At 42.6% G+C, this 107,806-nt stretch overlaps 4 protein-coding genes across 9 annotated transcripts; 2 read left to right on the top strand and 2 right to left on the bottom strand.

The window, feature by feature from the left end:
- The first annotated feature begins 24,165 nt into the window (after positions 1–24,165).
- SYNC (syncoilin, intermediate filament protein) lies at positions 24,166–36,686 on the top strand. The gene is given in 6 exon segments (XM_087820557.1): positions 24,166–24,218; positions 28,526–28,687; positions 28,865–29,897; positions 34,932–35,056; positions 36,406–36,451; positions 36,454–36,686. Coding segments are annotated over 6 exon segments (1,446 nt in total). The 3' UTR covers positions 36,481–36,686.
- An 889-nt stretch (positions 36,687–37,575) lies between these two features.
- RBBP4 (RB binding protein 4, chromatin remodeling factor) lies at positions 37,576–58,760 on the bottom strand. The gene is made up of 12 exons (XM_016217753.2): positions 58,671–58,760; positions 57,965–58,112; positions 53,513–53,658; positions 45,040–45,213; positions 44,590–44,705; positions 44,312–44,472; positions 44,080–44,206; positions 43,865–43,942; positions 41,920–41,996; positions 41,750–41,807; positions 41,551–41,661; positions 37,576–38,546 (listed from the first exon to the last, which is right to left on the bottom strand). Exons 1-12 carry the CDS (start codon positions 58,684–58,686, stop codon positions 38,481–38,483), a joined length of 1,278 nt encoding a protein of 425 aa, XP_016073239.1. The 5' UTR covers positions 58,687–58,760; the 3' UTR covers positions 37,576–38,480.
- Positions 58,761–59,090: 330 nt separating this feature from the next.
- TSLIG1 (tRNA splicing ligase complex subunit 1) lies at positions 59,091–74,499 on the top strand. 5 transcript variants are annotated; one of them, XM_016217799.2, is made up of 7 exons: positions 59,091–59,239; positions 65,674–65,698; positions 65,963–66,084; positions 66,301–66,383; positions 67,581–67,633; positions 69,295–69,331; positions 72,467–74,498. In XM_016217799.2, exons 3-7 carry the CDS (start codon positions 66,012–66,014, stop codon positions 72,551–72,553), a joined length of 333 nt encoding a protein of 110 aa, XP_016073285.1. In that variant the 5' UTR covers positions 59,091–59,239; positions 65,674–65,698; positions 65,963–66,011; the 3' UTR covers positions 72,554–74,498. The 5 variants fall into 5 exon arrangements, with proteins under 5 accessions (XP_016073285.1, XP_016073248.1, XP_016073258.1 ...); XM_016217762.2 differs by lacking the exon at positions 59,091–59,239 and adding an exon at positions 59,434–59,597 and having other exon boundaries at positions 72,467–74,499; XM_016217782.2 differs by lacking the exon at positions 59,091–59,239 and adding an exon at positions 59,610–64,054.
- Positions 74,500–75,527: 1,028 nt separating this feature from the next.
- ZBTB8A (zinc finger and BTB domain containing 8A) lies at positions 75,528–105,902 on the bottom strand. 2 transcript variants are annotated; one of them, XM_016217744.2, is made up of 5 exons: positions 105,652–105,902; positions 96,021–96,123; positions 82,326–83,149; positions 81,394–81,563; positions 75,528–79,880 (listed from the first exon to the last, which is right to left on the bottom strand). In XM_016217744.2, exons 3-5 carry the CDS (start codon positions 83,146–83,148, stop codon positions 79,548–79,550), a joined length of 1,326 nt encoding a protein of 441 aa, XP_016073230.1. In that variant the 5' UTR covers position 83,149; positions 96,021–96,123; positions 105,652–105,902; the 3' UTR covers positions 75,528–79,547. The 2 variants fall into 2 exon arrangements, with proteins under 2 accessions (XP_016073230.1, XP_087676396.1); XM_087820270.1 differs by lacking the exon at positions 105,652–105,902 and adding an exon at positions 97,851–98,739.
- Positions 105,903–107,806: the final 1,904 nt, after the last annotated feature.

Here is a 107,806-nt window from a genome sequence, read left to right as displayed (position 1 = left end):
CCCGGAGTCGCGCCGACTGCCCGGGACCGAAAGGGCGGGGTCGCGGGTCCGGTCGGGAGCGGTCGGTACTCAGGTTCCTCCCGGCGGGGCCACTAACGCGCGTTGGGTTCGCTAGAGGGAGGCGCTGGCAGTGGTTGGAGGATGGGGGGGTGCTCAGGGAAGCGGGAGAGAAACGCTGGGACTGGACCCCAAGAGAGCTTGGTGTCCTGAGTTTGGTCTGGAAATAGATGGGGGATTCTGGAATTTTTTACCTGGAATAAGGGAATCAGAACTCTTTCCAGGACCCGGACAGTATTGGAAGTTTTGCTCCAGAGACTAGGAATTCAGAAGCCCATGAGGCCTGTAATGGACAGTGGACATTCCCATGTGGCGATTAGGACTCGCCCCTTTGCTCCTTTCCCCTCCCTCACCGCATCTCCCCCCAGCTTCCTACAACCCACGGTGTGAAGCTGGGATCCAAGTCTCCTGGGTGAGGGGGATGAGAACAGTGCCTCAGTTTACCCTTGGGCTAGGCTGTGAGACCCTCAAGACACCTTTGCCTGGTTCTGGGTTTCCCACTGAGCTGCTCAACTGATCTGGGGCTTCATAAACTCACAAGGTATAAAGTGCTTTGAGATCCTTTGTAGGTGAGAAGTGACTGAGGAAACTGATAGGGAAGAAAGCCTTTTAAAATAATGAAAAGGCTGTGCCCCTGGCTCTCTATTATAGCTGACCAAACTCTTTTATATCATTTAATCCCACAAGAAGCGAGGAGGGAAGCAGGGCAGGGAGTGTTACCCCCATAGTACAGAAGGAAACTGAGGCCAGGAGGAGACAGTGATTCCCTAAGAGCACCGAAGTGGTGGACAGCAGAGGAGCCAAGACCAGCAATCTCTGTCTTGTCTGTGCCTGTTCCCCAGGGGCTAGAAATTGCTCTAGCGTCCAGCTGTGGGTTCAGAGGTCCTAGACTCCCTCCCTGGGTCCCCACAAGGGTGTTCTCATCACTCCACCACCTAAAGAGTTTGTCTTAGTCACCCAACCTGACCCTGGTCAGGTAGCTTTCTCCTGGTCCTGGTCTCCTCCAGGAGGGCAAAGACCCATTTGTGTGGGGCACCCAGCCCAGTCAGTCCTGGCATAAGGTAGACAGCACTCACTGTAATATTGTAGCATGATTAGAGTGTGACCTCCTTAACCTGCCTTAGCCCCCTGAGTGTCCCCAGGGGCTCAGCTATGGCAAACCTGGGCCATCACTGTCACTCTCCCTACCTGGGGGGCCTGGGGCAGATGACTGTCTTCGCTGGGCCTCAGTTTCCCATCTAATAGCCATTCATTGTGGTTCGGCCCACAATCCCAGAGTACCCATTCTGGCTCAAGCACTGTCATGCACAGGAATCACACTAGGCCCTGTCCTCATGCTCTCTGCCCAACCCAACACTAGCCCTAAGCACCCCACTTCTCCCTCAGTTGGTGAGTATCAAAGGCAAAGTGCTATAGGCGGGGCTGAGACTTGGAAAGGGAGTAGTGTACAGGCCTTGGCCTGTTGGACAGTCTGGATGCATTGACTAGGGAGGAGAGAAGAAGGCTTTTGGGAGGGGTGATCAGGAGAATATCGGTTAGTCTTGTCCCCCACCAACCCTTTCAGCACCCTCTTCTTCCCAGTGGTCAGGACACCTACATAGTTTGCAGAGCCCAGTACAAAATGAAAATGCAGGGCCTTTCATTCAAAAAATTTCAAGAGGGCAACAGCCAAGCATTCAACCAAACATGAGCCATTCCATAAAAAGGACAATGTGTGACTACACCCATGAAGTTGGCCTTGCCAGTGGCTCATGTACTTTTTTTTTTTTTTAGATATGTTTTTATTAATTTGAGAGAGAGGAAGGGAGAGAGAGAGAAACAGAAACATCAATGATGAGAGAGTCACTGATCGGCTGCCTCCTGCACGCCCCCGACTGGGGATCTAACCCACAACCTGGGCATGTGCCCTGACCGGGAGTCGAACCCTGATCACCTGGATCCTAGGTTGACGCTTAACCGCTGAGCCAAGCCCAGCCGGGCCTCATGTACTTTTTCACTGAAGACTTCCCTCAAACCAGAATGCCGAGGAATTAACCCATAGATTGGGTCCCCTGATTTGGAGGTTAGGAGAGGAAGGTGGGGAGTGGAAAGAGGTCTGGGTTATATTCCCACCCAGACATTCTCACCTCCCATCTCCAAAATGGACCAACTTCCTGCCACATCTCCCAGCTTTCCCTCTTGTCCCCTGACCTAATGGACAGACATGCTTCTAAGACCCCCAGAGAGGGCTAGCCTGGGGAGGGCTAGCCTGCAACCCTGCTCTCTGGATTCATGATTGCTCAGCTCAGCTACATTTCTTTGCTGGCCCTACAGGCAGCTGAAGAAACTGACTTCCCAGCATCCCCATGGGCAGGGCCCAAAGTCCATCCTGGAGCCAGGCTGTCAGCTGACCAGGAAGGAAGTACCAGCCTGTCCCCAGGGTGGAACCAGCAACAACAGGTGGAGGAAGCAACCCCCACCCCACCTTCTAGCTTTGCCCCCTCTGTTTTTGGAAAACCCAGGACCACCCAGATATTGCCCTCACAATCATCCAACCCTTGATCACCCTCCACCTTGGGAGACCTGCCTCCCCACAAAGGGACTAAGGCTCTAGTTTTGTCCCTTGCTGGGCCCTGACCTCCTCCCCACAGACTCCAGCCTGGGCAGCCAGACCAAGGTGTGGCTGAGCCACCCTCATTTTATAGGGACATCAAGAAGGGAAAGAGCCTGCATATTATGACACAGCCAGGGATGGGAGCACCTGTGGCGTCCCTCAGTGCTAAGACCAATTGGAGGGGCCAGAATTGTAGTGGAGGGCAGGACAGTTCTGCAAAGTTGAAGACGTTGAGAGATGAATAGTATTCCTAGTCCATGGACAAGAAAACCTAAGGAGAGGTGGAATGATTTGCCAGCAGTCACACAGCTGGAGTCACACAGCCGTTCAGAGGTGGAATTTAAAACTGATTTGTGTTCATGTGTGTTTGTGTGTATGTGTGGTTGAGCACCTGCTTTGTGCCAGGCACCCTCTCTCACCCCATGCAAACTGCTTTCAGGAGTTGGCAGTTAAGACCCTGGAAAAGGGGAGTATTTTATCCTGGGGCCACAGCTGGGCTTCCAGAAACCTCCAGAAATGTTCTGATTCACTTTGAATTGCACCTTCATGTGTTTATCTGGGGAAAGGATCCGCAGCTTTAACCAGCTTCTCAAAGGGGTCCTGTTTCAGAATGAAATTTAAGAATCTACCACTTGATCCTTTTAAAAATATTTTTTAAGATATGTTTTTATTGCCCTAGCCAATTTGTCTCAGTGGATAGAGTGTCAGCCTGCAGACTGAAGGGTCCCTGGTTCGATTCCAGCCAAGGGCATGTACCTCGGTTGCAGGCTCATCCCTGGCCCCAGTCTGGACACGTACGGGAGGCAACCAATCAATGTGTCTCTCTCACATCAATGTTTCTCCCTCTCTCTCTCTCTCTCTCTCTCTCCCTCCCTCTCTCTCTCTCTCTCTCTCCCTTCCACTCTATCTGAAAAGCAATGGAAAAATATCCTCAGGTGAGGATTAAAATATATATATGTGTGTGTGTATGTGTTTCTATTGATTTTAGAGAGGGAGAAGGCTGAGGGAGAGAGAAACACTGACCAACTGCCCCATACAGGTGCCCGACTGGGGTCGGGGACCTGGGTGTGTGCCCTGACCTGGAATCAACCCTTCGGTGCACAGGATGACACTCAACCAACTGAGCCACACCAGCCAGGGCTCTCAGCTCATTCTGTCTAGTGGGAGAAGATAGAAGAGGGCCCCTTGCATCAGGTGCAACTTCTCCCTCCCCTCCTTAGCCCAAGGGTGAGTGAGAACCCTGCAGGTCCCATCTCGACAGTGGGCATTCCTGTGTCCTGGCGTCTGTGGCAGCATGTTAAAATTTCGAACAGCCTCCCTGCTGAGGTCGTCTTTGATCCTCCCAGCATCTCTTAGAATCAGGCCCAAGCCTAATTCCACCCATTTTCCTTGCTGGGTTGAGAGGTGAAATATGCCCAAGGCATTGGTTGTGTGTGGCTGGACTCAATGGAGTGAGTGCTGTGGGCTCCCAGCCCTGAGTTGATGCCAGCTCCTAGGAGAGAGGAGCGGAAAGAGGTGAGAGCAGGGGAGACTAGAGAGAAAGGAAAAGTAGCTGTCGCCACTGCCCAGACTCCTGAGACCAGCTCTGTCCTGCAGGCTTCGGGACTGACCAGCTTCTGGGATCACATTTTCACTCTCCTAGCTCTACACAGTATAAAAAAGTGGTTTTCAAAGTTTTCCTTTTAGCATAGGAACTTTTATGTTTCCCCTCAAACAAAAGCTACCCGAATTTTATCTGAGATAAAATGGATTTTAAAATGCTTTAATAGGTACAAATTTACTTTATAACTCAAAACTTATCACCTTTACTTACCACAGAGTAAATGAGCAGGAACAATGATGACATTTTGATGGACTAAAAATTTGAAACCCTGAGTTATAGGTGAAGGTTATGGTTTTAACTGAGAGCCAGCATTCAGTGTATTTCTGTGGCAGTTTGTTTTAGTTGGTAATTAGAAAACACTGAGCCTCATCAACAAGCAGGGGCAAATAGTAGAAGTTTTATTTAACAACTTGGTAGAAATGTCAGGAGAAGCTTTATTCTGAAGTCTGCACCAAAGTGAGTTATCCAGCCAGCCCAGCTTCATGGCTCATCATAAGTTAGCCTGAGCTGGTTCTCACCTCAGTCCTGCCACTAACTTGCTGGGTGTCCTTGGCCAAGACACTTGCCCTCCCTGGACACCAATTTCCCCGTCTGAACCTCCGATGATTTCACCTAGGAAAAGCATGCGTGCAATGCGGTGGTGGGGGTAGGGCGCCAGAAGCTTCATTACTCATCCTCACCATCCACCCCCATCCCAGCCCTGTGCCTGAAGGGGCCACAAAACCACTGAACTGTCCAAGTTCTAAGGCAGAGGTGGGTTGCCATGGAGACCTGCTTTGTTTCCCAACTGTCTGGCTGCATCTGACAAGCACAAAAAAGCCAAGCCAGATGGACAGTGACCTTGGCAGAGTGAGCAGGGATTTCCTGACCCCAAGATCCACAGGGCTCACTGCTCTCTAAGGAGAGGGGTTCGGTGCTCAGTTCTCACCCCTGGAATAGGCAGATGACCAGTCTGGCCTGCAAGTTGATAAGGCTTTATGTAGGGGGTTGCTGGGTGGGGCCCTCTAGGTGTTCACAGGCACCTACTCCAGCAGCAGTCCGGGGCAGCAAGCCTGGCCCTGTGCTCAAGGGCAGGGCTAGGAGGGAAACACCTTCTGGAAGCTGGAGGAGGGAAGATGTGTGGGCAGACCTCCCTGCCCATGGTCAAAGAAACAGCTGGATGTGGACTCTCAGAGACAAACCCCCGATCCACGCAGGGTCCCACACAAACCCACTGAGGCACAAACATGTTGGCACACCCATGTGCACGCTGGTTCACACTGGCACACCCAGATGCAGATACAGCAAAACAAACCCAGATGCACACTGACACATCTAGATAACTGCAAACACTCAGGTACACTAAGACAGACTGACATCTAAACACATAAACACATAGATACAGAAACATACTGAAACAAACTCATGCACAGATGCAACCCCCCCCCCGACACACAGTTATACACAGGCTGATCCATAGACACACACAGATACACAAATGCACACATTCCCAGGTGCACACACCCTCACACACAGACATCCACTGATTGATACAGAAACGCACAGATACTCACTGGCCCATGAACCAGAGAGAGATACAGACGGCCTTGTTACACAGATATAAAGACCAAGAGTTACAAGCAGATACGCAGATACACAAATACCCAACACAGATCCAGGAAAGGGGAAGAGACGAGAAGGGAACGAATACTTGGTGAGGGTCAGTCCTGCACAAGCAGCATGAAAGGACTGTTATTTGTAGGATCTTTTAAAAATCCTTCCAACAGTCTGTGAAGGCGGTAGGATTAGCCCTGCTTTTCCCCACTGTGATAATGTAGAACACGCGTGCCTATAAAAGGCCCAAACAATGCAGAAGTAAATTGGGTAAAATGTGAAAGTGCCTCTTTACACACATTCCCCATCTCACCCCAACCACTATTATTAACGGGCAGTGTGTACTTTCTCTGTGCATTTGCACTCAAACATTTAAAGATACTACAATTTATACATTTTCCACAAAACCAACTCAGAGAAGTTAAGAGATTTCACCAAGGTCATCAGGCAGCTAGTTAGCAGCAGAATCAGGGTTTGGATTTAGCCTTGGCTCCCTCCAAACTGCCCTTTCTGCTGCCTCGGCCCACAGACAACCACAGACACAAATTCACAAATGGAGGCCCAGGGGCAGGGGGAGGGGCCGCACCTCTGGCTGGAGAGGAAGGGAGGCCCAACAGGCTCTCTGCCTGATCGCTCTGGGTCCCTTGGGTGGCTCCTCTGGCTAAAGGCGGTGTCCCTGTAAATTCCTGTTAAGGGGCAGGTGTATTCCTGGGAGTGGAACCTTTGAATCACTGACCTAAGGTAAGCACCTGGCAAGTGACTAAGTGACACACACACACTCATAGCTCCAACCCCTGGGACTGTATCATATCAGCTTTCCCCAGTTTCCTCATCTTCTTCCCCAGTCAATCCCTTCTCTACACACCCCAGAGGGACCCTTTCAAGGCTAAATGGGGACCTTGTCCTTGCAGGGCTTAAATCCCTTCCTGGACACATAGGGCCCTTCACTCTCTGACCTGACCTGTCTCTCCCCATTTTTCCATTTGGCAAAGCATGTGTCCCGTATAACCAGCTCACGTGCTCCTCTTGTTCGGCATTCCCTGACTTCCCCCACAGAATCCCTGCCCGCTCCCACTCCCCACCACCCGCCCCCCACAGTGTGTCCAGGAGACACCCACCATACACCTTCTAACCTTTATCACCCTCTTGGCATGTTCACTGAATAGACTGACCATCTTCCAGGTCCTGCCCCAGGGACATTACAAATCACCTCCCTTAATCCTTACAATAGCCTGAGTATTGTCCCTATTTCACAGGCGGTTAAATGGAGGCCCAGAGAAGTTAAGTCCCTTCCTCAAGGTTTGGTTTTCTCACAGATCAGTTCTTAGCCACAGGTTTCCATTCCTGAGAGCAGGAACTGGCCTCCTTCGGCTCTGACTCTCTGGTGCTGACTCTCTGACTCTCTGGCACAGGCTTGGCACAGTGGGGAGAGGTTCAGTGAATGGTTGTTGAACGGGATACCCATCCATTTGCTATACCCATGAGTGACAGAGCAAGAGAGGATAGGAGAGACATGTTGGGAGGCTGCGGTACCCTGGGAGAGCCCCTGCCAGCTGGGTTTCCCCAGGAAGTCACTAAAGGGAAAAGTTCCCTCAGGATCTGGCTGTGGCACCCCTGGAGCAGACCCTGTAGGCGGAACAGGTGTCCTCTGGCTCCTTCACATGTCCCTTCAGTCAGGAGCTCTCAGCCAATCTGTTATTAAATATTTACTGTTTCCCACTCTGCTCAGCTTAGCGGCAGGCCCTGGAGGAGGAGACCAGAGAGCAGGACAGGAAACTGTTTATAGTTAATGATCACCTACTAGGTGTCACATAATCCTCCTGGTAGTCCTATAGGTTGGATTCTCAGCCCTATTTTTACAGCTGGAGAAGTGAGGCTAAGAGTGGGGAACACACTGGTCCCAGAACACACAGCCAGTGAGCCAGGATCCAGAGTCAGGCATCCTTCCCCTGCATCCTGCACCCCACCCCCCAGCGGGGGAGGATGTGGGCTGGGCTCAGAGGAGAAGCAAGGAGGCCATTTTTGAGGTGGGGCTGTGGCTAGAGTACAGCAGCCCTGGCCAATTGTCTACAATAACAACAGCTTGCACTTGTCTAGCACTTTCCCTTCCATTAGCTCATTCAGCCCCCCCCCCCATCCCCTCGGTGCCTATTATTATCTCCATTTGACAGATGAGAGATGGAAGCCCAGGGAGGTCAAGTGACTTTCCTAAGGTTGCACAGCCCGTGCACAGCAAAACAGGCATGAACTCTTGGACCCTAATCATCCCCTTGGGTCTCCCCCACTGCCTCACTTTCTCCCCCTCCCAGCAGTCCTCCATGTTGCCCCGAGGGAGCTCTCTAAAACACAAATGTGAGCTTCTAGTTCTAAAGCCCAGGCCAGTCTCTGCCTTCCCATACCTCACACTGCTGCACCTTTGTCCATGGCTGATTCCTCAGCTTCCCTGATTCATTCCCCTTTTAAGATTCTACTTGGCCTGCAAATGCCAATTAAAATGCTACCTCCTCTAGGAAGGCTTCCTGGGTTGGCTTCCCCCATACAAACCTCTAATAAAGCAATTATCTTATTATAGTTATGTGCTTGTTTCCCTCACAAGACTGTGAGCTCCTCTTAAGGGCAAAGACAATGATTTTCAACTCTTTCTTCCCTGTACATAGCTTTGCATTCTCAGTAAGTACTTGAACAGAAATAGGGGCATCAAGAAGAGAAACTAGCCCGGCCAGTGTGGCTCAGCGGTTGAGCTTCGACCTATCCAGGAGACTGAGGTTCGATTCCCGGTCAGGGCAGGTGCCCGGATTGCAGGCTCAATTCCCAGTAGGGGGTGTGCAGGAGGCAGCCGATCAATGACTCCCTCTCATCATTGATGTTTCCATCTCTCTCTCCCTCTCCCTTCCTCTCTCTGAAATCAATAAAGACATATTAAAAAAGAAAAAAGAAAAAAAACGTAGTGTTTGAGAGGAAAGAGAAGGGATGGGATTTTGCTTTTGGCTATTTGGAGTCTGAGGTACCACTAGGACATCCAGCTGGGCATGCCCAGTAGGTAGGAGCAGGGGGAGGAGTGGGGAGGAAAACTGACCAGGAAGAAAGGATATTAATAGCAACTTACCATGTGTCAGTGCTAAATGCTTTATGTACATTTTCCCATCTGATCACAAGGAGGTACATAATATCAACCCATTTGGTGGAAGAGGAAGTTGAGGCTTGGAGAAGTAAATTAAGTTATCCAAAGTTACATAGCTATGAAACAGCAGAGTCAGAATTTAAACCCAGGTCCATATGATGCCAAAGTCCATTTTTGTAATCCCTCCCCCATACAGTAGACTAGGACTGAGTTTATAGAACACATACCTTTAAGGGGGAGAGAGAAAGCTGAGCTTAGAGGGGGAACTAATTACCCAAGACATAAAAGGGGAACCAGCAGGGTGGTGTTTGAAGCCAAAGAGCTCTAGGATGAGCCTGGGCGGCAGCAGTGCCCATTGTCCCTGAGAGATCAAGCTGGGTTGGGTGAGGGATTTGGCAGCTAAGAGACAACCTTTCCGGGCGTCAGGAACAGGGCTTGCAGAGTGGGAGGGGAGGACTTGGGGGTGGTTGGCTGGGAGGAGGAGAAACAGGGAAGGAAGGGAGCAGCCGTGGGTATGGGTAAGGGGGCCTAGGAAGGCGGGGCAAATGGGTTTGGGCGAACCTGGAAATACTGGGGAAGGGATGCAAGCAGGTGAGAGGAGGAGGGGTGAGGAGTTGAGCATTTTAGGTTGAGTCAGTGACTACAACTTGTCAAGGACACCCTCAGTCTCTTCTGTCCCATCCCCATCTTGCAAGCCAACCCAGCTACCCTCATTCCTCTTTTCCCTTCCCTTCCCCACCCAGCCCCTACCATTCCCCAGAGGTCGTTCCGGACCAGCCACCCCCACCCCCAATCTGCTGTCTCACCCTCCCTGGCCCAGCCTGGTGAAAGCCGGCAGGGAGGAGTTTCCAGGCAGGAAAGGGCTGAGTCACTCGGCCACACATCTGGTCTCAGATCTTGATACCCAGCTGGAAGGGGCAGGAAGGAAGAGGGCTCCTCCCCCACAGGCTCTCCTGACCAGTCCTCACGTTATCAGCTGTGTGAGACGAGCTGGGAGAGGAGAGTCCCCGTCATGGGAACAACCAGATTTTGCTGGGCTGCTTCACCCACTCCAGCTGGGATCCTTTGTTTCTGTGCTTGCCTTTAATGCTCAGAACAGCCCTGAAAAGTACGGTTTGTCACCTTCATTTCACAGGTGTGGAAACTTAGAGAGACGAAGCGGCTTAGGCAAGGTCACACAGATTTGGGAGCTGGTCCATTCCTGTCCCCATTCCATGCTTTGGGCACACAGGAAGGGGTGATGTCTGGAGACAGTGGACAAAGGAACTGAGGGGCTTAGGCATACCAGTGGGTGATGACTGAAAAACCAGGCAGGGGTCGTGGGGAGCACTTGGCCCATCCTGCTGCCGTAATAGTCCCTTCCCAAAGTACCAGGGGAGCAGGGACTCTCCTTCCCCACTCCCTGCTCGGCCCCTGCTGTTGTTGGCTCAGCTATGAGCTGCCCCTAGTGCCTGCCTCAGCATCTTTCATCCTTGCCTCTCCCCTCCATGCAGGGGCCTTGGCAGGAGGTGGCCTGCCATCATGCATGCTGCTAGGGCACAGTGTTCCCATTGTCCTGAGCAGAGGGAGGTGTCCAGGTCCTGGGGAGAGGCTGTGGGGGGCAGGGATCATGCCAGGCCTCTCCTCCCTCCCCAGGCTGCTCAGCAGCCTTCTCTGATACCCAAGTTGTTTTCTCACACAACAACCAATGTGACAGTGGGCAAGCCACCCCTCCCCCAAATGGAGCTCCCCATATGTATTATACAGAAGAGCATCCAAATCAGCATTCTTCTACAGGCCCAGACCATCCCTGATATTAACTTTTGATTCACTTAATTATATTTAAGTGAATAAATGGCTAGAGTCACAACTGTACCACTTGCTGTGTGACCTTGGGGCAAATTTTTAGGCTCCCCTAAGTCTTGTTTTTTTTCTCCTTAAAAGTAGGAATGACAATAATAACACCCCCTCCCCGAGTGTTTGTCAGGGTTGATTTAGATAATACCTAAAGCAGGTACCACACAGTGTTTGGGGGGTGAGCTAGTATTATTATTGAGGGGTTTCTGATTACAAAATAAATTCATGCTCAAAGAGAGTACAGGAAATACAGTAAAGCACAGAGTCATAAATAAAATAACCTGTAATTCCACGCAGAAGGAACTTTTAGTAATGATGTCCTTATACAGAGCAGAACTGCCCACCCTCACCTTCCAGGGGAATGACCCATGTGCTTCCAGGCAGGGCAGGTAGGGTTGGGGGTGGATACATCTGCATGTTCTGCATCCTCTCGGAACCTCACTTTCCTGCCTGGAAAGGAAAGGGTTGAACTAATCAAGGAAGACAAATAGATTTAATTTTACATGCCAAGTGCTGCCTCAGATGAAGTAGCTCCAGGCTTGCTCAGAGTGCCATGATCAATTAATCATGTCTGCCATGGATACAGACAGGGGTAGGATTTGTATCCAGTGTAGCCACTGTGTAGAGCCTAAGAAATCCCTAAGAACCACTCCAGTTTTTAGCACGCAAAGAAACATCCCCCCTTCTCATTCCGCTCCCTGTTCCGGATCCTGGCTTCCTCCGGGAGCCGGGGAGAATCCCTGCCTCTTCTCCCACCTCAGGCCTGTCCTCAGCATGCTTCTGGGGTCTAGTACCCAAAGTAGCTCCTATTTAACATTCTGCATTGTTGTTCTTTCTCTGCAGATCCCAACTCAGACTCTCCTCTATTCAGGCTCCAAACAGGGGAGCTGGGGAGAGGAGAGGGTTTGAGTGATTTCCTCACTAAAAATCATGCATACTAGCAGCCATTTCTTACCAGCCCAAGCTAGGATATTTGAATATTAAATGCTCCCATGCAAATGAATGCAAATCAACACCTCCTCTCTCAGTAGCAGCTCCTGCAGTTCTTGGGCTATAGGGGCTTGTCCTAGCCTGTGTGGATGGGTCAAGACAGCCCTCCCTGCAAATAAGAAAGTGGCAGGAGGGCTCTGTGAGAGGCACCTGGATTGAGTAAGGGGACAGAGACTCAGAGTGCACTGGGGACTCTCTAGGGATGGGGATGGGCTCAATCAAGGGGGAGGTCCTCTGTAAAAGAGATGGGGACACAGTGATGAGGAGGGTTCTGGTGAGGAGGCAGGAGGGAGCATGTTCACTGAGAGGGAGAAGCCTCAAGACTCTGGCTTGTGGTCCCACTGCCCATTCCTTTCTCTCCCTCCCAGTCCTGGAGGCTTGCGAAGGAACAAACAGGGCATCCCCAGGATCCCTGGATAGGGCCATCCTAGGATTCCAAATGCCTTTCTAGAAGCTACCTCCAGCCTACAGGACCGCAGAGGTGGGAGGAAGCTCCTAGGAAGTAAGAAAACCTGGGAAAGGCTCCCTAGCCCTGCATGGCCCCAGTCCAGACCTCCTTCTTACTGGCTCCCACCCCCTCACGAAGCCCCCCATCCCTTTACAGAGTCTCCATTCTCCTTACTGAGCTCCATCCCCTCACTGAGCCCCTGAGACCAGTGTTGTGCCCACCCAGTTTCTGGCCATAGCCATACCAGCCACAGCCTTGTCTTCAGCAAGGCCCAGGGCACAGGTTGTGAGATGGAGGAGACAGTGGCAAAGGGGTCAATAATAGCCTGGAAGGAGAGCCCAGCTAAGGGCCTTCTTGGTCAGCTTCCATGGTGGCGCTGGGCCTGCTCTGCCCGCGGGACGGATGTTGAGATGATGCCGCGGGCAGAGAGGCAGCTCCCCCTCTGTCCTGCCAAGATTCAAGCCAGGGGCTGAAACACAAGAGCAGGCATTGGTCCCACCCTGATCCCCTGAACAAGAGCTGCACTGTGCACACCCCTCCCATCCCCCACCCCACCCCTCAGGCCAGGACAGGGTCAGGCAGGGCCACCCATGGAGGCCGGAAACAGGACACCCAGGCAGCAAGGGAGCAAGGGAGAGAGGCTGTGAATTCCAGGGTCAGGGATATACAGTCAGACCTGCAGGCAGAGAGAAGCTGTGTGCTCATACCTCTGAATCTGGAGTGACAGGGGTGGCCACCAGGTGTCCCAGGCATCTCCATAGAGAAGCAGACCCATGTGAGGGAGACCCAAGCCCACAGTCATAGAAGTAGGGAGGTTCCAGGTAATGATGACCTGGAGTGCCTTGGACAAGGACATAGGAACCACAGGCCTATTGCACAGCCATAGCCTTCATCAGAGCCCCAAGGCTCTTTGGCTGACTTCACTCACTCGTCCCTCAACACAGTCATTGCAGTTCAATTCTGCCAGCCCTGTGTTGGGCACAGGAGCAAAGAGATGAAAAGACTGTCCCCAGCTTCAAGGAAGCAGCTGAAATTAGGGTCTGGGTTCCAGGGAGCTATTTATATTTAAGTGCCTGTCTTGCCTATAGTCCTTACTACTGGTTTCTTAAGTCACCCTACTCTGAACCAAGTAACCCAAGTGACCAAATTGCTCTGCCACTAACTGGACCAGAGGTGGGGGCCTGGCCCTTACTCAGTTGGCCAGAGGCCATAAAGCGGTCCGGCTGGAAGCTGCCCTCCAGGAATCAGATTCACTAAACCAACTAGATCCTCTCTTGGGGAGTAAGGGAGCAACCCAGAGAAAACTGTGAGTAGGAGCAAGAAGCCCCAGGAGCCAAGTGCAAGGACGCTAGGCAGGCAGGTCATGCAGGAAGAACAGAGTGAAGCCCAGAATGGCCGGGCCTCTGTGACCACTAAACATCAGATTTGGAAGCACCGGGCACCCGCAGCTGTGGCAAAGATGGGACATCCACATCAGGGGAGCTGTTCTTCCTGAACATCCTTGGAGATGCCATGGATTCTGGAGGTAAGGGGCACCCTCCCTGTCTTCCTTACCTCCCCACGGAGCCTCATGACAAGTCCTGTCTCCTGAAGCACTCGGGTGAGCATTTCTTTGGTCCTTGTCACCCAAAATAACCAAACAAACCCTGCCTCTCACATCCCTGCCTGTCTGGCCTCCTCCCTGCAGAAGCCCACTGTGGGATCTAGAGGGAGCCAAAGATGAGATTTAAACCCTGCTTTAAGATGAGATTTAAATCCAAAAATGAGATTTAAATCCTGTTTTTGCCATGTATCTGCCTCTCAGAGCCTCAGTTTCTTTATCAGAAATTGGGGAGGAAAGCCTGTTGCCCCAGAAGCTGTTGGGAGAATGGAATGAACAGCCTCACCCAGGGGCCCAACCTTCACACTCCCTCTGGCTTCTGGTCCCATTTTCATTGCTTCCATACCTATTCCCAAAGAGCACCCAGAACTTCCATTATTCTGGGGCACTTGCTCTAACCAGACTCCCTCAGGCTGAGTTGGGAGCTTTAGACACCTCCCCGGGAGCCTGGGTTCTGTTCTAAAAGAAGAGCCTCGAGGGGACAGTGGATAGTGGAATTTCAAATACTTGTGACCAGTCAGTGAAGAGTTTGCTCAAGCCTGGGCCCACTTAGTCACATTGGCCCTCATCCTAGCCTCGGCACAAGGGAGGGGGCCCCAGGGCAGGGAGCCAGGCTCCCATTAGAACAGGAAGTCCTGTCAGGATGTTGGGCCTCACATGAGACTGTGTCACCTCGTCTCTGGATGTGATATTGCACGAGAACTGTCACAAGTCACCTTTTCTCATTTCTACACATGTCTCATCATCTTTCCACTTCTCTCTTGAGGACTAGTGGCCACTCAGCTCTGGGCTGACCCCACCCCTACCCCTGCCCCTAGTAGCATGAGATCTGGGTTCAAATCCTGACTTGCCTACTTTCTGACTGTGCAACACTGGACAAGCTGCCTCACCTCTCTGAGCAAGACTGGAGTGAATGAAATGACAAGAGAAGGGCCAAACAAGTGGCTGGGGGTTCCTTCAATGTCAGCTTCCTTTCTCTTTTCCAGGTCCAGAGCCCTGGCCTAGGGCCATTAAAGGGGCTGGAGGAGGCCAGAGGTCCTGTCCTGAGCTTTAGGAGTCATGGGATCAAACACGCATGTCCACCGTGTGACCTGTTTTCATTTATCAAGTGAGGGTACAAGGAGGGGCTTAGCTAATGTTAGGTCCTCCTTCTCTGGTCATAGAAGGCTGCCTGGAGTAAGGGACTGAGACTCCCTTTGGGTGGGAAGAGGGCAAACTGGGCAAGAGAGGGCTGCCCGTTAAGGTAGGAGGCTGGAGGAGGGGGGATGGAAGGAGATGAGTCACTAGGAGAGGGGACACAGTGCTGGGCTTTTCTGAAGGATGGGGCAGACTTTATACCTCCATCAGTCAGGGGACAGGTGGAGGAGCTGCTCAATGGACGAAGGCTTGCAAAGGCTCAGACCTATTCTGAGAGGACTCTGCCAGAGACACACAGAGTCTTGCACACACACTTGTCCATGTGGTCACACAAAGTCACTCTGGACACACACATTCTCATACTCCTTACACTCAGGAACATTCACACAGTCACACACACACAAAGACACACTCAGAGGCATTCACAAACTCATCCACAAGCAGTTTTGCACCCAAGTATGGTCACACAAAGGTACACATTCACTCACACTCTTGTACACAACATCCTCACAGGCAAAAGGGCACACACAAAGACACACACTTGTACACTCAAGTATATTCACACAGACACCAACAGGAACACAACCATACTCACTCCTGCACACCCAGGACATCCGCAAAGGCAGAGGCATACAAAGCCGGGCTCAGACACATTCACACATTCTTGCACACAAGCTTGCACACTTGAGTACATCCTCACTGTCAAAGGCATGCACTTATTTTGCACACACCCCTGTATACTCTGAACATTCACCGTGTTCGGTGAGATACACTCACAGCCTCCCTCATCCAGCCCTGCAGGCATCCCCACCTCTCCAGTCAAGTAGGCTCAACTCTTTCTCCCCACCCACTTCCCACCATCCTCTGGGGCCTCTGGGACCTCCCTCCGGAGCTGGGGGAGGGGATGGGGCGGGATCGCCCTGCTGATGTGGCAACTCACTCACCTGCCGCCTGGCCTCACCCTCTACTGGGAAAGGCTTAAAGGAGCAGGAATCCCAAGCGCTGACCTCACCTGGTCTCTGCTCTTGTTTCTCCGACAGGGAAAGTGAGGCTCAAAGAGGGGTTAGATGGTGAGTGGAACTTGAACCCAGGACTCTAGTTCCAGGAGCGGGGGGAGGAGGGTGCTTGTGCTGTGAATGGGGAAGACTGGGTTTCAGGCTCACCTTCTGCCTGCCCTGGCTGGCTGCCTGTTGAACCTGCTCGTTTTCACTGTTCCCGATCTTCCTAACAAGCACTCCCACCCTCTGGCAGTCCTTGTCTCCATAGCCAGCACCGTAGGGCCCGAGCCAGAAACCTGGGCATGTGAGACACACACACACACCTATACCCATACCCATGACCAGTCACTGCAACCTGTCAAATCTGTCTCCCAGTGTTTCTCAAACCTGGGTGGGAGGCAGCCTGTGCAGTGGGCAGCCCAGCTCTGCTACTTCCCAGCTACATGACTTAGGGCAAGTCACTGCTTTCCTCCAAACCTCAGTTGCCTCATCTATAAATGGGGCGATGATCACACGGCCCAAGATTGGATTGGTGAGAGAATGAAACAACATATAGAGGTAGAGTGCTGCAGGGCCATGCCTAGGGACTCCAGACAGCTTTGGTGAAGGGATTGAAGACATACGGATGAGTCGCCTGGACATACTGAGTTGGACCAGGTCATACCCTCCTAGGGGATCCTTCAGGACCAGCCTCTCGTAGTGTGGTTTGCTGTTAGGCTTGTTGCTGCTTCCAAAGCCCTGGCAGCCCAGTCCAACCCTAATCTCTGTACCTTGGTGGGAGGAGGGCCTACCTGGTGGGCAAGTGGCAGTGGTGGAGAGGGGTCAGGAAGACACAGCCATGCCTGTGAGAATGACTAGTCTAAGGGGAGAGATCCAGCTCCACTCCACTCCTGGAGTATCCAGCTTAATCAGACCCATTCTAATTATTGGGGGCCCCAAGACTAGTTAGTGAGGGAGTTGTGGCTCTGCCCCAAGGCCTCCAAGTCTGATGGGAACCAGACCAATCTAAGAGCTCCCAGGCTGGTGGGGAAGACACTTCCTGGCCCAGCCTCCTAAACAAGTTGGGGAGACATAACACTGCCCCTGGGATTCCCAATCTGATGGGGCAGTTCATCCTCTCCTATGTCCTACCAGGCTGGTAAAGGAGGCACAACACTTGTTCTCTGTGACACCAAGTCACAAAAGAAGAGAGTGAATACATACCTCAGACACGCAGGCACCCAGACACAGAGAAGCAGAAACAAGCACAGATGAATTTGGCTCTGCGTGTGTGCCTCTTGCATATAACTGTTTATGACTCTGAGCAAGTATATGACCGTGTGTGACTGTGCTCTGACTGTGCCTCTGTTTCTGTGACTGTGCATGGGCCTCTGAGCTGAGGGCTATTGCAAAAGCTCAGTGAATGAACCCAGCTGGGTTGAATCACTCATTCATCGAACACGTGTTCTCTTTGCGCCAGTCGCTGAGCTCTACAAGCCCATCAATAGGTGTGGTTCCTGCTCTCAGGGGCATCACTATGTAATGGAGGTAGATGAAGCACTAAACAAGGGCTGAGGAACACAGGGGAGGGAGATGTCCTGGAAGAGGTGATACTTAAACTGCACCCTAAGTAACAGGCTTTTAGAGCTGGGGGAAAGGTAGAGGGAACAGCATATGCAAAGGTTGTGACCTGGGGAGAGAGAGCCCAGGAAAGATTTTCTGGAGGAGCTGACTAGATGGGGCTTTGGAAGAGGTAAATTGTCAAGAAGAGGGGGCAGAGCTTCAGGTTTTTTATTTGTTTTGTGGGGGAGGGGTGTAGTGGAAATAGCCAGAGTTTGCTCACCTGAACCTGTACCTGGGGACTTGGAAGGACAGTGTCCAGAAGAGCCAGAGGCTCTGAAGGTGAAAGAGCAACTCCAGAGAAGTGACGCTGCTGGCTGGTGGCATTTAGAGGCTGAGCTCCTGGACTGGCCTCTGGCTGTGCTAGGAGACAGAGACCAAGGGAAGTCAGGGAGCCTAGATGGCTCCTCAGCTGTAAAGGGAATTGAATACTAGCTCCCTCACAGGGTAGAGGTGAGAATTACATTACATGCACTTTCCCAAGTTGCTTTCCAATGAGCCCTCTAGTTCATTTTTTCCTCTCAAGAGCTGTATTATTATGTTTCCCATTTCTAAGCTGAGGAAGCAGGTTCCGAAAGGCCCGAGGTTGCCCTAGCGGGTTTGGCTCAGCGGTTAGAGCTTCGGCCTGCAGACTGAGGATCCTGGATCGGCTTCTGGGCACGGACCTCGGCTGCCCTGGCTCTGGTCGGGGTGCGTGCAGGAGACAACCAATTGATGTGTCTCACATTCATGTTTCTTCCACTCTCTCTGAAAAGCAATGGGGCGGGGAGGGGGAGGGCCCCAGGTTGCAGAGTAGGCGTGAGAGTGAGAGGTCCGGATTGGAAGCCGGTCTGAGATTCAACTTGGCTCCTTCCCTTGAGTCTCCCACCCTCCCAGCACGCGAATGCCCCTTTTAAATTGGTTACCGACGGACCTGGTGCTGTTACTGTTGTTGTTTATTGTTAATTACCACGGTGGTCTGAAGAAATCCTTGATTCAGCTCGGGCTCGGACCTCCCTGCCTCCGGCGTAGAGCTCCGGGCCCAGGCGGCCCCGCGCGGCCGCGGCGGGAACAGCAGCCCCGGGCGGGGGCGGTGTGGTGGCGCCCCTGGAGGCCGCTCTCGGCACTGCCGGGAGAGCCCAGGGCGGAGGGCGGCGCCTTCGCGCGCGTGGTCAGCACCTGCATAGGTCCCTGGACAAGGGACGCAGCTGGCGGGGAGGAGGGGGAAAAATAAAGGGAGTAACACTTATCAAACGGCTCTTGTATACTGGTCAGGTGCTGGAAATTTCCCACACATTTTCTCATTTAAGGCCCACCCAGCCTCGTTTCCTAGAAGTGGAAGCTGAGGTTCACAGAGGTTAAATAACTTACCCAGAGATGCACACCTGGATTTGAACCCAGCTCTGCTAAAGTATGCAACCATGCCCAGGACCCCTCCCAGCTAAATCCAAAGAGGAGACGGCCGCGGGACCCTTGCTAGACTATAAGCCTCTGGAGGTCAGGCATAATAACAGTCATGATGATTAAAAAACAATTCAGTCACTAGTGGAGGCAGTGTACTGAATTTGGGTGTCACCATTTCCTGCATGTGAGTCTTTGGTCAACTAAGATGCTTAACCTCTCTGAGTCTCAATTTTACTGTCAGTAGGTGAGATTTCTTTTTTCTTTTTCTTTTTTTAATTTTTTAAAAAATTGATTTCAGAGAGAGGAAGGGAGGAAGAAAGAGGGAGAGAGAGGGAAAGAAGCATCAATGTGAAAATCAATTGGTTGCTTCCTGCATGCACCCCTACTGGGGATGGAACCCGAAACTTGGGTATGTGCCCTGACCGGCAATTGAACCCACCACATTTTGGTGCATGGGATATAACCCAACTGCACTGGCCAGGTCAGTAAGTGAGCTTTCTTAAGGTCTTATGTTATAAGATATAGCTTTCCTGAGGATTCATTGCAGTAATGCAGATAAAATGCTTAGCTTTGCCCAGCCAGGCATGGCTCAGCGGTTGAGTGTCAACGTAGGATCCAGGAGATCAGGGTTCGATTCCCGGTCAGGACACATGCCTGGGTTGCAGGCTCGATCCCCAGTCGGGGGTGTGCAGGAAGCAGCCGATCAATGACTCTCTCATCATTGATGTTTCTATCTCTCTCTCTCCCTCTCCTTTCCTCTCTCTGAAATCAATAAAGATACATTAAAAAAAAAATTTTTTTTAATCCTTAGCTTAGCACCTAGCATGTAGTAAGTGCTCAAGAAAACAGCCAATATAATTTACTCACTCAGCCACTATTTATTGAAAACCTAGGAGCTAGGGATATAGCAACAAAGAAATACAGATATTGTTCTTGCTTTAATGATTTGCTAGTCTCTGTGTTCCTAGGATCTAGCACATTGTTGGTTTAATAAATGTTGAAATGAATAAATGGACAGATGTACTGCAGTAAGTGACTCCCTGGCTACAGTTTCGAGGAGAGTAAGAGGGAGAAGAGGGAGATTTAAGAAATAATAGCTAATATTTTGGGGGCACTCACAATGCATCAGTACTGAACTAAATGCTTTTTGTATTCTCAGTTCATGCTCACAGCAAACCCATAAGGTAAAGTGTTACCCAATTTTAGAGAAAAAAACAATCTCTTTGAGACAGAGTGACTTTCCTAAGGTCACACAGTGACTAAATGCAGAGGCAGGTTTTAGGCTTAGGCCTGCAGCCTCCAAAGCTTGGATTTGCTTGAAGCAGTGGGCTGGAGGGCCCTGCTGGGGCCTCTTTCACTACCCTCTTCCCACCTCTGGATGGTTGGCTGGAGCTCCTGGCACACAGGAATTCAGCAGAGTGGCCTCCACCTGCACCAGTAATAATGGGGAATGTGCTCCTCTCAGCTTTTGGAGCAACTTCCACTTGCTGATGTGCAGAGCCTCGCATTTGACTGTTTCACAACAGTTCTGTGAAGAGAGTATTAATTGCCCATTTCACAGACCATGAATTGAGGTTCAGGAAGGTTGACTTCGAAAGGTCATGTAGGCCCTGGGGTATGGTGGAAACTACTGCCCTCTGCAGCCTCTCTCCTTCCAAGCGCACCCTCTGCCAGTCATCCCCCCACCCCTCCCCACTCTCATAGCCCTCTCCCTGCCCAGTTTGCCTGGCCAGGGTAACTATAGGCCTAAGCCTGAGTAAGGTGAACTAAGAGGGACCTCTCGGGGCCCTGCCTGGAGTGGTAGCCAGGAGGCCACAGGTCACCTAGGATGGGATTTTGATCTGTTTACAACATTTCTGATTCTAGTTTTTGGTGGTGATTTAGAAAGAGGGTCTCTCCGGAATTCTCTGCCAATGGCTCATTTTCCCTGGGTGGAGTTCTTACCTTAGGGGTCTCAGCAGGAAACAGAACGCTCAAAGTATTTGCCAGAAGAGGGTTTAATGAAGGCACTATTCACAGAGGTGTGGGCAAGGATGGTGAAGCACCCTGTGGCTCACAACAGTGGATGGAGTCACTCCCCATAGGCCTGAAGTGGCAAAGGGAGGCAGCCTTGTTAATGAACCCGGAGAGAGATGTATCTGTGGGTGCAGGCCATCCACAAGGAACTGTGGGGGGAGGTGCCAAAATCACAGGGGAAGAGGGTATTAGAAATATCCTGATCTCACTCTCCTCCTTCCCTCTGATTTCCTGCCAGTGTCTTCTCTGGCCAAACTCCACCTGAAACCATGAGGCAAGGGGGCACAGGTGAGACTGTGAGCAGGAGTCAGCCCCAGGACAAACAGCAGGGCAGAAAAGCTTGGAGAATGGAGGTCAGGCAGAGTAGCTAGCCCAGAGCTTCTCTGCTCTTCCTGGACTCCGCCTTATGGAGGGTCTGAGAGACAGTGGCTCTGCTTATCTTTCGAAGCAGCCTGTGCCTGCCACAGAACGCACATCCTCATCTTTCCAGGCCCAGTTTACTTTGTCCACGAGGCTGTCCCCAGTCCTGGAGTTCTCCCATCCCTGGCTTCCCTAGTTCTCAGTGCCTCACATCACTCAGCCCAGTGATTTGGCATTATTCTCTGCATGGGGGGGCGGCAGGGAGGGGTTGCTTCCCCAGGAGACAGTTCTAGCATCCTCTACTCTGTGAGCTCTTTGCAGGCAGGGGTCTGGGCCAAATAAAGCCATTTGCTCTGGCACAGACTGAGTGCCAGTGTTTGCCAAGTGAACTGAATCCTACAGCCTCACCACCTCATCCTGCCTTGATATACACAATCTGGGCACATGCATATGTCTGTTTCCCTGAGCACACTGGGACTCCTTGGTGGTGAGTGGCCCAGGCCTGGCACATAGCAAGCAGCAAATGTTGCCTGAACTGGCCTAGGTAGGACCATCCTTTCCTTCATTCATTCAACTTTTTTTTTTTTTTTTGAGTTCCTACTATATGCGAAGCCCTGTGCTGGACTGTGGGGACATAGCATTAGACAAGACACACAAAGTCATGGGGCTTTCATTCTAGTGGGGGAAGCAGAAAAGGAACTGAAAAGAAACATAATTGCAGATTGTAGTGCTGTACAGAAAATAAACAAGGCGATGGGATAAATAGTAGGTGGGTGGACTTTTGAGCAGGGGGAGGGGACATATTAGGGAAGGCATTTCTGAGGAGATGACATGTAAGCTGAGACCTGAAGAAGAGTAGAAACTGGGATGTGAAGAGCTAGAAAGGGTATTCTAAGTAGAGAGAAGAGGGAGAACAAAGGCCTGGAGGTGGAGGAGTTTCTGGGACACTGGGGATTCAGCGTTTCAGCCTGAAGAAGGGCTTGGGAGGGGAGACTAGGAGAGGTTAAGGAATTCAGTCTTGGGGACTGCTCAGGGGTAGCTCTGGGCTAGGGGTTTGGAAGGGAAGGGATGACCTTTTTAATGCCACCCTTGGTGCCTGTTGCCTGGCACTGACAGCAAACAGTGCTGCTGGCAGGCCTTACCCTCGCTCCCTGGGCTCCCTTCTGACTGGCAGCAGCTGTCAAATGACCAGCAGCTGAGGCTTTGCCAACCTCCTCCCCTGGAATATTTCAGGGGTAAGTCAGAAAATGACCAGCAGCCTCCAAAACCCAACTTTTCCTTGTGCATACCTTACAAGGGTGTATTTGGCTGCCCTGGGTGTTAATCTCCCACCCCCTTGCATTAGACAGAGATATAAATATACAGCCACAGGCAGCACACTCAGATATGTGAATTAATGAACACAGACGCAGGCCTTGCTCACACCCAGAGGACACTCCTCACATCTGCTTGTGAGCACCCATCCACACTCACAAGCATCAGCCCCCAGTCACTCAGGCACACAGTCACACACAGGACTATATATACACACACCCACAAACACAGTTACAACAGTGGACTATACACATAGACACTCCACAACCAGCATGATCACCACACACATAATCACTTCCCCCAGGATTATACAATCACGCACCAGCACACCCAACACAGACATGTACCCCACAGCCATCACAGTCACACATGGTTATACAATCCCACAATCTCCTGCTCTGCACACCACATACACGACCAGGTGGTGTTCATACAGTGAGCAGTGGGCACATTGAGACAACACACAATCCACATACATTCAACACATTCACACCGTTATCCCACCTCCACACCCCACGCAAGGCCTCTTGATGAAACACCCACCCAGAGCCTCGGCTTGTTACAGTGCACAGCATTCTTCTGCGATTGAGTCAAAGGCCTCCGCACACAGAGGGGCTAAGTGGAAAAAAGGCGTCAGAAGGAAGAATGCCTGAGGCCCAGGTCTGGGAAGGGACAGGGCAGCTTCTCTCCTGATGAGAAAGGCTTCCTGTTGGAAGTTTGACCCTGCCACTGGTGGGCTAAGGACCTGTGGGGGGGGCCTGCCTTGGAGTGGACAGAAGCAGGGGTTGGTGGGGGTGACGGGTGGCACAAGCCCAGAGACCTCAGGAAACCTGGCAGCGTGGGGCCGAAAGCTGTGTTAAATATGGACTCAACCTTATAGGTTTAAATCCCTCCTACACAGTCCTTCCCTAACCCCGGCCACAGGCACCCTGGCTCCCCACTGTCCCCAAACCCAAGCGTTGTGGCTTGTTAGCCTTCTTCGTCTGGCCCTTCAGGACAGCTGCGGGGCCGCGCTCCTCCCCCCTTCGCGGGTGGGGACCACGAAGCGGCCAAGGGCGGCGGACATTCCCAAATGGACAGGGGTGCTGGGTCCCTCTTAGTCCCGCACCCCAAACCCTAACCCCGTCTTCCCCACAGGCCAGGCAGGAAAAGAGCTCTCCTGGGGCTGCAGAGCCACCCTCCCCTCCTGATTCCCCGTAACTGGGATCCTTGGAGGGGAAGGGTGGAGAGAAAGAAGGTTCGGGAAGGTCTTGAGGCTGGCTGGTTCCGGACACGCCGATAACCACCCCCAACCGCGCCCCGACTCCCACCCTAGGCTGGCCTCGGGAGGGGCGGCCTCTCCCCGCCGCGCCCGCGCAGCCCCGCTCCCTCCTCCCCCGGCAGGAGCGCGGGCCAAGTGGGCGCGCCCCCGGCGGCATCTGGTGTCGGCTGCAGCTGTCAGTGCGGCGCGCGCGGGGCTGGCGGCCGCCGGGGCCGCCTATTAATAACGCGGCCGCCCGGCCCGGGGTCGCGCAGCCATGGCCAGCTCGGAGCCCGGGCGCGGCGGGGACGGCGCCGCCCAGGCCGCGAGGTAGGACGGTCCAGGGCCCGCGCGGCCGCCCCTGTGGGGAGGGGAGGCTGGACGGGTTCCCTTCCCCCACCCCCCAGCACCTTGCGCCCAGCGAGGGGTGGTGGGCCAGCGGGGTGCGGCCCCGGGCGGAGCCACCCAGGGAAGGGAGATAGGGGAGCCCTGCCCGGGGTCCTGGCCCCTCCGTTTGTCTGTGGCTTTTTATAATACCCCCTACCTTCCCACGGGCCGCTTGCGAATTAACCCTTTCAGTCGTCAGATGCCATTTGGCCCGTAGTGGCCAAAGAACTTTGTTTCTCTCAATTCTCACCCCAAATACAACTGGAGATGGAGGCCTCCGGTTGCTGAATTCGCTGTGGAAGACACTTGGTGCAAGGTTGGGCCTCTGCCAGCTTGGAGTTAAGTCTGTTCAGGCAGCTTTTTCTCTGCTGTCTGGAGCCTGGAAAGAGGGGGGGCAGGGTCTACTATCCCAGACCAGCAGGAGGGCCCTGCAGTGGGGGCCCTTCTGCATCCATCCACACTGTCAGCTTACCTCAGGTTAGGGGGAAGGGACCTGTGGCTGAGGGATGGGGGGCAAGCAGGGAGTATTTCTGCCCCAGGTCGGACCATAGCCTTGGACTTCCCAATGTAGCAAGAGGTGGAGGTGCAAATACACACACCCAACACTCCTTCACTGTCACACATGGCACAAAGCTGAACATAGTCTTACACATACACTCACCTGTACTGCCGTACACACATACAGGTACACAGAGTCAGACACATGCCAACTCATGCCTGCACAGTGTCACAAACACTTCCAGCCACAGCCCTGATGGACAGAGTTGGATGGGAGCTGCTGGAGTCCTCCAGGGACAGGGAAGGAGTGGCAGAGGCAGGCTGTTTGGGGCTCAAGGAAGCCTGAGGTCAGGGGCTCCAGATGAGCTGGATCCCTTACCCCTGGGCCTCCCATAATCTACTTTCCCCCCTTAGAGAGAGGCAGCTGTGTGAGGGCAGCCTCTAGCAGAGGCCTGGCACTGTGGATGGGGTAACTGAGGCAATGTGGTGTTTGGTAACGGCACCACCTGGACGTCAGGAGGCCCGAGTTCTACTTCCAGCTTTGCCACTCGACCTTGGGCAAGTTTCCTCCTTGGATCTCAGTCGGTTTCTGCCTGCCGTCCTTCTACAGAGCCCCACCCTGGGATAGAGAGAGAAATAGAACTATACTTGTCCTTAGGAAATTGACTATCTCGGGAGACAGACACATGCACTTCTATAGTACAAAGCACTAAGTGCAAAGATGAGCTGCATCCAAAATGCCTTGAGAATGCCAGAATGGGGGTGGTCTGGGAAATACTTCACAGAGGAGATGGACTTTAGCAGGGCGTAAATGAGGAGTTGAAATTTGTTAGACAAATAGATACAAAGACATTTAAAAATTTTTTTTATTGATTTCAGAGAGAGGAAGGAAGAGGGAGAGAGAGACAGAAACATCAATGATGAGAGAGAGTCATTGATCGGCTGCCTCCTGCACTTCCCCTGCTGGGGATCAGGCCCGCAACCCAGGTGTGCTCGGACTGGGGCTCAAACTGTGATCTCCTGGATCATAGGTCGATGCTCAACCGCTGAGCCACACTGCTGGGAGTACAAATACATTTTGAATGCTATGTGCCAAGCTCTAGAGTACCTGCCCTCATTGCTTTACCTCTTTTAGACCTCATGCCTATTTTAAGAGGAAAGTGGTCAAAAGGAGCTCTGGCTCTGGAGTGGAACCTCGAGTGAGTTCTTTACTCTGTTTATGCCTTGGTTTCCTCATCTATAAAATGGGGATAATAGATGAGCATCATATAAAGGAATATTCATGTAAAACTCCTAAAATACTGCTTTGAACACAGTTATGTCATTCCAGGGTAGAGGATGCAGCAGGAGGGTGATGTGAGGGCTGTCGGCTGTCTGTTGAGGGTCAAGGTGGGTTCTGGCTGGCTGAGCAGGTGCGTCCTTCCTGGCACTAGGAGCTCTACCTTTCCAGGACTGTTCTCTAGTCGGGTGGTGTACAGAGAGCTGTATTTTCTCAGCTGGATCCTTTAGACACTGTGGGCTAGGAGTAGGAGGTATAAAAAGTTAATCCATTTTCCAGATTGTCAAGCATTGGGTGGGCTGCGGGGGAGTAATGTGAGATGAGGCTGAAAAGGTATGTTGGAGCCACATCTCTAAGGGCCTTGAATCTCTGCTAGGCAGTTGGCTATCTATGGGTGAAGTGGGGTGACATGATTTGCTTTGTTATAGGAAGCTGTGGCATTGTAGAGCACAGACTAATATGAGAAGGCAGGCCTGTTGGAAGGCTGGTGCAAATGTGCGGGTGGGAGATGACTTGGACTAAGGCCCTGGCAGTGGATGGAGGGGGGGATGGGACTGGAAACTTTTGGAGACAGAAGGGTCAGTTCTCTGTTAGTTGGCTGTATAGGCGAGGGAAAGAGCTGTTTAAAAGTTTCTTGCCGCATTGACCTGGTGTATGGTGATGTTTCTCTGAGCTGGAGAATGCAGGTGCAGCACACTCAGGGAGAATGATAATTTAGGGCAGCTGAGTTCGAGGTGCAAAGTAACATCTGGTAAAGATAGCTAAGAAACTCTTTCTCTCTGGTAAAGTGGTCTGAGTGGACTAAGTGACTGTTGAGGTTGTCCTGCGAACTTTAGGTTTTGGTGTGGGAGCTGGGTTGAAGAAGGCCAGTGATGTCTGGGGCCTGATGAAGCCATACTTTTGTAGTTTTCAGAGGGCCAACATGAGAAAACAAAGGGAAGCCAGGGATTCCTGGGGTGCTAGAGAGGACAGAGGACAGTATGATTTAGAGTAAAAATAATCTTTATTGGTAACTTGGAGTTAAGATATAGAGCTTAAAACCTAGACATAAGTAGGCCTTTTCAAGATAGATCAATCAAATTCTTTGATATGTGGGACTTTTTAAACTTTTATCTTATTGATTTCAGAGAGAGGAAGGGAGAGGGGGAGAGATAGAAACATCAATGAGAGAGTCATTGATCAACTGCTTCCTGTGCACCCCCCACTGGGGATTGAGCCCACAACCCGGGCATCAAACCTCCATCTCCTGGATCATAGGCTGATGCTCAACTGCCGAGCCATGCCGGCTGGGCTGTGGGACTTTTTATTTATACTTTATGTCTAAAAAATGTTTCTTGAAAGCTACAGTCAAATTTAATCTGCTTTATAACTGGTGTATATTAAATATCTGAGTTTCCTTGAGAAAATTACTTAATCTGCTTTAACTTGTTTCCTGAGCTATAAAATGGGGATAAATTTAACTACCTCATAGAATTGTTGTGAGGATTAAATGAGTTGACATACATAATGCATTTAGAACAGGGCCTGACACATGTAAGACATAAGACCTCTATAGGTATAATAATTGTTTCCATGGTATTTTATATTTTCAAATAATTGCTTAGAGATCCAAGGTAGGTAAGATGCATTTGAAACAGAAAAGACCAAGGCCACTTGAAGGGCAAAGAAGCAGGGGAGCGAGCATTCCTTGACAGGACCTGATCCAGCTAGCAGGCAATGTGCAGCTGGGTTACGGGGCTCATTTGTTAGAATCACAGAATCTGTATTTAAGAGCCTGTAGAAGGATGGGCCAATTCAAACAAGATGATTGACATTTTAAGGAACAAGAGATGTGGTTTAAAAGCACTGGCTGTGAAAAAGCCTTAAGGATTTTAGTTAAACTCAGCATTTGTCAAGAATATGGAGCTGCCCTATATGCTAAGGGAATCTTGGCTATATCAGTAGTTTAGTGCTCAGAGCACACCTGGGTATGGCTCTGATATCCATCCCCAAGGGACAGTGACAGTTTGGAGCCTGATCAGAAAGAATGACCCAAATGAGGACACAGGAAACCTTGGCATGCATGGAATAATTGAAAGATAAGTTGGTTCTCTTTAAGTGTTTGGAGAACTTATATGGAAAAGAAGTTAGATTTCTCTGATTCTAGAAAGAAGAATCAAGTCCAGGTAAAAACTGCAGGGAAGGCTTTACCTCAACATTAGAATTTTATGATAGTGAAACAAATAGTGGTGGCTCAGGTGTGAGTTTCCTGTCATTGAAGGTATGTAAGCAGAGATTAGACATTGACATTGTGGGTATATTTTCAGGGGATCTAAGCCAGGGCTGAATGGGGATAGATCAGTGGAGGGAAGGGAGCAGACAAGTGCCAATATGTGAGAACCTGATGTGATCTAGGTCTGTGGCCTAATGGCTCCAGTCACGAACCATCCAGGGACTGTGGCTGCCCTCTCACTTTAAGTCATTTCTCTTGCAGGGAAAAAAGAGCAGAGGCCAAATTTTCTTTTCAAGAGCAGCAGCACTCTGAATCCCTGGATGATACTCTACCTTTGGAGGGGACCTTGAATTTAGAGGACATTCTCTACCTGGGGGACACAGGTGACTTTGATGACATACTGTATGTGGAAGAGATTGAGAAGTCTGGGGAGACACTGTCTATTGAAGATAACAGGCAGCCAAATGAGGCCCTTTGTGTGGAGCCTGTGAAGCCAGAGGAGACACTGTGTGTGGAGGAGCCTGTGAGGCTGGAGGAGACACTGTGTGTGGAGGAGCCTGTGAGGCCGGAGGAGACAGTGTGTGTGGAGGAGCCTGAGAGGCCGGAGGAGACAGTGTGTGTGGAGGAGCCTGTGAGGCCGGAGGAGACACTCTGTGTGGAGGAGCCTGAGAGGCCGGAGGAGACAGTGTGTGTGGAGGAGCCTGTGAGGCCGGAGGAGACACTGTGTGTGGAGGAACCTGTGGGGCTGGAGGAGATTCTAGGTGTGGAGGAGCCTGTGAAGCCAGAAAAGACAAGCCCAGAACAGATGGCTTATGGGGGAGAGATGGTCACAAATGAGGAAAAACCTAACCCCGAGGAGAGCCCCAGAGCCGGGCCTAGTCCCAGCACAGAGGAGAGCTTGAGCATAGAGGACCTCGAATTGCTTGAGGGGCGTTTCCAGGAATGTGTCCAAGCTGTGGCCCAGCTGGAAGAGGAGAGGGATCAGCTCATCCATGAGCTTGTGTTGCTCCGGGAACCAGCTCTCCAGGAGGTGCAGCAAGTCCATCAGGACATCCTGGCTGCCTACAAACTGCAAGCTCAAGCAGAGCTGGAGAGGGATGGGCTAAGGGAGGAGATCCAGCTGGTCAAGCAGAAGCTGTTCAAGGTGACGAAGGAATGCGTGGCCTACCAATACCAGCTGGAGTGCCGCCAGCAGGATGTGGCCCAGTTTGCCGATTTCCGGGAAGTGCTGACTGCACGGGCAGCCCAGCTCTCGGAGGAACTGGCCCAGCTCCGGGATGCCTATCAGAAGCAGAAGGAGCAGTTACGGCAACAACTAGAAGCGCCTCCAAGCCAGGGGGACGGGCACTTCCTGCAGGAGAGCCGACGGCTCTCTGCCGAGTTTGAGAACCTCATGGCAGAGAGCCGCCAGGGCCTGGAGGAGGAGTATGAGCCTCAGCTGCTACGGCTCCTCGAGAGGAAAGAAGCTGCTGCCAAAGCCCTGCAGAAAACCCAGGCAGAGATCCAGGAGATGAAGGAGGCTCTGAGACCCCTGCAAGCAGAGGCCCAGCAGCTCCACCTGCTGAACAGGAACCTGGAGGATCAGATCATACTTGTGAGGCAAAAACGCGACGAGGAGGTGCAACAGTACAGGGTAGGCCCATTGGGCACGGAAGGAATTGCAGTCTTTTAGCCTGGGGAAGGACAAGGTGATGGGAGGCAAAGGTCTCTTGGGCTGAAGGACACTGCCGTATGTAGGAAGAACTTATTCTTTGCAGCCATTCATTCATGTCTTTACTGCATTCATTTCATTCATTCAGGCCTGTGCTAGGGGCTGAAAATGACCTGCATTCTTAGTTTACACTTTTACACCAATTATCTCACTTGATCCTCTCATTAATCCCCCAAGTCCATTTTTATTATGCTTTTACAGAGGAAACTGAGGCTCAGTGAGCCAGAGCAATTTGAACCCTGGTCTGACCAACCCCAAATATGTCAGCTTTCTTTCCACGGCACAATTTCCCAGTTCTAAATGAATCACACCTAGGCTTACAAAGAGCAAGAGGCAAGTTGGAATTCTTTCTCCTTCCCCCATATGCAACCTCAAGTCCCACTTATCTGATCTCTGCCTTGAAGTTTTCCAGTCTTAAAACTGGTACGAAATCTATAAATATCTATTTCTCTTTTTCCTTTTTTGTCCATTTGTCACCATTTCACTTGTATTCAAGTTATTTCTGGTTAAGTCTGAGCCAGTTCTAATCCCTTTATGGAACAGCGGGATATAGATATTAGTGAATAAACAATGTCTCTCCCACAGGCTGTGAGCTTTTGTAAGGTAGGGAGTGTTTTACTTACCTCTGCCACTAGGGCTCAGAGTACACGTCAGTTAAATGCTGACTTAAGTGCTGCTGGGCACTATGAGAAGACTATACAGTGTGGTGCCTTTCAGAGCAGTATTTTTGTCTTGAAACACGTTCCTTTGAATAAACTTATGCCCTCCCAGAGATTCTGATACATGTTTAAGGAAACATGTCCTCCATTAAAATTGGTTGCATTCACTTCACTCAAGATTTTGTCAAGCTTTCTGTAGCTTGTATCATGAAAAGAATAGGAGTTTTTGGTGGTAGTATTGAATGTTTTCAAACTATGCATATGTGTAGTATCCTCCCCCCTCCCCCATTTTTTTTTTTTATTGGTTCACAATCTAGTGAAAGGGAACTTATTTTAATAGCTTATACTCAGAAAGATATTACATTCACTGTAACCCAGGGTAGAAAGTAACATGGGAAAATGAGGTTATTTTTAGCCATGGGTTAAATCAGAGAACCCTTCATGGAAGAGGTGTTATTTGAGCTAGGTATTGAAGCGTAGGCAAGATCTAGACCAGTGCTGCCCAAAAGAAATATAATGCAAGCCACATATATAATTTAAAATTTTCTAAACACCACATTACAAAAGTAAGGAGAAATAGGTGAAGGTAATTTTAATATATTTTATTTAGCCCAATATATCGAAAATATAATTAGTAACTTGACTGCATGTGAAAGGTAAAAACTGAAAGGTAAAGTAAACTGTAAAGGTAGGTTGGGGCAGATCACATTGGACTTTGAAATCCAAACCAGGGAGTTTGGACTTTATTCAGTAGTCAGTTGCATCATTAAAAGTATTTAAATTAACCAGTGTTATCTCAATAAATTTAATTTAAAAAATGAAAGCCAAAAACCATAAAAGTATTTGAGAAAAAGTACTGGTTGCAGTGTGTAAAATGGGTTAGAGACCCAGAGGCAAGGGAGATTAATTAGGAAGCTACTGTAGGTAAGAGGAAATGATAGTGGAAATAAGAGAGGATGGATGCAAGAACAAATGTGGAATAAACTTGGCCACTGAATGAATGGGGCAGAGAGGTGAGGAATCAAAGAGGATGCTGAGATTTCAGGCAAGGCTAACTAGGATGGTGGTGGCCATAAACGGAATTCTCTGGACTTGTTTTCTAACACAGTACTAGAGTTGTAGAACTTTTCTCCCCAGTGATTTTCATCACTGTACTGGATTTATTTAGATTTGTTGATTGTGCAACTTTCCAAAGATCATTCTATGAAAAACACTCTTGATGAGCATATCCTATCGCTTTACCATAATTTAAAGTAGGAATCGAAGTCTGAAGGAGCTAATTCTTTCTGAAATGGCTTCCTAAACTGTTTGCCAAAGGTCACTTATAGCACCTGATTACTTTTCAAAGGTATACTTCACTCTTACAATTGTAAACACTGCCTCTTTCATCTTTTCATTCAACAGATATTGTCTAAGTGCCTTCTTACTATGTGCCAGGCAGTGAGCTATGTGCTGACAAAAGAAATGAGAAATGGGGAAGGGAAGGAGTTCTTGCCCTTGAACAGTTTACAGTACAGGAAGGATATCAGATAAAATGATTTTAAGATGCATTCTGACCTGTTAAAATGTCAAAGCATTAGAATCAATGAAATAATAGACCTCAATGTGAAACACTGTATAGGAATTAGGCATTGTACCGATGAAGCAAGTATAATTATCCCTAGTTGGAAATTTTATGAGGATTAATAGATGGCATATACTTGAAATTCTTTACATGTAGTAGTAATTCACTTAATCCTTACCTCTCTGAGATAGGTATGAACTACTGTCATCATTTGAAAAATGAGAAAATGGGTGAGACAGAGAAGTTACTTGTCCAGAATTATACAGCTAGGACATGATGGAAGGACATAACCCTGTGCAACCTAGCTGAAGCCCATAGTCAACCACTACAAGGTGTTTGTATAGATGAATTCATGGGGTAGACAAGAGAAAGGCATTCCAAGCAGAGGGAACAACTTATACAAAAGCATGAGAACTCAAAAAGACATGTTATAGGAAGTGTGAGGGTGGCTGGATCATATGTGAGTAGAGCAATGAGGCCAGCAAGGTAGATGGGGATTGGAATGTAAAGGGCTTTATGTAGTCTTTGGCAAGTAGTTTTCAAAGAGGTTTTCTCCAAAGCCACAGGCCTTTTCCACGAAATAGAATTTTATATGGAATGCCAATATATTAAAACAGGCAAAAGTGGAGCTACTTTCTAATTAGAGTGGCAAGGGCACTCCATTTTGGCTACCTCTTGGGGTCTCACAGGAAATAGTTTGAAGACCACTAAAGAACCTATATAGCTCGGCCGGTGTGGCTCAGCGATTGAGCATCAATCCAGGAACCAAGAGGTCATAGGTTCGATTCCCGCTCAGGCTGAGGGCTTAATCCCCAGTAGAGGGTGTACAGGAGGCAGCCAATTGATGATGTTTCTCTTTCATCACTGTTTCTCTCTCTATCCCTCCCTTCCTATCTCTCTAAAAAGCAAACTTTTTTTAAAAAAGCATTAAAAATATCAGCTCTAAGCCAATGGCAAGTCCTGGTTCCACCACTTCCGAACTGGGAAACTTTGGACAAATTACTTAATCCATGTGGCTCTGTTCCCTAACATGTAACACACATCATAGGGCTTTTGCAAGGAATGAACTAGTTAATACTTGTAAAGTGCTTGCAGTGGTGCCTGGCACATAGGTATGTACTCATGGAATATGCTTACTATCTGCAAGTTTCTCATCAACAAACACTGTGTGTAGGGTGCAAGAACAAGGAACTTACAACCTGATTGGGAGTTAGACACAAATTTAAAAGATAAATAGCAATATAACAGCAGATGCTGTCTAGGTGAAAGAAGTGGCAGAAGCAAAGGCACAGAGATCTGAGTTGGTCAGGCTACATACAGCAGCACTGTCTAATACAAGTCTCATGCAAGACAGATGTATGTAACTCATCATATAAAAATATTATAATTTTAACATGTAATCCATATCAAAATTTGAGTTATTTTATTTTTGTGCCAAGTCTTGGAAATCTGCTACCTTATACTTATAGAAACATCTCAATTTAGAGGAGCCATACTTCAAGTACTCAATAGCCACACATGGCTAGTGACTTCCATACTGGATAGTGCAAGTGAGGGGAAAATGTTCACATGAAAGAGTAATGGAGATTCTAATTAGAAGTAGGGGTCAAACTGGAGAGCATCTGAAGACCAGACCAAAGAACATGGGAAGCCTTTGAAAGACTGATATAAAGCAGTTTTTAGAAAGTTAATCTGGTGGTGCTACGTAGGATTAAGACTGGAGATTGTCCTTAATGCCAGTCACTGTAGCAATACATCCTTCACTCTGACATCGTTCCTTGAGAATGGACGGTGCAGACTGCCTTCTCAAGCATGTACTTTTGTGCCTCGCCAAAACAGCAGGTTTGCTAGTGGGGTTTGGGAAATTGGGGCTCAGAAGTACGCAGATGCTTCCCTCCAGATGACACTTAGACGGTATGGCTGCATCTCTGTGCGGTGCAAAGCATGGCCATGCACTACAAAAGGTCTTTTGATAATGTTTAAGTTGAGATTCAGCTAGAGTATCAACCATTGCAGACTGATGTGCCACAGATATACCAAGGATGACTCAGAGAACAAATTATTTAGATCCTTCTAATAATAGCATGTACCCAAACTGGATTCCTATCTTACTTTTCTTCCAAATTTGAGAAGTCATTGCCCCTTTAAGATATGCCTTCCAACTTCAACTCTTTCCCAACTCCCTCACGCTTCCTAAGAATTCATGCCAGCTAGCAACCAACACCAGACTGATTTGCTGACATCTTCCTTACCTCATTCCTCAGGCATTAACCCGCAGCAGAGACAATTTTCAGAATTGTTTCTGTGTTGGCAAAATGAGAAATAGTTATCTGAAAGCTCCCGAAGGCCCTCGGGGCATAGCATCTTTTACCAGCTTATCGATATTAATGGAAACAAACTTGCACAATACAGCAAGAGGTCTAAAAACTACTCAGCTCACCAAGGAGAGGATCAAAATCCTCCCCACTTCCTAAAACTGAGAAACTAAAGTCCCTCTGAGCACCTGTGTATCCCTTGCAGGATTCTATTAAGAAGCAAGCTGTGGTTAACAGATAAGACTCCTTTCAGGTCACCATCTTCAAATGGAGATGCACTTTCTCAAAACACAACCTCTTGAATTTGTTTCAACCTCAATACTTCTATGAAGATTAAATGATATACAAGAAAGTACTCTGTAAATGTAAGATTTTTATTGTTTGGCTAATCAGATATGTTCTTGGCCCTCTCATGCAGGAAGAGCTGGAGAAAATGGAAGAACGACAAAGAGAGTTAAGAAGTGGGGTTCAACTCCAGCAACAGAAGAACAAGGAGATGGAGCAACTAAGGATCAGCCTTGCTGAAGAGCTCTCAACTTACAAGTCAGTGTTTGCTGCTACTCAAATCTCAACTAACACTGGCTGAAGGGATGGTTGGGAGGGCAGATGATGCTTGAGGGAAATTTCATTCAGCAGTGGGGAAAAAATTATTTGGGAAATGATTTCATCCATGAACAGATGGAAAATGGCTCTTTTTTTTTTAAAGGGCTATGCTACCCAAGGGCCCGGAACAAGCTAATGCCCCTACTTCTCAGGCAGGTGGAACCGAGACACAGTCTCAAGGTGATCCTTGAGGGTACAAGAGTGGTGTTTGCATTGTTGCCTTCTTAACAATACTAATGCCTTAAAACAACTTAAGTGTGTGTCTAATGACAAATCATTTAGGGATAACATATATCTCCAAATTGCCTGGTTCAAACCTTCAGGATTCATTTGGAATGTTTGTTTCTGGTATGACTCAAAATATGCTCTAATTATCACCAGGAATTCTGTAACAGGATAAAACATCTAATCTCTGTGCATTCTTACTTTCCTCCCACTTTACCCCATCTGCTATTCATAAATAGTTTCCTTAGAATAGCAGAGAAGGCAGTTATGCTACCTAAATTCAGACTATGGCAAAAGAGGCCAAGGCAGCTAAATTAATCTGTATAAAAAAGCTGAAGAGGATGTTGTTTACAGGCTGAGGGACAGGATTATTGCTTAGTACGTGAAATAATACACCTATCCATTAATTTCTCTATATACCAGTATGTTCTCATTCTTCAAGTTTTAGATTCTCTTGGGTAAAGAAACTAAGGATAAAAAAGGTCTCTGTCAAGTGTATACTGATTAGATGCCCATAAAGTTTATTCTCTATTTCCTAGTTAATCTTACAGCTTGGATACAAACTCACTAATGACTATTGTAACTGACGCTTTCCCTAACTTACTAGGATCTTCTTTTACTGTGTTTTATCCAGGCATAACTGATTACGCGTATTGTTTGGGAGATTACTGGAACCTTGTAATTGAGGAAAATGATCTGCTAAACACCTTTGTGTGGATCAGATTAAAAGTACAATAGGGAAAAGGTGATGATTAATTCAAAGAAACAAAACTACAGAATTTCAGGCACTGTAATACCTGTGTAAACTTAACCTGGACAGAGAAAATTTTTAGCTAGCCCCTCCCATCACCATCACATAGATTACCATTCACTGTTTTGCAAATAAGAGGCACTCAAATATTTCCTAGGGGGAAGTCATCCCTGATCATCTGTGAGTCATAGTCTAGCAATCTCTCCCCAACACAGCCTGCAATAAATTTCAGAAGTTCAGTTATAAACTTTATACTGTATTATTTCAAGTTGCAGAAAATATAAACTTATTCTTTTTTTTCCCAACCTTACAGGGGCTGTTTAGAAATGTATGGCCGAATCTGTAACCCAGAGACAACCAAAAAAACTTCTTAGCAAAGGATTGCTAAGTACCCTTTGGACATACTTTTTTCCAAACAGAAGAGAGTGCCAGGGACTTGGCAAGCAATTCACCCTGGGAAAGTTACAAATACTGGCTGACCTGTTTAAAGATTCTAGGGCTGGCTGGAGGCAAAACACATCAGTCAGTTCTTAGTTGGATTTTATTTCATAGGCTGCTGGTACTGATTTCAATGCACGGAGGAACTGGGGAGGAGAGAGGAAAAAAAAAAAAAAAAAAAAAGCCTCTTGTCCTCCAGCAACATGCACACTGAGTAAAGGATGAATGTATGCATCCCTGCAGTTCTGTGCAGAATGTATTTTGCCTTGTGTTCACTTAAACCAAAAACATTTTTTTGGAGCAATTTTCATTACATGGGTTTATAATTTGTATTCTTTTGTGCCATGAATGTTGGACTTTAAATGAATCCTTTTACAAAGTTTACTTTTAAGTCTATGCTGACTCCTGCTTACTCTTAATGGTACCAAGATAACTTTCACTATACTCTAAAAAAACTACTGACTTGGAAAAAATCAGGTTCTAATCCAGATTTGAACCTAAAGGTTAAGGATATTCAGATTTCCTTAAAGATCATACCTTGTGAAAATGATTTTTGGTCAGAGTGATCTACTACTCAGTTAAACTGAGTGATTGCAAAGAATCAGCCATTTTATCTGGTTATGGCACTTGGCTATAAAGGCTTTCCAGAACCTCTAAGTACAGGCCCCAGTGAAGAACATACTGGGGAGATTCAACCTGTGAGAAAAGGTTCATATGCCTTTTCCAAATTTAAATTTTGCCTTAAAATCTTTCTGCCACACTGCCTTTGACATTCTTCCAAGTCCATGTAGTTCTCTGCAGATAGACTTAAAAAAGATATTATTTAATCAAAGACTAATCTGTGCAGCTAGAATTCAGTGTTTTATGTCTTTCACTTTCCCTGAGGAGTAAAGCTCTTTTCTATAGCACTGGGTCTATTATAATGTATTCTGCTCTTGATAGTCAAAGACCATAGAAAATAACTGTCATCTGAAGAATTCTTCTAGAAGCCAGAGACTGGTGTTTGACAGATATTATATACTAAATAAAGCCCATCAGCATGGGGTTATGTAGAAAAGCAATTTATTCCATTATAAGCACTTACACAGTTAGTCATGGAGAGTAACAGGCCTGCTGGTGAAACAGGTCACTCAAAACAGAGATGGTACCAAACTAGTGGTCAAGGACTAACTCCTAAAAAAAAAAAAAGCAACTCTTATCCAGGATTAATTTAATTTTAAAAACAAATACAAGCTATTGATTCACTCTTCTCAACTGGACAGTCTACCTGTGGTATAACTGTCAGGTAAAAACATACATCTTTACAACTTGGTGGTCCCAAGTCTTTTTTAAAAAACCATTTCACAGAAAGGAAAGAAATAATATGAAAACAGCTCAAGAAATACACTAACAAGCAAAAATATATGGAAAAGAGGAACACATAGTTTTGACTTAACTCAAGAAACTGAGAGGAGATTGGTCTACATAGGAAATGTGCATCCTGGAAAGTCAGGTGTGAAGATTTTAGAGTAGGAATTTATATGACTTGAATCTCCCCTAATTCCTGAAAACATCTTGCAGTACATACACTTCATGGCTCACACACCTACCTCATTTGGCTCTATTCCTTACTTCTAGCTTTTGCTTAAATGAGCCTGAAAAACTCGGGGATATAGCATACGAAGAAAAATAAAATAACCACACACAATATTCCCCTTTAGGTGGCTACTTTAGGTCTTTGTTACTAGAAAATTCCTGAAGAAAATTTAAATATAAGTCTGTGGCTTTGCTGAATCAAGCCCCTCAGTTAATATTTAGAAAATACCCTTGGTTTGGGCTAATAGCACTGTTGATGGTACCTATTATAGAGGGATAGCTGAACAAAGTCTGTGTCTCAAAACCAGTGTTAATCAATATCGGGGTTGAGAGGAAAAAAAGGGCAGTCTAAAATTACAGCAAGTGCAGACATATCTAAGAGCCCTGTCCTTCTGGATCCACACTTCCTTCAGGGTCTTCATCATTATAAATGTTCTCTGCCTGCCAAAACAAGAAAAAGAGAAAAGGGTATTTAGTAAACATGAAGACAAGTTCTTGAAATTAAGGTTTCAAAAACAGAATAGACCAAGTCAAAGATTATGGGCCATATAGTCTCTATTGCAACTATTCAACTCTGCAGTTCTTGGACCAAAGAAGCCTAGACAATCTGTAAATGAATGGGTATGTCTACATTCCAACAAAAACAGACAAATGGCACAAGGGCAACACCCTGGATTAGTATATTCCCACAAAGCTGAAGTATGGTTACCGAATATCTTGATAACCTTTTTGAGCCCCTCAGCCAGACATTATTCATAATAGTCAAAAGTTAAAAATAGCCCTGGCGAGTGTGGCTCAACTGGTTAAGTGTCTTCCCGTACATTGAGAGGTTGCAGGTTTGATTCCCTGCTCGATCCCCGTAAGGAGCAGGCAGGAAGGAGCTGATCAATGTTTCTCTTTCCCTCCCCCTTCCTTTCTAAAATCAATTTAAAAAAAAGTAAAAAAGAACACAAATGTCCATAGACTGATGGATAAAATGACATAACCATACAATGAAATATTTGGCAAGAAAAAAAGCCAGTCACATATTGTATGATTTTATTTATATTAAATGCCCACAACAGGCAAATCCAGAGAGAAAACAAATTGGTGGTTGCTTAGTGCTGGGTGGACTGGAGGAAAATGGGGAGCAATGGCTAATGGCTTTTCCAAGAATTTTTATAGAGCTCAATCCCCCATCTACGGGTTAGTGGAACTAAAGCAACTCTCTAATCAAGTTCCAACTCTCTAATCAAGTGTTTGGTCTTTCTGGAGACCATCCCCATCTGAGGCTGTATCTAGGGGCTCCTTAAGTCACCTCCTTAGCATAAATTCAGGTGTGCCCCAAAGGGACTCCTTATAAACAGCAAGAGACTCCTTTGTAATAACTATGTATGGTGTCAGATAGGTACTAGACTTACCAGGGGATCATTTCTTAAGTCAGCAATTTTCAACCTTTTTCATCTCATGATACACATAAACTAATTGCTAAAATTCTGTGGCACACCAAGAAACACATTATATTTTTTGCCAATCTGACAAAAAGTTTTTGACTCATTCACACTGGACAGCTATTGTGTTGGCTGTTGCAATTTTCTTTCTTTCTTTTTGACAATCTAAGGGGAAAAGAGGTCAATACCCCTGACTAAACAGTCAGGTATTGCATATTTTAAAAATTCTTGTGGCACACTGGTTGAAAATCACTGTCTTAAGTTATATAAATGTCTAATTAGTATGTTGTACACCCAAAACTAATACAGTATTACATATCAATTGTAGTTGAAAAAAATTTTAAATTATTTTCTAAAAATAGCAAGAGACTCCTAGCACTCAGGAAATCCTAAGGGTTTCAGGCACTCTGACACAAACCAGAACAGAGACCAAATATTTATTTCTTATACCACAATTATTAAAAAAACAAAACACAACTAAGTAACAACTTGGCCTGGAATTGATGGCCTTGAAGGTGATGGAGTTCCCATGGCAGTTACTAAAATACATTTAACTGAGAGATTATCGAAGGCAGCCCTTTTCATCACCTTCCTATTAGAACTCTCAACTTTTTATATTAATTTTCTATGGATGAGGTGGATTTTGTTTACACATGTAACACATCCTTGAAGAATACAAAGAAATCAGGAACTCCCAAAATGTACCAGCTATATTTTGGCAAACAGACTTCTAAACAAATACCTACAAGTATTTAAACATAAGACCAGATACACATAATTTATATACGAGGGATTCCACCATGCTGTTCTGCAACCTGCTTTTTCTCTACTTAATGTCATGAATATTTTACAAAACTAAGCATACTTCTTTAATACATACTATTCCAAAGTACAGATGTAGTATATCACTTATTAATCTCATAGGCCACAAATACTCTCATTAATAGTGCTCTTCTGTAGAAAAGTTTTAAAACATTTTTCCTCCTATTGAGCCAAAAACTTTCTCCTGAAGTTTATTCCTGGCTCCAGATCTATCCTGAGACACCAGAAGTTTTTTTTGGAATTCTTTTCATTTATCAGGGTACCATCACTGAAAAATCATGGAATTGTTTTGTTTTGTTTTTTAAGTTGTGGTAAAACACAAACATAAAATTTACTGTATTAACTATTTTTAAGTATATAAAACAGTGGCATTAAGTCCATTCACCTTGTATATGACTACCACCACTATCCATCTCCAGAATACAACTGTTTTCTTATACTGCTTTATATTAGAGATTATAGTTATCTCTGTTAAATTTCAATCACTCTAAAAATTCAAAGAAAGGCAGTAATATCCAATTGGAGAATAAAGGCAAAGAATGTTTCTGAAATCTAGTAGTTTCATGGAGAAATGGTAGTATGTGATGCTGAGACATTGTGGTAGGAATTATGCTAGGCATGTCCACAGACCATTTCAAGGGAATGACTATTCTTAGATAATTAACTGCTAGCAAAGACAGAGAAACAGGAGGCAAGCCAATAAGTAGGAGGATACAACAGTCCAGCAAGTGGTACTGAGAACCTGAGCAAAACACTAGAGTGTGGAAAAGACAAGAAAGTTAGGCATGTATGTTTGTATTTGTAAGATAAATACAGATTGGAGAAACATCACAGAGACAGACAACATAAAGTCTGACAAGTGAACTAGACCTAGAGGTGAATAGATAGTGGAGGAGAACTCTTGAATTTTCAAGTGTGGCAAGACAGGGAAACACCAGAGCCATATAAAAAAACAGCAATGTCAGGAGAAAAGGGGGAAAGGAGCAAAGTTCGGTTGAGTCTGAGATACCAGTGGGATAACTAGATAAAGGTAAAGAGCAGGTAGTTGAAAATATGATAATGTACGGACAAGCACTAAAGTCACACTAAGGAGCACACTGAAGAGAGATGGCAGTTGTATTCATGAAGTATATAAATATGAGGTGATACTACACCTCCTTTATTTAACATCTACAAAATAACTAAATACTTACCATTTGCCACACTTGCATGATATTGTCTTCTGACACAGAACAGATCACCCAAGGTTCATTGGGATTCCAGGAGAAATCAGATATCTTGGCAGTATGACCACCATGAATAAACTGAAGAAGGGAGGAAAACAAGATATAAAGAGCAGATAGAGGATACTAAATTACAGATGATTTCAACTGCTCAATGTTTGTAACATACCAACAACTCCGGTGGCCCATCTTCTGCATCTTCTGGGGATTGTTCCTCTCCAATTTTACTAGCACAAAAAGATTTTTAAAGGTTAAAACAGATTTATCCTGAGTGAGTAATTTTGGAAAGTCCAAGTAAAGAAAATAATTCCACAAAAAAGTAACTAATACAAGACTTACCTTAAGTCCCAGACATTCAGTCTGCGATCAGTACCACTGGAAGCCAAAATAGTCTCATTGTGAGGTGACCACTGAACCTACACAGAAGAATGAGGGAAAGAGAAAAGTTTTCAATTACAAAACTGAATGAAAAGTACCTAACATTATATTTAACAATTCAAATTTTTGTAAATAAAAAGGAAGAATTCAAAGTATTTCTTAAAACTGATTTTTACAGAAAGGGGGAGAGGGGAAGAGAGAATTGATTTGTTGTTCTGCTTAATTATGCATTCACTGGTTGCTTCTCGTACATTCCTTGACTGGAGATCGAACCTGTAACCTTGGCATACTGGGATGATGTTCTAACCAACTGAGCTACCTGGCCAGGGCCTCAAAGTATTTTAGACACTAAAGTTAAAACTGACAGATGAGATCACTTTTGGTATGAAAATAACCCATTATTAGACCTAGGATATCAGCTTTTATTCTGCTTGATTTAATATTTTTGAAGACCTCATTTTATTTTTTTTAATCCTCACCCGAGGATATTTTTTCCATTGGTTTTTAGAGAGAGTGGGAGGGAGAGAGGGGACGAGGAGAGAGGGGAAAAACATCGATGTGAGAGAGACACATCAATTGGATGTCTCCCACACGCGCCCCAACTGAGCCAGGAATTGAGCCTGCAACCAACATACATGCCCTTGGCTGGAATCGTACCTAGCACCTTTCAGTCCCCAGGATGATGTTCTAACCACTGAGCCAAATGGGCCAGGGCTGAAGACCTCATTTTATTTATTCTTGTCTAATTGTGACCTCTAGTCAAATATAATCAAATTCTGACCTAAGAACTATAGTACAGATCATACACACAATTTCCCAAGTACTTGTTATGAATTCAGCATTTTACAAAAGATTGATTAAAAATGACTTATTATAACAATTTTATTAAAGTTAGCTACTACACAGGCAATAATCACATAATTGTTAAAACTGGTAAGAAAAGCCCTGCTTCATGGTAAAGATAAGAGGGCATTAGCAACCAGTATTTAGGGAAAAATTTGGATACCCTCCAGGCAACACCACCATTATAAGCAAGGACAACGACATAGGTTGAAACTAAGTGCATAAGAATATGGCTCACATAGAGCCAAATTTAGATGTCACACTGACAGACCAAAATTAATTCTGACGACCCTTAGGGTCTTAACATTCAACAAAACAATGTTTTTTTATATTGATTTTAGAGAGGCAGGGAGAGGGAGAGATAGAGAAACAGCCATTTAAGAAACATCAATCCGCTGCCTCCTGCATGCCCCATACTAGGGATCAAGCCTGAAACCTGGGCATGTGCCCTGACTGGGAATCTAAACCGACACCTTCTGGTTCATGGGACTTTACTCAACTGAGTCACATTGGCCAGAGCCAAAATAATGTTTTATCATAGTGATATACTAAATGGGCCTTCCCTCACTATAACACTTTAAGTTCTTTAACAGCAAAGACTGTAACATATTTCTCACAGTACCCTTGCAATAAGCTTTGAATACAAAATTACTTCCTGAATTCAGCTAGAGAGCTTTGCATGTTAAGAAAGGACCTTAGCCCTGGCCAGTGTGGCTCAGTTGGTTGAGTGACATCCCGTGTACCAAAAGGTCACCTGTTTGATTCCCGGTCATGGGAGGCAACCTATTGATGTTTCTTTCTCCCTCTCTTTATAAAATCAATAAAAATATATTTTAAAAAAGGGAGGGAAGGAAGGAAGGAAGAAGGAAGGAGGGAAGGAAGAATGGAGCTTAAGGTGATGAGGCAGAAAATATGGAGCCAGTATAGAAAAAAACCCCAATTCCTACAGAGATTTAGCACAGGCGCATAGAACACCTCTATTAATACAGCAATGGAATAAAGCATGCCCAGTCACACATCAAGGTCTTCCTTTTAAAACAATTATAGCCTTAGTTTCTCTTACCTGGAATATTTCATCCTTATGTGATTCAAAGGAATGTAACTTAAGTTTCAGATTTCTCAGATCCCACAAAGCAACAGTCTAAGTACAGAAAGGAAAGAAAGAGTAATCAATATTTTTCATGAGAAGAAAAAGAAAACCCGTAAGTAAAAGATCTCTGCGCATTCAAAAGCCGCCAGAGAAAGTCACCGTTTTCTTTTAAAATAAATCAAACTAACCTTATCAGCTGATCCTGTGGCAAGAATGAATTCACTATAAGGATTGAAAGAAAGGCAGTTCACTTCAGCAGTGTGAGCATCAACTGAGTGGCTTGGTTTCGAAGTATTGTTTGAACGAGTATCCCAGCTTTAGTACAAAAAGGTAAAACAGGAAAAAAAGCTTGAAATGGGTAACTAAATATAAAACTTACATAATTTATGAAAAATTTTTTTTAAAATGGATTCTACTCACATCATAAGTTTCTGATCATCAGCAACGGACCCAAACAGAGACTCATGGAGCAGATGCCAGGAAACATCTTCTACGACTGCTGTATGCCCTGTAAAGATGGTCTTCGCATCCACAACTTTTCCTTCCTTTGGAACAGCACTGATGTCCCATAGGCAGATGGTCTTAAATGCAAAATTAACTATTATAGAAAAGGAAGATTCTCACTTCCCCACATACCCCAGAGAAGAAACAAACTGATAACAAGCCCAGATTTGCTTGAAAACAGGAAGGATACACACATGGTCATCTGAAGCACTAAGTAAATGCCCACTGAGATTTGGGTTCCAAGAAAGCCCATAGCCTTCCTTCTGATGTCCACGAAGACGCAAGTCTGGGTTGCACTCTCCAGAAGGATCTGCAAAATAACAGATACATCAAGACTATCCATTTCACTGCCTCTTTGGGTCTACTGAGCATAATGAAATTTTTATCAACAGGTCTAAAGCTCTTAATATTTATAAACAATACAGACCCATTATGACCAAATATATAATGCTTAAGCTGCACCATTGTTCTGTTCTATGTAAAGCAGCATTTTTTTTTCACCTAAAGATGAAGATGATCGACACATATCAATATAAATCACAAGATATTGCATTATACAAGGAATAACAAGCAACTAAAAGACTGAGTGGAGCAATGTATTCCCACAATGACTCTATTTGCATCTGAATTGAAGTGGGCAGTACCTGGTTTAGAAGGATGTTTTGTATAGTCAAAAACAAGAACATCACTGGATGGAGTCTTTGTTGCAATGATGCAAGGGTTCTGTGGCATATACCGTGCCCTGTTTACTTCTCCTTCGTGGTTGATCTTGATTTCTATTTCAATTTTTCCACTAACAGAGCCAAAACCTCCAAATTCTGTAAATAAAAATCAATTGCAAATGAAGACAAAGCAAGAGCTACTTTCTCTATAAATCATTCAAAGTATTACACAGGCAAGGCTTTTTATCAGCGAACTGGCTAATACTAGAAGCAATCTAGACATTTGTTAGCACCATAAAGGGCTTTCACACTCATTTTATTTGATTACCACAACCCTACATCACTGGGAAGAGTTATCTCCAAAAATTTTATACAGTAAAATGGAAGTAGAGTACCTACAATTGTTCACAGTGACATGACTATGGCAGAACCTAAAGTGAATTCCTATTTTTCTGATTCTTAGCCTAGTACTCTTTCAGCTATCCCTACAATAACTCTAGCTAGTTATATACCTAATAAGAGTATTATGTTACTATCTAAAATTAAGGAACACTATGGACTCCACTTCAAAAGTAGGTTCTTAACAAGAAGTTTTCAAATCTCATTTAAAGTGCCAAAAAATGTGCTGAATAAATAAAACCTAAGTTACTATTTTAACTAAATACACAAAATGTGCTAGGTACTAAAGAGTCTCTCTTATCCTACCTATTTGAAGCTCCAGTTTGGGATAACCTTTCTGAAATATCATCATCCCACTGTACCTTCTCCCTACATTGTTTCTCTTAGTCTCTTGAGGAAAAACAGAGCCACAAGAGCTAGTTCCATTTTCCTAACCCCCACTTATACTTGCCAACCATAGTCCTTGGTTGAAATAAGCCAGGTAGTCAAGGACTAGACAAAAACATTTTTTAAATTCATATTTGACTATTGCATGCCCTTAGAGTTCTCCCAAGTACCATTATAAAATGTATAACACAGTATAATTTGTGGTTATGTAAATCTTGGCAAACAATATATAAACAAAGGTAGTTAATGATTAGTCAAGGAATTATACAAGGCAGCATGATAAGGTACCTAGTAAGAATCAAACCTTAGACTAAATGACTCTGCCCCTTACTAGAGCTTGGTGTTCTGGGGAAGACCTTCAATTTTTCTGAGCTCCAAATACCTTATCCATAAAGCAAGTTCTGGGAGTAAATGAAAATGCTATCAATAGTATTGTTATACAAGTATACTTTGGAGGACAAAAATCTTTTCAAAAAGCAAGGACACAGGTGGGTAATATGGCTAGCAGGTTAGATAACTTTCAACTTCAAAATAACTTTTACAAGGTGAAAACCAAATGTTTCAAAGAGGTTAAAAACCTAAAAACAAAAGTTCAAAATAGACTCTAAAAAAGCCACATTAAACAATTTTTTCCCAAGACCTCTAGACCATGGAGCACCTACAATGTAAAATATGAAGGCATTGCCTGGCTGACGTGGCTCAGTGGATGAGCATCGACCTATGATCCAGGAGATTGAGGTTCGATTCGAGGTCAGGGCACATGCTCAGGTTGTGGGCTCGATCCCTGGTAGGGGGTGTGCAGGAGGCAGCCAATCAATGACTCATCATTGATGCCTGCCTGTCTGTCTCTCTCTCTCCCTTCCTCTCTCTGAAATCAACAAAGATGTATTTTAAAAAAAAGGCATATAATACACGATTTCAAGGAACTTTTAGTCCAAACATGGGGAGATAAGCACACAACTACAGATGACTATGACAAAAAAGCGTAACTGCCAGAAAAGAGATACCAATAACAAATGAAGTGCAATAGCTGGCATGGAGCCCAGAGAGCAAGTAATCATTACAAAATATGGGTTATTTCAGTACTGGTATATACTAAACAGAGGGCGCCTCCCTAACTGTAAAGTCCATCAATAAGAAATCAGCATAGAGGATTTATAATTGAGGTTTTATAAAGAAGAAGACTTATCTATTAAAAAATAATTAGAAGTTCCCCAAGTTGAAGCTGATACGTCAAAGGCCAAATTTGAAGCAGGAAAGACAGACTGTGGCATTAATGTAGTCATGGGTGGCTTAACGACTGGGAAATGTTCTAATAAATGTGTTAGGTAACTTCATCATTGTGTGAATATCATAGAGTGCACTTACACAAACCTAGATGATCTATCCTACTATACACCTAGGCTAGCTATATGGTATAGACTACTGTTCCTAGGTTACAAACCTGTATGTAGAGCATGTCACTGTATTGAACACTGCAGGCAAATATAACACAATGGTAAGTACTTGTGTACTTAAACATAGAAAAGGCACAGTAAAAATATAGTATAAAGGATAAAAAATTGTACACCTGTATGAGGCATTTATCATAAATGGAACTTGCAGAACTGGAAGTTGCTCTGTGTGAGTAAGTGAGAGATGAGTGAATGGCCTAGGACATTACTATACACTATTGAAGACTTTATAAACAAGGTCCCAGAGATCTCCCCCTGCTTTCTTCTGACAGGGTCAGAAATAGAACATCGAAGCTGCTTCATGAACAGGGATGTGGGCTGAATTGGAAATACAGAGGAGAAACTGGCCAGGTAAAGTGTAGATCACCATTAAGTGACTGCCAGGAGAGAGTGAAAGGTGGCCTGAGGATCAGTAGGAGTAACAAATCAAGATGGAGAGATAAAGGAACACAGGGAATTGTCAGGGCAATGTGGTTTTGGCTATTGCATGTTGAAACAGTGGTCAGGTTAAGGAACTTTGTGACATTCATTAAAAAGTGTGTTTAGCTTAGCTGGTTTTGCTCAGTGCTTGTAGCGTCGGCCCTTGGACTCACGTGTCCCAGGTTTGATTCTCAACAAGGGCATGTACCTCAGTTGCAGGCTCGATCCCCAACTCTGAGGCATGCAGGAGGCAACCAATTGATCTCTCTCTCCTCACTCCCTCTCACTCTCTTTGAAAAGCAATGGAAAAAGATATCATTGGGTGAGAATTAAAAAATAATAATAAAAAAATGTTTAATTAATATGGAAAGTGTGTAGAACTAAGGGCTTTTTTTTTTTTTTTTTTTAATCCTCTTCTAAGGACCGGCTGGCATGGCTCGGAGGCTGAGCATCAACCTGTGATCCAGGAGATTGGTGGTTCGATTCCCGGTACGGGTGCATGCCCGGGTTGTGGGCTCAATCCCCAGCCGGGGGCGTGCAGGAGGGGGCTGATCAATGGCTCTCTCATCATTGATGTTTCTATCTCCCTCTCTTTGAAAGCAATAAAAAAAAAATAAAAAATAAAAAATCCTGTCCTGAGGATATTTTTTCCATTGCTTTTCAGAGAGTGAGATAGAGAAACATCGATTGGTTGCCTCCCGCACGTACCTGGACCAGGGCTGGGGGTTGAGCCTGCAACCGAGGTACGTGCCCTTGGCAGGAATTGAACCCAAGACTCTTCACTCTGCAGGCTGATGCTCTAACCACTGAACCAAACCGGCTAGGGCAGAACTCAATTTTTATTAATCTTCACCCGAGGATATGTTTTTATTGATTTTTAGAAAGAGGGAGAGGGAAAGGAAGTGGGGGACGACACATTGATATGAGAGAGAAACATTGATCAGTTGACGCCCATTCGCGCCCTGACTGGGAAGAGGGATCAAACTGCAACCATTTTTGGTGTTCAGGACAATATTCCAAGCAACTGACCCACCTGGCCAGGGCTCAATATTTTGACTTTGGAAATTTGTTTTTGGTTTCATTAAACTTAAATGGCAAAAAGGGCTCTCTCTGGCACTGAACTGATGGAAGAAATAAAACTTATCTATGCTTTACATCATTACAGCCTGAAAATATTTCCAAAGTACAGGGACAGGATGGCTCCATGCTACCACAGAAAGCCTTTACTGATGTGGCAGTGACACTTAATACTTGTTAAAGTAGATCCTGTGAACCTGCGTCCTTGTACAGGATCTCAGGTCCTCAATAAACAATGTACAGTAATGTACTCTGAAGGTCATTCAAGTTAGAACTGGAAGGGATGTAAAAGCCCTCTGAATATATAGCACTGGAGGGACTGGCTCTTCTGTGCTGAAAAGGTCAGTGGCTGACTGATTGGGATGTAATCTGTACAATCAAAATTGAGGTGCTATGAGAGGGTATCAACTGCCAAGCCCCACAGATACTGTTCCTGTTAAAGAGAAAAAAATTCCTCCTAAACCATATATTCTTCCATTTCTTCCAGGAAATTCAGCTCCATTATAATCTTACGGGACCACTGTCATATGTGTGGTTTGTCATGGACCGAAATGCCATTATGTGGTACATAACTGTGCAGTAAACTGAATGACTATCAAGGTTTGACTGTAGTCCTATTTTGTTTGCTTCTCTCTCTATAAAACATTATTTTAAAATTTTGAGGTATAATAATCCAGTAAAAATGTTTTGCTTGACAAATTTTTACATAAAATATACCACACTGTGGGAACTACCACCCATCAAATATAGAGCATATAGCCCCTCAGAAGGCACTATTGTGTCCTTCCCACCCAATACTCCTACCTCCACAAACTTAGGTAACCAGAATTCTGATTTCTACTATACCCAGTCACTTATTTTTAATTCCTCATCTGAGGATATTTTTTCCATTTCTTTTCAGAGAGTGGAAGGGAGAGAGACACACACATGGATTGGTTGCCTTCCCACTCGCCCAACCTTGGGGCTGGGGATCGAGCCTGCAACCGAGTTATATGCCCTTGGCTGAAACCAAACCCAGGACCCTTCAGTCCACGGGTCAACGCTCTAACCACTGAGCCAAACTGGCTAGGGCCCAAGTCACTTTTTGAGCCCATAAACATTTTGAAACTAAGAAGAATAAATTCTAACATCCTGAGTCAAATATTTATTTCATCATGACTTAATAGTTTATTACATAAAATTGAGACAAAAGACTAAAGATAACTTTTTAGAAAAAAACCAAAGCCAATTCCCCAAATAAGTTGCCAAAATTAAACTTGTTGATATCTGAAGATCTTGGTAACCGACCTGAAGTAAAATTTTACATCTAATCTATTTTTCAGGGCTTAAAATGTGACAATAGCCAGACTAAATCTAATATAAACACACAAATTCTTTCTAATGCCAAAACAGGCCTAAGCCAATTTTTAGTTCTTTCACTTTGAAAGTTCAACAGTCTTTTGAAGTTATCTGCCATCAATTAACTCATATAAAATAGTGTCATATATATGATAATTAATTACAATAGTTCAATCTGAAAATCAAGGACATTCTATCTGGCCAAGGAGAGACACTAGAAAGCTATCTACCTAACAACCAACCAAGAAACTTTAAGAGACATTAGGATATATCTATTTCCCCCACTGTTGAGACCACTGGAGAAAGGCACCAAGCCTCTCTAGTGATCTGAAGATTTGGGGGGCAGGGCGGGGGGCAGGGGGGGAGAAAAGTAAAAAGAGGAAGGAATGGGAGATGATATGTTGTGTAATCTTAGGGCAAGTTACAAAACATAAATATCAGTTTCCTTGAGGATTAATTAAAGTTTTACTGTATAGTCATACAAATATATCATACATATTACTGGTATTTTTCATTGTTCTTTTACTATTAAGCATTATTAAGAGAGATAAAGGTATCATTGGAACATAAAAGTGAATTGGTTTGATGCCACTCAATAACTTGGTTACCCAAAAAAGACTTGAGTATGTATGTTAAAAGATGCCATTTCAAAAACTAACAGAGAAAATGTAGTAGTCAGCAAATGGTATTTAAAAAATTGCTAACCACTTAGAAAAACGCTCCAATCCCTAATTCCATACCGAAAACCAGAAAGATTTTTTTTTTTTAAATGTCTTTATTGATTTCAGAGAGGAAAGGAGAGACAGAAACATTAATGATGTGAGTCATTGACCAGCTGCCTTCTGCACGCCCCCTACTGGGGATCAAGTCCGAAACCCTGGCATGTGCCCTGACCTGGAATCAAACCTAGATCTCCTGTATCACAGGTCAATGCTCAACCCCTGAGCCATGCTGGCCAGACAAAGATTTAAGTTTTAATAGTCAAAACATAAAAGTACCAGAAAACAACAGCTCATTATTTAAAAATCTTGGAATGATGAAGGCCTTTCAAAATCTAAAGGGTATCAGAGGAAAGTTAGATAATTAAAAACACATAGCTTCTAGTAAGATTTAAGATTATGAAATACATATATGCACAACCCAAGGACACGGACAATGGTGGGGAGAGAGATGGGGAAGGGGGATGGGACGGAGTGGAATGGGTCATTGGGGAGAAAAAGGGACAGCTGTAATATTTTAAACAAAAATAAAATTAAAAAAAAAAAAAAGATTATGAAATAAACTTGAAAAAATGATCTATGACCTATTTATTGGGGATAGCCTATCTTATGCACAGGTAACCCAAAAGGAAAAAAAAAAAAGAGCAACATAAATAGGCAGATAAAGATAGACAAAAGACAAGTATTTTTAAATATATTCGATATCATGAATAACTTAAAAAGCAAAGTAAAATAAGATTGTAGTATTAAGTTCAATGTTGGCAAGGGCATAGAAAAACACCAATACTTCTGCTATTGGTGGGCAATGTATAGCAGCATCAATTATACTTGAAAATGTCCTTGCTCTATGATCAACATTACTCAAAAAAGTATTCTACAGCAAAACTACATAAGTTGCATGTACAAGAATTGTTTTTGAAGCCAAAAGATCGGAAACCACTTAAATGTCCATAAACAAGGATGGTTAGTTATGGCAAAGTATACAGCCATCAAAAAGAGATAAGCCTTCATATGCTTACACAGAAATTTGTTCAAGATATATTATTCCAGAAAAGAATATTCAATGCTGTATTCCCAGTACCAAGAAACATATCTGGCCTACAATAAGTACTTAACATGTCTTTTGAATAATTCAATAAGTGGGATAGATAAGTCATTCAGAAAACTATCAATTTAACAGTGTTCTATAGGGAATAGGTTTATAGGTTTAAATATCAAAGCAAATATGTTTTGCTTTGATATTTAAAAATAATTTATTACATTACCAGATATTTGTTTTGTGCCTAAATAACCAAAAACCCTACTTATAGAAAATTTTATCTTCATCACATATAAAGACTAAGAGTTACCTAAAACCATAGCTAGTGGCACATCCAGGTCTTAAGCCCAAGTCTAAGTTCAGGGTATTTTTCCCCCGCCATCACTAATGCCTACCCAGAAAATAACTTTCCAGTAATCATATCCTATAGTTACACACTTGGGCCAGTAACACAAAATATTTGCTGACCTTTATCCTGAGAACTTATTTTGCATTCTGCATCACTCTAAGCTAAATATGGAATGATCAAAAGATCAACAGCACATTACAATCCTGGAAAATAACCGGAGCCCAAAATAACTTAGATAAAAGAATGGATTCCACTAATCAGAAGAAATCTAAGATAATAAACATTAAACATCTGTTTATTAGAGCACAAATCTTTTTTTTTTTTTTAATTGATTTCAGAGAGAAGGGAGAGGGAGAGATAGAAACATCAATGATGAGTCATTGATGGGCTGCCTCCTACACAGCCCCTACTGGGGACTGAGCCTGCAACCCGGGCACATGCCTTCACCAGGAATTAAACCTTGATCTCCTGAATCATAGGTGATGCTCAACCACTGAGCCATGCTGACTGGGCAGAGCACAAATCTTAAGAGCCTATCTTCTAATTCTCAGTAATAATCTGAATTCAAGGACAACAATAAAGGAAACTCATTTTACTTCTTCTGAAAGGGTAAAGAGTATTTCAATGAAAAGTTAAGCCCTGAGGTTATCTCCTAACAATAGGATATAATTAAATGGCTCATTTAATTTTTATGTATGTAGTAAGTGCCATGGTTAAGTCATTTCTACCACTTCAAGCCTGGAAAGGGTAATTTAAGCCAGTGTTTCTCAAATCTTTTTTCCATTATTGCCCCTTTAAGAAATCCTAAGACACTTTCCTCCCCAAGATAAAATTTTAATACCAGATATCCTGTATATCTATTTATATGTCCTATGTATATCTGTGCTTTATACATTCAAAGAATAAGATTGTTTTCAAACACACCTTTTCCCCAAAAACCAATTTTCACATCCCTGGGGCAATATATCCCATGTTGAGAATTCATGCATGCACAGCAATAATATATGTTGGATTTTTGCTTCTTTCAATTCTAGAAATTCCCCCAGCACCAAATTTGGTAGAGGAAGGTTTACAGAAAAGGCACAGAACCAACTATGACTTAAGTATGTCTCTGACAGCTAATAATCTCTACTGCAAACTCAGGTTTTCCAAAGCTTAAAATCTTGTTTCTATCTTGAGGCTCCTTTACCATACTATACATCCTTTTTATGACAATTCAAAGGTATGAAAAATGTAACCCACAGATTCCTTCCTTCACCTTTAAGATTCCTACCTCCTTTTTCACTGTCGTAGTGTGAAGCATCAAACTGAGCATCATCATTTGGGAGTTGCACACTGGCTATCACAAGATGGTTTTGTTCATCCGACGTGTGTGTCCCCAGGACAAGTCGATGAATGCTGAAATCTTTCCCTTCTGGTCTGTAATAGCAATATATGGTCACTATTCAAATTAACGACATTTACATCTATGCAAAAGGCACTACTACAACCAGGTCTTGGAAGAAGTCATTTTCTACTTTAAAAAACAACAACATGTTTTTATTGATTTGAGAGAGAAAGGGAGGAGAGAAACGTTGATCGGCTGTCTCCTGCATACCCCCTACTAGGGATTGAATCCAAAATCCGGGCATGTGCCCTGACCGGGAATCGAACCAGTGACCTTCCTGTGCACAGGATGACAACTAACTGAGTCATACCAGCCAGGGCCATTTTCTACGCCCCCCAAAATATGTTTTTATTGATTTGAGAGGAAGGGAGGGGTAGAGAGGAAAGAAAGGAGAGTGAGTGAGGGAGAGAGAGGGAGAGAAACATTAATTTAAGAGAGAAACATTGATTGGTTGCCTCCTGCACATACCCTGACTGGGTATCAAACCTGCGACCCAGGCATGTACATGGGACGATGCTCAACCAACTGATCCATACCAGCAAGGGCCATTTTCTGTTTAATGTAACTTCCATAAAGCCATGTATAAGGAAGACTACATAGCAGTTAATTTTGTAAGTGCAGTAAATACTCACTTAACATCACTAGTTTCTGTGACTTCAAGCAAAATGACATACAATGAAGCCAATTTTACCACATGCTAACTGATATAAATAAGGGTTAAGTTCCTATGGTATCTCATCAACTTTATAATGAAAAAAATGTCATTCAAGGACCTGCTGTATTTCTTAACTTGATCAAAAATTTACAATTACTTTGGGGAAAGGTCTAATGAAATAAAATGTGAATTAACTACTCATCCTTTACAATTGGTTGGAGATTTTATATATATATATATATATATATATATATATATATATATAAAATTGTTGGGTACATTAACACTTCTTTAGGTACTTCTTTAGGTTACCCTCATCAAAAGGGAAAGGAAATAATTAGGTAAACTAATTGTCCAAATATTTCCTAACTGCCTAATCAATGTACACACTGGAAGTATGATGATGATTTAAGATGTGATTCCTGCCCTAGCCAGTTTGGCTCAGTGGTTAGAGCATCAACTCAAGGACTGAAGGGCTGCAGGTTCAATTCCAGTCAAGGACACATACCTTGGATGCAGGCTTGATCCGTGGCCCTGGTGGTGGTGGGTGTGGGAAGCAACCAACCTATGTCTCTCACACCGAAGTTTCTTTCTCTCTCTTCCCCTCCCTTCCACTCTCTCTAAAAAATCAAAGTAAAAAATATCCTCAGGTGAGGATTAACAACCATGACCAAAAACACAATTCCCGTCCTCAAAAAACCAGGGGCAATTAGGCAGTCATGTACACAAATGATTAAAATACAAGTCAATATACACTACATGAAAAGTACACAAGAATACAGGAGTTTAGATAAAAAAGATTACTTCTGTAACGAAGGAAGTGTTCATGGAAGAGGTGATACCTGAGCAGGTCACAAAATGAGATAAAACCTGGAAGAGTGGGACACAAGCTTTGGAAGACAAGCAGGTATTCCAAGAAAAAGGAACTGGCAAAGGAGAAAGTCTACAAAGTGCCAGACACCATGAGTGCCAGATACATTAGGGACTTCACATACCTTGTCTCACTTATATACCGTAACACTAAGAAGATTAAACAACTTGCCTTAGACCATACAAGTACTAAGTAACAGAAGTAGGACAAGTTCAAATCTGACTCTCGGTACAGGAAAGCACAGTGGGAGAGAAGGCTAAAAAACAGATTAAACTCAGACTCCAGGAGAAAGTTGGGGTGGGACCTCCAAGTAAAAAATATATTCAGTTTGGAATATGTCATGTTTCAGAAGCCAGTAAGATAATCCACAGAAAATACCAATAGGCAGCTGAAAATTCAGAAAGAGCCCAGAAGTTGGGCCTAAGAGATAACCAGTAGGAATTCATCTGCACAAAGGTGATGGACAGCTACATATTAAATAGAAAAAGTAGAGGAAAGAGGGCTGTCAACAGAAAATTGGGAATCCTTGTGTTTGGAACCAGAGGAAGTGAGAAAGAAAGAATACTATCGAACTACAATTATTTTTTTAAAGGATGTAAATAAACATCAAAAACAAAACATATACACAAAAAAGCACTTGGCATTAGAGATGCTTGTTTATAAGTAATCCTCATCCTTAAAAAAACAACAACAAAAAAACATTGTTATATGAGTAAAATACACAAAAAAGGGGAAGGAGCCCGGCTAAAGTGGCTCAGTGGTTATGCGCCGACCCATGAACAAGGAAATCAGGATTCCCAGTCAGGGCACATGCCCAGGTTGCAGGCTCGAACCCGAGGGTGGGGGTGGGGTGCAGGAGGCAGCCGATCAATGATTCTCTCTCATCACTGATATTTCTCTCTCTCCCTCTTTCTGAAATCAATAAAAACATTTTTTAAAAAGGTAAGGAAAAAGGCAGGGTATTTGGATCAATGTCAAATATTATAAAAAGATTTATTTACCTACATTTGCTAGAGTAGAAAGCCACTAAGATGATTTTAGCCCTTACAGTATTCTAATTCATTGCTTAGCAAACCTAGCCAATCACTACATTAAGTGGGAAGCTTTTGGGTTTCAGAATAATTTAGTAGGTATGGGGTGACCAATATTTGGGACCCACTGGTTCAATATAATTTAGCATGTAACTGGTAAATCTAGAATCACCAACTATTTCTCATCAAGTACTCTGCCACAAGTTCCTAAATGGTTTGAACTACCATTGAGAACTCCTGACAGAAATAACTCCACTTCTGAACTCAAGTAATTGTTTTTACATTTGAGTAATTTTTAAAAATTTTTCAATTACAGTTGACATACAATATTATATTAGTTTCAGGTGTACAACTCAATGATTAGACATTATATAACTTATGAAGTGATTACTCCCATAAATCTAGTATCTAGTATCCTGACACCATACATAGTTGTTACAATATTACTGTCTATATTCCCTGTGCTGTACTTCACATCCCCTTGACTACTTTGTAACTACCAATTAGTACTTCTTAATTCCTTCACCTTTTCCACCCAGCCAGGCCCCCTCCCATCTGGCAAATGTCAAAATGTTCTATCTATGAGTCTGTTTCTGTTCTGCTTGTTTTGATTCCACGTAAGTGAAATCATATGGTACTTGTCTTTCTCTGACTTCTTTCACTCAGTATAATACCTTCTAAGTTGATCCATGTTGTTGCAGATGGCAAGATTTCATTCTTTTTTATGTCTGATTGTGATGATCAGTTGAATATGGGAATTCCTGGTAATAAGGAAGCTTCCAAGTCTAAATTTCTAGGTATTTATTATGGTTTTGTTTAACAACCGTAGGACAGAACCATCTTTTAAATGCTACTGCACTTAACTTATTAATAAAATTTATATCAAAGTTTCTATTACTTGTTGAGTTGAAGCAGACTTCTAAAGACCAAAGATTGAAGGAATTTATTTTTCAATATACATAAAATATAATTTTTAAGTTATTCTGAAACCAAAAGTTTTATAGTAGGAAACCCATTATTCCAACAGGCACACTGGTTTTGCTAAAACTTGAGCCTTTCGTCATACCAAGCTGAGGTAATTTTTCCTTCCTCTCATCATTTTATCTTTGCCACTCTCAAGAAATTTTTTTTAATATTATAGGTTAAACATATGAAGTCAAGGCAAGAAGAATCTTATCTAAATTTGTATGCCTTAATAAGTGGCACCTAGACCCTCAATAAATGTAAGCCAAATTAAATATTTTATCTCCTCTATTAGAGGTAAGCTAGACATGTGACTAATCTCTCACCATGCATAATTCCCTCACAGGGAAACATCCCACCTTCAGGTGTTAGTTCTAAGCATCCTAAGTATCTTTCTAAAACTGCTCTGAGAACATGCAAGTATATTTACTAGTTATACCTGCTTCTTCAAATAGACTGTGCTCCTTGCAGGCAGGTACCATGTCATATTCATCTTTGTATTAACCAATGACTGTGAGATTAAAAGAACTGGACATACAACACTTTTGAAAGATGACAAGTTTTCCATTATTGCTTGGTCCACTATAGTTATACTATGGCTATTCAATCCAGTATCGGAAAAAGAACAGCATGTTTTCTTTTATCAGGAATAATAAGTAATTTTACATTTTGCCCACTTTTTGGCCTAGAAAAAGATGTCACCAATAGGTTTTGATCACGTGCCCCCTAAAGATGACTAGAGAGAAAAATAGGGAAAATCAATGTGAGAAATCTACATTGAGGACACACCAAAATAAGGTTCGAGAGATTCATATCACCTGGTTACATCTGGAAGCCACTGTGCAGTTAAGCTGGGCCACTCCAGAGCATGGGTCATCACCAAATCGTAAAGAAAAGGGGTGTTCTTTTTCCATATTTTGTACTCCTCGTTGATCACACGTTCTTCTACTGCGTCATCAAAGGCTGCTAAAAAATTAAAAACAAATTTAAGTTAGCGAACACAACAGAAACCGAGCCAACACTTCCAAAGCTACCCGAGTCCTGATATGAAGCAGGTTTGTCTAAATTTCCCCTATGCGGAGGCACCAACACCCCTCCACCTTCGCGGGTTGGAACTACTCCCCGGTCATCCAGCCACACACTCCGTTAGCCGTTCGGGTGACGGCGCCGGGCCTCAGAAACTGGCTCCCTATAGCGGTAAGTCTACGGGTCCTGCGAAGAGGCCCGAGAACCGACCCTTGGGTATAGGTAGCTGTGCAGGGCAGACCCGGAGAGGGAGCAGCGCAAGGAGGGACCAAACACCCGCCGGGGCCCCACTGCCAGTTTCACGCCGCAGAGGCGGGCCTCCTCTCCAGAGGAGATGGCGCGCCGTTAGGTCGCCTCGCGGGGCGATTTCGCCTCACGCCTTCGATGGTGTGGACGGCACTCAGCAGAGTCGGGCCTGCCCTCACTGTTAGGCCGTGTGGACGCCACGGCACAAGCCCGGCACCACTTGTCCTCCTGAGGCAGCTCCGGCACCCTCACCTTCCTTGTCGGCCATGGCGTGCAGGCAAGCCAGGGGGATCCCGAGGTCTACCGTTTTGCAGGAGGGGCGGGGAGGCTACGGGCGCTCTCTCTCCTCGCGCGGCCTCTATTGTTTCCTGCTGCCCCTGCGTTAGGGTTGCTTCGCGTACCTTCGCGCCAACACCGGCCAATCGGAGCGCACCGAACGGCGAGGTGGGCGGGCAATCTGCTTTCGCAGCCTATCCGGACGCGTGGAGTCGCTCTCCGCGAAGCCCAGGCGCGCGCTCCGCTCCTGCCCGCCCCCCCCCGCCCGCTACTGCCCGCAGTCGACTTCCTTCCATTGCGCGCGCGCGCGCGCGCGCGGGGTTGGTGGGAGTGCATCCCCCGCCGGGGGTCACGTGAGCCGTGTAGTCCGCACTCTCCTGGGGGCAGCCATTTTCTTAAAGGCTGTTAAGCTAACGACCCTTTCAAAGTACTCAGGCGAGAAACCTCGGGTGCTTTCCGGTCTAGCAGTTATCAACTGAGGCACCAAGAAAAGGCCTCTATCACTCTGACCTAGAAGGTCTAATTCAAGGCTCCCTTACTCCCAGGTGCTCCAATTTATTTGTTTCTTTAGTCCTTAGAAAGAACCATTGATGAAACAAGCCCAGAAAATGGGGCCTCCACTTTTAAAAGATGTGCTCCAAGCAAGGAAACCTAGGGCGAAAGTCTTAGGGGAATGAAGTAAATCCCTTAGAAGTCCCGCTGCTTTAAGGGGCCACGCCAAGGGGTGGAGCCTAGAGCGGAAGTTGTAAATCAGGACCGAAGTCCTACCGATGAAGGACGGAAGTACGGTGTCCAAAGCTGCAACCATGGCGCAGGAAGAGGAAGATATTAGGGACTACAATTTAACTGAGGAGCAGAAGGCGACCAAGGCCAAGTATCCTCCAGTCAATCGGAAGTACGAGTGTGAGTAGGTGGCTGGCTTCTCTCATCTGCTCTCCCTGCCCGGGGCTTCCGGCATCGCTTGCCACTTTTGCGCCTAAGGTGCTTGAGGCGCGATCCCATCTCGCCCTGTGTTGTAGTCTCGTTTGTATTTGTTCCGGGAGTGCTGAAGGAAAAAGCCACTTGGTCTGAGAGTCGAGAAACCTGGGCTCCCACTTTTACAATCTCTTGAACTTTTTTAGATACGCCTAATCACATTTATCTTGGAGTTCTAGTGTATTCATTCTAAAGATAAGCGTATTTTCAGGCATTCGTGTGGTTGTCGCCCCCTTGTATTTCCAACAATGAGATAGAGTGTGGCGAGGTTAGAGGACTCGGAAAGCTAAGTAGGGGCCTTCTAACTTGGTTTTTACCTGCATCTCGTTGAACTTCTCGTAGATGCTGCCCGGCCGCTGGCCTCGCTTCTTAACTAGAGAATAAATACAGAGTGCCTCAGCGCTGCCCACGCCGGGGCCGGGGCACCCCCGCACACTCCTCTGCCTCACTTAGTAATTAGGCTGCTGTCCCCTCTCCGGACTGACGCTCCCCAGGCTCAGGACATGAGATTATAAATAAGAAAGTATAGTGCAGATCTCCAAAGTTGTTTTTTTAAATATAAACGTTAAGCTATCATCCCTAAAAGTGTCTGTGATTTGGGGAGCACAAATCTGACTTATTTACCTGCTTAAAATCTTTCTTTTTTATTGATTTGAGAGAGAGGAAGGGAGAGAAACTTCAGTTTGTTGTTGCACTTAGTGATGCAATCATTGGTTGATTCTTGTATGTGCCGGGACTCGGGATGGAACCTGCAACCTTGGCATATCTGGAAGACGCTCTAATAAACTAAGCTACGTGGCCAGAGCCCTCCTTAAAATCTTCATTAACTTACCGTTGCCTTCTGTATGGAGTCCAACTATTTACCATAGCATACTAGGTTCTATACTATCTGGACCCTGTATACTTCCCTAGCTCATTTTCTTTCTCATTTAAAAACAATTTTTAAAAATCACTTTTCGTAGGTCGTATATACGACTCAAAATTCAAAAAGTACAACAAATACGCATTGAAGTCTTTCAGCTCTGATGTCAAGCCACCTAGTCTTCCTCACTAGATTCAATCTGTGTGTATGAAAAACGTTTTAGCATTTACTTTAACCAATTTCCAATTGATGCACATTTATGAAATTTTCACTATTTTGTTTTTAGACAATGAAGCAGTGAATATACTTGTACATCCATTGTTTTGCATATATGTAGGATACATTTCTAAAAGTTGCATTGCTTTGTCAAAGGATGTGTACATTTTTAACTTCAAAGTTATTGCCAAATTGTTCTCCATTGGGGTTGTGCCTGTTTATACACTCTGTTTTCAAATAATTGAATCTTTGCATTCCAAGAATAAATCCTACTTGGTCATACTGTATCCTACTTGTCAACATTTTATACAGAATCCTTGTATGATATAATTTTAGTCTGTATTTCCTTCCAAAGCTTCATTTCTTGCCACTGACCACCCCCAGGTCTACCCCAATCTTTCCCTTGTTAAAAAAACAAAATTCTGCCCTGGCTGGTGTGGCTCAGCTGTCAGAGTGTTGGCCCACGCACCATAGGGTCGCAGGTTCGATTCCTGGCCAAGGGCACGTACCTTGGTTGTGGGTTTGCTCCCTCAGCCCTTTTGTGGCAAGTGCAGGAGGCAACCATGGATGTGTCTGTCTCATATGAATGTCTTTCTCTCTGTCTCTCCCCACCCCCGACTCCCCCCTCCTCTCTCCCTTCCACTCTTTCTCAAATATCCTCCCATGAGGATTAACAACAATAACAGCAAAACAAACAAAATTCAGCCCTGGCTGGTGTGGCTCAGTTGATTAAAGCATTGTCCCATATACCAGATGATGGTGGGTTCAGTTCTCAAGTCAGGGCACATATCCAGGTTGCAGGTTTGTTACTGGTCGGGGTGCTTGCCCGAGGCAGCTGATCCATGTTTCTCTCTCACATCAGTGTTTCTCTCTCTCTTCCTCTCTCTCAAAATCAATTAAAAACATTCAACTGAGTAAATTTGAAGATCTTGGCTTTATTAAATGATTCATGCCTCAGGCAGCATCCCAACTAGCAAATAGAAGGAAGCTCTGAGAAGCTGTACAAAATAGAAGATTTTTATAGGCAGAAACTGGAATGACAAGAAAGTTATTAGCAAAAGAAAAGAAATTGTTTCAGGCCAGGGCACTTTTTTTCTTTGTGGGAAAGGTGGCAGGGGCTTGTCAGGCAGATTAGGTTACCTCACTAGCATGAACAGGAAATTCCAGGCTGGTTTAAGGTCACATTTCTGGGTGGGGCTGATATTAGTCTTGCTTTGCTGTCCTGGAGTCAACTTCACCTTGGGCCTGTTTCTCGTTTCTTATTATTTTTTTAATACTCTGTAGGTCTGTTTTTCCTCTTTAACTCAGTTCAGTTGTCATCTAATTCATTCAGCAATATTTTTGAGAACCAGTTGTGTATCAACCACTGAGCAGAAATTGGGAATAAGCCCAGTTGGGCGTGGCTCAGCAAGCGGTTGAGCATCAACCTATGATCCAGAAGATCATGGTTTCATTCCCCGTCAGGGCACATGCCTGGGTTGGGGGTTCACTTCCTAGTGGGGGGTGTGCAGGAGGCAGCCGATCAATGACTCTCTCATCATTGATGTTTCTGTCTCTCCCTCTCCCATCTTCTCTCTGAAATCAATAAAGATATATTTTAAAAAAAGAAGAAAAAGAAATTGGGAATAAAAGAATGAGCAGCCCAGCTGGTGTGGCTCAGTGGTTGAGCATTGACCTAGGATCCAGGAGATCCCTGTTCGATTCCTGGTCAGTGCACATGCCCGGGTTTCCGGCTTGATCCCCAGCAGGGAGCATGCAGGAGGCAGCTGATCAGTGACTCTCATTCATCATTGATATTTCTCTTTCTCCTTTCCTCTCTATGAAATCAATAAAAATCTATTTTAAAAAATGAGCAAGCTGGTATAGATCACCCTTAGTTTTTTGCCATTTAAAGTGTTAAGTCTTGTTTTCTTTGGGAATTCTTACTTGAACCCCTTAGTCTAGGTTACTGTTATCTCTGTGCTCTCTCATCATAGATGTTTTTAAAAGTGTGGTCAGTAGACCCCTGGGGTTCCCCAGATTCTTCCAGAGGATCTGTGATGTGAAAACACATTTGTAATAATACTGAGATGTCATTTGCTCTTTTCACCATGATATTTACACTGGTGGTGCAAAAACAATGGTAGATAATACTCCTGGCCCCTTAGCACAAATTGAAGCACGGCACCAAACTGCTGGTAGCCATTGTATTCTTTATTATTGTGTACTTACAATTACAAATGTTCTTGATGAATCAGTAAGAACTATTTTATTAAATCTTGGCCATTGAGTACAGACCTTTTTAACATTCTGTATAACAAAATGGGAAATATTCATAAAGTGTTTCTGCTGTGTCAAAAGTATTGATTATCTTGAGGCAGAGCACTTGTGTAACTGAGTTGTGAACTGTTTTTTTCACAGAACACCACTTTTTCTCAAAAGAATGACTGAAAGATGTACCATTGTTATTCAGTGGTTAGTGTTGGCCCGAGCACCAAAGGTTTTGATTCCTGGTCTAGGGCACGTACCTGGGTTGCAGGTTTGATCCCTAGCACTGGTCAGGTGTCTGGGAGGCAACCAATCTGTGTGTCTCTCATATCGATATTTCTCTCTCTTTGTCTCTCCCGCTCTCTCCCTCCCTTCCACTCTCTCTAAAAATCAATGGAAAAAATATCCTTGGGTGAGAATTAACAAAACAAAACAAAACAATAGTCACATATGAGTAGAATCACAGTATAGATTCTTTCATGTCTGGCTTATTCACTCAATATTAAAGCCAGGCTGGCGTGGCTCAGTGGTTGAGTGCCCACCCCTGAACCCAGGAGGTCATGGTTCAATTCACCGTCAGGGCACATGCCCAGGTTTCGGGCTCGATTCATGGTAGGGGGCGTGCAGGAGGCAGCTGATCAATGACTCTCATCAGTGATGTTTCTAGCTCTCCCTTTCCCTTCCTCTCTGAAATCAATAAAAACACATTAAAAAAAAAAAAGTTAAACACAGACTGACGTTCAAGTGATGAATGGATGTTATTTATTAACTACTGACAGTAGGGGAAATAGCTCCATTCTGATTTGAGCAGAGCTGATTGGGCCTTTTAAAGGGATAATGAGGGATGGAGGAAGAGGGGGGAGCTCAGTAGAGACTCAGAAGTGAAAATTTACGAAAAGTTGGGTCAGTGTAAATTCGATTAGGCCAGCCAGTGTTTGCTAGTTGGCAGTTATCAAAGTTAGGATTCTATCCCCCCACTGAGACAGGGTCCTTCCTCATGATTACATTTCGAAGGAATGGCTCTGGAGTCCTTGAGAAGAACACTTCTGAGCTGTAAGAGGTAAATATTCACTATGTAAGCCCTTTTCAGTAAATGTTCTAAGGAACTGATGTCAAGGGCCTATGGCCAGGTGCTGTCTAGAACAAACAGTAAATTCTTCTGGCTGTGTTGCACTTTCTCAGGCAGACATTGTAAAAGGGAGTAGGGACGAGGTGTGTAATCCTAGGAAGGTGGGTGACTTGATGCTGCTGGAAGCCATGCTCAAGTTTGGCCAGGTCTCAGTGCAGAGGGGTTTTGAATGAAGTTACAAGGTGCTGACAGATCTGAAAATGATGCTTTTAACGTTTCTGAGATTCATGTTAGTACAGTGCTGAGTAGTATTGCATTGTATTCCTCAGTTTTACCTGTTTTCTTGACAGACATTGGATTTTTAATTTGGGGGAATAAAATTGCTGTGAATATTCTCATATGTCATTTTGTGGATACATGCTTTCATTTCTCTAGGGTTAATGCTAGTCATTTTCTTTTAACTTGTTATCTCTGCTGGTTATGAGCTCCTTAGTGCCTGAAACATATGAAGTCCTCAATAATACATCTGAGTGATTTAGAGATGTGTTTGAACCTTGAGTGCCATCAGGAGATCATATGTTATGGTGTAAAGAGCACTAAATTGGGAGTCAGGAAATCTCAATTCTAGTCCCAGCTCTGCCTCTAATCAACAGTGTAGTCCTGAACAACTCACACAATCTTTGGATTTCAGGTTTCTTTTTGTAAGTGAAGGACTTATATGTTAAATGATCTTCAAGACTTCCTTCCGCCCTGAGTATTCTATGACCTAAGTGGGAAGAGTTGATGGAAGTCATTAATACCAGTGAAGAACAGACTGACATGTTGAGATAACAGGTCCAGCGGGAGCTTGCTGTAGTGGCAGTTGTTACTTACTGGTATTCCTGTGAGAATATCAGGAAAAAACTCATAATATATATCGGAGAGTTTACTTTCTAAAACTACTTTGTATCTGCCAAGGATATCATCGAGGAGTACTTCAAATGCAAGAAATCAACAAATTAAAAACTTGGCTCTTGTTTAAAAAACCCAAAAACTATTTTATCTGGGATTTGACTAGCTGTTCATGAAAATGTGAGACAGGGAAATCTTAAATTTTGTATCTTTGATGATGATACAGTTTCTAGAATTTCGATCATTCACACAGTAGATATTTAGAAAAGATACTGATTTCTGAGGAAAAGTAACTAATGTCAGGAAGTGACACTTGTTTGTTGAAAAACTATAATATATTAGACACTTTTTAGGTCACCTAGGAGATCAAGGCCCTGCTGCCTTCCAGAAATTGTCATTCTTTTATATGTAAATTTTGGGATTATTCAAAAATAACCCTTTAGCATTAATATGCTAATATTATGTTACTGTTAGTTCTTTAGCCATTTATTTAATTCACATTAACACAATAAGAACTGAAAATGTTTAGAAGAAATTTTAAAAATTAAAAATAACCCTTAATAAAGAAATTAACTTTTGTGTAAATGAATAGCAAAAGGTGTGATCTGCCCACGTTTTCTCTCTCTTCAAGGTTGATGTTCTTAATAATGAACTAGAGTTCTTTTCTTGTGATTAGCAAGTTTAGTTACTTAATAAGTGTTTTTCACTCTCCCCCGCAGATTTGGATCATACAGCAGATGTCCAGTGAGTATAGCTGGAGTTTATGCCTTTGAAACCATGTGCTTAAATAAGAAGGCTGATGTTTTAATCTTAATGTCCCCAGTTTTAATTTTTCTCCTGTTTTGGTTCCTTTAGAATATGAAAATGATGCTTTAAAAGCACCCAGTTTCAGTGCCATTAAACTGATTTGAGGCCTTTGGTTTTATATTTTTCATATTGATTTTATTTTGACTTTGTTGTCAGGTTTTCTCTCTTGCAATGACACAGGGCATGAATATATTTCTTTAGGTTACATGCATGGGGAGATACTCTGGAGGAAGCATTTGAGCAGTGTGCAATGGCCATGTTTGGTTACATGACAGATACTGGGACAGTGGAGCCCCTCCAAACAATAGAAGTAGAAACACAAGGTAACCAATTTATTTACAAGGAAGAGATTGTTATACAAGTGTGTAGTATTCTACATAATTTCAGAATATTTTCACACTAAGAACAACAAAATTGATTATGAGCCTGTTCTTCCTCTTTCAACTTGCCTAAGAAATTTGTTGCACTTTTAAATTCAAACAAGTTTTTAGAGATGAGAATTATTAAACATACTATTGTTTCTTTTTGATTCTGTGTAGGAGATGACTTACAGTCTCTTCTGTTTCACTTTTTGGATGAGTGGCTTTATAAGTTCAGTGCTGATGAATTCTTCATACCCCGGGTAAGTAAGGATTTTTTATTTTTACTGAGCAAATGGCGTCTTAGTTCATATTTTTAAAATAGAACAAGTGACATAAAGTAGAACATGTGATGCAAAATCAAGCCATACAGATATGTAATGGTGATACCTATTTGCAGAGATTATAATGAACATAGGCTCTTCTTGGTTAACCTGAGCTTATCTATGTATATGCCATTTGTATTTAGATCTCTTATTATGTGTGTCACTAATCAGGATTGTGTGATAAGAATGTACCTGTCTTTTTTTTTAATATATATATTTATATATTTTTTTTATTGATTTCAGAGAGAGGACAGAAGGGAGAGATAGAAATATCAATGATGAGAGAGAGTCATTAATCTGTTGGCTCCTGCACAGCCCTTGCTGGGGCTCGAGCCCATTACCAGGGCATGTACCCTGTCCGGGAATCAAACCGGCAAACTTTTGATTGAACATGGATGATGTTCAGCCAAGTGAGCCACACCAGCCAGGGCTACACCTACTGCCTTTATTGACACTTTTTATGTCTCCCAAGTTGGAGCTATACTTATGTCCATTTATATGTTCCTTTTGCCCCATTTGAAATTTAGGAGTTCTGCCATGTTGGCCTAAGTTAAAAAGTTGGTGCTTTTAGTTTTCCTTAATGTGAAAAAAGAAAAGACAGATGGAGATTGCTTGTTGCCATCAACCTCTAGAAGAGAACACCTCTCCAGCTTCACTGTTATCTAGCATACATGGCCCCTCCTTGCTTCCATAATTCCTTCATTCTCTGCCTTACCAGGTCCACTACATGTGCCCTTCCAACTGGGTCATTCATCTTACAGAGTTGAAGTGCCTACAATATTACATAAAAATAGGCTGAGAGTTCTGTCAGTTATACCTCAATAAAATTGAAAAAAATAGACTGAGAGTGATTGAAATCTTTTGTCATTCTCTATCTTACAGAAAAATTCTTTTGACTCAAGTTTTTAGATTGTACATTTTTAAGAATACCTCCCTTGAATATGTAAGAATAAAGTATTATTTCCTTGAAATATATGTTGTTTATAATTCTATATTAGTCGATATTTTAATTTTGTTTGTATCATAGAAGTTATATGCCGTTACCTAGAAAAGGTGATAACCTAGACATGTGTTTAGTAGATGGTCCGTAATGAACATTTTTGTAAAATTAAAATAATTTTTTTTCCTCTTTAGGAAGTGAAAGTACTTAGTATTGATCAAATAAATTTCAAATTACGGTCCATTGGGTAAGTTTTGAAAATCTTTTAACTAGCAAGTCATGAAAAATGTTAAGTTATATTCTTCACTGCACTTAGCAGGCAGGGAGACAGAAAAGTCAGAGGATCAATTGCATCCCAGTAGGTAGGGCTTTTCAATTGGTTAAGTAGTTAAAGCTTTGTTAGAGACCTAGGAGGGAGAGCTTACTTCAGCTTTGGAGGACCAGAAAGTTGTCAGAACAGACTTGATTTGAGTTGTTAAACCTGATTCCCAATTTGTTGATTTTTTTTTTTTTTTTTTTAATCCTCACCTGACATGCTTAAAGAGAGGGAGAGAAAGAGAAACATCAATGTGAGAGAGAAACATCCATCGGTTGCCTTCCATATGCTTGATCCCGACCAGGGATCAAACCCCCAACTCAGGTATATGCCCAGACTGGGAATCAACTGGCAACCTTCCAGTGCACAGAACAACGCCCAACCAACCGAGCCACATTGGCTGGGCCCAATTTGTTGATTTTTTAGCACAAAAAATATGTAATTGCTAGTTGGCACAGATATTTGCATAAAACCTAGCTTAGTGATAGGAAACACTGATTCATCTTTTCTCATAGATCTTCACACTTAGACTCCATTCAAACCAGTTTCTTCTATTAAATTATTCTTTTCCTCCAGAGTTTGCAAACACTTGATTAGGTCACTTTGATTGCACTTGGTGTTTCACAACTTTCGTTAGTCACTTAATATCTTTTGTGTTATTTTTATATGAAACCTATTTTTTCCATTTGATGTTGAATTTTACATTTCTTTTTGTAAAGTGAGGTCTTTTATTAACTCCTCTTTTTTTAGGGTGAGGAAATCAGCTTGTCCAGGGTACTTAGCTAATAAATGGTTGAACAGAGTTTTAAAACTTAACTCTTTTTACTATTATTACTGCTTCTATTACTGTGATCTTCAGCCACATTAGTATGGAAGGGAGAGAGGATACTTAGTTCTAGCCAGGTTCTGGGAGAGTACCTTTGTAGTGCCTTCTATATACAAACCATATATAACATTTTTTGAAAGTTATAAAATTCAATCCAAGTTCAGACTGTATTATAGAATCTGTTATTTTCCCTTATTTTGTTTTCCCAAGTGGGAGGTGATATTTCATTTGTTCTATAGCCTTGAGTACCATGAAAATTTTGGACATGCTACTCTGTTGTGAAATAATATTAAAGAGTGTTTATTTTTTAAATATATCTTTTTTTATTTCAGAGAGAGGAAAGGAGAGGGAGAGAGGTAGAAACATCAATGATGAGAGAATCATTTATCAGCTGCCTCCTTCACGCCCCCAACTGGGGATCGAGCCCACAACCCGGGCAATCAAACCCCGATTGCCTGGATCCTAGGTTGATGCTCAACCTCTGAGCCATGTCCAGCTGGGCAAGAGTGTTTATTTAAAGTCTACCTATGTACACTATACTAGGGCACTTTTTTTTTAGCTTAACTATCAACCTTGTTGAAATGACTGTTGCACCTAAGTCCCTCAGTAGCTTATCTGCTGGCAGTCAAAGTGCAATTTATACCCCTTCCATCTCTTGGCTTTCTAGTATCTTAACTACATTTGTAAGGCTTATTTTAAAATATGTAAAGAGAGAACAAATATTAAATTTTGGAAATCTTAATCACATTTTATTTTCCTTTTCAAGGTGGGGAGAAGAATTCTCTTTGTCCAAGCATCCTCAGGTATGTTTTCAATCCAGCCATTAAAAACATTTTGTACACTCTTACCATAAGGTTTGGTATATGTAACAGTAAACTTCAGTGAATCTAATAAATTGGTATAAAGTAGTAAGTTTTTCTCAGCCATCTTTGACTTGTCTGTAAATATTACATTAAAACACTGATTTATACACATCTGATCTGGTGGATTAAGAGTCAGCACTTGGGTTCTAAGGTCAGGTTTGTTACTGAATATTGTGGGACTTAAAAGTAAGTCCCTTTGCCTTTTGAGCTTTCACTTCTTCCTCTGTAATTGAGGTTTTGGATTAGATGTTCTCTAACGGACTTTCTACCTTCTGTGCTTCTCTAGATTCTGTACTTGCCAACCTGTGTGGCTTCACTCTGTGTTAGTCAGATCTATTGGAATAGAGATAGGCAAAGTTTTCCTGTAAAGGGCCAGATAATGTTTTAAGCTTTGTGGGCGGAGAGCAGCAGAAGAACCACTCCTCTTCTGTTGTAACATTGCAGCAGCATGAACAAAACATAAGTGAATGAATATGGCTGTGTTCCAGTAAAACTTCATGGTCATTGAAATGTGAATTTCATATTATTTTCAAATGTCATGAAATATTGCTTTTGTTTTGTTTTTTCAATAGTTAGAAATGTAAAAACCATTCTTAGTTCATGGGACTGTCTGTACAAAAACAGGTGGCAGGCTGCATTTGGCCTGCGGTTTGTTGTTTGCTGACCCTTGTCTTTAGGTCAAGGAGACCTAAATTAGTTGGAGGTGACCGGGAAATCCTAGTATCATTAATTCAACCATTATATAATGAAATGAAGCCCGGTGCAGGATCCTCAGGAGAGAGAAGCATAAAACAGAGAAACTAGTAGAAGGGATGTGCAAATTGAAAACAACATATTTATAATACAAACATAGTGACACAGTGGATTTTTTTGGAATATGTTATAATTGAGATGTTTATTAGACATCCAAATGGAGATACCAGATAATAGGCTTTGTTTATAGAATGACTTTTTCAGGAGATAGGTGTGTCTGGAAATACAGATTTAGAAGTCATCACTGAAAAGATGGTATTTATAACCATAGGACTAGATAAAATTACCCAGGAGGAAGGGTAGCTAAGGGAGAGAGTAGGAGAGAGGACTGAGCCCCATGGTACTAAGTTTGGAAGAGCAGAAAAGAAGGAGAGCCTAGTGAGAGGGAACAAGAAAAGAGGGCTGCCCTGGAAACCAGATAGCTAATGCTCTTGAGGCTGCTCACAGGTTGAGTAAAGTAAGGATTCAGAATTGACCATGAATTAACTAATCAGTGGAATAATGTGTGTAAGTATTTGGGGTGAGTCAAAGAAGGAATGAGAGGTGGGAAAGTGGGAGGCAGTATATTGAGAAAGTTCTTTTGAAGAGATTGCAGAAAAGGGGAACAAGGATTGAACAGTAATAGCTAGACGGGGATGTAGCTAGTAAGAAAGCTCTGTGCCTTGCCATGTATTAACTAGGAGGTTTTGTAGCACCATTGTGTGCTAAGTGAAAATGACCTAGTATATTGGGGAAAATTGATCATACTGGAGAGGGACAGAATGATTTCAGAGCAAAGAAGACCTTAAGTTGGTAAGGGCAGGGAGTAGGGGAGTGTGGGATAGGGTGTTGAAGTGAAGTTAGCCTTCTGATAGGAGCAGGGACTGGCTATTGTAACAGGAGGAAAGGCTGATGGGAGCACAGATACAGTAGAATAGTAGGTTCGATGGCAGGAAGATGAGTCAGTTCTTATTGATTGCTCTTGTTTTTTCTAGAAAGCACAATTGAGAGAGAATGAGAATGAAGTGGGGAGGCTATACGTGAAGATGTGAAATTTCAGTTGCCTCAGAGTAAGAAAGTGAATTTAATGGTAAATGGAGGATTACTGGTCAGTCTGAGTACCCTCTTGAGAACTGTGGACAGACTTTTAAGGTGATGCCAGGTAGCATGGTGTGTGCTGCCACAGGCAGAATGTTGAGTTTGATTGAGGTGGTTGTTTCCCCAGGGGTTTATGGCAGAGGGTGGAAAAGCAGAGGCGTGGGTGCCATTCAAACCCATCTGAAATCTTCAAATTTCTTTGGTTCCATAAAGCTAGCAAATGCCAGTCACCTATTCCCTGATACATTTTGTGGTGCACAGATTTATGGTAGAAGACCCTGGCCAGGAACTCAGTTGGTTAGAGCTTTGTCCTGATAAGCCAAGGTTGCAGGTTCCTGGTCATGGCACATAAAAGAATCAACCAATGAATGCATAAATGAGTGGAACAACAAATTGACGTTTCTCTCTCTCTAAAATCAATCAGTAATAATATTTTAAATATATATTTAAAAAATATTCCACATTAACCCAGTGGTTAGAGTGTTGGTCTGTGCACTGAAGGGTCATGGATTTGATTCCTGGTCAAGGGTATGTACCCAGGTTGCAGACTTGATCCCAGCCCAGTGCCTGCTGGAGTCAACCAATTGATGTGTCTCTCTCACATCAATGTTTCTCTCTCTCACCCTCTCTCTCTCTCCTTCCGCTCTCTCTGAAAAGCAATGGAAAAAATATCCTCAGGTGAGGATTAACAACAGAAAAATCCACATTTTTAAAAAAGATTTATTGTAGAAGGAAGTAAGAGAACATCAAATCCTGTAACCTCTAAACTTGGGTGGGGTGTTGTCATGTATCAGAAGCATGTGGAGAGAGAAGAACCCTACGAGGTAAAGTGAGCATTGGCAGCTGAGGAGATGAGAATAGGCTGAGTTCCTAGGGCCCAGGTTAGACTTGAGAGGGAGCCCTGAGCAAACAGTAGGAAAGCTTAGTGTTGTTTGATTCAATCCATTTGATAAATGAAAAAGCTGATACCCGGAAAGGTCCGACAGCTTCCATATCCAGGTGGAAACAAAGCCAGGATTAGAGTTCCACCTCCTAGCTCCACTTCAGTGTTCTATCTACTGTGTGCTTGTTTTTATTGGATCAATGTATAATATTATACCAATTTGATAACTAATTGTTTTATCTAAGTTTTTAGTTTTTCAGAATAATAAAATTTTTTCTTTCTGCTAATTGTTGCTGGAGTTAATGATTCTGATTTCTATGTCCTTTGTTTCCTATTTGTTTTTTCTCTAATCCCAATTTTAGGGAACTGAAGTCAAGGCGATAACATACTCAGCAATGCAGGTCTATACTGAAGAGAAGCCAGAAGTTTTTGTGATCATTGACATTTAAGATAAAAAAAAAATGCTCCTATGAAGAACTGTTTTTCTCTTCCTTTTGAGAAGATACCATGATATAAATTCTACAGTATCCGATGATACATGATGATTTGCAGGACAGAAATTTTTTACTTTAAGTGTGACTTTCAAGAATGGAAAATCAAGGCATAGTCTTGATCTATATTAACCAGATACTCAAACGTTAAAGAATTCTTCATGTAGCAAGTATGGTTCCTTGTTTATTAATTTCCTGCTGTGGCAGCAGGTGCCTCACACCCTTCCAATGCCAGCCCTCCAGCCTGGTCCCAAAAGGGATCATTGATGTAAGCAGCAGCCTGAGAGACTCTGAGGCTGCCATGCTGTTATCGAATCCAGTTTGGGGGAGAAAATGATAATTTGAGAAATCTTACTATCAGGATTTTGCTTTCCCTCCAGATTGGTTAAGACATATATTTTCTATGTGTATATTAAGAGAGGTTGTATTTTAGATTGCTGTGGGACAGAGCCATCCTGTATTCCAGTTAGTTGTCCTAGAAGAAATAATTATAATTGAACAACAGGAGGACTTCTCTAGAAAGAGCCCTGATTTTCTCACTTTTTTTAAAGCACTGATATATTGACACTTTCTTGTTTTCCCATAAGAAAAATGTAATGCCCTTACAAATGGGCCCTTCTATCATATAATTTTATATTAAAACCAGTATATTTATACAGTTAGAGAATGGGAGAATTTTTTTTAAAAGTTTCTTCGGTTTTTAAAAACTATCTAAGCTCTTCATTTCTAAGAAGACAGTAAGCCAGTAAAACAACTTTAAAATGATCTGAACTTTTCAAAGTAGATAACTTCTAAAAAATGAAACTGTGTTGGTTTGATATGCAACATTATTCTATTTTCTTCATTAATATTCATTCCCATGATACCAGAGTTTTGCAAAGTTGCTATTTATTCACATGGACATTAGAAAAGATTGCCACTGGGTGGTGCCAGATATCATAATAGGAGGCTGAACTTGACCTAAGAGGAAGAGATTGTGAGCTGTCCAAGTTCTCTCTGAGAACTGCATTATTTTCCCCGGGTATTAACAGAGTAGGGCCAAGAAAGGCTAGACAAAGATCCTGAAGCTCTTCAAATTAATATCTAGTAGGATCATTGGGGTAGTGCTGCTTAAACTTCTTTAATCTTAGGCACATTTTGCAAATTTGGATTATGGCCCTCCAAGCAAAAAAATGTCTGGAGTCTACTTTTGTTATGATGAATTTCTGGACTGAGATGGGGCTCTTTTTTTCATGGACCCCTTTGCACATCATGGGCTACTTGGGGGGTTGATTGTGAAAATGAACAAGGGGATACCATGAGGGCCACACCTAAAGCAAGACTTCTTGGGATGCATAAAGCCAAGCAGGGTGCAAACTTGACTGGAAGAAAAAGCACAGCCATTTCTCTTGCCACCAGTGCTATATAATGGGGTTCAGTAAAAAAAGTCAGATGTAATTATGCAATACAAATTATGTTTCTTTATATAATAAATATATAACTTATTACAACTTTAAAAATGTGTTAGTTTAAAAATATATGTGTCAGCATGTTGGTATTAAGGAGCATTTTTGTTTTTATGGAAAAACTAAATAAATATGATATTCTCGCTGGGTAGTTGGAAGAGGTTGCAAATAGTAGATACTAATATATTTGTTAAAAAATAAGTGGATGTACCTCTGGCACCTAACACTTTCTACCTCACATCATTATTGGCCACATGTAATTCTGTACCTGGAATGTAAAGTTCCTACAGGATGTCATTTCATTCCTCTGCCTTGTATGTGATAGAAGTTCCCAAAGTCGTCATAAATGCATGTGCCTGGGTTGCAGGCTTGATCCCCAGTAAGGGGTTTGCAGGAAGCAGCCGATCAATGACTCTCTCATCATTGATATTTTTCTCTCTCTCTCTCCCTCCCTCCCTATGAAATCAATAAAAACATATTTAAAAAAATTATTTGGCCCTGGCCGGTGTGGTCACCATTGAGGATTTACAGGAGGCAACAGGTTGATGTCTCTCTCTCTCTAAAACCAATACTCTTAAAAAAAAAAAAAAAGTTACTCTTTAATAAAGGAATTAAGTAGTTATAGATAATATCAAATAGGGGAGCATCTGAGATCTTGCTCCCTGACATATGTCATCAGTTTTGGCTCAAGTAAGTTCTTATAAAAATTACCTAAAACTATATAATGGATTTCTGTATCTAGAAATCTGAAAGAACAAAGCAAAGTTTAATAAATTCTTAGATGTATTTTACAAGCTGTATTCAATGTAATAATGTTTTCAAGTGATCTAATCAATCCCAGAGGTAAAGAGGTGACTAGCATTACCCTGGTCACTGGTTTCCTTTCTAAAGGGGATAGAACAAATAAAATTTAAAAGGCGATAAAATATCCAATGATTTTGCTGATGTGGGAAAACAAAAAGGGATAGGGAAAAGTGTTTATCGTACTATTTAAGCACCTTTCAAAATATTTTGCCTTTAAAAGTTAAGAATTCCTTTGTTTCTTTTATGTGTGGTTTATTGCTTATTAATATATTTGACTTCTTGGCATTAATTACAAGTTCTGTAGGGAGAAAACTGACATATTAGAAAATGAAGTTTACAGATCCTTTGTGGATTCCATTTTTCTTAGTATATTTGTGGCTCCACTAGTATGAATAGTTAAGAAACTTCAGTATCAAAATAAAATATTAATTATACTTCACAAGACATAAAGAAGCTGGCTAAACAGTGCTATTTCTATGATAACCTGAATTTTATCATTAAAATTCTTGTAACTGTCTTGGCTCAGTTGGTTGGAGCGTCATCCTGATATACCACAGTTGGGGATTTGATCCCCAATCGGCACATACAAGAATCAACCAATTAATGCATTAAAAAGTGGAACAACAAATAGATATTTCTCTCCCCCCAAAAATCAAGAAATAAACATTTTTTAAAAACTCACATACTTTACATAATATTTATTCTGTATAGGATTTATCCACATACAATGTCAGCTTTAAAACAATTGACTATTACTTGTATAAAGACATCTTATAAAATAGAGTAATACACAACACACCTCAGTGAATTAAGCTGATATTCCAGGATTCAAAATATTGGATCTTTCTAATTCCTATTTTTGCCTGTGTTTCACTGGGTTGTCTTAGGTAGGTTGCTTAACTGTTCTGTCCCTCGATTTCTTTACCTTTCATGTGGGATAACTGTCCTATTTCATAGATATGTAAAGAATAACAAAAATTTTTAAATACTTTGCAAATATAAAATGCTATATAAATGATAAATAGTAATACTGATTCACGCTAATATAAAATAATGTAGAACTTTGCATTTAAAATCTAAGTTTTGGTCCTTCAGTACCTATTATTATCACCCATCCCAACTAAACACATCTTATGCTGTACTGCTTTTAGTGATTTTTCCATAGTATTAATTTTAGCACTCAAAAAAATATATATAAACAATGAGTGGAAATTTCAATATATCTTAGCACGACTTGGTGAAATAACTTTAATGAATTGAGTTCTGAGCTCATAAGTAATTGAATAAAGAAACTTTTTAAATCAATTAAGCAGTAACTTGGCCCCCCCAAAAGAAATAACTATGTTTTGATTTTATTACTCAAAAACATAACATTGAAAAATGTGTTGTTATAATCTTAAGATATAAATACAGAAGGAACACAGTATAATAAGGATGATTTGCTGCTCTAAGAGACCGCATGGTTACCGGCTTATAAGTGCAGCGAGTAACAGGAGTAATAAAGTGAGACTAATGCTTAAAGAGAAGTCAAAAAGTTTAGTTCTGAGGTTTTCAATGCTATACTCCTGAGCTCTGCCAAGGTGTCGGGAAAGGCTTGTAGGGGGCTTTAACCAGAGCACTGTGATTTTAGTTTCTTCCTTAAATGTTGGGCTTCTCTATGAAACAATTCATTGGAAAAAAAAGGGTTTTCTTGGGTTAAAAAGAATCTTTTAAACCACTGACCTACTCTATTTCACTTCCTTCAGACACTAGGCACAACTGCAGGAGTGCTTTCTTTTTGCAAAACTTCATCCCATCAACGAGACACTCTTCAGGACCATAGAGTTAGAAGGATGTTCAGAAGCTGATAAACAGCACTCCTGCAAGAGCAAACTGGTCTAACCAATTCCATTTTCCAAATGTTAAAAAAAAAAAAATCCTTGACATAAATAAAGCTTGTATTAACAAATTATACCCCTATGTAACATGTTCCCACATTTAAAAGTCAATTTTGTTTTCTCAGAAACCATTAATAGTTTCACTCTAGAAAAGAACTGGTCTCTAAAGTCTTAGAAACACATGATATGACGAGTATTATTTACAACTTGCAAACACGTCCTGAACTTGGTGAGCTTGGTAGCTGTTCTGTGGAGACTGCTTGATGCTTGTTATAAACAATTGTGAGAAAGCGCTATTTCTGATAAGGCTCTTCAAGTGCTGGTGGCACTGTTCAGTGGCCTTTGCTGACATTCATGCTGCTATATGGAAAGTTTGCATGCAGAAGACAATAGAATAAAAGGACATTTAGATTATAAAGTGTGTCAGAGTACACACATGCAAGCACTACTTCATTTCTACAAATAAAGCTCAAATCAGAAATGTTTCCTTTTGGCTCCAACCACTAAAAGTCAGATTATAATTTTCAAAGATGTTACCATCATCTAGACTAGAGAGTGACAACTGTTCCCATCCTCATTGGGATACAACTTAATTGTTAAGACTCCTGATTCAGGAACAGTCACGGTGGGAAAGCAATGAACTCAATGCACACCATCCAGTCTTGAAGCAACTGGAAATTTACCATCAGAGGAATCTTGAAAAAGTCTCAGAATTAAGTACCATAAAAACAAACTGGTTATTCATCTACGTATAAATTTTTTTTTAGAAATTAACAATTTTAGTCCACAAATTGGTATCAAGGACAATCAAATAAGACAATAATAACATAAAAAGTATCTTGAGGTATGTCAGGCTGTATTTAAAAATATAGTATAATAGTTCGGCTGGAGTGGCTTGGTTGGTTGAGTATTGTTCTGTGCACCGAAAGGTTGGCCAGTTCAGTTCCTGGTCAGGGCACGTATCGGTTTCAGGTTCCTTCCCCAGTCAGGCCAAGTATGAAAGGCGATTGATGTTTCTCTCACATCAATTTTTCTTTCTCTCTCTCTCTCCCCCTTCCTCTCTCTAAGCATGTCCTTGGATAAGGATTTTTAAAAAATAAAGATACAGTATAATACATGGCGCCTCTATCAAAATTGAATTATATCAAGCTTTACTGTGATAACCTGCAGAGACTTTGATGGAGGTCAGTTCTTTACTTCTGGTATATAGATTTTATCTTTAGAACGAAAATAATGCTTCTTCAATTTCACTGTAATTTTGGAATATTCCATAACTCATACAGCAGAAGAGTTTAAACTTAACTGTATCCCAAGAGGAAAAGTTTGTTCTGAAAAATTACATATAGAAGATAAGCAAAAATGCTTAAAGTTTTTAAGATAACTTGTTCAGATAGTTTTATATATAAAATTTACATATAAATAATGACATAAAAACATGTCAATAGACACTGTAGGGATATTACTTAGCACTATTTTGAATAACTAGTTCAAAATATTACATGTTGTTGAAGATGATTAAATTCCTCTTTTTTTCATACTTTCTAATTCTGATAGGCTTCTTTTATAATTACCGCAGACTGGTGAAGTACAGCTTCAATTCTTCACCATTTCAGGGGACATGAGGAGGAGTCAAGGTTGAAAGAGGACTGTTTAAAATCAAAACCTGGCCAGGCTGGGCATGGCTCAGTGGTTGAGCACTGACCTAGGATCCAAGCAATCGGGGTTCGATTCCCGGTCAGGACACATGCCCAGGTTGCGGGCTCGATCCCCAGTCAGGGGCGTGCAGGAGGCAGCCGATCAATGACTCTCATCATTGATATTTCTCTCCCTCTCCTTTCCTCTCCCTGAAATCAATAAAGATATATTAACAAAAAATCAAAACCTGTACAATCACTAGTCCCTTCCTCATTTGTAAATCAGAGACAATAATATTTATCTTTCTAATTAGGTGAGAAAGGGTGTGGGAGAGCGCTTTATAAGTAACAGACAAGCAGTAAATGTTAGAAACTGCTCTTAAGAACTAGTAAGAACCTCCAGTTTCCTTCAGTGTTTTTTTTCTTTAGAGAGGAGTACTATAGTGACAGTTCGTCACAAACTACCTTGACTTTTAGGCAGTATTAGTTTCCCGCTTCAAGAAAACGGTACCTGTATATAATCTCTGGTCAGCCTCTACTTCATGTACTGTCTTGGCTTTTCTTACACTACTAACTATATGAGTAATTTTTTAACTTAATGACAAAAAGTTCATATATGAATGATTTCAAACATTTTAGATTTGTCTTCTGCCGTAATCCTAAAACATGGAGGATAACGGAATGATAGGTTGGTGTGGACCTTAAGTTACTAGAATGACATTAATTCAGACAGGTTGGGTACCTGACTCCTAAATGTGCTCTTACCTAGTTCCCTGTGAAAATTCAATATTGATAGTTTATGTGATTTTGAAACACCTTGAAATTATGTTACATAAAGTTTGGTTGTGGTAAATTTATTTAAAATATTTTCTTTGAAAAGGGTTTGCTAAGTAGATCTTCCAATATTAAAAGAAAAAAGGCATCTCTGTAATGAAAGTAAGAGGATTAATCGTTCACCTATCCTGCCAACTCAAGCTAGGTCTTTCTTTCCAGTGCAGCAACATATTTTAGGGCAACAAAGTTCAGAATGGATACAAGGGCCTGTTCAGAAAGCATGCAAGTTGTACCAGGTCATTTCCTTCAAGTCAGTCTGACAATTCGTTAACCAGCCTCTGACCATGGAAAAGAGAGAGACAGACACAGGAAGTCAGTGCCAGCTGCAGACACGCGGGCTCTGTTGGTTCGCGTTCAGCTACCTGATGCTGGGCTTCACTTCCTTTTCTTCTTCTTCTTCACTGTCGTCAACCTGTTGTATGACCAGATCAGCAGACCCATCCTCTACAATCTCCACATACGATCTGTTCTCATCTTCACCCAAGTGCCATCTGGGATCCTTATCTCCATCTGATGGGGACATAAGACGCTGTTCAGCTTCCAGGTCCATGGGGAGGCTGTCTATGCCAACTTCAGCAAGGCACTCGTTACAGAGTCTGTAGCGCCGGGTTCCTTCCTGGACCACTTGACCTGTTAGATCAGTCACGTGGCGTTTGCATTTTCTGCAGATCAGTTTGCATGCCTGGTGAATCTGTGTAGAGATTGAAATAGCAATAAAACAGGATTTTTAAAAAGCAGGAGAATTTGTTATTCTAGGTAGCAGTTCATAAACTTAAGATGTTCAAAGCTAAGCATTAATATTAAATTAACATCTAGTTATTAGAAAAAGATACAGGTTTTGGTGATAAATTGATGTCACAGAAATATTACACATCGGTTTTCTCTAAATAATGGCTATAATGTTTTTTGTTGTTTTTTTGTTTTTAATCCCCACCTGAGGATTTTTTTTCCTTTGTTTTTTCAGAGAGTGGAAGAGAGAGAGAGAAACATCAATGTGAGAGAAACACATCTACTGGCTGCCTCCCGCACAGACCCTGACCGGGGCAAGCCGGAAACCGAGGTACGTGTCCTTTGCCGGAATTGAACCGGGATGCTTCGGTCTACAGGCTGACGCTCTAACCACTGAGCCAAACCAGCTAGTACTATGTTTTTAGGATTAACATTACATACTTACAATTTCACATATCCCTTAATCCAATAGTATTTTGATAATGTGAGGTAATACAAGACACCTTTTCAGAATAATAACAATTGCAAACACTTAATATATGCCATGTACTATTCTAGTGATATTACATATCTTAATTCGGGGGTTATCTTCACGATACTAATAAAGGCAAACATTTTGTTTTGCTCACTGCTATATAACTAGCACTTAGAAAAGGGTCTGGCACATAGTACGTACTCAGTTATATTTCTTGAGTAAATAACTATAAAGCAATGCATGAAGAAATTACTTTAAGGGACCGAGTGTCCTTTAAAAGTAAAAAGATCTCTTATCAATGGAATTGTAGTACACGTAATAGAACAGATTTTGGAAAAACTTCTTGTTGCAAGATGAATATTCACAGGAATATTGCTCTTTCACAGGTAAGAGCACATTTATGATCTTCTTGTTGCAGAATAATATTCCAATATTACTACATTAGTATACCACTAGGGCATTGACCAGCAAATTCCCTGAGATTTTTCTGACTGCTGACAGTCCAGTGCCTGACTGGAAATGGCTCTGCTACCCACCTTGCTGCCTTCCCTGAGGAGACTATAGAGAAACTAGAGCGACACTAGAAAGGGGGTGTCATACAGAGAGGTCTGGCAGCTGAAACTAGAGATTCTACCAGATAAGGATCCAAGAGTCACCAGTAGATGCTGAGTATCTGAAGCAGTGATTCTGACCCAGACATTTAAAACATTTTTAGTTTATATTGTCTTTGGCTCCAAAAAGATCGGTATATAAAAACCTGTTACATTTTAAATACACTAAAATGGATACTCAAAAGAATGTCTCTGACTTCAAGGTTTCAAAGAATAAAAAAATACATATATATTGAATTATGCATTATGTGCAAAGTAAATACATTAAGTTGGAAAAACTTTTAATATGGTAGAGTTGTGAGAAAATATTTCCATCATAAATTAGATCATCCTAAAGCAGATAAGTGCATGTATTTAAGAAGTAAAATGATGAAAAATCAAATACATACTGTTCGAAAATGGCTACTTAGGTGGTCTAGCCTGCTAAATCTTTTTCCGCAGGCTTGACATGGATAGGGCCGTTCTCCGGTATGACAACGAAGGTGGCGCTTTAGGTCTGCTTTCCGCTTCACCACATGTGTGCAGTATGGGCACTTGAATCTCATCCTGGGCAGATCATCTGTCAGGAGACAGTTTGATTAAATCACTGGAAAGTTCATAATAACAATTCTAGTAACAAAAGGAATGCAGAAGAAGTTGGTGAGTCCAATCTTGAAAAGGTAGAAGAAACGGAGAAGAAATCTTATTAAAACTTGATTGTCTCCCTGGCCGGTTTGGCTCACCCATCCTCTACAACCCTCTACAATGGTAGAGAGTCAGCCCAAGGACTGAAAGGTCCCGGGTTCGATTCCGGCCAAAAGCATGTACCTCGGATGCAGGCTCAATCCCGGCCTGGTTGGGGCGATTGTGGGAGGGAACCAATTGATGTCTCTCTCTCACATTGATGTTTCTCTCTCTCCGCCCCCCCCACTTCCACTCTCTCTGAAAAGCAATGGAAAAAATATCCTTGGGTAGGATTAAAAAAAAAACTTTAAAAAAAATTAAAGTGAAAACATTTATCTTAGGGATTGAACCATTTAGAAAAGAGCTTTCAACATTTACCAGTAATCTAATCACCCACAGATACAGGTTTGGAAAAGCATGGATTTTGTCCCTCAGAATTCTATGGTTTTGACTGTCATTAAATTTCTTCAATATCACTTTAATCAAAATTTTTAAATTTATATTTTATGAAATAAATTTTATTAGAGAAGTATAACTTTAAAAAAACCACTTGGTTCAACTGCCCACAACACCTAAAAGTAAGGGCCTGTTGAGATGGGCTTGATTTATACAGGAGGACTGGAACTTGGGTGAGGGGACAAAATCTCTTTTAGGGTACCTGGAAAACTTCTTGATGTGACATCAGAGCCTTGACCGTACTGACAGCCAAGAGGAGTAGAGTCCATTTCAGCATCAATCTGTACTTGCTCTTCAGACTGGGAAACGTGGCTGGAAGAATCAGATGTTCGTGCCTCTCGCTTGCTTGACTTACAATGAGCAATTTCGGAAAGCTGTGACAACCTTGGATGTTTGGACTTTTTAATGGAATCTTTCCTTTGTTCATGCTTGGCCATGGGTTGCTGAATATTCCTTTGGGAAACTGAATGGTAATTATACTTATTCCAAGATTTCCCGCTTATTACACCTGTTCCTTGATCTGGGCTCAGGTGAGAATGTGGAGAACCGCTGCCTTCTTGCCAGCCAGCGCTATAAAAAGAGGAACGTTCTGTACCATTAGAATTGGCATCTTTATCGGAGAGACTGAAATAGCGATCTTTTTCTTTCTCGCTAATGTCTAATGAAGATTTAATAAAGGTCTTACATACGCTAATGACATCAGTCATCTGAAGGAAGCTGGCAGCTGACATCACTTCTATGACATTCTGACCAGTAAGAGAGAGTTTGCCGGAATAGACGAAGTCCAGGATGACTGTAAAAGTGTCAGGGGAGAAAGCCTGAAACGTAGCTGTGGTCGGCTGGCTAGTCTCCTTTGAATTCTGAGAAAGCAGCATTTTAAAGTAGCCACTACTAGCAAATAACACATTTCGATGTGCTTTGAAGACCTTCCCTTCAACTAGAATACTGCAGTCACAAAACACGTCTTGCCGGCGCTGCTCATTCAGTTGTTGCAAGAGTTGAGACTGATGAGAGGAGATCTCCATTCTAAAGAGAAGACACGTGGTTACCAAGCACAAAATCACATTGTTTTTCTAAGATGAGTCAACTAAAATTACAATCAGAAATCTCTATCTTTTTTCCATGAAAACCACTTTCTTCTTAGAGAAGGTAGTCTCCAAGACACAAAGGATAATAGGTTTCAGAATACACTGTATGTTAAAAATGGTCAAAGAGATAAAAATTGATACAGACCACCTTATAGTTATAAGCATAGACACTAGAGCCAGGTAGCTTGATTTGGAATTCCAGCTCTTGTACACTGCAGACCAGTTGAGTTGTCACAAAAATTCCTCACCTCACCCCTCCAGCTATTCTCCTTTTGAAAAAGAGCTTTTTGAGCTACCAGGCTCTCTCAGAGCTTGATGCTGACCACGGGACACCAAGTGGCCATGCCTGGGTTGCCTATCATGAGTGTTACTAAGCCACCAAAGTATACATTTGGGCATGTGCAGCAGCACTCCACCGTCAAGAGGAAGTGCTATATACAAGATTAGACTGGACAGGTCCTGAATCCACCAATAAGTTCACGAGCGGGTGGCACAGTTCCCACAGCACTTACTCCTAGTACATTGCTGCCTTCCTCAGCAAACACATATGGCCTCATGGTGAGTTCCCTACAGCTAGCTGCCTGAGGAAGAAAAAGTTAAGGCCTCATGTAGAGATGGTTCTGCACAATGTGCTGGTATCGGCTGGAACTGGATGGCTGAAACATCACAGCTCCAATCAGGAGTGTCCCTGAAAGGCAATGGGGAGGGAAATACCCCCACTGGGCATCTGGTTGTCAGCTTGGCATGGCCAAAAGAGACAGACACAGCAGTACGGATTTTACCCTGATTCACTGACAGTGGCTAACAAGTTGGTCAAATGCTCAAGGGTTTAGAAAGAACAAGAGAGAAGCGTTGGTAACCGAAGGGCATATGAAGAAAAGGTAGGTGGATGGATATACCTCTTGGAATGTGCACAGGGTAAGAGGTTTTAGTGTCTTGTGTGAATGCTTAATAAAGGGTATTAGCTGCTGAGGAGGCTCTCAGAAATCAGGTGGGCAAGATGACCTGTTCTGCCCGGCCGGGCGTGGCTCAGTGGTTGAGCATCGACCTAGGATCCAGGTGATCGGGGTTTGATTCCCGGTCAGGGCACATGCCCGGGTTGCGGGGTCAGTGACTCTCTCATCATTGATGTTTCTCTCTCTCTCTCTCACTCTCCTTTCCTCTCTCTGAAATCAATAAAGATATATTTAAAAAAAAAAAAAAAAAGATGACCTGTTCTGTGTTTGTCGGCTGACCTCTTTCTCTAGAACCATGAAGCTTGCCACGTACTCTATCACCCACAAGCAGTTGCCTGATAAAATGGCGGAATGGCCAACTGAATATTCCATTCTGGCCCCATTCTGACAGACGGTACCCTGAGAGATTGGAGTGTTATCCAAAGGGATGTGGTATATGCTTTTAACTACCACCATAACATGATGCTATTTTTTTCCATAGAATACTCACTTCTAGAAAAAAGAAAGTGGTAGTGCCTCCTTTCACTTTTACCTCTAATTTTTGCTTTCTGTCCCTGCAGCGATCTTAGCTCCCAAGACAGTAATGCTTACACCAGGTAAACATTGCATAGTTCCATTAAATTAGATTGTGACTGACCTAAAAGAAGAATTACCATCACCCATTTTGGGGAGAGCGTGAGGGTGTCTTTGTATGAAAAAAGCTGCATATTATAACTCAAACTCATAAACTTGTTGTTTAGCATTTTAAATATGGGAAGAGAAGTGTGTGTAGATGCCAAGCAGCCAAAATGTTGGACTATGCTGGTCATTTGCCTGTTGTCTCTCAGCTCAACACCCTCCATGCTCTATTCTACTTGCTACTGATATGACTTTGCGAATGCTATTTCCCAGGCTTCCTTCCTTGCAGCTGGCTTCCTGTTAGATTCTATCAATAGAAGGAACTGACAGGAGATCAGAAAAAGGAAAAGAAATTTCCTGCTTTGGGCAGTGGAAATGCAGCAATTGCTGGCTGTTGGTGGAGCAGCAGCAGGGCTGGTGTGTCTGGACTGCAGTAGTCTTTCCACCCTTTGGACTTTCCATCTCTGATAGAAGTGGCACTTCCTTGGCAAATCCACAACAACTGGGACAGCAATTCCTACTGCACAGCAGCCTGTACAGACTTGTGGGCTCCAGCTCAGGGGCACAGAAGCTTCTGATCTATGATTAGAATCCTTCTTCTGGCTCCCTCAGGCCCCTCTTTTCCCTTTTTCTGTTCCATTCCTTCCAAAACATTTGGAACCAATTTCATACATTAAATTCCCTCTCTTTGAAATACCAAGTGACTTCTGTTTTTCTGAGTAGACCCTGACTGATACCATTTCTAGCACCAAGAAGAGATAAATCAGCTGTTAAGAAAAGGATCTATCATCCTGAGACTTGACATTCTGGATAAATGACATATAATCTTCCCTCTCAGCATCTCTCTTACCTTTTACTTCTTGTAAATAACCTTAGTCAATTAGAAACTGCATTTTTTTTTGCTGCTGTTATTGTTGGTACTTTGTTTCTGTCATTAATTTTTTAAGCAAAAATTTAAACACTCATCAAAGCAGAGTAGATAATACAAAGAATGTTCATGTACTTACTACCCAACTTGAACACTGATCAATTCTGCCATTTTTGTGTCTTCAATCTGTGTTCGTGTTTCCCCCCAGAATATTTAAAAATAAAATCACAGGCCTCATGTCATTTTACCCATAATATTTCAAGTGTACTTTTTACATGAGCCTCCTTCCATTTCCATTATTATAGCTGGGCCTCTGTTGTCTTTTGCCTGCACAGCATCTATTGCTCTTCTTCAGTTTAGGATTCCTCTTTTTCTTTTGGGAATTGCCTTCTACAAATTGGTGATGCTGTTTATCCACAAATTGGTGATGCCTCCTCAACCCCATGGGCACACGACCCAAACTGGTCAGTGTGTGTCTCATGTTGGGGTGTGTCATGGAAGCTACGAATGATGGCCTCACTACATGAGAGCATAGGCCTTAAGCATCTTATAAGCCTAGAACTATAAAAAGGTATCTTCGCTTGGCCGGGTGTGGCTCAGCGGCTGAGCGTCGACCTAGGATCCAGCCGATCGGGGTTCAATTCCCGGTCAGGGCACATGCCCGGTTGCAGGCTCGATACCCAGTCAGGGGCGTGCAGGAGGCAGCCAATCAATGACTCTCTCATCACTGATGTTTCCATCTCTCTCTCTCCCTCTCCCTTCCTCTCTCTGAAATCAATAAAGATATATTTAAAAAAAAAAAAAAAAGGTATCTTCAACAAGTGAGAAAGCCCACCTAGGAATGATGCTAACACAAAAGAAAGCCAGACAAAACTGTTTTAAAGAGAGTCCTAATGAGATTATTTTAATTCCCAGATCCAGCTGTGCCTAAAGCCAATACTACCTCTGGATTTTTAGTTATGTGAACCAATAAATTTCTTTTTCTGCTTAAATGTAAGTGACCAAGAATCATTTATGACTAATTCATGACACTTTCCAAGGCTGTAACTAGAGCCCACTCTATTTAGCAGAGAGAACACATTTTTATAAATAGGAATATTAATGGAATCAGTGTAATTAAAGCCATCATATCATTAAAACACAGTTTTTAATGTTGTTATATTGTAGTTTTTTCCCTTCATAATCTCTAAAGTTTTGGCATGCCTCCAGGCAAAATTTCTTTCAGCTTTGTTCATTCCTATAGTTGTGAGTCATTTCTTCTCAGGCTACAATAACTTTTATAATACCTTTCATGATGTTAGAAGTCTACCATCAGTCTCTAATTAACAGCTGATTCGTTTTTTGAAGGTGTTTCCCTGGCTCAAGCCACTGTAAAATATCCATTTTAACATCCAAAGTAATATTTCTCTTTAGTACTCATATAGTGAATTTAACCTTAACACTTGTACACCTGTGATAAGGAGTTATGTCTATAATGAAATTTCTTCCATGTTTAATGTGATCCAGGCTCTAGCTAATACTGGGCTTCAACATCCCAAACCTCTTAAAAATTATTATATAAAAAAGACTGTATCACTTGGCTAGAGATTGTGGTCTTCACATTCTCGTTATGTGGCCAAATGCCCAGATTTTGCTAAGTCCTTATATGACCATGTCTCCAGAGTACAGACAAACTAGGGATACTATGTTAACACAGACAGAATATACTCATGGTTATGTCATACAACTGCCAAAACAAGACACCTGGGAATATCGCTAGGGAAGCACCAAATCAATACTCAGTCCCTTACTGTAATGTCCAGTTAAAACCTAATAACTCCTTATTTGAAAGATGGTAGTAGGCCATGACTTTACAATTTTTGCTACTATAAATAATCCTTCAATGAGTACATTTGCACATAAATCCTTGAGCACTTGTAATTAAACTAATCTAACTCAACAGTAATGATCACTCTAGAACTGCCCCAAAGCTCAAAAACAAGTCTTGAAATCATCAAACTGATCCACTAGCAACTTAACCAACAAGTAAACCAAAATTCAAATCTTCAAAAAAAAGACAACAAAATTCAGACACTGAAAAACATATATTTATAATGTCCATCATTTCATCAAAAATTACTAGACACGTGAAAAAGGAGAGAGAAAAATCACCCTAAAATCAGAAGAAAAATTAGTCAATAGAAACAAACCCAAAAATGAAAGAGATGCTGGACTTAGCAAACAAGGATGTAAAAACAGTTATTTTATATATATAGAGGGTATCCCAAAAAAATATAAACAAACTTTAATGCTTTATAGCTATTAAATGAAAATGAAATGTATTTTAATAAACACTGCCTTTATAATTATTCAAAGTGTGTGTATACATTTTGGGGGGAATATACATATACATATATATATTCAAAGATTTTAAAAATATATGAACATACTGAGAAATAGAAGATTTAAAAAATAATCAAATAAAATTTCTAGAAACAAAAATACAGTATCTGAAATTTAAAATTTTTAGATAAGCTTAATAACTGATTATAAACTGCAGAAGAATAATCCATGAATGTGAAGATATAGCAAAATGAGCAGAGCCTTAGTGACATGTGGAACAATATAACATGGCCTAATATGTTTGTAACTGAAGTTCCAGAAAGGAGAGGACAGAAAAATTATTTGAAGAAAATAAGTGAAACAGAAGCATATTGTTTGAAGGTCCTTACATTATACATCAAGGTTGGCAAACTTTTTCTGTAAAACGCCAGATAGCTAATATTTTAGGTGTTGTGGGCTAGTGGTCTCTGTTGCAACTACTCAACTCTGCCATTGTAGCACAAAATATGCCATAAACAATATGTAAATGAATAGCAATGGTTGTGTCCCAATGAAACTTTATTTACCAAAGCAGGTGATGACCCAGATTTGGCCTGAAAGCTATAGTTTGCCAACCTCTGCTATATATGAAGTGGTATAATATATGTGAGAAATAAGTGAAATGTATATTGCAATGAGGGAGAATGCATATTGTAAAACCCCCTAGAGCAACCACTAAATACAAAACAAAGAGATTAAACTAATAAGCCAATAGTGGAGATGAGATAGAATACTAAAAATTAATATTCTTTTTTATTGAGACAGGATAAAGAAAAGTCAGGAAATGAGAAGGAACAAAAAACAGATGGCATAAATAGAAAACAAATAGCAAGATGGTATACTTAAATCCAAATATATTGATAATTTTATTAAATGCAAAAAGTCTGAACTCCATTTAAAATGATTATCAGGCTAGATGAAAAAAATCAAATATATGGTCTACAAGAAATGCACTTTATCGCCCGACTCACGTGGTTCAGCGGTTGAGCATGGACCTATGATCCAGGAGATCGAGGTTCAATTCCCAGTCAGGGCACATGCCTGGGTTGCGAGCTGGATCCCCAGTATGGGGCATGCAGAAGGCAGCCAATCAATAACTCAAATTAATGACTCAATTGACATCATCGATGTTTCTATCTCTCCCTCTCCCTTCCTCTCTCTAAAATCAATAAAGACATATTTTAAAACAAACAAAGAACACACAATAAAGTTCTTTACAGCCCTAAGCTAAATAAGTCACAGAGGATGTCACCAAGATGGCAGGATAGGAAGCTCCTTATTTACTTTCCTCCCATGGACACATCAAATATACAGCTACACAGGGATCAATTTCCCCTGAGAGAAATCCAGAAATAGTTGAATGACTCCTACCAGTTGGGCAACTGAGAAAACACCCACAAGCCAAATGTGTAAGCAAGGCTGGGGCAGTTTTACCATAGCCCCACCCCTGGCACAGCACCTGACAATGGAGAGAGAACCCCTAATTTCCAGTTTCTCCCTAAGAAATGAAGGGTTTGGAACACATATATATCACCCCAACTTTTAAGGCTGATACCTGAGGGGTGGGCCCCCAAATCACCTAGCTCTGACAGCCAACAGGTTCAGCATTCATGAGTCCCACTGAACCATAGTAAATAAAGCAGTTTTTAAATAGGTACACAAGCACTTCCCATGGTCATTCCCAACCCCCAGCTCAGTGCAGAGGGAGCACGCGAGAGCCCCCATCTCCCAGTTTCTCCCTGATAGGGGCTAGTCTATTAATGTCCTGACTTTCCCAGCTGCTGCCTGAAGGGTCAGGCTTCCTATTAGCCTGCATGGGGAGCTGAAGGGGCAGATAGTAGTCTTCCAGGAGCCTAAACTGTTGTGTGGGCATTTCCCACATCTTTGGGACACAGATGGGTCATGGCACACCCTAATCCCCTGGGAGCCATAAGGACAAAGGTGACAGCTTGGACAAACACAAAGGTTTGAGAAGCAGCCATGAGTTCAGGCCAGGCTGACTGACAAGGTTCATCTACACCAGGCCAGTCTGTCAAGTCTGGGAGAGGTGGCTGTTTTCTCTAATGTGCAAAAACCAACATAGAGAGACAAGGAAAATGAAGAAACAAGGGGAAATGTTCCAAACAAAAAACAAGATAAATCTCCAGAAACCAACATTAATGAAACAGAGATAAGTGACTTATTTATTTTGAGAGAGAGAGAGAAAACAACTACTGGAAAGACGTATACCAAAATGTTACCAGTGGTTACCTCTGGGTGGCACAATTTCAGGAATTTATATATTTTTTCTTTCTATTTGTTTATATTTTCCAAAATGATTATATATCTTTTTCAAAGTGAGTTAAAGTAGTTTTAAATAAAATATGTATGCAATCTAGAAATTTTAAATGGAGATGAGATAGTTTCTATACATTTACTTTGAGCACTATTTGTCCCAGAATTCAAGGCAAAAACACAAAACAAAATAAAAACCAAAGAGAAAAACAAACGATTTATAAAGTGCTCACATCATTTCCCCAGTAGAAAAGAGCATTTTGCTGGCACTAATTTCTAGGGGGAATTTGTCATGAGAATTCTTATATGAGGACATTAAATGTCATCAGAGAGAATATCTGGACTAATACAATAAACTTCCTAATTGGTATCCTTGCCTTTTGTCTTTCTCCCTTCAATCTACCCTGAAATACGTTATCGTTCTGTTAAAAATTCTTTAATAGCTCATTCCTGCCTACCAGATAAAGTCCATTTTTCTATGAATGGATTTAATACCCTTTGGGACCAAATTTCTGCCAATTTCTGCATGCTCATCTCCTAGCACCTACCTCCCCTGCCATTCTTAAGCTATCAGCCAGTTCCTGGGCCCTTCATACCCTTCATGTCACCAAGATTTTGTACATATTATTCCTGTGCTACAATAAAACCACCCTTTTCAACCTGAGAAACTCTTATTTCTCTTTCTGAGTCAGCTCAAACAGGGCCTCCCTTGAGAAACTTTCCTTGACTTCCTTGGGCCGACATTAATTGCTATTTCTTCCATGAGCAGTTGTACCTTATACATGTAGTTCAGGCAATCGCTGATTGCATTTTATTTACCTATTTTAATGCATATTTCTCTGTTACACTGTAGTACCTGTATGAGTAGAGACCATGTCTATGTGTACGCCCAGCCTTCGTTTAATGTTTGGTATGTTGGAGGCATTCAACAAGTATCTTCACCAGTGTCCTTACTGAACTAACAAAGGTTCTTTAAATGACTTTCCCTATATATTGCCTCTAAAGTCAAGGTCATCCTATAATTAATTCAATGAAAACATGTCAATGGCAAACTAAGCTAATATGCTTTGAGTACATTGTTCTTTGGAAATTTATCTTGACACTAGGCTTAGGCTGACAAGCTCTCGCCTGTTTTATTTTTGTCTCCATTGTATCCTGTACTTAACTTAGAGTGACACCTATAATTTTTGTTATTTGTCTTTTCCCCTAAGTTCTTTGAAGGCAGGTAGAATCATAGTCATTTTCTTTTTTAATCTCCATTGTATGGTACAGAGTCTGGTCTATAATCTGTTCTTAATAAAAGCTTATTGGTGATAAAATATATCTACTTAAGTCCCAAATCTGCATCTTAATGGAAGCATTCCAGTAAAGTCAGCAAAAGAGCAAGGATTCCCACTACTACCACTATTATTTACACTGTTCTGGAGGCATTGGCTACTGCAGTTAGACTTGAGAAAGGAATTAGAGAAAAGACCACTGGAAAGTGGGAGGTAAAATTATTATTTGCAGATATGATTGTATACCTGGAAATGCAAGAGAATCAGCTGCAAAATTTCCACAAACAAGAAGAGTATTTACAGGGGGAAGGAGGTTATAAAATTAATATTAGAAATCAATAACTTGCATGTGAACAAAAAATTCCCCCACACACTTGGTAAGAGATAATACAGAATAAATGACTCCCATTTACAGTAACATCAAAATATAAAACACCTTGGAATACATTTAAGAAGAAAAGCACATGACTCATATGAAGAAAAGTAAGGGACACAAAAGAAGACTATAGAAAGCCAAACCCTTTGAAAAGGAAGATTCAACATATCAAGATGTCGGCTCTTCCTAAGTTATTTTATAATATAACATTGTCACTGGATTGTGCCACCACATTATTAGTTAATCCTTAAACTTCTATTGACTTTCTTGTATTCTCTCATACTCCAAATGCATTCCCCATAACAAAATAGGCCAAACTCATCGGGAAAGGGCAGAAATTCCAGAGCAAACTAAGCCTCCCAGCAAGGAGAGAAGATAAGAGACCCAAGGATCACAGCTAAGAAACAGGTTTGCACAAGAAGGATCCAAGATGGTACCCCAAACCCCTTCCCAAGAGACCTTTTGAGAAACTTTCCTTCACTAAAAATTAAGACTGGGGATGGAGACTTAACATTAAAATGAGACATGCGATATATGGCCAGGCATGTTCCATGCATGTTTAGAAACTGCATGCTCCCCACAATTCAGAGAACTCTCCATCCTTCCCTTGGGGATCCTCACCCTTGAAGCCACCTACCCCCACCAGTCCTTTAAGACTCTCCTAATTTCCTCAAATTGGGGAGAAGATATCTTTAAAGCATCTCCATTCCTTGGTCAAGGAATAAACTTTCTGCTTTGCTTTACTGAAGATAGCTTTGTTTTGTTGGTGTGAGTGACACTTGGCAAAAAGACCTTATTTTGCGGCCCCTGACCCACAGGGGTGGCAATAACCAGATCATAATAAAAATACCAGCAAGTCATTTTAAGATCAACACAAGTTGCTAAAGTTTTATGAAAAAATAAACAAGAAGAGCTACTTAAATTCTGAAAAAGAACCAAGAGAAAAGCACCAACAAATATTTGATTATATTATACTTCACCAATAATTAAAACTATATTGCTCATGACAAAAAGACAGACCAGTGGAATATATGAGAAAATCCAGAAATATACCCCAATAAATGTGCAAATTTAATCTTTGATGAACTTGTGGTGAAAAGAAAAACAACTTAATAGAATAAATGGCATTGTGACAATTTTTTTAGCCTTCCAGAATTTAATAGAATAAATGGCATTGTGACAATTTTTAGCCTTCCAGAAAAAGCTGGATTTATACCTCCCACCTTATACCAGGATAAATTCCATATGGATCAAAGACTATGTTTATTAAAGTTGGGGAGAGTGAAATGAGGAAGGGCTTAGGAGAGAAGAAGCAACAGGAGAGAGACTAGGCGGGGCTGCTTTGGCTCTCTAGAAATGTTAGAGGAAAGAAATGAGCCTAGGCGGGGCTGCTTTGGCTCACTGAGAAATAAAAGTCACAGTGACAGAAGTTAACCAAGGCAGGTCTGCCATCAGCTCACTGCATAGTCAGAGAAAAGGGGCCTTGGAGACGGGTTCAGGGGGTTAGCCAGGGACGAGCTGCTGCTGCTGCCCATTGCTCCCCTGGTTGCAAGTCTGCTGGGGACCCTTAGAGCATAGGAGATGCATCCCTGAGAGGGAAGAAAGACACAGACATGCTCCCGGGAGGGAGAGCACATTAAAGCTACACAAGTTCTAAGAGAAAATAAGGAAGACTTTCAGAGTGGAAAAGGCCTTTATAACCATGACTCAAAATACAAAAGAAGCCATAAAATAAAAGATTAATACATTTCATTATATAACAATAAAACAAAATTCTGTATGGGAAAAAAACAACCAACGCACAAGCAAAGGCCAAAAAATGACAAAATGGCAAAAACTTCTATCAAAGAAATAATCTCCATTAAAACACCAACCTTCTAAGAAATTGGCAAGAAAAAGAACAATAACCTAAGACAAAATAGGACAAAGGAGAGCACAAAGAAAAAAAAATTCAAATGTCCCTTATCATACAAAAGGATGTTCAACCTGGGCCATAAAAATATAAATGCAAATTAAAGCCACACCGAAGTATCATTTTCCCCCTCTCAAGTTAGCAAAAATCCAAAAATTTGATAATATTGGTAAAACTGAGAAAGCAAGCACTCTCAGTCGTTGGTGGTGAGAATATAAATTGGTATGACTGCATGGAGGGCAATTTGGAAATAGCTCTCAACATTATGAATGCATATATTCTATAACCAACCCATGTCACTTCTGGGAATTTACTCTGCAGACACACTGGTACATGATCAAATGATACATGTACATGATTAGTTACTGTGGCTCCGTTTGTGACAGCAAAATATTAGAAAAATGTCCATCCATAGGAGATAATTATATGGAAAGATGACTATGATATATAGTTACGTTTTTAAAAAGGTAAGAATGGATATATATATATATATATATATATATATATATATATATATATATCCATAAACAAAGAAATAAACAGAAACTCTGGAAGGATAACAAAAAAGTGGTTGCCAATTGGAGGTGAGGTGGCATCTGGGAGACAGGAGACAAGAATGGGTGATGAACTTTACACTGTATACTTTTAAGTATTTTTTCAGTTTTGAATCATTTTAATATATTCAAAAGTAAAATTTTTCTAAAGTTTGTAAAACAAGTGGGCAAAATATTAACAATCAGTCTCACATTTAGTCAGATCTAGGCTGTAACTGAAGATTAAGATATGATGATACTCTGTCTTTAGTTAAATAGATTCATGTGCTACACAAACAAGTGACAAATTGACATTCCACTGTGAAAAGTCAAGAGGTTAGGGAGTATCCGAGATCTTGCTCCCTAGCATATATCATCTGTTTGGCTCAAATAAACTCATAAAAATTCTCAAAAAAAAAAAAAGTCAAGAGGTTGGATTTCTTGGGAAAGAGAGACAGAGAAAGAAAATACCAACCAAGCTACCTCCAGGTTACAAAACAGCTACTCTATTGCAACTGTCAGTCTGGTTCATGGTCTGAACCTGGTGATGGTGGCGGGAATGGAAAGGAAGAAGATGCAAAAGACTTGAATGGGAAATAAATCCATGGGTCTTAACTGATGACTGGCTGTGGAAGGCTAGAGAGATACAGTGATTTCTAGAGCCTAAGTGTTTAGTAATATCAGTAACAGAAATTATAAAGTCAGGAGGAAAAACTGGTTTAGCAGCAATGACCTTGGTTTTAACTACACTGTGTTTGAGAATGGGAAATCAGGTAAAGATGGCCAGAGGGCCACTGAAAATGCTGATCTGAAGTTCAGCGGGTGGGTAAGTGAGACCTGAAGACACAGATGTCGGGCGATACTTGCAAATAGAGATGAAGGGGCTCAGAGGAAACACCGGCTGAGATGAGAACCTGGAGGATTGCCTGTGACTGTGGAGCAGGATGGGGAAGAGAGTCAGTGTTATAGATAGCACTGCAGGGAGAATCAGGAGAACACTGTAACATGTTGGCCAAGGGTGGGGAGCTTCAAGAAGCAATGAAGGGATCAATACGGTGAGAAATGAGAGGGCCACAGGCAATAATAATTGCAGCAATATGCATTGTGTCCTTTAATCCCCACACACAACTTCTTGGGTGGGTGGTATTATTATCCGCATTTTACAGAAAAGGGTATTAACTTAGACAGTGACTACAAAGCTACAGCCTGTAACTACTGAGCTATACTCCTTCGCCACTGAGGTAGGGGAGGTGGGAAGGGGGTGCTGGGCAATCAGAGAGCTGACAGTAGTTGTATTACTGGATTAGCTATATGTCCATGGATAAGTAACTTTACCTTTCTAGGCTTAATTTCTTTCTCTGCAAACTAAGGGGATTGGTCTAGATAATTTCCAGTTCTAAGTAATATGAGTCTTTGATTAAGGTGGAATGGAAGACACAACAGAGGCAATGAATTAAAAATTTAGCAAAAGACAAACAGGGAGACCTGGCCAAGAAGATCCGAATGTTGAATGTTTTATACAGTGAATTTTCAAGCAATAAACCCATTCTCTGATGGGTAAAATCTACAACTGCAAAGTTATACTTTTTACCTATGTATTTAAATATAATATCAAGAATTTAAATTTTTCATACCTGGAAATTTATAAATGCTGCTCTTGAAACCTGGCTAAGTCAACTGAATGCAATACAAAAAGGGAAGATTCCAAGGCAAACACAGTGGGTATGAAGGATTGTCCTGTAGAGAGAAAATAATTATTTATAATGTATTTTTGTAATACGAGACATAAACATCCGCTAAGGTACATAATATTTATTTAAATAAGTGATACGGAAGCATTTACCAGATATCATTTTTTAGCATATAAAAACAGGTAATCTGGCACAGATTATTGAGTGAAAATTTATCTGTCTATCTATCTATCTATCTATCTATCTATCTATCTATCTATCTATCTATCTATCTATTATTTCCTGAACCTTAATATTGAAATCTGCAAGAAGAGATTTCCAATATTAAAATGTATTATGGCAAATTGAAGAAAACATACTTTTTAACTTTGACAATAAAATAAACTTCTTAAGACAATAGCTAGTCTAAGGCAGGCCAGCAGATGAGATACCAAGACGGCAATATATGTCCTATTACCCTTTTTCTGCAAGTGGCATCCACAGGATTTGCAAGAATAGCATTCAAGATTCAACTTGAAAAAGTCAGCATTACTTAAAAACTGTATTAAGAGAGAAATAGGGGAAAGAATACTACTACCTATATTCAGAAAGCCCCACTGCAGTCACCCAGATCTTTTATAACTCTTATCTGATTTGCTGGGTTGTACCAGAGTATACCACAATTTGTAACAGCAGCTGCAACAACTCTTGCTATAAAAGTTTCAGTTTCTACTATATTCCAAACCTTTTAAATTACCACCACCACCACCAACAAAATCTATCCCGCTATTTTCTTCATTGACCATGAATTTTGTTAATGTAAAGAGTGTTAAGGCTTTATGTCCATAGGCAGTGGGAAAATGAATTCGATGCTTTTTAAACCAATCAAGCTAAGAATTCCCACCAAAATAATTATGACTAAATTAATGGAATCATTGTTTAAATAACATGTATTTTTTGTGATTATAAAAGTATAATATACTTAAAGAACATTTAGAATATGTAAGCAAGTATAAAGAAGAAAACATATGCATCAGGTACCCACTTATGAGGAGGTCTGAATTCTGGCAACTTAAACCATTCAAAACACTGCTGACCTAGAGATTTACAAAAAAAAAGTTTGATACAAACTAAAAAGTTTTTGCCCAGCAAAGGAAACCATCAACAAAATGAAAAGACAACCCCTGAATGAGAAAACATATTTGCCAATGAGACATCTGATAAGGGGTTAATATCCAAAATTTATAAAAAACTTATGAAACTCAACACCAAAAAAACAATTCAACTAAAAAATGGGAAAAGGACCTGAAGAGACACTTCTCCAAAGAGGACATACAGATGGCCAACAGACATATGAAAAAATGCTCAATGTGACTAATTACCAGAGAAATACAAATTAAAACCACAATGAGATATCAACCTTTCAGAATGGTTATCATCAATAAATCAACAAACAACAAGTGCTGACGAGGGTGTGAAGAAAAGGGAGCCTTCTGCACTGCTGGTGGGACTGCAGGCCGGTGTGGTTACTATGAAAAACAGTATGGAATTACCTCAAAAAATTAAAAATGGAACTGCCTTATGACCCAGCAATTCCACTTCTGGGAATATATCTGAAGAAATATGAAACACTGATTCGAAAGACTACATGCACCCCTATGTTCACTGCAATGTTATTTACAATAGCCAAGATTTGGAAGCAGCCCAAGTGCCCATCAGTAGATAAGCAGATTAAAAAACTGTGGTACATTTACACAAAGGAATACTACTCAGCCATAAAAAAGGATATCTTACCTTTTGCGACAGCATGGATGGACCTGGAGAGTATTAGGCTAAGTGAAATAAGCCCGTCCAAGAAAGACAAGTACCATACAATTTCACTTATGTGGAATCCAATGAACAAAATAAACTAACAAACAAAAGAGAAACAGAGTCATAGATACAGACTGACAGCTGTCAGAGGGGAGGGGGTTTAGGGGGCTCGGTAACAAAGGTGAGGGGATTAAGCAAAGAAAAAAAGCCTCTCAGACACAGACAGCAGTATGGTGATTACCAGAGGGAAAGGGGGCAGGGGAGGTAGAAGAGGGTAGAGGGGGGATAAATGGTGATGGAAGGAGACTTGACTTGGGGTGGTGAACACACAATACAATGCACAGATGATGTATTATAGCACTGTACACCTGAAACCTATATAACTTTATTAACCAATGTCACCCAAATAAATTCAATAAAAATTTAAAAAAATTTTTGAGCACCAACCAATAGAGAAAATAAACAAGATGATCTGAGTATTCCATAAAATGCAATGTGATTCCTTTTTATGACTGGCAAAGGTTATTTTTTTTTAAGTCCCACAGTCTCTATAGCTGGAGAGAATGGGAGAAATCAAAAGAAATCTAAATAAAGGGACAAAAGTAAGCTGACAGAAAAGGGGATAGAGGTGGGAAACAGCACACCTCTGACAGTGGGTTATCGACACTTTTTAAGTGGCACATTTAAAGTATAGTAAGGAAGAGAATTGGCTATGAAAAGGATTTTAAGAAACACCCATCATTAAAACGGCAGGATCAAATTGAGGTATAAACTAGGATTTTGTAGTTGGGGGAACAAAATTAATAAGTTTTCAGAACAACTCCTTGTTGGTCTACTCACTTAGTGCTGGTAAACTAAAAACTCATCTAGCCCGGCCAGGTGTGGCTCAGCGGTTAAGCATCGACCTAGGATCCAGGCGATCAGGGTTCGATTCCTGGTCAGGGCACATGCCCAGGTTGCAGGCTGCAGCTGATCAATGACTCTCTCATCATTGATGTTTCTATCTCTCTCTCCCCCTCTCCTTTCCTCTCTCTGAAATCAATAAGGATATATTTTTTAAAAAAACAAAAAAACTCATCTATCTCCTAGCCCCACTGAGCCAGGGCAGCACTAAGCAAAGGGTACATACTCTGATCACTTTAGCTTCACTATTTCTACAGTGCTACTTAAGAGCACACTAACTAGTAGAAACTGCCCAGTGCACTGGGTCTTTATAATGACAAGCAAAAGTTAATTCTGTGGCTTTTAAGGAGAACTGATTTCTGAACTTAGTTTATACCCTAAACAGTTTTTACCCTCTAACAAAATGTCATTTTTAGGGACAACCACCAAGTTCTACCCTAGCAGATATTAGAATAGATTTGTGCGTTAACCCTCAGTATCCTTCCTAACTCCTTTCTGGAAAATTAAAAAATACAATTCCAAACCTCTTTAAGTTAAGTTTCCCCATGTGAAATAGGGTCCATCTCTCAGAGGCTCTGCTCTGAGATTTGGAAGGCAGAAATGAGGGGGAACTATCTTTCTGCTGTTTTGGCTGTTAATGCTGGCAAAGACATTTGTAGAAACACTGGGTTCCTGGGCATCAGCACGCCAGTGTCCAGAGCTTCATGGCTGTCAAGAGACAAGTTTGGTGGAGACAGCAGTCACTAGTTGGTGGATGCTGAGAGGCAGTTTCGGGATAGCAATTTCTTGACACTCGAATTGCAGCAAGCAATGCCATCTGGAACTCTGCAGCGCCAGTGGTGGTTCCCCCCCCGGAAGGCCTGTTTGGCAGTCTGGATCTGGGAATAATTTCTGAAGGCCCAGCCTCGAGCCCACTCCTTCCAGCCCTTCCAATGATTTTGTAAGCACTCAATTCCCTTTAGTAAACAAATTAAAACACTAGAGTGGTTTTTCTGAAACTGGGCCCAGATGACATATTAGTACATCATTTGCCTCAAAATTTAAGCAGAAGGATGAGCAGTCTGTCTGGGAGCAGCAGTATTGGGGTATAGGCTCTGGAATCAGACGCCTAGGGGCAAATTCTGGCTCTGCTACCCACCAACTATTTTTTGGTCATGTGGTTTAATACCCCTGACCTTTCATATTGCTCGTCATGCAATCTGGACCCTCCCCTGACCTCTCCTCGCCTGGCATGTTGCTGGTCATGGGGTAGACCCCTCCTCTATGCCATTAATAGTCACCTCTCATTTCCACATCTCCCTAGCCCCTGACAACCACTAATCTACTCTCTGACTGTATAATTTGCCCATTCTGGACATCTCTTATAAATGAAATAATAAAATATACGGTTTTTTGTGACTAACTTCTTTCACTTAGCTTCATCTTTTTAGGGTTTATATTACAGCATGTATCAGTACTTGATTCCTTTTTAATGGCTTAATAATATTCTATTGTATGGATATACCACATTTTGCTTATCCATTCACTAATTGGTGGACATTTGGGTTGCTACTATTTTTTGGCTATTATGAATAACGCCTTTAAGAATATTCATGTACAAGTTTTTATGTAGATGTATATTTTCTGTTATCTTAGTTATATATCTAGGAGTGGACTCACATAAATTTTTTTGAACAGCTTTATTAAAATATAATTTGCACACAATACAATTCACCTATTTAAAGTGTATGACTTGGTGGTTTTCAGTATATTCACAGATAAGTACAACTGTCACCACAGTCAATTTTAGAACATTTTCTCACCTCAAAAGGAAATCCTGTACCCTTGAGCTATCATGGTCCTCATCCCACACCTTTCTCCCCAACCCTTGACAATCACTTATCTACTCTCTGTCTCTACAGATTTTCCGATTCTGGACTTTCATATGATTTGGATCATACAGTAAGTGGTCTTTTGTGATTAGCTTCTTTCACTTAGCATAGTATTTTCACGGTTCATCACCATTTTAGCACGTATCAGTACTTCATTCCTTTTATGGCTGAATAATGTTCTGGTGTCCGAATACACCACATTTGTTTAGTCATTCTCACTTTGATGGACATTTGGGGTGTTGCTACCTTGTAGCGATTATGAATAATGCTGCTATGAACATCTGTATACAGGTTTCTGTAGGGATATTTCCATTTCACTTGGATACATACCTAGGAATGGAAATGTGGGGTCATGTGGTGGCTCTATGTTTATTCATTTGAGGAACTGTCAGACTGTTTTCCAAAACAGCTGCACTGTTTTACAAGCCCACCAGCACTATATGAAGGTTCCGATTTCTCCATATCCTGGCCACTTGCTATTTTCGTGTGTGTGTGTGTGTGTGCGTGTACGTGTGTGTTCACTGTAGCTAGCCTAGTGGATATGAAGTGGTATCTTATTGTGTGTTTGATTTGCATTTCCCTAACGATGCTAAACATATCTTCATGTGGTTATTGCTATTTGTCTTCATTTATTCTTATTGCTATTAATCTTATTTATGTGAGCTATTATCATATTTAATCCTCTTAATAGACTTCCTCAGAGCCTCTTAATAGTCAAGATCCTCATTTTACAAAAAGGAAACTCATGCTTAGAGTCAAGTAAAATTGACTAAGTCACAAAGGTAGTCATTGGTAGACTTATAATCATATCGCTCTTCTTAAAATCCTTCAGAAGTGCCCCAAACCTACAAAGTAGAGGGACGTCAGGATCTGGCGCCTACATATTTTCCTCTTTTTAGCTTCTGCTATCCTTTCACAGGCCCTAAGTCTCTAGCCATATCAAACTTTTTATCATGCTTTAAGAGGTGACGTTGTTTAACAGCTGTCTGTGCCTTTGGCCTTGGTGCTCTCTGTCCAGGATGCCCTTGGTCATCATTTTCATGTATGAACTTCTACTCATCCTTCAAGACCCAACTCAACTGTTGACTGCCTTTTGGAAACTTTTCTGGACACTCCCAGGCACACAGTCATTTGCTTCCTTGGTTTTACTTTTTTTTACTATTATTATTATTTTAATATATCTTTATTGATTTCAGAGAGAGGAAAGAAGAGGTAGGGAGAGATAGAAACATCAATGATGAGAGAGTCATTGATTGAGCCCGCAACCCGGGCATGTGCCCTGACCGGGAACCGAACCCCGATCACCTGGATCCTAGGTTGACGCTCAACCGCTGAGCCACGCCCGGCTGGGCTGCTTCCTTGGTTTTATAGTTCTCTGCTACTAGGAGTATTTTCTTCACTGTATTGTAACTTTGTTTAAAAGCATCTCTCTAGCTTCCTCTCTGTCTCTGACTCTTTTACTGATAGTAATTGAAGTGTGCCAGACAACTGACCTTTGACATATCATCATCTCTTTGTATTCCCAGGGCCTGGGATAGCCTAGCACAGAGTGGGTGCTCAAGAAGTATGTAATGAATGAACAAATACATTTTACCTTCCAGTTAAAATATCCTCTGGTGAGGATTAAAATAATAATTTTTTTTAAAAAAGAAAATAGGGATTGTCCTATAAATTGGGGTCAGTTATAACTTGACAACATTTACATCTATAGGCATTAATATAACTAGCATTCATAATAGTACTTTTTTTTTCCTTTCCCCAATCCTCACCCGAGGATATGTTTTTGTTTGTTTGAATATTTTTAAATTGAATTTAGAGAGAGAGAAAGGGAGAGGGAGAGAGGAAGAGAAAGAAACATAGACATGAGAGAGTAATATCGACTGGCTGCCTCCCTTACACACCCCATCAGGGGATGAATCTGGGTAAGTGCCCTGACAGGAAATTGAACCCATAACCCTTCAGGGCCCTGGGCAATACTCCAACCAACTCAGCCACACAGATCAGAGCCATAATAGTAGTCTTAAGTCACCAAGAAAGGTTTATTTTCAAAATGTATGATTAAATCAGAAAAATCAGTAATATAAACTTTCTTAGTTCAGTAGATCGACAATAAAAGTTAAAACAGCAAGTTATACTAATTCATGTGGGACATCCAAAATTCAACTGGAAACATTTTAAATATCTGTGAGAATTAAATATCTATAATAATCCTAAGAATATTAAAGAATTCAAGATTCCCACCAAGTTCAAAGGTCTTTGGAATAGAAGGAAAATATATGTATTTCTATGAGTAATCTGAAAATTTAGGTAATAAGTGTAACTTGAATTAAGGTTGTGGGCTAGAAGACCATCTCTTTTACGATAGTCATTAATCTAGAATTTAATGCATCCCATCAGTCACCAAAACAAATCTCATTAGCCTCCTTAGCAAAAATCTCAGGGTCATAAGGACGCTAAGCTAACTGACATGGTAATTTTATTCTCTGGTGGATAAACATCTTTTAACCGTGGAAGAATATAGAAGTATAAAAACATTTAAGAAAATAAAAACCATAGTTGGGAAAGTCTCACTGAGAAAATGGCATTTAAGTAAAGTCCAAAAGAAGTTAGAGTCATGTAGGTATCTGGGGGAAAGTGTTCCAGGCAGATGGAACAGCATGTGCAAAGGCTCTGAGGTAGAACAGGCGAGGAGGCCTGGGGAGAGCAATGAGAAATGGAGTTAGAAAAAGGAAGGGCAGATTGTGAGGCATGTAGGAGTTTTTGGAGAACCTTGTAGACTATTTAGGAGGCTTTGACTTTTTCTTTCTTTGTTTTTATCGATTTTTGAGAGAGAGGAAGGGAGAGGGAGGAGGAGCGGGAGAGACAGAGAGAGACATCGATGATGTGAGAAAGAAACACTGATCCGTTGCCTCTGCACACACCCTGACCGGGGATCAAACCCCAAACCTGGGCATGTGCCCTGAGCCAGAATCCAACCCTCAACCTTTCAGTGCACAAGAGGACACTCAACCAACTGAGCCACACTGATCAGGGTGGGGCTTTGGCTTTTAATCTGAGTAAAATGAGTAGCCACTGACCAATTTTGAGCAAAAAGGTGACAAAAACTTCCCTCACGGGGAATCAAATAAACTTACATCAAATCTTTTATTATACACATATCATTATGTCGCTGAAAGGGTTAAGCCTATTAGAGGGAAATTCTGTATCTGGAAAATACAATTTAAATGATATAAAATGAATTGTTACCCTATCTTACAAAGTTGTTTTCTGGCCCCAAGTCATTATCAACAGAAGGGCTGGTGATTTCAAGTCCAGGAGATAAGATCTGACAGGGTGCCCTCTTCTTGGGGCCTGAAGCGAGAAAGGAGCCCAGGTGCTCATGATGCCTCCTACTGGCACACCCTAACCCACCAGCGCCCATCTGGCCAGGGGTGGCAGGCTAGACTCTCACTTCCCATTTGCCGCTGGGGAGGCCAGGTAGCTTCCCAGGAATAAAGGCATGAGATCCCTGGTTATCAGTGAAGGGCTCTCGCTCCTGGGGTCCCACAAACCCACCCATGCCTGAGGCTCCGAGATTAGACCGAGAGAAGAGAAAATGTGGCACCTGATTCTTCCGCTGAGGATTTTGAACTTTTTTCTGATAAGGATCGGTTACAGTTTTTAGAACTGGAGAGTGACGTGACTGGCTCGCTTTCCCATGACTGTGGAGGTGACTTTAGAAGGAACTAGACAAGAACAGGAGGCAAGGGCGCTGGGAGATTGCCATCGTTCACCTCCCGCCGTAGAGGTGAAACTCCGCGTGTAACTCATTTTCTTATCTGGAAAGTGGAGTAACCATCGGCCTGACTGGGTGGTGGTTTTGTGTGAAAGTGAAATAACTCATATAGGTGAAAGCACTCAACTTACTAAATAATGTTCAGCAAATATGAACGTCTCTTAAGAATAGAAGTAACAATCTACCGCTTCCAAACACCACCTGTTATATAAATTTCAACTATTACAATGCCGTATGTCAATTATCTCATTTTTTAAAAACTCCACTTTTTGAAAGATGTGGTCTGGCTAGTGGCACAATCAACAATATATAAGCGCCTTTTAAAGGGAAGGGGCTAAACCGCTCACTTTCAAAAGCAGCATCCACATACGCGTGGTTCCGTCATGAAACAATAATCCTAGCTCAGTATTTGTTAGGTGCCTTCGCTTCCAAGCCGGAATCTGTCGCATGGTATAACAACCAAAGGACGGAGGATGTACGAAAAAACTCGGACTACTGCCCAGCATGCCACCTTCCCGGGTAGCAAGTGCCCGGGGCCTCGGGGGAGCCCCGGTCCCCCAGCGCCCCATGAGGAGGGCCGCCCGTCACTCAGCGACCAGCCGGAGCGCGCGAGCCCCCGAACCTCCCGGCGTCCGCGGCGCCCGACGGCTCCAGACACGCCCGGCACCGTCCCCGCGCCGCCTTCCCGCCGCCGCCAGGAGGCTCCGCGCGCCTTCCCGCCTTCACCCGCGCCGCTGCCGGGCGGAGAAGGGAGGCGAACGCGGCGCTCCGCGAGGGCGCGAGGCGGGCGCGGGGGGCGACGGCGCGGCCTTTGTCCCGCAGCCCCTCCCGGGCGCGCAGGATGGGCTGGCGAGGCGGGGCGGCGAGGCCGGGCGGGCGCGGGTTCCAGGAGCCGGTGCGCCCCGGCGCCGCCCGCCTCTCGCGCGGGCCACCGCTCCGAGGCCGCGTCCTCCGCCGCCCGCCGCCCGCGCCGCCTTTGTGACCGTCTCCAGTCCCTCGGAGCCGGCGCGCCGCGGCCGCTGCGCCCCGGGCTGCAAATGGCGCCCGCTCGCCTCTGCGCCGCCCGCCGCCCGCCCGGCCGCGGAAGTCTGGGGCACCGCGCCCCGGGCCGCACCCCGCCGCCGCCGCCCGCGCGGCCGCCCGGAGCGAGGCTCGCGAGCGGGTCGCGGCAGCCCCGACGCCCCGCCCGCCGCCGCCGCCGCCCGCCGCCCGCCGCCCGCCCGCAGCCTCTTACCGCGGGCCGCGCGCGCAGGCTGGAGGAAGCTTCGCGGTCCTCCGCAAGGGAAATGCCCCCTTTCGAAGCCGTTCCTTTGCGCCCTAAAACAAGTAGCCCCAACGTGAGAGAAACAAAAGGTATTTGCTGACGTGGGCGTTGGACAGAAACGCCCGAGGGCTAAGGACACAATTAAAGGGGCAACGCACAGATTTCAGGCACCAACCAGCAGCTTCGCCCACTCCCCCTGCCCTCGCCTACACCCCGCTGCACCCTCCGGAGGCGCTGGGGTGCCCAGATTCCCTAGCAGTTGACTACGGAATCAATATTTAGTCAGGAGCTGAAATTTAAAATTGTATTTTACGTTGGGAAAGGCGCCTCCGGAGGGCAGAAGGGCTGGATTTCTAGGATCTGGGGAATTTGGTTTAGGAAAGAGGGAGGGACTTAGGCGTGTCCACAATTACTGTATAAGTACATGTGACATTGTTGTACTTAAGTTTAGCAATGTCAACCGTAAGCGATTTCCACAGAATTTTTTCTCTTATTGAAGCCCTTCTTTTAGTCGGAGAAAACCTTTTCTAAACCTCTACAGATCGCTGGCATTTTATTCAAAGAGGAAAACCCAGACATTCTGAGATAAGAGAAAATAATTCTTGGTTAAGTTCAGAAAAAATAGGAAACTTGTAAAAATAGTCGGTTTTGTGTTTGCAAATACAAAATTCATTGCACATCAAGCTTTTCTTCTGACGTATTTATTTCCCTAATATTTAGAGTACAAACAGGTTATATATTTGCTAAAATATTAAATCACTGAACTTTCGCTGTTATTACAGAAATATTAATTCTATAAACTAAATTAGTTTCTAGTTCCTTATGCTGGGGTCAGTACTGAAAAGTACTGTGATGCAGTAAAAGTGAAAAAAAGACTGAAAATTTTTAAACATGTAGGTTTTTTTTAATAGATTCCTGTCCTGTGTCATACATAGTCCTGTCAAAGTTTATTCCTTTGGTTTCATCAAAAATTAGTTATGTATTTTAAGAATCATACTGCTCTATGAGGATATAAAATATTCACAGCTATCTCAATATCACTTCTGTATTACTCTAGGGGTATTTTGCTATGTAGTTGAATTTCCTCACATTCAGAAAGGTAAAATGGGGGAGGGGGGACGACCAAAGAAAAGAAAAACATTAAAAAAAGAAAACCAGAAATGTAAATGGCAACATGTTTGAAAACCACTAGGTATCAGGAGTGTTGGATGTCCTCAAGTTACTCTGCTAGCATCAGCATTGAGAATTCTCCCAGAAAGACCTGGCCATTGTTATGGCAAAAGCTTTTGTTTTAGTCTTTGTTACTTAAAATACGAAAAAGTTCTACAAACTTGTTCCTGGAGAGCACATCAGATCAGTGATAAACTCTTTATTGCAAGGAGGAAATAATGGAAGATTTTTTTCCTCACCTTTCCTGTCCTAGCTTCTGAAACTCATTTATACATTTGGAGTAGGAGGTAGAATCTGCCTTCTGCAAAGAACTTGGAAATGCCAGTGACTTGCTTCCCCAGAATCTCTTGCAGTTAGGACCATGGTCAAGGTCTACATTTGATAATCAGATGTACCCAACAGGGACCTTGAAGAGGGAGCTATGACACCAAGAAGCAGGAACCTCAAAGAGTCTTTTTCTGGCAGTGGTTACAGTTGCAGCAAGATAGTATCTTTAGGTGTCATAGTGGCAGTGCTGCTGGTGGTGACAGCATTCACTGTCAAGTGCTAGTGCTGTCAGTGGTGCCAGCTGCCGTGTCTGTTTGCTGAGAGCAGCGTTGGTATCCTCACCAGGCCAGTTCTGTGGTATGACATGGCTATTGTTTCTGCCTGTTTAGCATAGGCTCTAACCCCTGTGCTCTGCTCTTCCTGTGATCTGTGAAATTTTAATAATTCATTTCTGCTTAAATCAGCCAAGGCCAGTCTCTGTTCAGCTAATCCTGAATGGTACAAAATGTTAAGAAGGCACCTAAACAGCCCAGCCGGGCGTGGCTCAGCAGTTAAGCGTTGACCTAGGATCCAGACGATTGGGGTTCGATTTCTGGTCAGGGTACACGCCTGGGTTGTGGGCTTGATCCCCAGTCAGGGGCGTGCAGGAGGAGGCTGATCAGTGACTCTCATCATTGATGTTTCTATC

The sequence above is a fragment of the Miniopterus natalensis genome, chromosome 9 (genome assembly GCF_054644295.1).
Source record: "Miniopterus natalensis isolate mMinNat1 chromosome 9, mMinNat1.hap1, whole genome shotgun sequence".
Taxonomy (NCBI): Eukaryota; Metazoa; Chordata; class Mammalia; order Chiroptera; family Miniopteridae; genus Miniopterus; species Miniopterus natalensis.
This window is presented reverse-complemented; position numbering and strand designations above follow the sequence as displayed.

What these genes read in the sequence shown, in the direction of transcription:
- ZBTB8A (XM_016217744.2), bottom strand. Translation starts at nt 83,148, where the DNA reads ATGGAGATCTCCTCTCATCAGTCTCAACTCTTGCAACAACTGAATGAG. An exon ending in CACATCAAGAAGTTTTCCAG is followed by an intron (nt 81,564 to 82,325) that starts GTACCCTAAAAG and finishes GTCTCCTGACAG; the next exon opens with ATGATCTGCCCAGGATGAGA. An exon ending in TAAGTAGCCATTTTCGAACA is followed by an intron (nt 79,881 to 81,393) that starts GTATGTATTTGA and finishes ATCTCTACACAG; the next exon opens with ATTCACCAGGCATGCAAACT.
- RBBP4 (XM_016217753.2), bottom strand. An exon ending in CTACGACAGTGAAAAAGGAG is followed by an intron (nt 45,214 to 53,512) that starts GTAGGAATCTTA and finishes TTTTATTTACAG; the next exon opens with AATTTGGAGGTTTTGGCTCT. An exon ending in ATAAGGATGAAATATTCCAG is followed by an intron (nt 41,997 to 43,864) that starts GTAAGAGAAACT and finishes TCTTCTGTGTAG; the next exon opens with GTTCAGTGGTCACCTCACAA.
- TSLIG1 (XM_016217762.2), top strand. Translation starts at nt 59,465, where the DNA reads ATGAAGGACGGAAGTACGGTGTCCAAAGCTGCAACCATGGCGCAGGAA. An exon ending in AGTCAATCGGAAGTACGAGT is followed by an intron (nt 59,598 to 65,673) that starts GTGAGTAGGTGG and finishes TCTCCCCCGCAG; the next exon opens with ATTTGGATCATACAGCAGAT. An exon ending in CTTTGTCCAAGCATCCTCAG is followed by an intron (nt 69,332 to 72,466) that starts GTATGTTTTCAA and finishes TCCCAATTTTAG; the next exon opens with GGAACTGAAGTCAAGGCGAT.